This window comes from Doryrhamphus excisus, linkage group LG13 (assembly GCF_037039965.1).
Source record: "Doryrhamphus excisus strain RoL-2023G ecotype Guam linkage group LG13, RoL_Dexc_Guam_v1.1, whole genome shotgun sequence".
Taxonomy (NCBI): domain Eukaryota; kingdom Metazoa; phylum Chordata; class Actinopteri; order Syngnathiformes; family Syngnathidae; genus Doryrhamphus; species Doryrhamphus excisus.
This window is the reverse complement of record NC_136369.1, coordinates 16,767,901-16,912,079: the sequence shown is the minus strand read 5'-3', so window position 1 is coordinate 16,912,079 and position 144,179 is coordinate 16,767,901. Positions and strand designations below refer to the sequence as shown.

Here is a 144,179-nt window from a genome sequence, read left to right as displayed (position 1 = left end):
GATCATGTCGAGACTTAAACTATTTGAGCTTTGGGAATTAAATAGATACGCTAACAATGGTAACAGCTAGCATGCTACCAACCAGTGCGGATGAGTTGTCCTGAGCCACGCCACCTTCCATGTTGTAAATATCAATGCGATGCTTTGATGACGTTGATCAGTGGCGCCATTAGGCCTAAATAATTTAATATTATTTATAATTTAAAATAATTTAATATTATATTATTTATAATTTAAAATAATTTAATATTTTTTTTATTGATTAAAAAAATTTGGTATTTTTTGAAACAAAAAACCTGACAAATTTCATATAATTGGACAAAATCAGGCTAATAAGCAAGACAATAAGCAGGCTAATACTAGCCAACTACTACTACTACTAGTAGTAGCAGTAGTAATAATCAGAAGAAGAATAATGATGATAGTAACCTTCCATGTTGTAAATATTAATGCTATGCTTTGATGACGTTGACCAGTGGCGTCATTGGGCCTATTTTAGGGGGTCTTCGGCTCCCCAAAATAAATAATTTAATATTATTTATAATTTAAAATAATTTAAGATAATTTAATATTATATTATTTAATATTTTAAATAATTAAATATTTTTTATTGATTAAAAAAAGATATAAACTTTTTAAAACGAAAAAATCTCTGACAAATTTCATACAATTGGCCAAAATCAGGCGAATAAGCAAGCCAATAAGCAGGCTAATACTAGCCTACTACTACTAGTAGTAGCAGTAGTAATAATCAGAAGAAGAATAATGATGATAGTAACCTTCCATGTTGTAAATATCAATGCTATGCTTTGATGACGTTGATCAGTGGCATCATTAGGCCTATTTTAGGGGAGCTTCGGCCCCCTTAAAATAAAAAAATTAATATTATTTATCATTTAAAATAATTAAAACATTTAATATTATATTACGTAATATTTTAAATAATTTAATAATTAACTTTTTTTATTAATTTTTTTTTTTAATTTTTAACAAAAAAATCTCTGACAAATTTCATATAAATGGGCAAAATCAGGCGAATAAGCAAGCCAATAAGCAGGCTAATACTAGCCTACTACTAGAAGTAGTAGTAGTAATAATCAGAAGAATAATAATGATGATAGTAATAATAATAGGCTAATTAATAATATAATAATGATTACTATATCATTGATCAATGTACACTGGACAGAATGGTTGCAGAGCTTGAGCAGCAGTTTTGTAGTGTAGATTGTGTGTACTTGTGTAAATGTAATGGTGGCCTAAAACAATTGAGTATCTCTACTAAATCTGTCCAAAAGTGGGAAAGTTATATTCCGGTTCTTGTTCCTTATTTGTTTTTTGGATTTTTCAGAATGTCTACTACATTCATTCACATCCTGTACATCCCCCCCGTCCTCAGAACCTAGTGACGCCCTTGACGTTGACATTGGAGAATAACTTCTCAAACTGTCAGCTCTCACATCTGCATTGTGGACATCCCGTCCATCCTTTATGGTTTTTCCCAGTGACACTGAACTCTGAGATCGAACACAAAGTAGACATGGAATGTGATGGACCTCAATCAAAGGGAGAACTAAATCCACCGATCCTGCAGTCTGAAGCTATTGAGGTTCAAGCCTCCTGAACAGCATGGATCATGCATAGAAATGTGTATAGGTTGCATCTCCCCCAAGGGTAGTCCATCATTCCATTCCTTTGGAAGCCCGCTGACACCGGACCTATGCTAAAAGGTTTCCGCCACTGCTACACTAGGAAAGGAAAGCGGTGATTGGTTGGTGACACTTAACTGCATCTTGTTCCCGTTTCCATTACGCTCCTAATGCTTCCTCTCTCCATTAAGTGTATTTGATTTCCCGCTGAGGGGTTTCGGGGGGGGGGGTGGTGGTCGCTGGCAGAACTAAGGCCAGAAAGGGCAGCTCTTTGCAAGCATCACTCCCACTCATGTGCCTGGGAGCAGACAAAGAGTGGCAATGCTTATACAATTAGGGGGTGCCGACTTTGTCAGACCTCATTTTTGTGAGAGGCTTGAGCGCCGGCCCTCGGAGAGTAATATTAATTCACATGCCCGGCTCGGGCTGCGGAGATAGAGGGATTATACGTCCTCGCATAGAGAAATGACCGCGCTAAGAAGAGATCAGGAGCACCTTTCTCATCCTGATTGCATGCATGTCAGTCTCTTGGAATTCATCATGAAAGTTAATGTGTCCTTTTCAAATACTATGATGGCAGTTTTATTAAAAGGACATTCATTCATTTTCTAACACTTATCCTCATGAGGGTTGCGGGGGTGCTGGAGCCTATCCCAGCTGTCTTCGGGCGAGAGGCGTTGTACACCCTGGACTGGTGGCCAGCCAATCACAGGGCACATATAGACAAACAACCATTCACACTCACATTCATACCTATGGACAATTTGGAGTCGCTAATTAACCTAGCATGTTTTTGGAATGTGGGAGGAAACCGAAGTACCCGGAGAAAACCCACGCATGCACGGGGAGAACATGCAAACTCCACACAGAGATGGCCGAGGGTGGGGAAAGACAAAATAAGAAGCCAAAAAGTTACCGCTTCCACACAAAATAGGAGGAGAAATCATTAATTAATTCATTTTTTACCGCTTATCCTCACGAGGGCCGCGGGGGACGCTGGAGCCTATCCCGGCTGTACACCCTAGACTGGTGGCCAGCCAATCACAGGGCACATATAGACAAACAACCATTCACACTCACATTCATACCTATGGACAATTTGGAGTCGCCAATTAACCTAGCATGTTTTTTTAATGTGGGAGAAAACCCATGCATGCACGAGGGAGAACATGCAAACTCCACACAGAGATGGCCGAGGGTGGAATTGAACCCTGGTCTCCTAACCACTCGACCGCTGTGCATCTCCTTTTAAAAGGACAACTTAACCAATAAATAAAACGCCGCAGACCACCTTCTCTGCAAATACTAAGAACCTGAAAAGTCCAACAGTTAAAAAAAAACGTAGAATTCCTACTTTTGAGTACTCCACAATTACTTGTCTCCTGTTTACTTGATTGCAGAACTCACAGCTTGGAGACCAGGGTTCAATTCCACCCTCGGCCATCTCTGTGTGGAGTTTGCATGTTCTCCCCGTGCATGCGTGGGTTTTCTCCGGGTACTCCGGTTTCCTCCCACATTCCAAAAACATGCTAGGTTAATTAGCGACTCCAAATTGTCCATAGGTATGAATGTGAGTGTGAATGGTTGTTTGTCTATATGTGCCCTGTGATTGGCTGGCGACCAGTCCAGGGTGTACCCTGCCCCCCGCGACCATCGTGAGGATAAGCGGAATAAAATGAATGAATGTTTACTTGATGTGGGAATTGTCAGACGGTCCAATTATCTATATTTCACGTGTCAGTTCACATTAGCGGCCTTTTGCACAGCTTGACAACACACCGGCAAGAAAAGTGACACAAAAACAAGCGACGACAGGTGAAATGAAAGAAAGTTAATTGAGATAATATTAACGCCACAGGGGTTGGGGGAAATGGGGGGGGGGTAGACCATTAGACTACTTATTAGATTGAGGCAATATGACTATTTATTAACAGCATTTAAAGCAAGCTTCATTTTGACACAATAACAATATGCAGATCAGCGGTTCTCAATTAAAAGCCCCCTGCTATGCAAAAGTGACTTTTTAATGGTGGTGTACGGCTACAGAGCCTCTATGGGAGTCTGGGTCCTCCCCCACTTCTTCATGTTACATTGTTAATACCGGACTACTTAGTACTACACGTCTGCTGAGTAGGAGATGCAAATATTTGTTGTGAAAAATGCACACAAATAACCCCTAACTTCCTTGGCGGAGGTAATCAGACAGCAGGAAATGAGGCCAGTGGACTGTAGCGCCACATTTATCCTCTTGAGCGTCTTGAGCAAACACATTGAGGCCACAGCAGCAGCAGTTCGGAACAGGTGTACCGTGGTTTTACTGCCATGTTTGGACAAGAACAGTTGGGAAACGGGTGAGCTGAGGTGTCATGGAGGATCTGACACAGGAGAATCTAATAAATGAGGGAAACGACTAGTCAGGGGAGGGGGGGGGCTCCAAGTAGGCTGTTTGGGGCCAATATGGCAAAGTAATTTGATGTTACAGTGCTGATTTTTGGATTAGCATCTCAGAACAATATGTCAATGATTTTAATATTGGCTGGATTGTATATTTTGGCAGCTTTCTAGAAGCCCTATGGTCATAAAAAATATTTATGGCTATATTTATGGTAATGGCAATGGTTTTATTTCATTTGAACATGCATCAGATTACAATTGAATGCATCACATAATCAGTTCACAGTTCCACATGTCCAAAAGGAGTAGGAAGAAGCAAAGCTTATTAAATCCTACCCCTCCATCTGGTACTTTTACAATCAGTAACTGTTACATTTGTTCACTTCCTGCTTTCCTAATATAATTTATAAGTTTTTTTAATTTTTAATTTTTAATTTTTAATTTTTAATTTTTAATTTTTAATTTTTAATTTTTAATTTTTAATTTTTAATTTTTAATTTTTAATTTTTAATTTTTAATTTTTAATTTTCTTCTTTACAAGAAGATTGAAAAACCACCATCATGATCTTTTTTATATATAAAGTCAAAATATCAAGAAATTTTTTTTGGCCTTAACAAGGAAACGTCCAATTTTTATAATAAAGTCAAAATATCAAGAATTTTTTTTTGGCCTTAACAAGGAAAAGTCAAATTTTTAATTAATGTCTTTTTACATGGAAAAAAAGCAAAATAAATTAGAAATCTGCTCATATTTGATGGAGAATATATTAATGTCAACCTGTCAAATTTAATATTTTCATGTTTAACTTGGATTCTTTTTCAAATATTATTAGAAATGATTCTTGTGCATTTCCATTCTTTATAAACAATAGGACTTTTTCCATGTTTTGTGTATTCTCACTAAAATGCAGTATTGTTACCGACATTTTAATATCTACACAAACAACAAATAACCAAGCTAACATTCATCCTTGGCTGCGGTCATAACTGACTTCCCAACGCTCACATTTGTCGTCATGTCAGTGGATTAGATAAATCTTAATTAGGAGGTTCAAGAGAATCGTCCTCATTAAACTTTATAAAACATAAAAGAAGTCATTACTCGGATTTCAAAAAGAAGGAAAAGGCAACAATGTCCTCGATGTTTCTTGATGCTGTCAACCGCTTCATACTTTTTGATGGGCTTTCAAGGCAGATTAAAAATCTGATGCAGCGCACACACACACACACACACACACACACACAGCCTACAGTTTCAAAGAATCACATTTATGAGATTGCCAATAAAATCATACAACCTCAAAGGAATACAAATGGCTTTTCTGGGAATCGACATCCAACTGACAAATCCTTTTAAAATCTTGTTTAAACTTCTTTCTCGGAAATGTAGCAATGCATTAAAGTCAACTAGTTTCCAATATTAGGGACCATACGGGGGGCGGGGGGATCCTTGAACTAAATACTAAGTAAATGTTTTGGGGATAAAAATGAAAAAAACTGACCAAATTTGGAGATTTAAAGAAAAAGATGGTTAAATTTTGGTGTGTTGGAATAAAACGTATGGATCCGTGATTTTACTTTTAGTATGTTTTAGTATGAGTTTTTCTCTTTCCGAATGATTTTTCCGAAAACAATGGTATACATGGAAAGGAATATTCCAATCTCTTCTCTACATGCGCCGCTATAATCAACCAGAATAGTCAATGGGGCATGCCCAGTAAAACGTAAACACCAACATCACGTGATACCGACTTCGAGTTTTTCTTTCACTTGTTGGAATAACTCCGTATTCCCAGTTTTTCCTTCATCCAGTCTTGAAATTTAGTTTGAATCAAAAACAAACTTTCCTTAGCAGTCCAGTGCCGATTGCTCGCCTCCATTTTTAAAACTGAAGAACGTCTGGATCTGCGTGTTACGTCATATCTCAGCATTCGCTGAAAGAACGCACCCGGGATAAATTTAAACAGAAAAAGATCAAATTCAATATTACTAATATTTTATAATTAAACTCGGGACCTGTTTTATATAGATATATATTTTCTTTTTTAATAAAAGTGGACTTGTGAATGGCGTATAGAAGGGTTTAGATTCTGTTCCATAGATGGCGCTAATGCACACGAAAGCTGCTTGCCAACCGCCAATAAACAACAGAAGAAGAAAAACACGACTTTCCGATTTAGCGGGTACAAGATACCTCAATCGGATTGGGGAAAGGAATATTCCACCCCTGGGAATCCGATTATATATTCATTCGGATTGGGCACTTTTCTTTGGGAACATTTTGGCTCTGAATTTCCATTTCACGATTGACAAATTGATATCCGTGCTGCATAATATTAGGAAGATTTACGTTGCGGTGAAGGGTGTCGACTCATTCCTCTGTGGATCCAAATTGATAGTAAAAGTGCTTTCTGCTGACACTGACGTACCGATAGTTTGAATATGTACTCTGTGTGTGTGTGTGGGTGTGTGTGTGTGTGTGAGGCAGCTAGATTTGTGCGACACTGATGGATGCCATAAGTGAAATTACATTAAGACCAGAGTGATGATGTCAGGCCTTTCTACAATGTATGTTCACTCACTGGTAATGGTAGCGGATCAGCACTATGGAAACAGCGCTTGTTATTGTAAATCATTTATACTACGGTACTTTTTAGCCTGTTGTATATGTTTGTGTTGTTGCATAAGAAGCTGCAAACAGGATAATAAGAAATAATTCTCCAATCTGTGTACAAATCACATACGTTCACATTACTCACCCCCGCTTAAAGATGCAGGGAGAATATTTCGCCTAGGTTTAGCCCCCTGCCCCCGTGTGTCTCTTTGAGACGAAATGATGATGTCGGCCATTTTGACAGTGTTAGCACTTTCCACCAGCTGGCTGCTCCATCACCTTGCCCAAGGGTGAATAAAGCTTTAAAACGCTCTCTCTGGACAGTCAGCTAACATTAATGGCTTTGTTCTAGTTTGAATAATTATCTGAAACTATTGTGAAAGGTCAATTTTGGGTCTTTGTATATCAGTTGGTTGGTTTGCTAGTAAAATTATGGAAAATATGTACAGTCAAATTGGGGCAATGACCCACCATATACAACAGATGGAGATAATAATGAGCATTGCTGCTCATGGAGGACAATGGAATAGTATCACCAAGCTGGTTGGTTGGCCTCTGAGTTAGCTTTTGTTGAATTTTTGATGATGTTCTAGCACAGGGATATCCAAAGTGTGGCGCAGGGGGACATTTGCAGCCATGGTTAATTTTTTAGTGGGCCACATTATGTTCTAAAAAAACAACAATTTTCTAAGAATGAAGTCAAAATATTACAAGACAAAAAAAAAGTCAATTTTACTAGAATAACAATACTATGAGGAAAAATATTTTTTGGTAGCATAGAATTAAAATATTAAATTGTAACATTATTGGAAACGACAATGAAATAAATCGTAATTTTTAGAAAATTAGTTGCGGAAAAAGTTCTAAAGAATAAAGATAAACCATTATGGAAATAAAGTCATACTTAGAAGAAAAAAAATTTCAGGAAGAGAGGTGAAATAGTTAAAAATTAAAAAAATATATATGTTTTTTCGAATAAAGTCATAATACAAGAAGATTGAAAAACTACCACCATCATAATCTTTTTTTATTTTTTTTATAAAGTCAAAATATCAAGAAATTTTTTTTTGGCCTTAACAAGGAAAAGTCCAATTTTTATAAGAATAATTTAATTTGAGCAAAAATAAAATTTCATTTAGCAGCATAGGCTTAAATTATCAAAGAAAATATGTTATTTTTTTTAGTTGGAACATTATGAGAAACTACAATGAAAGTTACATTGCAGAAAAAATTCTAATCTTACGTGAATTAAGTTTAAAATATCAAAATTTTGCCTTTATTTTAGTACAGTATTGCACCATACAAGCAGGAAGAGAGGTGAAATAGTTAAAAATTTAAAAAAAAATATATATTTTTTCGAATAAAGTCATAATACAAGAAGATTGAAAAACCACCACCATCATAATCTCTTTTTTTTATTTTATAAAGTCAAAATATCAAGAATTTTTTTTTTTGGCCTTAACAAGGAAAAGTCCAATTTTTTAAATAACGTCAAAATAGCAAGAACATTTTTTTGGCCTTAACAAGGAAAAGTCCAATTTTTTTAATAAAGTCAAAATATCAGAAATTTTTTTTTTGGGCCTTAACAAGGAAAAGTCCAATTTTTATAAGAATAATTTGAGCAAAAATAACATTTCATTTTAGCAGCATAGGCTTAAATTATCAAAGAAAATATGTTGTTTTATTAGTTGTAACATTATGAGAAACTACAATGAAAGTTACATTGCAGAAAAAAGTCATAATACAAGAAGATTGAAAAACCACCACCATCATAATCTTTTTTTTTTTTTTTAAGTCAAAATATCAAGAATTTTTTTTTTGGCCTTAACAAGGAAAAGTCCAATTTTTATAAGAATAATTTAATTTGACCAAAAATAACATTTCATTTTAGCAGCATAGGCTAAAATTATTAAAGAAAATATGTTATTTTTTTGTTGGAACATTATGAGAAACTACAATGAAAGTTACATTGCAGAAAAAATTCTAATGTTACGCAAATGAAGTTTAAAATTAAAATTTTTTAAAAATTTAGCCTTTTTTTTCTTACAGTATTGCACCTTACAAGCGAGTCCATTTTCACTTACACTTCGGACAACACACTTCCAGTACGCTATTGTGGTAGTCATTAAAATTTGTAAAGAAATACTACAATATTACCTTTCTTAACACAGTTACCATAAATTTACTGTTAATTTCCCATCCCTTTACGCCCCCTACCTGTCTAATTGTTTGCCCATTTACAGCCTCTGCTCATCCCACAGTGGGGCCAACTTCCCACATTGTGATCTCGGCCTAAAATAACGACGCACTTGCTGCAACTTAACGGCATCCTGCAAAGCTGCAATGGCAGTTAGTGTGCATTTTATTGTGGCAAATGTTTCCTGTTGGTGTCATACAGAGGAATTGTTGTTGGGGGGGCGGGGGTGTTTAGGAATGGGCCTCAAAAGGCTTATGTCTCCTCCACTTACCCCTCATTTTCTGTGTAGGTAATTACACCTGAGATTGTAGAAGGTGGGGCCCAGCCAGACTCGATTTCTCTGTGAGGCCTTCATGTCACTAAAATAAAGTAGTTTTCTTTGCTCTTTTCCTATTTCCTCCCCCCCCCCCTGCTGTCATGCTCTGTATCTATTAGGTGTGACATTCCATTCCCGGTTTTAATCACCTCTCTCAGTTTTGTCCTTCTGGAGCCAAATAACTTCATAGAAGATGTTCGTAAAAATCCAAACGTGACCTGATAAGACGTGAAGGCAGGCGCAGGAACACAATATCTGGTCATGGGGTTCATGTGGCGACCGCCATCTGTACATAGCGACACCTCTGTATAGTAATGTATATTGTCTTTTTACACCCAGGAGCCATTGGTTTGATGTGGCGGGGCACTGACTCACTTGCCCCTTATGTTAAATTGCGACTTTGAGATGAGCTCGCAATTCATCTTTTATTTACGTTGCGTTTCATTGTTACTCCACAACACGCCGTGTTGTCTGCGTTAATACGCCGGCGTTTGTCGAGTCGCAGATGAAAAGTCTCCAACAGAGACGATTTTGGTTGCTGTTGACAGGCCGTCAAAAGCGAGTCTCAATCTCGCAGCCCGCGGCAAACGACGATGCCGGCGTTGCACGCCGCCACCATGTGTCAGGCGAGATGACTCTTCTTATCAGGAGAACGTCTTTGGCTGTCCTTGGAGGGAGGAGAAAGGGAGGGGTGGATGGGCTTTTCGGAAGCACTTGATTTGTATTCCGGTCTCATCAGTGACGGGTGGGAAAGGTAGTCTGTCGGGGGGGGGGCACATGAGCGAGGCTCAACGGGGGGGCTCAGGCAGGACGGTGGCGGCAGGGGGGTTCGGGAAGCAAAAAGACTCCCATCAATCGTCACCGCCTGGAAGGTTGTGACAAATGTTAAAATAAATAAATAAAATTGGCTTTTTGCAGGGCATCTGCACCCTGCCTGGTCCTCTCTAGATAGATAGGTCTGTAGATAGATAGATAGGTCTGTAGATAGATAGGTAGGTCTGTAGATAGATAGATAGATAGGTCTGGAGATAGATAGATAGATAGGTCTGTAGATAGATAGATAGGTCTGTAGATAGGTAGGTCAAAGTAATGTCAGCGGTGCTTGAAGAATGGCTCCAACGTGATGAGGTCCAACACAACACAGGTATCACAAATTAGATAACAATACCCTGTCAAAATAGCTACGTATTCCCGTAACAATACTAGTATGTCTAGTTTTTCGTCGCCAGATCTTCAAAGAAAACAACGTCACGTAAATAAAAGTATTGTACAAAAGTACTCAAATGAAAGGCATGTATCAGAAACCTGAAAAAATATATACAAAAAGCAAACATTTGAAGATACAGTGGCGCCTTGGTTAGCATCACTAATTTCTTTTAGAAGTTCTGCCTTTAACCAAAACGGATGCTAACCAAATATTTCCCATTTAGAAATAATGTAAATCAAGTTAATCTGTTCTAAAAAGTCAAAAATGTTAACATATAACACATTTTTATAGTTTTATTCATTCATTCATTTTCTACCGCTTATTCTCACGAGGGTTGCGGGGGAGGGGCTGGAGCCTATCCCAGCTGTTTTCGGGCGAGAGGCGGGGTACACCCTGGACTGGTCGCCAGCCAATCACAAGGCACATATAGACAAACAACCATTCCCGATTTGGAATTGAAATCGGGTCTCCTAGCTGTGAGGCCTGCGTGCTAACCACTTGTTCGCAGGGTTCAATTCCACCCTCGGCCATCTCTGTGTGGAAGTTGCATGTTCTCCCCGTGCATTTGTGGGTTTTCTCCGGTTTCCTCCGACATTCCAAAAACATGCTAGGTTAATTAGCGACTCCAAATTGTCCATAGGTATGAATGTGAGTGTGAATGGTTGTTTGTCTATATGTGCCCTGTGATTGGCTAGCCACCAGTCCAGGGTGTACCCCGCCTCTCGCCCAAAGACAGCTGGGATAGGCTCCAGCACCCCCGCGACCCTTGTGAGGATAAGCGGTAGAAAATGAATGAATGAATAATGTCAGAATGAACAAATCCATCAACTGAGTATTTTTATTTTAGTTTTATTTAGGTTCATTAAAAAGCTTATCTGTGTGGAGTTTGCATGTTCTCCCCCATGCATGCGTGGGTTTTCTCCGGGTACTCCAGTTTCCTCCCACATTCCAAAAACAATTTGTTCAATTTCTAGTTTTAATACAGTGTTTGTATTAATTCTGGTATAAACATTTCACTACTCTTAAAAATCTGTTCTTGCATTATTATAAAAAAAACTAATCCAAAAAAGTCCTCACAATTTCCACTTCTCTTTCTGATTGGTTCGTCCATAAATCCCCTGTTGACTCCTGCGTGTCACTCAGCTTGGCGGATGATCTCAAGCAGAATGACTCACAAATCAATACCCTAATAGACACGCACTTTGCCCCAATCAGGTTAATCAAAAGGCTTCCTTGACCTGCTGCACTTAGCTGGAAAAACACGCATCTGTCCGTGAGCGATGAATAAGACGTAAAAACCCCTAAAAATGAGATGTGGGCGGGGGTGAATAATCCCAGCTCTTTGCTATTGATCCGCGTGCGAGAGCTAAGTGGCTCAAAAAGCCTCCCTGGCATCATTTTATCATGAGACGACTTAATGGTTCTTTACACCAACATCCTGTTAGAAATGGACGCTACATACAGGAGACATTGTGTTACGATTAGCTGAGACGTAATTAACGACAAAGCTAGTACTTTTAATTGCTTGCAATGTACACCCTGGACTGGTCGCCAGCCAATCACAGGGCACATATAGACAAACAACCATTCACACTCACATTCATACCTATGGACAATTTGGAGTCGCCAATTAACCTAGCATGTTTTTGGAATGTGGGAGGAAACCGGAGTACCCGGAAAAAACCCACGCATGCACGGGGAGAACATGCAAACTCCACACAGATAAGCTTTTTAATGAACCTAAATAAAACTAAAATGAAATAAAACTACTCAGTTGATGGAATTGTTCGTTCTGACATTATTCATTCATTTTCTACCGCTTATCCTCACAAGGGTTGCGGGGGTACTGGAGCCTATCCCAGCTGTCTTTGGGCGAGAGGTGGGGTACACCCTGGACTGGTCGCCAGCCAATCACAGGGCACACATAGACAAACAACCATTCACACTCACATTCATACCTATGGACAATTTGGAGTCAATTTGCTGGTAGCTTAAAAGACATACTTAAGTGAGTATGAATATGCTCATATTCCAGCTTGCGTCCAACTTAAGTCTTGTTTTTGTCATTTCTGATTTCAGAATATGAACTCGAACTCATCAGTCAAGTTTTTCCCACATCGGAAGGCTACTCGTCAAGCATGCATGCTAATCAAGTCCGTAGATCAGAAACCAAAGCAGCCTGTCTGCAGAAGTTCCTGACCTTTGTGGTTCTTTGTCAGAGATTTGGATCCGACCCCGGGGGAGAAAAGGTGAGCGTGGACTGACAGAAGAGTCCAATTAGCATGAATAGATGCAAAAGACATTCACACACTTCAACCTGCAGGCGGACAGTAGACCCACACGAGTGACAGGCGGCGTCTTGATCCATTTGTTTTAATGAAGGCTTTATTGGAGATGAGCGTGCTTATATTAACTGTTGAGGCAGAGGTGGCTCGATGCAAGTCGCAATTTATCCTTTTTATATGATTCGGTTTAATTAAGGATATTGGGAGTGGTGGTGTTGGTGGGGGGGGTTATCACCAGTTGTTAATTACCCCCACTCAGATGGGACATGTCATGAATCTGTCAGAGGGGATGACAAATTGCAGCAAGAGGAGGCTGTTTTGTGTCATGGAAACAATTGATTCAATTGTTAATAAAAAGGAACAATTTGTTTCTGGGGGCGGCACTGCGGTCTAGTGGTTAGCGCGCAGACCTCACAGCTAGGAGACCAGGGTTCAATTCCACCCTCAGCCATCTGTGTGTGGAGTTTGCATGCGTGGGTTTTCTCCGGGTACTCCGGTTTCCTCCAACATTCCAAAAACATGCTAGGTTAATTGGCGACTCCAAATTGTCCATAGGTATGAATGTGAGTGTGAATGGTTGTTTGTCTATATGTGCCCTGTGATTGGCTGGCCACCAGTCCAGGGTCCAGGGAAGACAGCTGGGATAGGCTCCAGCACCACCCTTGTGAGATAAGCAGTCCAAAATGAATGAATAATTGGATCATCGATTAATTGTTAAACAGCTCTGGTCTCGAGTAGTTAGCGCACAGGCCTCACAACTAAGAGACCCGAGTTCAATTCCACCAAACATGCTAGGTTAATTGGCGACTCCAAATTGTCCATAGGTATGAATGTGAGTGTGAATGGTTGTTTGTCTATATGTGCCCTGTGATTGGCTGGCGACCAGTCTAGCGTGTGCCCCGCCTCTCGTCCGAAGACAGCTGGGATAGGCTCCAGCACCCCTGCGATGCTCGTGAGGATAAAGAATAACTGACTGAATGAACAATGTTAAAAAAAAGGTAAAGATCCAGAGTCAAGTACTTCTTACTTCTTATCCCCATGATTGGTTTTAAGACGGCATATAACCAGGCCTTGAATTACAGCTGCTACGAGACAATAGTACAAGTACCAAAAAATAACACGAAGGAGTTAGACTGCTGCCTGGAGCCATCCCAGCTTCCAAAGCACATAAAAATACATCTAATAAACCATGCGTGGTTATGGCCGAGGTGGTCGTTTTCCCACAGAAAAAACAATTCCAGAGCCTTTCTACAGGAATTTTTATGTGCATTCTTTGATTTAATCAGCGGAGAGGTAGTCACTGACTTGGTATAGACTAGATGCTGTATGAAAATATAACGTTATTAAAAGGTTATATTTATTATAACTCCCCCAAGAGAGGCACACAGTCCAATAAGACAAACCTACAATAGCAGATTAAGAAATTAGTATTGTATTGTTCATATTCAAACTGAATTATCATGAGTAGAGGTTGCTCAGGGATTTAGGGGCTCAATGCAGATGTTCTCAGTTCCCGAAGGACAAAGTAGTCCCGCTATTGACATTTGCAGTTTAATGCGAAATGTCTTACGATTGGATGGACGCCATGAAAGCCTGGTGCCAACATTCCCTTTCCCGTTAATCTTAACTGACAGTATATTTCATGGTGAAATGTACTTTACTAGGCATGTTTCCTTGATTACTTTACATTTACAGTGGGATGAGTGGTTAGCGAGCAGACCTCACAGCTAGGAGACCAGGGTTCAATTCCACCCTCGGTTATCTCTGTGTGGCGTTTGCATGCGTGGGTTTTCTCCGGGTTTCCATCCCACATCCCAAAAACATGCTAGGTTAATTAGCGACTCCAAATTGTCCATAGGTATGAATGTGAGTGTGAATGGTTGTTTGTCTATATGTGCCCTGTGATTGGCTGGCGACCAGTCCAGGGTGTACCCCGCCTCTTGCCCGAAGTCAGCTGGGATAGGCTCCAGCACCCCCCGCAACCCTCGTGAGGAAAAGCGGTAGAAAATTAATAAATGAATGAATGATTGATGAAGATGCTGCACGGCGGTTGAGTGGTTAGCGTGCAGGCCTCACAACTGGGAGACCCGAGTTCAATTCCACTACTCCGATTTCCTCCCACATTCCAAAAACATGCTAGGTTAATTGGCGACTCCAAATTGTCCATAGGTATGAATGTGAGTGTGAATGGTTGTTTGTCTTTATGTGCCCTGTGATTGGCTGGCGACTAGTCCAGGGTGTACCCCACCTATTGATTGCATATGATTGTGTATTGTATAAGCACTTTGCTACTGAATCACAGTTATGTACTGAATATAAAATACATGTTAAAGCACCTTGTGTAGTACTACCATTGTGCCCTTAATGCAGTCATAATTGCATAACCTAGTACTTTGGTACAGGGTGCAGTATTAAAAAAAAAAACCTAAACTGTATTATGGAAAGCAGGAAGTGAACAAATGTAACAGTTACTGATTGTAAAAGTACCAGATGGAGGAGTAGCATTTACAAACAACCATTCACACTCACATTCATACCTATGGACAATTTGGAGTCGCTAATTAACCTAGCATGTTTTTGGAATGTGGGAGGAAACCAGAGTACTCGGAGAAAACCCACGCATGCACGGGGAGAACATGCAAACTCCACACAGAGATAGCCGAGGGTGGAATTGAACCCTGGTCTCCGAGATCGTACACAATTTGGCCAAAATGTTTGAAATGAAAGGTTTCAGAATCCACTGTATCTGGGAGAAAACCTCATGCAAACATTATTTGCTGCATTTTTATTCCCGCCAGCTGCTCCACAACGTGTCAGCATATTTGGATTACAGGTTTTGATGCCGCCTGCTCGCCTCCCTAATCATATGCAAATAAGACCTTTTTAATCTCACACCAGGAATGATTTACTGTAAAACTACCCTCCTTGTCCGTCATCTGTATTTGCCTATGCTGCATACTATTACATCACTGTGAAATTTCCCAAGTGGGAAATTAATTTTTTCTTGCTTCTAAGACCTTCATTTAAAACAGGGGTCTCAAACTCAATTTACTTGGGGGCCACCGGAGCTCGGGTCTGGGTGAGACTGGGCCGCATCAGGTTTTCAAAAAAAAAACCCCAAAAAAACGCATTTATTAAAAACAAATTTTTTTAAAAACTTCGCTTTGGTTCCAATTTTCTACAATAAAAGCTCTGATAAAACATTCCACTGTTCTCAAATATCTTACTTTTTATTTTTCTACACAAAATAAGATGAAAAAGAAATAAATCAAGAATAAAGAAAATCAATCAATCAATCAGTAATAAATAAATATAATAATAATAATAAAACGGCAAATAATAAAAAATTAAGAAACCACATATAGTTGGTGGGTAGACAAACAATTTTTTTCAGATTAAAATGAACAAAGCATTATTAGAGCCCTGTAGACATGACAAAACACGACTATAGTCACATTTATACTCTTTTTTTATTTACAACATATTGCGCAACTGCAGGGTCTTGAGACACATGCTAACTCGCAAACTAGAGAGCTAGCGACCTAAACGGTAGCCTTCAAAGGTTATTTCCTTTAAACTTAAATAGCCCAAAACTTACCACTTCCACACGGATAGGGAGGATAACTATTAACAGTTATTTAACCTTTAACATGAACATTAATCAAACGTAATAATTTTTTCCGGGTACATGATACCATACAGCATCCATATCAAACTTGCACGGGCCGCACTAACATTAAACTTTCATATCAAGGCGGGGGCCTCAAACTTGTGTCCTGCGGGCCACATTTGGCCCGCGGGCCGCATGTTTGAGACCCCTGATTTAACATGTGCTCAAAGCAGAGCACCCCGACAGTACAGTAAAGAAGTGTAGCTAGCATTGCCTAACCGTTGTATACAGTTCATGCAGCAGGATATGGACTCGAGCCGGTGTGTTTAATGAGGCTGTGGTTATGGCTCCCAAGCGGACAGCCATCAGCCATCAAGCCTCCTGGACACGCTCCTGTCTCCCACGTTAGCCGGCACACATCCATCATCTTCAGGATGTAATCATCTCTCAGACGAAGAAGGCGCTCCGGTGCCGGAGTCTCTTGGATCTCACTCATTCACAACCCCCCCCCCCCGCGAGGACATGAGTCACCGTTTCGGCAAACAAAAGTCTCACAAATGTTTCTTTTGTTTCCCCACTCTCGTGTCTTTCAGAACATAAAACAAAGATGGCGAGCCCACTGTCTGGTGATAATTTCCCAGGAGTCAAAGCCATTCGGCGGCACTCGGCTGTGTCTAATTTGTCTGGGTAGGTGTAGGAGAAGTGCTCAAGAATGCTGGATGCGTGTGTTTAGTCGCACGTGAAATCTCACTCACCACCCCCCCCCCCCCCCCCTCAATCGCTATTTCATGCATTGTTTTTCTGCATAAACGGTTCATATCTCCCAGCTCATATGCATTCCCAAAGTATGCTAACGTGAACGGATAATGCAACCGATACATGTTTTCCGACACGTGTAACTGCAATGATTATATTAGTGTTGCAGGGATTTGACTGCCTTAAAGTTACACTAACAAGTATCAATCAATATGTAATTACAAGTTGGACAAGTTATTGACGGGCTAAAGATTCAGATTCAGACATTAAGTGATGCACAAATCAATATCCAATTAATATGTAAGCCTTATTTGGGCGATGTCATTTTATCTTGTAATATCTTTGACAATATTAGGTCATTTTAAGGTGGAGGTTTTTACGGTATAATCCTCAAACACACACGCACACACACACACATCAATCCATGTATCAGCTAGCCAATGACCCGCACTCGTCAATGCACTTCGTCTCACGTTGCTTCCAGGCTGCCACTTACATCGATGGGAGCTTGGGGAAGACAGCATATTGAATTCTAACCGAGCTACACACCGTAACAAAATCAATTTGGTTGAGTTTTATTTGTACAGCAGAAACTCACAATATCAGTTATCTCATAGTACAGTTCTTCTGGAGATGGTTTAAGACCTTCAACCTTTTTATGAAGAGCCAACCAATCACCATGAGGAGACTTGGTATGTTGTGAACTCATTCATTCGTTAATTTTCTACCACTTTTCCTCATGAGGGTCGCGGGGGTTGCTGGAGCCTATCCCAGCTGTCTTTGGGCGAGAGGCTGGACTGGTAGCCAGCCAATCACAGCTGGGAGACCCGAGTTCAATTCCACTACTCCATTTTCCTCCCACATTCCAAAAACATGCTAGGTTAATTGGTGACTCCAAATTGTCCATAGGTATGAATGTGAGTGTGAATGGTTGTTTGTCTATATGTGCCCTGTGATTGGCTGGCGACCAGTCCAGGGTGTACCACGCCTCTCGCCCGAAGACAGCTGGGATAGGCTCCAGCACCCCCCGCGACCCTCGTGAGGACAAGTGGTAGAAAATGAATGAATGAATGTTAACTGGACAACACGCTAACCAGGGCAGATGCTAACCAAGACAAAAACAAAATGATCACACTTAAAGCTCCCACATTTGTAGCTGACTGATTAAGATGGATTGACTTTTACCATGTGTAGCGAAGCCTCGTGAGGATAAGCAGTAGAAAATGAATGAATGAATGAAAAATGACTTGGATAACATGAGAAAGTGAAGATGAAATCCATAGCTCTCTTTAACCACATAGCATTTGGTTAACAACACAGCATCAACAGAACCAATGTTGTAATAGTGGTAAGGAGCTGCTTAGTTAGCATTAATACCAATAATTTCATTGTATACAATTGTCATACAATTGTATGACAAATGAAATGCAAATGCAATGCACAACAACATTTTAAAGTGCATGCAGAGGTAGATAAAGCTTCTGGATGCCCGCTTATGATACTAATGCTAATGCATTTGCTGCATAATGTGGTTAATGTGTGGATAAATGCTGGATCTTCTGCTGTGGCAGTTTAGCTAATTATTTCGTCTTCGTTGTGTGTACTCTAATCTGAATGGAGGCTTCCATCGCACTAAAAGGATCTTCCAGGACAATCTAAGGCAGCCCTTTTTTTAAGCTTTGTCAAAGAGAGAAGGTTTGAAGTCTGCTTTTAAAAATAGTGTCAGCGTCTTCTAGGTGGTTCTATAAGGGAGAAGCTTTGCCTCTTGGTATTGAAAGAAGACGTGACGTGAGGGAATGCACTAAATAGGGGCTGCCATCAGAGAGAAATGATGTTATTTCAGACAAAATTGAGGGCACGGAGCGGCTGTGACGTGCTATTCAAACCTGACTGATCCGCTTATCAGTTACGACACACACATATAGGCAGTCAGTCATCGATGATGCATTAGCATGACAATAGCGTTTCTCATTTTTACTGTCTTCCCAAATGGCAGCATGGAGCATTTCAGCCGGAAACACCCTGGGAGACGAGGCGGTCTTTAACCGCTCTGTATATAAACGCCATCATTAGGTCTAGTTCTCCTGATAGTTTGTGTTTACACATGACAATAGGATCCCATTCACGGTGCTACAATAAGTGGTGACAATTCTGAAAAGTAGTAGGAGGGTTTGAAGAGGGACTTTTATGGGTGTCCAGCCATTCACTGGAGGTAGTATTTACCAGGAATCTTCATCATTCATTCCGCTTATCCTCATGAGTGTCACAGGGGTGCTGGAGCCTATCCCAGCTGTCTTCGGGCCAGAGGCGGGGTACACCCTGGACTGGTCGCCAGCCAATCACAGGGCACATATAGACAAACAACCATTCACACTCACACACACTTCACACCTAGCATGTTTTTGGAATGTGGGAGGAAACCGGAATGGTGGAATTGAACACGGGTCTCCGAACTGTGAGGCCTGCGCGTTAACCACTCAAACACCATGCAGCCTCTTCATCACTCATTGATTCATTTTCTACTGCTTTTCCTCACGAGGGTAGCGGAGGTGCTGGAGCCTATCCCAGCTGTCTTAAGGCGAGAGGCGGGGTACACCCTGGACTGGTCGCCAGCCAATCACAGGGCACATAACTAACCTAACATAATTAACCTAGCATGTTTTTGGAATGTGGTGGAATTGAACAAGGGGAATCCTAGCTGTGAGGCCTGCATGCTAACCACTCAACCACTGTACAGCATCTTCATCAGTCATTCATTTATTCATTTTGTACCACTTTTCTTCACGATGGTTTCGGGGGTGCTGGAGCCTATCCCAGCTGTCTTAAGGCGAGAGGCGGGGTACACCCTGGACTGGTCGCCGGCCAATCACAGGGCACATATAGACAAACAACCATTCACACTCACATTCATACCTATGGACAATTTGGAGTGGCCAATTAACCTAGCATGTTTTTGGAATGTGGGAGGAAACCAGAGTAGTGGAATTGAACTCGGGTCTCCGAGCTGTGAGGCCTGCACGCTAACCACTCATCCACCGTGCAGCCTCTTCATCAATCATTAGGAACAAATTAGACCACCTTTGGCATCCATCTTAAAGGATCCACCGTATTTCTTGACCTAATGATGAAAACTGACCGACAGCAATGTTGCGTTCAGGTCCATCACATCGTCACTCAATGGTGACCCACCTGTAATACTAAAGTCAATGCCATTTACACATATAGCTGCAAGACTCATCTTGCAGAGTGCAGCTTCAATTGACACAGAAACCCAATTCCAGTTAAAAGGCAGTAAATCTGGCTTTTGTAGGGGGGCTTGGCAGAAGGAATTCTATCAACGTGGGGGATGTACTTTGGCTGAAAAGGAGCATGACGCCAAGGAAAGCCAATACATATTAGATTTTTATGTTGGTAAATCAATGAAGCAGAAGAGTCCTGCTTCTTTCTTCCTTCCTTGCCTGCCTGGCATCTCATTTGCTTTTATATTTGCGACCAAAAAAGTAAGTGTAGTCCACCTGTCTTGTCTAGCACGCCACACCGTGTCACAGGAAGACATTATTGGGTCACAAAAGCGCCCAGAGCCAAAAAAGTGAACGAGAGGAAATGTCACACTTCCTCGGCCAGCATCAGACACCTGAGATTAGATCTATTCCTGCACTGAGCCAACAGGCTGACACGCTGTAACAGCCATTTAGGACCCTGCCACCATGTATCCACGCACACGTGGCGTTATTTTATTATTATTCACATTTGATTTCTGTCTCTTTATGGGCAACACAAAGAGAAAGCACATTGATTAAATTGGTGCACTGAATACGTGTGCGCTCCCAGATGTACGCAGACCACACACACAATCAGATTAGCAATCTGTCCACGTCCTCCTTCACATCAAAGGTGTCCATTTATATTTCATAGCGAGCCTTGAGGTGACAGCCACATGTGTGATGGATAAAAGAGAGCTCAGTGTTTTGCTTGTCAGGAAAAAAGCAAACAAAGTTGTGCAGGCTGACAGCAGAAATTGTCCCCTATCTGCAATATTTTATCGTGGCTCGGCCGCCTCTCTTTATTATATGAGTGATGCACTTGTACACACGTCAAAGGAATACTGAGGAGTGACCCTCAGAGCAAAAAGGGAATGTTTAAAAGATCCATTAATGTATTAATTATTGCAATCTCAGTTCAAGGGATGGAGGGGGCAGGCAGGTTAACGAGGGGGTCTTGAGAATCGGAAATGTTTTCAGAAAGAATGTGATTTTAAATTATGAAAATACAGTCATCCCTCATTTATCACGGTTAAGCGCTTCCAGATGTGACTGTGATAAGTGAATTTCCACAAAGTAGGATTCAATATTAACTGAATATTTTTATAGTTAGAGCATTTAAACGATGAAAATCGGAAATGTGTTCAGAAAGAATGTGGTTTAAAATACTGAAATACAGTCATCCCTCATTTATCACGGTTAAGCGCTTCCAGATCTGACTGTGATAAGTGAATTTCCACGAAGTAGGATTCAATATCAATGGAATATTTTTATAGTTAGAGCATTTAAACGGTGAAAATCGGAAATGTGTTCAGAAAGAATGTGGTTTAAATTACTGAAATACAGTCATCCCTCATTTATCACGGTTAACCGCTTCCAGATCTGACTGTGATAAGTGAATTCCCATGAAGTAGGATTCAATATTGACTGAATATTTTTATAGTTGGAGCATTTAAACGGTGAAAATCGGAAATGTGTTCAGAAAGAATGTGGTTTAAAATACGGAAATACAGTCATCCCTCATTTATCACAGTTAAGCGCTTCCAGATCTGACTGTGATAAGTGAATTTCCACGAAGTAGGATTCAATATTGACTGAATATTTTTATAGTTGGAGCATTTAAACGGTGAAAATCGGAAATGTGTTCAGAAAGAATGTGGTTTAAAATACGGAAATACAGTCATCCCTCATTTATCACAGTTAAGCGCTTCCAGATCTGACTGTGATAAGTGAATTTCCACGAAGTAGGATTCAATATTAGCTGAATATTTTTATAGTTAGAGCATTTAAACGGTGAAAATCGGAAATGTGTTCAGAAAGAATGTGGTTTAAAATACTGAAATACAGTCATCCCTCATTTATCACGGTTAAGCGCTTCCAGATCTGACTGTGATAAGTGAATTTCCACGAAGTATGATTCAATATCAACTGAATATTTTTATAGTTAGAGCATTTAAACGGTGAAAATCGGAAATGTGTTCAGAAAGAATGTGGTTTAAAATACGGAAATACAGTCATCCCTCATTTATCACGGTTAAGCGCTTCCAGATCTGACTGTGATAAGTGAATTTACACAAAGTAGGATTCAATATTAACTGAATATTTTTATAGTTAGAGCATTTAAACGGTGAAAATCGGAAATGTGTTCAGAAAGAATGTGGTTTAAAATACGGAAATACAGTCATCCCTCATTTATCACGGTTACGCGGTTCCAGATCTGACTGTGATAAGTGAATTTTCATGAAGTAGGATTCAATATTAACTGAATATTTTCATAGTTAGAGCATTTAACCGTACACTATTATGCTCATTAATCGGCCCTTGAGTTGTGGACTCCTATAGAGCAGCTACACGCAATAACCAGCACAGAAAGTTTCCGAGATCTTCCAGAATCTGCACCTATTCCAGCTGTCTTTCTTTGTTTTGTGCTTCCCGAGGAAACAATTTGTTTTAATTTATTCCACCCACGGCCCGCCTCCAGGCACGGCCACTGCGCTGTGGTTGGTGTTGTGCCAACTTTATAGGAGTTTATTTTTTTAAATGTCCGCTTTTAACATACAGCCATATGTGTTGGATCCCAAATCCGATCTGGAAGTCCAGACTGGACAGTCTGAAGTTTCTCAAAAAAAGAGGTTACTTCAAGTTTTCTACCGTATCTGTAGGAAGCCCGCCAATCTGTTACATCACAAATCTGCAGTTTTAGAACGCCCTCCAAAACCGAGTGTTCAGAGCCATCCCAAACTTCTTTCAGGGCTCACTTCCAAATGTACAAACCTCATTAGCATTAAACTTTGGCATGGCTTAACACGACAATGCAATTTATAGGTCAGAAAAGTGGAAAAAGTGTCCCCTTTAACATTATTAGAGCCCCGTAGAAGGAACTAATGAAGGAACACTTTAGTTTGAGACTCTTTGCAAGCTGTGGTTGATGTGAAGTAAAGCTTCTGTGAAAGCTTTGTGCCACCCCTGGGAACTGTACCAGAAACATGGAACGTAAGCACACCAATCAGCGAGTCATAGAGTTGTTTGTGTCACATTCCTAATGTTGGAATCACACAGTCGGCACAAATAACTCAAAGTTGAGATGAGACCCTCAGTCATCTTCTTCGGAATACTGTGGATTGTACCATTTGACCCAAATTTCGAGAAAAATATCTGTAAAATTCGCACAATCATATAGAATATCCCACGGGACGATTGTATAGCGACTTCAAAAATAGTGATAATTTTAACAGCTGCACGGTCGAGTGGTTAGCATGCAGACCTCACAGCTAGGAGACCCGAGTTCAATTCCACCCTCGGCCATCTCTGTGTGGAGTTCGCATGTTCTCCCCGTGCATGCGTGGGTTTTCTCCCACATTCCAAAAACATGCTAGGTTAATTAGCGACTCCAAATTGTCCATAGGTATGAATGTGAGTGTGAATGGTTGTTTGTCTATATGTGCCCTGTGATTGGCTGGCCACCAGCCCAGGGTGTAACCCGCCTCTCGCCCGAAGACAGCTAGGATAGGCTAAAATTTTACTTTATTTTAGTTTGATTGTACAGTGGTTGAATTCTCTTTTGCTTGTGTATGATTAAAAAGGGCTGCAAGGCGGACAGGTGGTTAGCGTGGAGGCCTCACAGCTAGGAGACCAGAGTTCAATTCCACCCTCTGCCATTTCTGTGGGAAGTTTGCATGTTCTCCCCGTGCATGCGTGGGTTTTCTCCGGGTACTCCGGTTTCCTCCCACATTCCAAAAACATGCTAGGTTAATTAGCGACTCCAAATTGTCCATAGGTATGAATGTGAGTGTGAATGGTTGTTTGTCTATATGTGCCCTGTGATTGGCTGGCGATCAGTCCAGGGTGTACCCCGCCTCTCGCCCGAAGACAGCTGGGATAGGCTGCAGCCCCCCCCCCCCGCAACCCTCGTGAGGATAAGCGGTAGAAAATGAATGAATGATAATTTTACCCTATGTACGATGTACAATAAATAATTCAAAAAATCCAATTAGCTTTATTAGCTTTACTGTCTTATTTACAGTAAATCGGGTATGTACGATCATTTTACATTTGACTTCAAAATTGCCTGAAGGGTTGATGATATTTGATTTCCATTATTTCCAGGAGGAGATTTGAATGTAATGGAAACACTTGACCAAAAAAATAAACTATTTCCTCTTTGCTTACTCAGTGCTCACTCACTCAATATGCCCGGTCCTGCTATCAAATCATTTCCAGCACACGCTGACAAAAAACCCCCAGGAAGACGACTTAAGGAAAGGAAATAAAGCCGTCACATATCTCACAGACAGCAAGTCTATTTGATCTTATTTATATACATTTTTTTTTGGGAGCCGCTGAGCCACTGATGAAGGCATTAAACCGTCCCCTATATAGCCAACCTAAGCTGACAGGCTGTCTGTGGATTTTGGGCTGCGTTCTATAAATATATACACACACCCACACCATAGGAGTCTACATGTTTTGTAATGAGTTATTTTTGCACCTTAAGCCAAAAAATGGAGTCGGCTTAGTAACTGGATCTAATAAACTGCAAAAGATGAGAGTTGACTAAATAAATGCTCATATTCCTAAGAAGAGTTCATAGGACTAAATAATACTTGCCCTTTACGCCAATGAACAATATTTTGTATACACAGTAGATAGATACAGAATACACACAGATTCCGATATAAGAGCGCGAGTTGTATCCTATAAGACACATGGAATTATGGGATTTGCATTTTGATGGCTGACAGCTCAGGCAGCCACGAGAGTCGAGGGGAACGCAATAAAAGATCCGTGATTGGACTCAAGCTCCTGAACCGCCCCCAAACAGATCCTCTCTAAATACTTACAGCGAGAGATGCTGCCATTATGCTGCACCAATATACTGTATTCTACTTGACTTATGTCTGCTATACAGCGGCTATACAGCCAATAGGCCACTCAATTTACTTGGGGGCCACTGGAGCTCGGGTCTGGGTGAGACTGGGCTGCATCAGGGTTTCCAAAAAAAAAAAACACATTTATTAAAAACAAAAAAATTACAAAAAACTTTGCTTTGGTTCCAATTTTCTACAATAAAAGCTCTGATAAAACAATCCACTATTCTCAAATATCTTACTTTTTATTTTTCTACACAAAATAAGATGAAAAATAAATAAACAAATCAAGAATAAAGAAAATCAATCAATCAGTAATATATATAATAATAATAATAAAATGGCAAATAATAAAAACTTAAGAAACCACATATAGTTGGTGGGTAGACAAATTATTTTTTTCAGATTAAAATGAACAAAGCATTATTAGAGCCCTGTAGACATGACAAAACACGACTATAGTCACATTTATACTCTTTTTATTTACAACATATTGCGCAACTGCAGGGTCTTGAGACACATGCTAACTCGCAAACTAGAGAGCTAGCGACCTAAACGGTAGCCTTCAAGTTATTTCCTTTAAACTTAAATAGCCAAAAACTTACCACTTCCACACGGATAGGGAGGATAACTATTAACAGTTATTTAACCTTTAACATGAACATTAATCAAACGTAATATTTTTTTTCTGGGTACATGATACCATACAGCATCCATATCAAACTTGCGCGGGCCGCACTAACATTAAACTTTCATATCAAGGCGGGGGCCTCAAACTAGTGTCCTGCGGGCCACATTTGGCCCGCGGGCCGCGTGTTTGAGACCCCTGCAATAGGCTAATTTAGCGTGATGTTGCTGTTTGAATGCTCACATATTGGTGATATTTGCGGAGTTCCAGTGTATAAAGTTAATAAAGTGCACATTTGCACATGTGCTGTGACTCTGGTTCAAGTGTGTACACTGGGGATGGGCCTTTATTAAAAAAAAAAAGTATTGCTTTGTAAAATCCAACTCCTGTTAATAATAATGCAGACTGTTTTTTTTCTTTTGCTTGTTTTTTTGTCGTCTGAGCTATTGATTGTTGGGAAAGCAATTCATATTTGGCCCTCAAAGGCAGTGAGAGAAATGTTTGTTTGTTCCTGATATTGCTGCAATATGTGCAAGCTTTATGATCATATCAGTCTTATTGGGGTTATTTAATGATATTAGCTGTAAACTAGTCTTTGCCTCTCCCCCTTTGCCCTTCATTTACAATTACAATTCTAACAGTCTGCTATGACCATCTGGACCTATGAGAACTACTCTTGAACAAGGTTACCACACCCTTGAGGGGAAATGCAAATAAGTCTCTACCACAGTCACTACATGGTCTACATCAGGGGTCTCAAACACGCGGGCCACGGGCCAAATGTGGCCCGCAGGACACTAGTTTGAGGCCCCCGCCTTGAAAGTTTAATGTTAGTGCGGCCCGCGCAAGTTTGATATGGATGCTGTATGGTATCATGTACCCAGAAAAAATTATTCAGTTTGTTTCATGTTCATGTTAAAGGTTAAATAACTGTTAATAGTTATCCTCTCTATCGGTGTGGAAGTGGTAAGTTTTCGGCTATTTAAGTTTAAAGGAAATAACTTGAAGGCTACCGTTTAGGTCGCTAGCTCTCTAGTTTGCGAGTTAGCATGTGTCTCAAGACCCTGCAGTTGCGCAATATGTTGTACATAAAAAGAGTATAAATGTGACTATAGTCGTGTTTTGTCATGTCTACAGGGCTCTAATAATGCTTTGTTCATTTTAATCTGAAAAAAATAATTTGTCTACCCACCAACTATATGTGGTTTCTTAAGTTTTTATTATTTGCCGTTTTATTATTATTATATTTATTACTGATTGATTTTCTTTATTCCTGATTTGTTTATTTATTTTTCATCTTATTTTGTGTAGAAAAATAAAAAGTAAGATATTTGAGAACAGTGGAATGTTTTATCAGAGCTTTTCTTGTAGAAAATTGGAACCAAAGTGAAGTTTTTTTTTAATTTTTTTGTTCTTATTTGAAAACCTGATGCGGCCCAGTCTCACCCAGACCCGAGCTCCAGTGGCCCCCAAGTAAATTGAGTTTGAGACCCCTGGTCTACATGGAGTTTAATAACAGGGTGCACAACTTGGCTGCAACCAGCAGAGGCGCTGTTGGGTCTCTACCAATGTCAATGGTAGGGTTACACGTCAATCATGATTGGCTGTTATACAGGTACTCCACTTTTAGTCCAGTTATATAGTGAACAAATATTCCAATATTTTTATGCATTATAGTTGGGTGTTTTGGGGGCAAAATGATTTAAATGACCGCAATGCTGTAGAAGTTAGTCAGTTATTTTGCACTATTTACTTCATTTTATATTGTTACTTTGTTTTGTTGTGTATTAATACACATATATTGTTAGATTGTTCCCATATAACTATATATATATTTATATATGCATATATGCGATGTTGTTGATGACGTCACTGAAAATTGGACGAGCTCGGTGCTCGAGTGCCTTTGAGTGTCACGTGTCCAGCAGGTGGCAGTGGACGGTCTCAGGTATGGAGGAAGAAGAGGAGGAGGCTGATGAAGAAAGTAGGGGGCGTGTACTTAACAGTCTCTCCCATGTTGCGTAGCGTGGAAATGTGACGTGCGTGGAGCAGCAGAGAGAGAATGTATGCATGTTGTGTTTGTTGTGTGTAAGTGTGTGTGTGTGTGTGTGTGTGACAGCGACTTCCACACCGGAAAAGTGCCTCCGGCTTACCCCACTTTGGGCTCTTCGTTTCCAGCCAGGACCGGCTGACGACCCGGGGACTTCACCACCACCACGACCAGGTTCGGACTCCTGGAAGTAAAACAAAAGTCCCGTCATTCGGGTTGTAAGCGATGCACTGGCAGCATGGCCAAGTGGTTCAAGGAGCACCTCGGATTCAAAACTACCAAAGCACCTCCTCCGGCGCCCCCGAAACCGGACTACCGATCCTGCCTCACCGGTGTGCCCGGTACGCCTGGCTTCCAAGCGGCCATCTCCGGAGCTACTTTCCCCGCTCAGCCGGACATTCTAGCCGCCTACAAACTACAGAAGGAGCTGGACTTCGAGGACCCGTACACTCCCGGAGGAACTATAGCATTCGGCTCCGGCAGCGTGACCGCCGTGGGGGCGCCGGATATCAAGTTCGTGTCGCCAAAGCACCGGCTTATCAAGGTGGAAACGGTGGAAAAGAACAGCCCGGCTCCCGGCGGAGGTGTCACGGTCACTCAGGCTGTCGCCGTGGGGAGCGTGAAATCCCCCACGTCGCCCCCTACGGAGCAAGACAACAAGGAGAAGGTGGGTGAACTTTAAACCACACACATTCAATCCAACTTTATTCGTAAAGCATTTTCTAACAAAAACAAAGTGCTGTACATAGAATAAATAAATAAACTAAATAAACAATGAAATGTGAATATATATATATAATATATGTTATATGTTTTATATATATATATATAAACGCGAATTAAAATAATTAATAAATAAATTCAAATACGCATTGTTAGATTTAGTCGTGTTGCGTTTACGGTGCCTTTCGTTTTGTCGGAAGTTAGGTAAGTTCGGTTTTTGTCTAACACAGCAACACTGGTGACAAGAATGTCTACTTCCAACCGGCAGAACTTGTCTGTCGCACACACAAACACACACAGACGCACACACACACACACACACTGCTCCTCAGTGTCAGTCCACTTGCGACATTACTTCCCACTTAATGACTAACCTGCATGGAAGGGAATGCTGTGTGGACACCGGGAATGTACCAGCGTCTACAAATGTATACAGTATTGTACCTGAATATAAGACGACTTCCTCTTTTTCTTGCGAACTGTTTTCTTTTTTACATTTTTATTTGAATTTTTTTTGAAGGGGGTCAAATCAAGTCTACTTTATTTAGCATATATAATGCTAATTCACAACCCAATGTAACAACACATGGAACAACCACACTCCTCACGCATTAAACAGCATCCCACATGAGCAAGCACATGGTGACATGGGCAAGGAAAAGATCGCTCCAGGTCACTGATGTATGTGTGTGTTTGTGTGTGTGACGGGTAGAAAAGCTATCTTAGGGTGAAGTGGTTTGGTGACACCTGTTGGTATGTATGTATACCAGTGTTTTGCAACCTTTATTGAACCGTGGCACATATTTTACATTATTAAATGAATTTAACTGTTGTGCCTGTTACTGTAGGTCGCTGGATAGATGAAAAAGTACATTATTCATTAATTCATTCATTTTCTACCGCTTATCCTCACAAGGGTCGTGGGGGGTGCTGGAGCCTATCCCAGCTGTCTTTGGACGAGAGGCGGGGTACACCCTGGACTGGTCGCCAGCCAATCACAGCGCACATATAGACAAACAACCATTCACACTCACATTCATACCTATGGACAATTTGCAATTAACCTAGCTGGCCGAGGGTGGAATTGAACTCGGGTCTCCTAGCTGTGAGGCCTGCACGCTAACCATCTGCCGTGCAGCCCTTTTCAATCATACACAAGCAAAAGAGAATTCAACCACTGTACAATAAAACTAAAATAAAGTAAAATTTTAGCCTATGCCAGCTGTCTTCGGGCGAGAGGCGGGGTACACCCTGGACTGGTGGCCAGCCAATCACAGGGCACATATAGACAAACAACCATTCACACTCACATTCATACCTATGGACAATTTGGAGTCGGCAATTAACCTAGCATGTTTTTGGAATGTGGGAGGAAACCGGAGTACCCGGAAAAAAACCCACGCATGCACGGGGAGAACATGCAAACTCCACACAGAGGGTGGGATTGAACTCTGGTCTCCTAGCTGTGAGGTCTACGCGCTAACCACTCGACCGCCGTGCAGCTTCTCATAACAAAATATGTGAGATTGTATGAACATTTTCACAATAATCATAGAACGGGTAACATCAGCTAAGCGACAGATTATTATTGTGCCAGTTGGACAGTTGGAGTTGGATACGGTTCTAATTTTAGCAGCACGACACTTGCTTCTGTGCTTTGTAACGCCACACTACAGGGAGCTGCTGTTGTCAGCACAAAGTGAACATGGAGACAGACAGGCTGGTAGAATGCAGAATGCATACATGCATGCATGCACGGGGGCTGCTTCTAGAAACACTTTATCATGTCCTGGCTTCTCAGGAATTCCCACACATGAGAAACCCAAGAGGTCCAATGCCAGCAAGGTTAAGGACGCGATTGTGCGGTGATGAGTGTTATCTTCTGGCTGCTTGGGAAGTTTTCTGCACATTGCTTTTCCAAAACGTTAAGAAATGCTTGCACATGAGGCAATTTTTGAGTCGTATTTTCCCAGAAAAAGTGTTTAAAAACCGAATTCTACAACAGACTGCTTCTGTTTGCATGCACAGTAGCTTCTTAGCACTGCTTTACAGCATCTGTGCAAGTATAAAACCCCATTTTTGCCGCCCCTACCTTGCTTTGGTGCAACTGTTATTGCCATAGAAAGTATATTCCCATATGTGAAGAGAGCAGCAACCATGACATACTCATAAAAAAAAAAAACAACATACCAAGCACTGCAGATGTTGGCTTCTGCAAGCAATCATGTATTTCAAGCAAACAGAAATGATGATTTTGGTCCAAACCATTGCAGCTGTACAAGCCGATTTAAACAGATAGTACGCTCTGTCATCATACACTCACATGGCTTAATTGTGTATGCGTGTACGTGCAGCACAGTATACACACGATGTTAAATCAGTGCTGACAGCCGGCGCTCTTAAGACGTGTGCAGAGAGACGGGGTTTAAAGGTGTTCTTGTCAGGTGCTGAGGGGTTTGACACAAGTGCTGCATAGATAGCAAAGTGAGGTTCCTCTTTGGAGCGTTGAGAGCGGGGCTCGATCAATAGATCATTAGGAATTCTGTTGATCGCGTGGAATTGATTGTTGATTGTCTTGAAGCAATATAGGCAGAATGCAACCACTGTCATCCCTCGCCACAGTCTTGAAATTCGCAGCTTCACCAAAATACAGTATATTAATTGAATAAACCATGCTGTTTCGTGGTTGAATATGGCCTGTTAGCATGCATATTTAAGCTAATTGTATGTATGTTTTGCCTAAATGAAGTATTTTCATGCATAAAAATAGTGAAATGAACGAAATACAATTATAAAGAAAGAAGAAGACACATTCAAATTTTGCTGCACGGTTCAAAGTTAGGAAGAATGTTGGCCGTTTGACCAATCAGAGTGGAATAGGCGTGCTCAGAGGCGGGCCGTGGGTGGAATAAATAAATTTATACAGACCATTTTGGCAGGAAGCACAAATGAAAGGAAACACAGCTGGAATAGGTGCAGATTCTGGAAGATCTAAAAAGTTTTCTCTGTGGGTTATTGTGTGTAGCTGCTCTATAGGAGACCACAACTCAATACAAATTGTTGTAGGTGCCGCAGACCTCACAGCTAGGAGACCCGAGTTCAATCCCACCCTCGGCCATGTGTGGAGTTTGCATGTTCTCCCCGTGCATGCGTGGGTTTTCCCCGGGTACTCCGGTTTCCTCCCACATTCCAAAAACATGCTAGGTTAATTCTCCATAGGTATGAATGTGAGTGTGAATGGTTGTTTGTCTATATGTGCCCTGTGATTGGCTGGCGACCAGTCCAGGGTGTACCCCGCCTCTCGCCCGAAGTCAGCTAGGACAGGCTAAAATTTTACTTTATTTTAGTTTTATTGTACAGTGGTTGAATTCTCTTTTGTTCGTGTATGATTGAAAAGGGCTGCACGGCGGGCGGGTGGTTAGCACGCAGGCCTCACAGCTAGGAGACCAGAGTTCAATTCCACTCTCGTCCATCTCTGTGTGGAGTTTGCATGTTCTCCCCGTGTATGCGTGGGTTTTCTCCGGGTACTCCGGTTTCCTCCCACATTCCAAAAACATGCTAGGTTAATTAGCAACTCCAAATTGTCCATAGGTATGAATGTGAGTGTGAATGGTTGTTTGTCTATATGTGCCCTGTGATTGGCTGGCCACCAGTCCAGGGTGTACCCCGCCTCTCGCCCGAAGTCAGCTAGGATAGGCAAAAATTTTACTTTATTTTAGTTTTATTGTACAGTGGTTGAATTCTCTTTTGAAAAGGGCTGCACAGCAGACGGGTGGTTAGCGCGCAGGGCTCACAGCTAGGAGACCCGATTTCAATTCCGCACTCTGCCATTTCTGTGTGGAGTTAGCATGTTCTCCCCGTGCATGTGTGGGTTTTCTCCGGGTACTCCGGTTTCCTCCCACATTCCAAAAACATGCTAGGTTAATTGGCGACTCCAAATTGTCCATAGGTATAAGCGGTAAATGCATTATTCTACACTGGTCCGTAGGTGTCAGTAGCACCAGACTTGATCGCCTGAACAACAGGCTTTTATTGCAGGTTGTATTTGTACCTATGAAACCCGTAAAACTTTAAAAACCTCAAAAATTTTTGACTGTCACACATGCGTCAAAATAAGTTCATAGTGAAACACACAAAAAAAAACAACAAAGCACTCTAACACGGGATCCTGCGTATGGTGACACGGGTTGGGACATAGGTTGGGAAAAGATCCCACTTGCAAGTTCTTCTCTGTTTAGCTGCATCGATGTTTTAATTACTGGACTGATGAACGCTAATTATATCAGCGCTTACCTCATTATTGGAATGCCAATAGAAGAATCAAGTGTTATTTACTACTTGGTTCTGTTTTTACTTCAGCTTGCCTTTTTATTCGGGAAGGCGGGCGGAGTCGGGGATAAACAATGTGGGAGTGGCTATAACGTGGCAAAACAAAATGATACGTTCTTCAAGAAAATTTAAATGCCAGTTTTCCAGGTAGTCAAATCCTGCAAAACTTCAGTTCAGCGAGCATCATAGAAATAGCTGTTTAGATTTTTCTTTAGCTTTGTTGTACAACGAGTTCTGTGAAGGACTCTCATTCAAAGCTGTACGACTCAATTTTACTGTTAAAAGTGTTTCATTCATTTGTTTAGAATCACAATCAGAATCAGAATCGGATTGATTTTGATTCCGAGTGTTTCATTCATTTGTTTAGAATCACAATCAGATTCTGATTGATTCTGATTCTGAGTGTTTCATTCATTTGTTTAGAATCAGAATCAGAATGCGATTCTGATTGATTTTGATTCTGGGTGTTTCATTCATTTGTTTAGAATCAGAATCAGAATCCGATTCTAATTGATCAGAATCAGTTAGAATCGGATTCTGATTCTGAGTGTTTCATTCATTTGTTTTGAATCAGAATCAGAATCCGATTCTGATTGATTCTGATTCTGAGTGTTTCATTCATTTGTTTTGAATGAGAATCAGAATGCGATTCTGATTGATTTTGATTCTGGGTGTTTCATTCATTTGTTTAGAATCAGAATCAGAATCCGATTCTAATTGATCAGAATCAGTTAGAATCGGATTCTGATTCTGAGTGTTTCATTCATTTGTTTAGAATCAGAATCAGAATCCGATTCTGATCGATTCTGATACTGAGTGTTTCATTCATTTGTTTTGAATCAGAATCAGAATCGGATTCTGATTGATTCTGATTCTGAGTGTTTCATTCATTTGTTTAGAATCAGAATCGGAATCTGATTCGAAACAAATGCCAGTTTGTTTAGAATGAAGTTTTGCAGGATTTGACTACCTGGAAAACTGGCATTTGTTTAGAATCAGATTCAGATTCAGATTCTGATTCTAAACAAATGAATGAAACACTTTTTACAGTAAGAATGGAGTGTTCCTCCATTGTTCCAATGTTCCTCATATTTAAATATCAACATTTTTTTAAAATGTGTGTGGCACTTACAGTGGGGCAAAAAAGTATTTAGTCAGCCACCAATTGTGCAAGTTCTCCCACTTAAAAAGATGAGAGAGGCCTGTAATTTTCATCATAGGTACGCTTCAACTATGAGAGACAAAATGAGAAAAAAAAATCCAGATAATCACATTGTTTGATTTTTAAAGAATTTATTTGCAAATCATGGTGGAAAATAAGTATTTGGTCACCTACAAACAAGCAAGATTTGTGGCTCTCACAGACCTGTAAGTTCTTCTTTAAGAAGCTCCTCTGTCCTCCACTCGTTACCTGTATTGATGGCACCTGTTTGAACTGGTTATCAGTATAAAAGACACCTGTCCACAACCTCAGACAGTCACACTCCAAACTCCACTATGGCCAAGACCAAAGAGCTGTCAAAGGACATCAGAAACAAAATTGTAGACCTGCACCAGGCTGGGAAGACTGAATCTGCAATAGTTAAGCAGCTTGGTGTGAAGAAATCAACTGTGGGAGCAATTGTGAGAAAATGGAAGACCTACAAGACCACCGATAATCTCCCTCGATCTGGGGCTCCACGCAAGATCTCACCCCGTGGGGTCAAAATGATAACAAGAACGGTGAGCAAAAATCCCAGAACCACACGGGGGGACCTAGTGAAAGACCTGCAGAGAGCTGGGACCATATTAACGAAGGCTACCATAAGTAACACACTCCGCCGCCAGGGACTCAAATCCTGCAGTGCCAGACGTGTCCCCCTGCTGAAGCCAGTACATGTCCAAGCCCGTCTGAAGTTTGCTAGAGAGCATTTGGATGATCCAGAAGAGGATTGGGAGAATGTAATATGGTCAGATGAAACCAAAATAGAACTTTTTGGTATCAACTCAACTCAACGTGTTTGGAGGAGAAAGAATGCTGAGTTGCATCCAAACAACACCACACCTACTGTGAAGCATGGGGGTGGAAACATCATGCTCTGGGGCTGTTTTTCTGCAAAGGGACCAGGACAACTGATCCGTGTAAATGGGAGAATGAATGGGGCCATGTATCGTGAGATTCTGAATGAAAACCTTCTTCCATCAGCAAGGGCACTGAAGATGAAACGTGGCTGGGTCTTTCAGCATGACAACGATCCCAAACACACCGCCCGGGCAACGAAGGAGTGGCTTCATAAGAAGCATTTCAAGGTCCTGGAGTGGCCTAGCCAGTCTCCAGATCTCAACCCCATAGAAAATCTTTGGAGGGAGTTGAAAATCCGTGTTGCCCAGCGACAGCCCCTAAACATCACTGCTCTAGAGGCGATCTGCATGGAGGAATGGGCCAAAATACCTACAACAGTGTGTGAAAATCTTGTGAAGAGTTACAGAAAACGTTTGATCTCTGTCATTGCCAACAAAGGGTATATCACAAAGTATTGAGATGAACTTTTGTTTTTGACCAAATACTTATTTTCCACCATGATTTGCAAATAAATTCTTTAAAAATCAAACAATATGATTATCTGGATTTTTTTTTCTCATTTTGTCTCTCATAGTTGAAGCGTACCTATGATGAAAATTACAGGCCTCTCTCATCTTTTTAAGTGGGAGAACTTGCACAATTGGTGGCTGACTAAATACTTTTTTGCCCCACTGTAAGTGTGATAAAACCTGATTTAAAAAAACGTGCTTGTACAGGTAATGAAGGTTTCATGATGGCAACAGTTTGACCCTGACCCGAGTTTGATTCCCCAAAAAGTTTGTGCACTTAATTGCATAATTTGTGTCAGCTTTACTTAATTTTTTTTTTTACTTTCTTTGTGAAAGTTCTTTGACTATAGTGTTGTGTTTTTTTCAGGGTACTGTTTTTTTTTCTTTCTTAATGATGCAGAGTACTTCATGCTAGACGAAGTTGAGAGAGGTGATCAATTCTCCTCATCCCTCTGCCTTCAAACTCATTAAGGGCCTCATCTCCTAGCTCATTGCTCTGCTCGCTGCTCACCTCAACTTTTAGTCAAGGGTGCTGGAAGGTGATGACGAGCTGCGCGTATTTGCCCACATATAAACAAAAAGCAGTGGACTGGAGCGTGCGGCATTCTGTGGCGCTGCTGCTGTCTATAAGCTAGCTAGTCTATCTATAGAAGCGTCAAGTTGTTGTTGTACAGAGGCGTCTGGCATTCATACAAGAGCGAAAGCTCAAAACGCAGCCCCCCCCCCTGCATTGTTTTATCTATTTTCACTTCTTGTCGGTGTACCAGTACTTTTTCCTCCATCCGAGTTTGTTTTCCTGCACGATTGCTGTGCTCGGATTAATTTCCCCACAGCACGTATATGTTCACCTGGCCTCTCACCCGGACAGTGCAGACATCAGTGGTGGTTTCATAAACGCATCCCATCGGCCTCTCTCGCCCTCATCTCGCACACCGTGATAGGAGAAAATGTCAGGCGCCGACGTCAATATCGCCCGAGAGTGGTTTTCTTCAGAAAATGGATGAAAACATCAGAGCCCATCATGTCTCTTTTTTGGACACTTGACGAGGGATGATTGTTTTGCTGGATGTGCTGCACCTCTTAGACGTGTTTTGTATTATTTGGCTTTTAAAGTACACATTTGTCATGAAGTTATTTAACAATGCTTGACCAACCATGCTTTTTCATTAATCATACTTAGGAAGGACATTTGTGCCGCCGCTTTTAATTAGAAGATTGTGCCTCCCATTTAGAATTAGCAGAAAGACAAATAATCCTAATTTGGATCATAAATAGGGCCTTGGATAAACTTAAAAATACGATTCAATTATTTCCATTTCATTTCCATGGGAAAAAAAATCAGTTTTGCATCAAAAACACAAAATAAGTAGAAGACTGATATTGATTAGTTTTTATTTTTATTTTTATTTTTATTTTTATTTTTATTTTTATTTTTATTTTTATTTTTATTTTTATTTTTATTTGATTGTCTTGGAAAGAAAGATTCATGATTCATTATTTTCTATTATTCTATTATTATTTTCAAAAACACAAAATTGATAGAAGACCGATATTGATGAGCTTATTTTTATTTTTATTTTTATTTTTATTTTTATTTTTATTTTTATTTTTATTTTTATTTTTATTTTTATTTTTATTTTTATTTTTATTTTTATTTTTATTTTTTGATTGTCTTGGAAAGAAAGATTCATGATTCATTATTTTCTACTATTCTATTATTATTTTCTAAAACACAAAATTGATAGAAGACCAATATTGATTAGCTTATTTTTATTTTTATTTTTATTTTTATTTTTATTTTTATTTTTATTTTTATTTTTATTTTTATTTTTATTTTTATTTTTATTTTTATTTTTATTTTTATTTTTATTTTTATTTTTATTTGATTGTCTAGGAAAGAAAGATTCATGATTCATTATTTTCTATTGTTAACGAGATGGGAGAATTTTCAGTGGATGTTCTGAACTCCTGTTTCCATGCCACTGTTGTAGTGAGCAGAACAATGCTTCAGACAGCAATTGAGTTTGGAGTGAATCAACATTGCCCCTGCTGGTTGGAGTCAGTAGTGTTTTCCATTTTGCCTCAATTACTTAAAAACACAATTAATTATTAATAACAATCGATTCTGCACAACTGGGAGAACTATATATTTTTCAGGATAATTTTTCCTTCAGTTTTTTTTTGTGACCTTCAAGGCATATTTTATCCCCAAAAATATTGCATCAATTAAAAATCTGATTTCCCGGTGAACAGCACAGATGCTGTCATTTCTTTGAGTCCACACTGTTGATACAAGGCGCGATTGTTAGTTTCATTCCCACACAGTGTGTCAGTGAATGCCACAGACTTCCCCAGCTATTTGAAGCATGCGAAGAATTTTCCCACATGTCACCTTCAAGACAACAAGTGACTCATGAACTCAGAAAATATCCAGTGACTCTTCTCATGTTAAATATTCAAAGATTTTAGAACATCTGTCCTCTGGTTTGCTTTTGCTCTGCTTTTTCCGGACCTTGAGGCAAGCAGTGCCAGAAAGGATCTCTGATGAGGTAAACAAGAATCCTGCAAACCGTCAATCCGGCATTTATTGGAGTGTGACTTTTCATACAGAAACTGTGCGTGCTTGCATACAGCTACATCCAGCAAGTCCATAAGTCTGCTGGTTCCATGTTGTAACATGGGATTTTTACATAGATAGACACTATAAACAAGGTGTAGGCTCTTCAGCCTCCTTGTTGTGGCTCCTTTCAGTCATGGAAAAATAAAAAAAAAAGGTTATTTATTAATGTAATTATTATTTTCTAATATCTATACAATGTTTTATTCCTGGTCTTATCCACTTTTCTGACCTATAAATATAGTAAGAATGTTGTTTTCTCGTGTTAAACAATACCAAAAATGTCCGATAATGAGGTTTGTGCATTTGGAAGTGAACCCTGAAATAAGTTTGGCATGGCTCAAAACACTTGGTTTCAAAAGGCGTGGTAAAACTGTTCCCTTGTGATGTCACAGAGGGGCGGATTTCCTTATATGGTTCATAGTTAGGAAGAACTTTGGCTGTGTGACCAATCACAGCGGAATAGGCTTGGGTGGAATAAATTAAAACAGACCGTTTTGGCAGGAAGCACAAATGAAAGGAAACACAGCTGGAGTAGGTGCAGATTCTGGAAGATCTAAAAAGTTGTCTCTGTGGGTTATTGTGTGTAGCTGCTCTATAGGACACCACAACTCAATACAAACTGTCGTAGGTGCCCTTTAACAACACATTTTGAAGCATTTTAATTACTCAATTGGAATATGTATGAACCTCACAGCTAGGAGACCCGAGTTCAATTCCACCCTTGGCCATCTCTGTGTGGAATTTGCATGTTCTCTCCGGGATGTTTTCTCCGGGTACTCTGGTTTCATTCCAAAACATTCCAAAAACATGCTAGGTTAATTGGTGACGCCAAATTGTCCATAGGTATGAATGTGAGTGTGAATGGTTGTTTGACTACATGTGCCCTGTGATTGGCTGGCGACCAGTCCAGGGTGTACCCCGCCTCTCGCTCGAAGACAGCTGGGATAGGCTCCAGCACCCCCGCGACCCTCGTGAGGATAAGCGGTCGAAATTGAATGAATAAATGAATGGTTTGGTTGAGCTGGTTTCATAATTATACCTCTTCAGTGTTAAGTTGGTGTGTGATGAGTTTAGTGTTCTTTGTAAGAACACTAACACATTCCAAAAACATGCTAGGTTAATTGGCGACTCCAAATTGTCCATAGGTATGAATGTGAGTGTGAATGGTTGTTTGTCTATTATGTGTCCTGTGATTGGCTGGTAACCAGGTGTACCCCGCCTCTCGCCCGAAGACAACTGGGATAGGCTCCAGCACCCTTATGACCCTTGTGAGGATGGCATTAAACATATGAGAATATTAGTACTGTATTTTATGTATTATATATTGTATTTATTTTCATAAATTTAAGATCCATACTTTTTCATTGGATAGTGACCAATATTATTAAAGCTCAATGGTATGTTTACGCCCCGTCGTCTCTTCTTGTCGTCGTGAGGTCATCCTTTTGAGAAAACGCTGGAAAAGCCCGGATATAATTTCACGAATCCGCAAAGCTTGTTACATAAACATAGCGATGCTGTAATCCAGCATTATTGAATATAATAACTAGTCATGGTTTTTTTGGTTTTATAAACAGCAGCCCCACATGCGCCTGAAAGTCATTGCGCCTCGCAAAATGACGGCCTTTTTTCGCCACAATCCATCTTTCCTATTGTGCTGCGTCCAATTTGGCGTCCTCCAGCGCCGTCACGTAACTCCACCAGGTCACAATTAGGCTGCAGACGACGGCCGCTGGAGGACTCCTCGACACATGTCATCTATTTTGTTTAATGACAGTGCGGAGAGGAGGGAGTCCTGGGCGGTGAGGAAAATTGTCGCATGCGCTCCTGATTAAAAGGAAACCAACTGAGCTTGAAGCCTTGCCTAAAAATCTGAGGACGAAAGCGAGGAATCGGCGTGGTTTTTTTTTTCCCCGAAGTATGCAAACATATGCTTTACCCGTAATGGTACTTCCACATCATAGTCTTTTTCATTCCATGAGCGAGTTGTCGTCTTTTTTGTGTGTGTGTGTGTGTGTGTGTCGCACTGCAGGAGGTAACCGAGACCTGCCCCGTTATCTCAAAGTTCTACTTAACGGGATGGAATATTTTTTTCCGCCATTTCATACACTCTTTAAATCAGGGGTCTCAAACTCAATTTACCTGTGGGGCCACTTTTTCAGTGCTTTGGTTCCGATTTTCTACAATAAAAGAATTCCACTGTTCTCAAATATCTTAATTTTTATTTTTCTGCACAAAAAATATGAAAAATAAATAAACAAATCAAGAATAAAGAAAATCAATCAGTAATAAATTAATATAATAATAATAATAATAAAACAGCAAATAATAAAAACTTAAAAAACCACATATAGTTGGTGGGTAGACAAATTATTTTTTTCAGATTAAAATGAACAAAGCATTATTAGAGCCCTGTAGACATGACAAAACACGACTATAGTCACATTTATACTTTTTTTTATTGACAACATATTGCGCAACTGCAGGGTCTTGAGACACATGCTAACTCGCAAACTAGAGAGCTAGCGACCTAAACGGTAGCCTTCAAGTTATTTCCATTAAACTTAAATAGCCAAAAACTTACCACTTCCACACGGATAGGGAGGATAACTATTAACAGTTATTTAACCTTTAATATGAACATTAATCAAACATAATAATTTTTTCTGGGTACATGATACCATACAGCATCCATATTAAATTTGTGCGGGCCGCACTGACATTAAACTTTCATATCAAGGCGGGGGCCTCAAAGTAGTGTCCTGCGGGCCAAATTTGGCCCGCGGGCCCTGCTTTAAATCTAGTAAATAATTGAAAGGAATTCCGTGTCTTTCTGTGCAGTAGAGAAAGTCAGCCACCTTCTGCAGTTGTTTGCGGTGTAGCGCCGTCGCTCCAAGATTTAGGAAGTGCTCCCTTCCTGACAGGAAGTGTTTACAGCTTGGTGACATTTTTTTTTTTTTTCTGTCAAGTCTCTGCCTGCCTGTCACGCTTAAAATATAACCAAGGGTTAATGTTCACAGCTGTTTGGGCTCCAGGCTCCCGGATGTATATACGGGAATAGCGACAAAAAACGATGGAGCTTTGCACGCGCCACTGACGACGCAGCTTTGTGGTAACAGATTGGTGATTGTGCTACAAACCCTCCAAGCGACATAGCGGTGGTGCGGGTATATGAGACTCCACCCCGTCTGAGGCGCCGTCCATTGACGTGTGTGCATCCTGACCGCACAGACGCCATCTGAGGCCAGGTTGTGAGCTTTAATCAACGAGTCCTCACATCTGAATCTATAGCAGTGGTTACCTTCTTGTGACGTGTGCGACCTTATTGTTCTGTGAATTCATATCCCCAAAGCAAAGCTTATGTCCCAGAGCATTTCCACGTTTTGTTTCATAAAAGCCTTCATTTTCCGATCTGTGTTCCTTTCTTTCCAAAATACACCAGAATCCAACATGTGTCATAGGAACTGATGTAAATATACTAATTGTTCTTGCTAGATCACGGTTCGAACATTGCTTCCCTCTATCGATTTCTTAATACATGATCGATGTTTCATGGTTGACCACCACCATCATGATAAACGAGAGATTACTGTATATAAATATTGTATACAAGGCCGAATTCATCCTAACAGAACTCTGACCAATGTTGATTCTGTTCCACTTAAGTCATATCGATGGCATTTTTCTGTTGACGAACCAGGAAGATGACATTTGTGGACTCAAAACCAGTGTTGGGTACTTTAAAAAAGTAATGGTAATGGTTTTATTTCATTTGAACACGCATCAGATTACAATTGAATGCATCACATAATCAGTTCACAGTTCCACATGTCCGAAAGGAGTAGGAAGAAGCAAAGCTTATTAAATCCTACCCCTCCATCTGGTACTTTTACAATCAGTAACTGTTACATTTGTTCACTTCCTGCTTTCCTAATAGAATTTTTTAAATTTAATTTAATTTAATTTAATTTAATTTAATTTAATTTAATTTAATTTAATTTAATTTAATTTAATTTAATTTAATTTAATTTAATTTAATTTAAATTTAATTTAATTTAATTTAATTTAATTTAATTTAATTTAATTTAATTTAATTTAATTTAATTTAATTTAATTTAATTTAATTTAATTTAATTTTTTGTTACATACTAAAGTACAAGGTGATATGCGCATCTAATGACATAATGGGTACCATAGTAAGTGTCAATATAGTGATATATATAGCACATCATGACTGGTTCAAGACTCTTCATCCTTGTATTTAGCAAACATCAACTGCTTGTATTGTTTCTTGAATTGGCTCATCGTTGTGCATTGTTTGAGTTCCTTACTCAATCCATTCCATAGTTTGATTCCACGTCAATCTTTTCTACGTTTTTCTACTTTTAACTTTAAACTCTTCCTTTGCTGTGTTTGACTTTGAAGGTTCTCTTGTAAGCCGTAATTGTGCCCTCGCCAAAACTCCTCAGCATGTGTCAGCATCCTTACATATTCACCCCTTTCCCCTTCTCATCTTATTATAATCATGCAATGTCAACTAAGAAAAAAAAAAAAACAGTAATTACAGCCCAGGCAGGATTAACATATTTTATAACTTTTTAACATTCCAGTGCTGCACCAGCTCTATTGTTCCTTCTCCTTATTATGTTGTACTACAGACATACTGCCAATAAACCTATTACAGAGGGTTATAGAGGGTGGGGCTTGGTGGGGGGGGGGTGGCAAAGGAAGGAAATTGGGTGTCGTCAAGCATGTCGTCAAGTACTTCATCTTGAATATTTGTGGTATTTTTGAAGGGAACTTTTTTTTATATGGTGCAATACAGGGTCTCCTTTCACTTTTTGTTTGGTGTAAATCTTATATGATGTATTGTTTTTAAATTTGACCTGAAAGTCAAACCTAGCGATTTTGGATAGATGATGGCAGATGTTGCTGAGTTTTGGTAATATTAAAAACAATGCTAACATTAAAGCAACATACCTTCCAGGCACGGTAAGGAGATGTGGCTTACTTCTTACTTTAATACTTTAATAGAGTATAAATATTTAGAATTTGCCGCGTCAGCAGGGTTCAGTGACGACGGTAATGACGTCACAGTTTTCAGAAATTAACACTGCATTTGGAAGTCAACCCTGAAATAAGTTTGGCATGGCTCAAAACGCTCGGTTTCAAAAAGGCGTGATAAAACTGTTCCCTTGTGATGTCACAGAGGGGGAGACTTCCTTATATGGTTCATAGTTAGGAAGAACTTTGGCTGTGTGACCAATCACAGCGGAATAGGCGTGGGTGGAATGAATTAAAACAGACCGTTTTGGCAGGAAGCACAAATGAAAGGAAACACAGCTGGAATAGGTGCAGATTCTGGAAGATCTAAAAAGTTTTCTCTGTGGGTTATTGTGTGTAGCTGCTCTATAGGACACCACAACTCAATACAAACTGTCGTAGGTGCCCTATAACAACAAATGTTGAAGCATTTTAATGACTCAATTGGAATATGTATGAACCTCACAGCTAAGAGACCCGAGTTCAATTCCACCCTCGGTCATCTCTGTGTGGAGTTTGCATGTTCTCTCCGGGATGTTTTCCGGTTTCATTCCAAAACATTCCAAAAACATGCTAGGTTAATTGGCGACTCCAAATTGTCCATAGGTATGAATGTGAGTGTGAATGGTTGTTTGTCTATATGTGCCCTGTGATTGGCTGGCAACCAGGTGTACCCCGCCTCTCGCCTGAAGACAGCTGGGATAGGCTCCAGCACCCTTATGATCCTCGTGAGGATGGCATTAAACATATGAGAATATTTGTATTGTATATTGTATTTATTTTCATAAATTTAAGTTTAAATTTGGAGATCCATGCTTTTCATTGGATGGTGACCAATATTAAAGCTCGATGGTATGTTTACGCCCCGTCGTCGTCAGCAGGGTTCAGTGACGACGGTAATGACGTCACACTTTTCAGAAATTAACACTGCAATTACAAGATTTTGCCATGCTATTTGATGACAATATTCACCCAGAAGAGCCCATGTACAGTATCTCTGAACGCATATCTGACATATGATTTACGACTGCTTATGCAAAGGAGTGGGGAATGACCCAACCGGACCCACAATGTCTTAGAAACCATACAATTATAAACGCTGCTTTGCCACTTGCCACTGAAGTCTGGTCAATGACATCATCATTCTGGAAGTTTACACGCAAGCCACCATCAAAAACAACAACAAAAAAAAGAAGATCTAAAGCACCAACATTTTAATGCTTTGCTAATCTTGAAGTGGGAGTGGGGTTGGTAATAAATTTGCAGTTAAAGCTTTGCGGCACAGATGTCTCTGCAGAGGGAGGCAACTAATGGCCGTGAATGTGCGATGTTGAATCAACATTGAATCCTGTAAAGCAAAAGAGAAACATTCCTCAGGCTGGATTGGATTTAAAGTGGAAGAAATTTTTACCAATAAACCATCAATTCACATTTGCTTTTAGCGTTTTTTTTTTTTTCTATTTGTTTTGGTTGACAGACACACAATTGCTGCACTTAGACAATTTCTCAATTAGATTAAAAGCGAATGAATTCACCTCAAAAAAAAAAAAAAACAGAACAGGTTGCCATTCGCTTCAAAAGGGAAGTGCTCGTCTACGTCGCATGCATCACTTGATTGAGAAAAATGTCTTCATAGCAAATACAGTAATTTGATTTGGAAGGAACATCATTTTCCTCCGAGATCCCCCAGACTGAATATTTAAAGAGGAAGCAGTTGTGATGTTTTTGGTAATAAAATCCATAAAGTTTTATTAAAGTCAGCTTTGCGTCAGCGGTGAACGCAGTCCTGAGCGCCATCTGTTCAATCTGTCTGGGAAATATTTCATGCATATCAGTTCTTTGTCGAGGCTGCTTTGATTAATTGTAACCAGATTCAGACCGGCCACTTATAAATACTCTATTACTGATATTACTGATATGAACTGCAAGTATGCCAGTACAAAAGCACACAAATTGACTTAGTACTACATTATACGGGCCAAGTGGTTAGCATGCTGGCCGCACAGCCAGGCGATCCGGGTTCGGAAGTCCATTGGGTATGTCTGTGTGGAGAATGTTAGGTTAATTAGCCTTACGATTGGCTGGCAAACAGTCCAGAATGTATCCCGCCTCTTGCTCAAAGTCAGCTGGGATAGGCTCCAGCATACCACCTCGACCCAAGATAGGACAAACGGCATAGAAGATGAACGGATGAACAATATAGCTAATTAATCAATCAGTGGCTATGCTTGACCCTGTAAGGTATTTCATGATTTTAAAAAAAATTTTAATCAAAACTTTTGGATGGGCTGCACGGCGGTCGAGTGGTTAGCACGCAGATCTCACAGCTAGGAGACTAGGATTCAATTCCACCCTGTGTGGGTTTTCTCCGGGTACTCCGGTTTCCTCCCACATTCCAAAAACATGCTAGGTTAATTAGCGACTCCAAATTGTCCATAGGTATGAATGTGAGTGTGAATGGTTGTTTGTCTATATGTGCCCTGTGATTGGCTGGCCACCAGTCCAGGGTGTACCCCGCCTCTCGCCAGCTGGGATAGGCTCCAGCACCCCCTGCGACCCTAGAAAAAGCGGTAGAAAATGAATAAATGAGTGAAAACTTTTGGACAATTCTTTGTGGAGAAAGTTTGGAAAGGCCCTTTTCTGTTCCAGCATGCTTGGCCTCACAAGTGTTCCTTCGGATGAATGGACAAAAATCCCCACAGACGCAATCCAAAATTTTGTCTTCCCAAAAGAGTTGAAGCTCTTACAGCCGATCCTTTACTTGTTTTGGCTGTGTGTTCCAATATTGTCTAGGGTAGTTGGTTTAAAATAGTATCACCAGATCGATCGTAATGCCAAAGAGGAATTTATAATACAACAACATCTAGGGTTAGCTAACATTAGCATATATTTTTATCGTTATCATTTGTTGCTGTGCATCCTTGAGTGTTACAGTGATGGATCTGCTTGACCAATGAGCAACCAGCAGTGGTTTACAATAATTGGACTTTGAACTGACCAAGTAGAAGACATAGTAGTATCTGGTTTTGCCATCAAAAATGGATTGATAGGAAGTCCAGCCTTGGACATTACACCAAACGATCAATGATTTATGGGTAATTAGTTGATAAGGCACATCTGTGCCACTTGATGGCGGGCATTCAACTATTCATTCATTCATTTTCTACCGTTTATCTTCACGAAGGGGTGCTGGAGCCTATCCCAGCTGTCTTTGGTCGAGGGGCGGGGTACACCCTGGACTGGTCACCAGCCAATCACGGGGCACATATAGACAAACAACCATTCACACTCACATTCATACCTATGGACAATTTGGAGTCGCTAATTAACCTAGCATGTTTTTGGAATGTGGGAGGAAACCGGAGTACCCGGAGAATACCCACACATGCACGGGGAGAACATGCAAACTCCACACAGAGATGGCCGAGGGTGGGATTGAACTCGGGTCTCCTAGCTGTGAGGCCTGCACGCTAACCACTCGTCCGCCGTGCAGCCCTTTTCAATCATACACGAGCAAAAGAAAATCTCTGTACAATAAAACTAAAATAAAGTAAAAGTTTAGCCTATCCCAGCTGTCTACGGGGGAGAGGCGGGGCTGGTCGCCAGCCAATCACAGGGCACATATAGACAAACAACCATTCACAGTCACATTCATACCTATGGACAATTTGGAGTCGCTAATTAACCTAGCATGTTTTTGGAATGTGGGAGGAAACCGGAGTACCCGGAGAACATGCAAACCCCACACAGAAATGGCCGAGGGTGGAATTGAATCCTAGTCTCCTAGCTGTGAGGTCTGCGCGCTCACCACTCGACCGCCGTGCAGCTGTCCAAAAATTTTGATAAAACAAAAAAAATTTGGACAATTTGGAGTCGCTAATTAACCTAGCATGTTTTTGGAATGTGGGAGGAAACCGGAGTACCCGGAGAAAACCCATGCATGCACGGGGAGAACATGCAAAACTCCACCTTGAGATAGCCGAGGGTGGGATTGAACTTGGGTCTCCTAGCTGTGAGGTCTAACCACTCGACCGCCGTGCAGCCTGCATTTCAACTAATCATTCTGAAATGCTAGTCAGTCCCCTAAAGGTGCGTATCAAATTTCATGGTCATTCAGCTCAACACCCTAAAGTTATTTTGGGTGTAGGATACATTGAGTTGTTTGAGAAATTTCAAGTTGAATTTTGAGGTGAAAACGTGAAATTAAAAGTACGACAAAAATAATAGCACAGGTAACACAGTAGTGGTGCATGTTTTGCAAAATGTGTACATACGCATATGATGTATAATATGTTGTGTCTTAAGTGGCAGTTTCCTTATATCTGTCTGCGTCTCTGCATCCTGAAAAACAAAGCAGCAGCAGCGCCAAGAATAAAAAAAAACAAAAAAAAACTCCATAATGCAATTGAGCTGCTAAGCACTGTGTTGTATCGGGCAATCATTGGCTGAAATCCCTTGTGGCATGAAACATAAATCACGGTCATTCCACCCTCCCTTCCACTCGATAGCCTGATGACTTTTCTGGCAGTCCCAGCGGGGCTTCAACCTTGTCAAGCTCCACTCAATCCTTCCTGCCCCCGCTATGGCATAAATATCATTCTCCTGTCAGCAGAACTGAGTCCAATCTTTTGGAATTTGTCCATTTAACATGCGGTAAATCTAGATTATAATGCCCCAGAAATGTGTCTTAATTAGTCCCGCCCCATCTCAGCTATGATCTCAAATGACAACTAATGCAGTTCTTCAGATTTTTATCCCTTAACAGACACATGCTTTCGCTCTCTCCATTAAGTTTTCAAAAGGATAATTCCCATCCATGTTTTCTCCCCGGTAATGGAAAAACGAGGCCCAATCGAATAGTAATTGGAGAAGCTATCTGGTCGTCAAATATGGAGCCAGTGTGGCAGGTGCCAGTTGTCGCCTCGTTGCCTCGCTAATGTCCTCCCACTGTTCCCACTGATGCAAAGTGGACTTCTTTGGCTGAGAGCTGAAGTGTTGCCCTAAGAAGTGTTCTGGCAAGTATAACAGAGGAACATTTTGGGATCTGGGTTAGGAACTAAAGTAATATCAACACAAGTGAAGCACCAATGGGATCGCGGATTAAGCCAAAGTAGTGGTTCTGTGCAACAAGAAGTCAATTTCAACTCTGTTTCGGTTATTGCACAAATTTGAACACAAAACTATGCAATGTTTGTGTCCCCACCGAAAATTAGGACCTGAAGTGCTGAAGAGCCAATACAGAGTACCCTCAGGATTTCATTCATTTTCTATCGCTTTTTCCTTACAAGGATCGTGGGCTGTGCTGGAGCCTATCCCAGCTGTCTTCGGGCGAGAGGCGGGGTACACCCTGGACTGGTCGCCATCCAATCACAGTGCACATATAGACAATATATTTATAATAAGACAATAATATATTTGATGTTTTGTTATTATGCTCATTTTTAGTGTCCAAGCCGGAGCAGGAGGGGATAGAAAAGAAGGAAAAAAAAAACAGGGTGGGGCAAGACAAAAAGAGAGAAGATTCATTTTCTACCGCTTTTCCTCACGAGGGTCGCGGGGGGTGTTGGAGCCTATCCCAGCTGTCTTCAAGCGAGAGGCGGGGTACACCCTGGACTGGTGGCCATCCAATCACAGGGCACATATAGACAAACAACCATTCACACTCACATTCATACCTATGGACAATTTGGAGTCGCTAATTAACCTAGCATGTTTTTGGAATGTGGGAGGAAACCGGAGTACCCGGAGAAAACCCACGCATGCACGGGGAGAAAATGCAAACTCCACACAGACATAACCGAGGGTGGAATTGAACCCTGGTCTCCTAGTGAGGTCTATCCACTCGACGACTGTGCCATCCCCTCAGGATTTCAAACAGAATCAAGCACGGAAGCTGTTCAACTTAATAGTAAACAAAATAACTTTTGAACAACAAACTGAATTTTGGTCCAAAAGTTGAACCTGCGGGCTGCACGGCGGTCTAGGAGACCAGGGTTCAATTCCACCCTCGGCCATCTCTTTGTGAAATTTGCATGTGTGGGTTTTCCGGGTACTCCGATTTCCTCCCACATTCCAAAAACATGCTAGGTTAATTAGCGACTCCAAATTGTCCATAGGTATGAATGTGAGTGTGAATGGTTGTTTGTCTATATGTGCCCTGTGATTGGCTGGCCACCAGTCCAGGGTGTACCCCGCCTCTCGCTTGAAGACAGCTGGGATAGGCTCCAACACCCCCCACGACCCTCATGAGGAAAAGCGGTAGAAAATGAATCTTCTCTTTTTTTGTCTTGCCCCACCCTGTTTTTTTTCCCTTCTTTTCTATCCCCTCCTGCTCCGGCTTGGACACTAAAAATGAGCATAATAACAAAACATCAAATATATTATTGTCTTATTATAAATATATTGTCTATATGTGCACTGTGATTGGATGGCAACCAGTCCAGGGTGTACCCCGCCTCTCGCCCGAAGACAGCTGGGATAGGCTCCAGCACACCCCACGATCCTTGTAAGGAAAAAGCACGACCTTTGTGAGGATAAGTGGTCGAAAATGAATGAGTGAAGTTGAATCCGCAACCACAACTTCCATTTTTCATGGAGAAAATGTATTCAAAATCTGAACAAATCGAAGGCGGAACATCCTTCTGGAGTGGATTGTGTTCCCGAGGATGAACTGTGTATTGAAACATTACAGGTTTTTCTATGGAGTGGGGGGGGGGGTTTTACCCTCAACGGTGGCTTGGCTACGGTCCTGACACACCCTGGCATACCACGAGGCAGATGGTATGTCCCCGAGCGTTGCCGACACTCTGCTCACACCCTCATGCTTCTCCTGCTGTCTGCTGGTCATTAGTGCAGGGAGACAGGACGGACGTTTCGGAGCAGTTTGCAAATATGAAGCCTCACATCGACATGCAATGGCGGTTATGAATAACGCAGCCGGGGGCAGGTTGATGTTGAGAAAAGCGATGTTAAAATTCATTTAGAAGTGTTCAAATTAGCCAACAAGACTTCCTGACTCCCTTTTAAGAAAATCTGCATTACCTTTCACACTGAATTTTTTAGTTTCCTTTTTATATAACCTAAATGGGTAGAAGCAGATTTGTACTGCCCTTAATCCATGTTTTTTTTTTATTAAAAATATATATTTTTTAGTTTTCTAAAATAAAATCAAAAAAATATGTAAACCTGAGAAAATAATTCAATAAATCGGAACCTCCAGAGTGAAACTCATTCTGTTCTGTGAGACTGGTTGACACCTCTTATTATTATTACTATTATTATATAACATTTACAAATAATATTAAAATAAAATATACATTTGCCGATGTAATCCTGTTTGTTTCTGTTGTTCTGTTATTGTTGTTACAATTGTTGTTGTTGATGTTCTCTTTTTTTTTTTCTTGCCCCACCCCGTTTTCTGTTTCCTTCTTTTCTATCCCCTCCTGCTCCGGTCCGGACACTCAAAATTTTCATAACAACAAAACATCAAATAAAGCTAAATGATATTTAATATAACAGGGAATGTGTAGCTTACACTTTTCCCATTCAGAACAGGGCATTTACATCAATAATAAAATAAACAAAATATACAAATAAAACACTTTCCTATGTGAAAATAAGATCAATTTCCTTTATTGTGGTTATCATAATCACGTTTTCGCCCCAAGAACATCAAAACACTTATGGAGTTATTGATACAAATACATTATTAACAATTAAAATAGTGTTTTGTAATGCAATATTTTGGTTTTAAAGAATAGTAAAGTGTGTACAGACACGCAGCAGCCTTCACATTAGGTTTTGGACCAGCAGCATCAGTCCGATATCCGCTAAGTGGAATGCACTTGAAGCTGATATTGAATCAAATTGCTCTGGACCTTTCAAATTACTGCCTCAGTTGCCGCGGCTGATTTCAGATTCCTGATTTGCTCTCTAAATATCAGCAGGCCTGTTAGACTGTGTCAAAGTCAAACCCAATTCTGATCGCTCGGGAATGCATTTAGCGGTACTCCCCCCTTTTCAAATATTGCAGCTTTTGAGATTATAGCATCAAATATGCAATATGATTTAGGGGAAGGCTGTGGTTTTCATCATCTTGCTTCGTTTGTCCAACGCAATGTCAACAGGAAAGACGGAGGATGATGTCATGCTTTTGAAGCTGCTCCACCCATAACTCATTAAATGATGCTGTTATTTCCTGAAGCATGCGCAAACATCCTGCGGCTGGTGGAGATCCATAAGTCAGAACGTTAGAAGTGTTTCGATACCATTCTTTTAGTTGAGCGGTAACCAAATCACTTCCTGATAAAAACATTCATTCATTCATTTTCTACCACTTTTCCTCACGAGGGTCTTCGGGCGAGAGGCGGGGTACACCCTGGACTGGTGGTGGCCAGCCAATCACAGGGCACATATAGACAAACAACCATTCACACTCACATTCATACCTATGGACAATTTGGAGTCGCCAATTAACCTAGCATGTTTTCGGAATGTGGGAGGAAACCGGAGAAAACCCATACATGCAAACTCCACACAGAGATGGTGGAATTGAGGGTGGAATTGAACCCTGGTCTCCTAGCTGTGAGGTCTGCGCGCTAACCACTAGACCGCCGTGACGCCCAATTTAAAAACAGTTGCAGTTAAAACCTCTAACTATGCAGGCAATGTCCTAATCAATATTTTAACTTTTTCAAGTGTAAAAATAAGATAACCACTGTTAATATTACAACATAAAAAATTTACTAACATAGCTTACTAGCAACGGCACAAAGGAGAAAATGGTGTACAGCCAATCAGGACGACTCAATGGGCGGGTTCTCCGTCAGTTGTAGGTCTATATTTGATATTCTAATGTCTGTTCTGGTTGCCTTTTAATATGCTTGGTAAGAATGTAAACACAGACGGACATGTCTTCAACATGAGTATGCAACACAATCTACTGGTAGCAGTAGTAAATACAATAACAGGACAGATCGATCGGTCTAATACACCACAAGGGTGTAGAACACAATGTATGTTGAAATGCTCTCCACTCTACCATCGTATTGAGGGTCGATGAGTAGCTGTTATGCGATGATCAGGTCAAAGGTAGCAGTAACTGGGAATGAAGAAGCAGGAATCGAACCATCTTGCTAAATTTGCTAACGTTTTGATTGCTGTTTGAACAAGTTTCTACACAAGTTGCATGATATAACATATATTCAAAGTATGAAAATATGAGGCAACGTAATGTTATGCCAACAAGGAGACGGATTGCAGCACTTTGGGTGTTTGTGGGCGACGGCCTCCAACCTTGAACCGCTCCATTGAAGTACGCCGACCACATTTGTATGGGAATTGATGTGATTCATTATGTTTTCATAGTGAGGCGTACTTATTCTTGGGTCCGGGCTGTGTTTGCAGTGACTCTATGAGAGCTGGGGTTTGGCTCATGTTGCCATTACTGATGGTTGGAGCTGACGTGGGATCAGTTAGCGGATGATAATCAAACTGTGGTTGGCAGTACTATATGTTCTGCAATATTTGCTTGGGCTTCATTGCTTATAATGCATAGCTAATTTATGTGGTGTTTTTTTTTTTTTTTTTACCTCGATTTGTCAGAGAAACTTATGTATTTTTTTTTTGTGGCTCAAAAACAAACCAGGCCCGTGTTTGTACTGGAGTTGAAACTCACAGAAGCATAACATTTGAGGAACCCATAATTATGCTGCGGCAGAACAAGGCCTAGTTATTTTTCCCAAAACAGATGGAAAAGGGGAACATGGATGATAGAAGGATTTAACACACAGTAGCAGCTGCTATGAAATTCATCAGCAGTCCTTCATTCACTATTTATGCCTTGTCTACACGTATGGCAGAGTGGAATTAATCAGCTTACACACGATTCCGAGTGAACTTTTGCTTCACAAACACGATAAACACGTTTTTTTTCAGCAAGTGGTACAGCTCAGTTAAATTCACAGTGGTATAATTTCAATCAGGTAAGAACAGGGGTCTCAAACTCAATTTACTTGGGGGCCACTGGAGCTCGGGTCTAGGTGAGACTGGGCCGCATCAGTTTTCCAAAAAAAACGCATTTATTAAAAACAAAAATTTTTTAAAAAACTAAGAAAAGCTCTGATAAAACATTCCACTGTTCTCAAATATCTTACTTTTTTGTTTTCTACACAAAATAAGATGAAAAATAAATAAATCAATCAAGAATAAAGAAAATAAATCAATCAATCAGTAATAAATAAATAAATAAATATAATAATAAAACGGCAAAATAATAAAAACTCAAGAAACCACATATAGTTGGTGGATAGACAAATTATTTTTTCAGATTAAAATGAACAAAGCATTATTAGAGCCCTGTAGACATGACAAAACACGACTATAGTCACATTTATACTCTTTATTTACAACATATTGCGCAACTGCAGGGTCTTGAGACACATGCTAACTCGCAAACTAGAGAGCTCGCGTAGCCTTCAAGTTATTTCCTTTTAAACTTAAATAGCCAAAAACTTACCACTTCCACACGGATAGGGAGGATAACTATTAACAGTTATTTAACCTTTAACATGAACATTAATCAAACGTAATCATTTTTACATGATACCATACAGCACCCATATCATTAAACTTTCATATCAAGGCGGGGGCCTCAAACTAGTGTCCTGCGGGCCACATTTGGCCCGCGGGCCGCATGTTTGAGACCCGTGGTTAAGAACCTAATTCATTGATAAGAACCCTGTCGTTTGGACCGGCGGTGATATAGGATTGAATTAATTGTGTATTAGTTTCTCAAATATTTATTTATTACTTATTGTAACACATAGCAGTAGATCTGATACTGGTGTGCCATTCAGCTCTAAAATGTTGGTACTTTCCCAGCTGGTGTGAAATCCCAATGTTATATCAGTACATTATGTTTGCTTCCTTGAGGCAGGATAAGGGTGTGTGTGTGTGTGTGTGTTTCTGCCAATGGCAAAGACTATGCCTGATTATTGTCTTAGCATACAAGGACCTTCTTTCACCTCCACGAGATGAGTGATGTGTTTGTTTGTATTTAGGCTAAATTATTTCCTGGTGCCAGTGATGACTCATCAAGCGTGGTGCCAGGCGTGCACAGTTACATGCAACCCTCAGGTTGATGTATAAGCATTTGGCTGATTGGAGCAATATATTAATGCCTTTCTCCTGTTTTACAAGCGTTGACATGATTTAAGCTGTTAAGACTTTGACGACGGTTAAGGTCAGGAGTTGGAGTCACGTCCTAATGAGTGGGCATCAGTGGCGATGTCATAAGGCAGGGTTTTTTTCAGTGGTTGATGCGATTGATTGGTGCTGTAAATGGTGTCAGACAGCTGTGTAGCCTGCAGCGTGCATTTCAGCCCTGCAGCTTTTTCTGTCACATTTAGTTTTCACTCTAAAATAAGCCCGAGCATTGACACATTGTGGAACGCCATGCAGAACTGACACTGAAAGGAACTCCAGTCTTGTGTTTATAATGTTCATTCATTCATTCATTTTTTTCTGCTTTTTCCTCACGAGGGTCGCGGGGGTGCTGGAGCCTATCCCAGCTGTCTTCAGACACGAGGGACCCTGAACTGGTGGCCAGCCAATCACAGGGCACATATAGACAAACAACCATTCACACTCACATTCATACCTATGGACAATTTAGAGTCGCTAATTAACCTAGCATGTTTTTGGAATGTGGGAGGAAACCGGAGTACCCGGAGGAAACCCACGAAGAGAACATGCAAACTCCACACAGAGATGGCCAAGGGTGGAATTGAACCCTGGTCTCCTAGCTGTGAGGTTGTTTATAATGTACAATAAATAATTTGCAGCTAATCGATGCATGGTGTAGCTTGGAGGCAACTACTTGATTATTCATTCATTCATTCATTTAGGCTGGAGCCTATCCCAGCTGTCTTCGGGCAAGAAGCAGGGTACACCCAGGACTGGTCGCCAGCCAATCACAGGGCACATATAGACAAACAACCATTCACACTCACATTCATTCTTACAAAGAACACTAAACTCATCACACACCAACTTAACACCGAAGAGGTATAATTATGAAACCAGCTCAACCAAATCATCAATTAATTCATTCATTTTCTACCGCTTATCCTCACGAGGGTCGCGGAGGTGCTGGAGCCTATCCCAGCTGTCTTCGGGCAAGAGGCGGAGTACACCCTGGACTGGTGGCCAGCCAATCACAGGGCACATATAGACAAACAACCATTCACACTCACATTTATACCTATGGACAATTTGGAGTCGCTAATTAACCTAGCATGTTTTTGGAATGTGGGAGGAAACCGGAGTACCCGGAGAAAACCCACGCATGCCCGAGGAGAACATGCAAACTCCACACAGAGATGGCCGAGGGTGGACTTGAACCCTGGTCTCCTAGCTGTGAGGTTGTTTATAATGTAAAATAAATAATTTGCAGCTAATCGATGCATGGTGTAGCTTGGGGGCAACTACTTGATTAACGTAACGTAAATGGAGGACATTCATTGACCTCTGACTGGTTGAAATAGTCCCAAGTGTCAACAGCAGGGGTGTAACGGTTTGTTCACAGCTGTTTGATTGATTAGTCAACACACCATGCACAATCACATTTTCAGAGCTAATGGTTAGACATGATATGCATATTGACCTCCATTCTTGTCAATGTGGGCTTTGGTACATTCGCTTTGCAGTTTGTGAATATAATTTGTATGGGTTTTGGTAAAGTCTTGATATTTGAGATTGGTTAATGTTTTCTATGAAATGTTAATTTGCTCCAAATTTGTTGTCTGAACTATTGACGTTTTTTTCACAGTTTGTTAAAGTGTGCCACCGTACGTATTCAACAGAGAAGATTTTCTAACAGCAGACTCCTCTGCTCACACCTCTATTAGATCTAATATCCAAGAGGACAGATGGCTCCAGTGGAACTTGAGTTCCTTTTAAAAGGATAAGCCTCCTATTTACATTAAAATGCTCCATCCTGGTGGAAAAAGCAAATATTTCAAGGATGCAAATACACCCCTGAAGGCACTATAGACGTACACTCTGTTCCCTGAAGGTTGTATTCCTGGGTCTCAGGATGTCCACCTAATTGCCGCCTACTTGTACAAAATGCACCGCATAAAAGAGCAAGGCTGCAATTCAAGGCACATAGAATATTGTGTTCTATGGCTATATAAACGAAGAAAAAAAGTATTTTTTAAGCGAGGATAAGCGGTAGAAAATGAATGAATGAATGAATGAAAGTTATGCTTGAAATGTATCTTTTCATTTTTAGTTGGGAACTGATATTTTCCTGAAACCTACCAATGTTCTATGGCTATATGAACAAAGAAAAAAAGTATTTTTCCATTCTTTAGTAATGAGCAGTAGAACATTTATGTTTCAGGAAAATATCAGTTCCCAACTAAAAATGAAAAGATACATTTCAAGCATAACTTTCATTCATTCATTCATTCATTCATTTTCTACCGCTTATCCTCACAAGGGTCGCGGGGGCTGCTAGAGCCTATCCCATTTTTAGTTGGGAACTGATATTTTCCTGAAACCTACCAATGTTCTATGGCTATATGAACAAAGAAAAAAAGTATTTTTCCATTCTTTAGTAATCAGCAGTAGAACATTGGTAAGTTTCAGGAAAATATCAGTTCCTAACTAAAAGTGAAAAGATACATTTCAAGCATAACTTTCATTCATTAATTCATTCATGTTAAAGTGTGCCACCGTACGTATTCAACAGAGAAGATTTTCTAACAGCAGACTCCTCCGCTCACACCTCTATTAGATCTAATGTCCAAGAGGACAGATGGCTCCAGTGGAACTTGAGTTCCTTTTAAAAGGATAAGCCTCCTATTTACATTAAAATGCTCCATCCTGGTGGAAAAAGCAAATATTTCAAGGATGCAAATACACCCCTGAAGGCACTATAGACGTACACTCTGTTCCCTGAAGTTTTTGGGTTGTATTCCTGGGTCTCAGGATGTCCACCTAATTGCCGCCTACTTGTACAAAATGCACCGCATAAAAGAGCAAGGCTGCAATTAGTCCTGGCTGGCCGCCCGTTGGGTATAAATCTGCCAAATTGTTTGTCCTAAGAAAGTCCAGCCACTTTTGAAAAGTAGGCTTGTCACTGTCTTATAATTAGGCCAGGCCAGCAGATGCAGAGAGCGTGCTGGAAACCCAAAACTGAGAAACCGTGGTTGCCCGATGTATGTATGACTTCATCTTTTGCCTTGGTCTGCCTCTGCAGATATCACTCGGCGCTGTCCGGGGGACACCTTATCTGTCATTGTGACTCTCCCGGCACCTTCTGGCATTGTCGTGTTTAACAGAGCAGAAAAATGAATTTCCCTTCCCTGTGAATTCACTTTTTTTTTTTTTTTTTTTCCTTGTCACGCGTTCCCTGCAGCTCATTATCTTGGAAGACTACGCCGACCCTTTTGACGCTGAGCAGGCCGGCGGAATGCAGACCACCACGGAGAAAGTAACGACGGAGAACGATGGCTACATGGAACCGTATGAGGCCCAGAAGATGATGGCAGGTAGATGGATGATGTATTTTTGTCCCTTTTTTGTTGGTGCAAAATGTCCAAATATCCATCACACTACATTCAAACAGGTTAGGCCAGACTATTATGGGTACACATTTTCATTGGGATTTTCATGGTGTACAGAGTTGCTAGATCAACATCATACATCGATCTGCATTGACCTCTAAATGTTGTTACGGTTTTGTATTCTCGTGTTAAAAGATGCCAAAGATTCAGATTATGAGGTTTTCACATTTGGAAGTGAGTTTGGGATGGCTTTGAATGCTTTGTTTCTGAGAATTTTTTTTTGACTTGACTGTGATGTCACAGTGAGCCAGACTTCCTTATGTGGGCATGCCCGGGTACAAGCTGGACAAGCAATTGTTACAGTGGAGTGGGAGTGGCTGGAGGCGAACCGTGGACGGAATAAATAAAAACAGACCATTTCGGAAATAGGTGCAGATTCTAAAACAGGGGTCTCAAACTCAATTTACTTGGGGGGCCACTGGAGCTAGGGTCTGGGCGAGGCTGGGCCGCATCAAGTTTTCCAAAAAAAAAACCAACAAAAAATGCATTTATTAAAAACAGAAAAATGAATAAACTTTGCTTTTGTTATGATTTTCTACAAGAAAAGCTTTGATAAAACATTGTTCTCAAATATCTTAATTTTTATTTTTCTACACAAAAATAAGATGAAAAATAAATAAACAAATCAAGAATAAAAAAAGTCAATCAGTAATAAATAAATATAATAATAATAATTAAACGGCAAGTAATAAAAACTTAAGAAACCACATATAGTTGGTGGGTAGACAAATTATTTTTTTCAGATTTAAAATGAACAAAGCATTATTAGAGCCCTGTAGACATGACAAAACACGACTATAGTCACATTTATACTCTTTTTATTTACAACATATTGCGCAACTGCAGGGTCTTGAGACACATGCTAACTCGCAAACTAGAGAGCTCGCGACCTAAACGGTAGCCTTCAAGTTATTTCCTTTAAACTTAAATAGCCAAAAATGTACCACTTCCACACGGATAGGGAGGATAACTATTAACAGTTATTTAACCTTTAACATGAACATTAATCAAACGTAATAATTTTTTTCTGGGTACATGATACCATACAGCATCAATATCAAACTTGCACGGGCCGCACTAACATTAAACTTTCATATCAAGGCGGGGGCCTCAAACTAGTGTCCTGCGGGCCACATTTGGCCCGCGGGCCGCGTGTTTGAGACCCGTGTTCTAGAAGATATAGAAAGTTTTCTTCATCAAGCAACTTGTTTTTTTTTATGACAAACTGTGACTCGATGGTACATATGGTGTAGTTTTTCCTGCAGTAAGTCTTTTCTTCCCCACACGCTCCCAAGCTGGGAATCCCTCTGATGGCCCAGTGCTGCTTTAACATGACAGGTGCAGCAGAGTGGAAACAAAATGTGTGTCATCAAGGATTTGGAAACATTTTCAAAGGCACTGACTTGCCAGGAATGATATTATATCCACCTCAAAACGATTTGCAGCCAAAAAAAAAACTTGAGCGAGAAGGTCAATAAGAGTGACTTCTTGAAAAGGCTTTTTTTTTTTTTTTTTTTCTGAAGTATGCATCCACAGGCTGGGATTTCCTGGAAGACATTTTCTTGTCTCCTGAGACCACAGTAGCTGTGTACTAACAGCTAACTGCACCACATTTTCCACAATGCTTTGTCACAGTGCACATTCATCCTGCGGCGAGCGGTGACAAAGGGCAGCAAATATGCACTCGTTTGGACGATATTATGAAAATGATGCTAAAACATGGTAGCTGTTTTCCAGGAAAAGTGTCACTGTTGCGCAGTTCGGCTTCCTCTACATAATCCCCCACCTCAAAAAAAAAAAAAAAACACAGATATACAGCTTGCCTCATGCCCACAAAAGCCGGACATTAGTGTCCCTGTGGCTGCTTTGCAATTTTCCTCTCAGAAGGCCTCCAGAGAATCTCTTGTTTTCATCTGTCTTACTAGTTTGACCCTGGCCCAGTCGCTGCCTCCGCCAAAAAAAACTAAGATTTATCGCCCTACTCCGAGCTGCTGTAAAGAAGATATGTCAGAGAGCAACAGAGTTTGTGTGGCATCACACATTTTTTTTTTTTGCTATATCCACACACATGTAGTATGTATTTCATGTTTACTCTAGTTCAGGGGTCTCAAACTCAATTTACCTGGGGGCCACTGGAGCTAGGGTCTGGGCAAGGCTGGGCCGCATCAGGTTTTCAAAAAAAAACCCCAAAAAAAACGTATTTATTAAAAACAGAAAAATATACGATACAGTTAAAAAAATGCACCAACATTGGTAGTTTCATCCGCGAGGTTAACGTCAACGTACCCACGGATTTATAGTTGTCAAAAACGTTTTCCTTAAAAAGATGAATACGAACCTACTCCGGTTTCCTCCCACATTCCAAAAACATGCTGGGTTAATTGGCGACTCCAAATTGTCCATAGGTATGAATGTGAGTGTGAATGGTTGTTTGTCTATATGTGCCCTGTGATTGGCTGGCAACAAGTCCAGAGTGTACCGCGCCTCTCGCCTGAAGACAGCTGGGATAGGCTCCAGCACCCCCTGTGACCCTTGTGAGGATGATAAGCGGTAGAAAATGATTTTTTTTTTTTTTTTTCAAAATTTTTTTTGAATTTTTAGTTGGGAACTAATATTTTCCTGAAATCTACCAACGTTCTACTGCTGACTGCTAAAGAATGGAAAAATACTTTTTTTCTTTGTTTATATATATATATATATATATATATATATATATATATATATATATATATATATAGGTTTTCTCCGGGTACTCCGGTTTCCTCCCGCATTCCAAAAACATGCTAGGTTAATTGGCGACTCCAAATTGTCCATAGGAATGAATGTGAGTGTGAATGGTTGTTTGTCTATATGTGCCCTGTGATTGGCTGGCAACAAGTCCAGAGTGTACCGCGCCTCTCGCCTGAAGACAGCTGGGATAGGCTCCAGCACCCCCTGTGACCCTTGCGAGGATGATAAGCGGTAGAAAATGAATTTTTTTTTTTCCAAATTTTTTTGGAATTTTTAGTTGGGAACTAATATTTTCCTGAAACCTACCAACGTTCTACTGCTGATTGCTAAAGAATGGAAAAATACTTTTTTTCTTTGTTTATATATTGTTTTTATATATATATATTTATATATATATATATATATATATATATATATATATTTATATATATATATATATATATATATATAGGTTTTCTCTGGATACTCCGGTTTCCTCCCGCATTCCAAAAACATGCTAGGTTAATTGGCGACTCCAAATTGTCCATAGGAATGAATGTGAGTGTGAATGGTTGTTTGTCTATATGTGCCCTGTGATTGGCTGGCAACAAGTCCAGGGTCCAAGTGGGATAGGCTCCAGCACCACCCACTCGACTTGTTAATTTATTGAAGAGCGTGTGATTGACTTGTCTTTAAAAGAAATCAAAAGGTTTTGTCGGCATATTTACATGAAATTATTATGACTCCTTCATTACACAACTCTAAATACACAAACATAGTCTCCAAACAGGGCGGTGAGGCATTCAAGGCCGGCGGCGAGAGATGCGCCACTGGCACTCCTGCTGCCGTGTTGGCATGCACCTTGACTGTTGCACATTCCACAATGTTGCCTCTCTCGGGAGTTATCTTTCGGCGAAGCCTGAGTGGGGCTGATTTATGGGCCCCGCTGGAGGGGCATGTCATGACTTCCTTAACCCTCGAAAAGCCAGCCTTGCCTCCTCCTGAGCTGCTGTTCCGCAATTTACTGCAGCACCTGAAGTAAACACGAAGGCATCCACACCCTCACAGTCTGTCTGTACATTTGCTGCTGTGTACAAATGGTTGTTCGCGCGGTGCCTCTCATGTCAGACGTTGCGTCTCACTGTCAGCTGATGCTTTGGTTCAGTGTGAAATAAAGTTGTGTGTCTTTATATGTTTAATTGTATTTATGAGGGGAAACCAATGGATACGACGTAGCATTCGTAGCAAGACTAGACTTTCTTTATTGTCATTGCACAATAACACAGCAGTGAAATTGCCAACCATATAATAATAAATAATAAATAATAATATGGAAAATAAATAGATAATATCAAATATGAACAATGTACAGCGTAAACAGTAATTTGTACAAATAATTTAAATAATGTAGAATAAATAACAATCATTTAAAGTTTTGGCCGGCACGGCGGTCTAGTGGTTAGCACGCAGACCTCACAGCTAGTAGACCAGGGTTCAATTCCACCCTTGGCCATCTCTGTGTGGAGTTTGCATGTTCTCCCCGTGCATGCGTGGGTTTTCTCCGGGTATTCCGGTTTCCTCCCACATTCCAAAAAACATGCTAGGTTAATTGGTGACTCCAAATTGTCCATAGGTATGAATGTGAGTGTGAATGGTTGTTTGTCTATATGTGCCCTGTGATTGGCTGGCGACCAGTCCAGGGTGTACCCTGCCTCTCGCCCGAAGACAGCGAGGATAGGCTAAAGTTTTACTTTATTTTAGTTTTATTGTACAGTGGTTGAATTCTCTTTTGCTGCACGGCGGACGGTTGGTTAGCGCGCAGGCCTCCCAGCTAGGAGACCCAAGTTCAATTCTGTGTAGAGCTTACATGTTCTCCCTGTGAATGCGTGGGTTTTCTCCGGGTAGTCCGGTTTCCTCCCACATTCCAATTGGCGACTCCAAATTGTCCATAGGTATGAATGTGAGTGTGAATGGTTGTTTGTCTATATGTGCCCTGTGATTGGCTGGCCACCAGTCCAGGGTGTACCCCGCCTCTCGCCCGAAGACAGCTGGGATAGGCTCCAGCACCCCCCGTGACCCTCGTGAGGAAAAAGCGGTAGAAAATGAATGAATGAATTTAAAGTTTGGCGTGTGGGCAGTTAGAGGCTTATTTGGCACTGAGCAGTCTGATGGCCAGGGGGAAGTAATGGTTTTCTAACTTGTTTTGATTAACAGTTGATTATGGGTTAGGCCCGAGACAGACCAAATAAATATGAACCTAAAAACAGTACTCCAAACAGTACAAACCGTTAGTAGTTTGGTCTGCAATATTTCAGAAAAGAGGCTAAAACACAAACGTTATGAGTCTGCTTTCATGGATGACTTTGGAAATTATAAAACATTTGTATTTGGAAGTCTGAAATCAAATGATATTTATAGTTTTAGTATTTACAGATATCAGCCGATATAGATACCGTCCATCTGTACACACTTGAGTACTCCAAATTATATATTGAGTATTGTCCCATCAAAGATGAAAAATAAGTGACGGATGCACTCACTGTATACAAACGTAGCAGTTACATTGTGGTCGTCTACTACATTTATACTTTTTCACATGTACTAAGCCCATGGCACATTCCCCGCATAACCTCAGTCATTATTTCAGTCTTTTTCGGCATGCAAGTACACACTGTTGCCTTTACGGTGACACACAAACACACCTTCAGCTGTCAGCAGGGTTCATTCCTGGAATAGCTCAGCAGCTAAATAACCACAGGTGGAGCTGCCGGAAGACACGCCATTTTTGGCTTGTCGGTTGCCTCCCACAGAGGTTATGTTTCGTTGCCGTTTGAATTACACAAAAGCGTCTTTGAACAATTAGGTCCTTTATTTGTAAGTGATTTAATACAGGAATAAAATTAAACATGGAAGCAGGAAGTGGTGCGTATTGTGTTTATATACCTTGTTGCCTTATTTTGCTTCTATGTACTCTGTTCCGTCAGACATTGTTGAAGCTGTCGAGACTTGTTACACTGACAAGTACAAGGGGCGGAGCTAGTATGTGCGGGGCAGTGAGTGTGCGTCAAGGCATTTCTCAATGAACACACACACACACTCACGCCCTTCATACCCGGTTAGTCAGTCAGGCAAGCACAGCCAAAAAAATGTGTGAGTTTTCCCACAGTGGAGCAGAGGCCTGTTGTGCAAACAGCTTGCATAAATGAATGAATGAATGAATGAGCTCTCCCCCAGTTGTAGTTTGTCAATGCATGTATGAGGTTTTTGCAAGGGAGGGTGTCAGAAGAAAGTAGCACCTGCAGCGTGAAATATTTCAGCCGGCGGTCACTTTACTACCTGCTATGTCAATATTGGCTCTTTCTTGACTGTAAGGCCGGACCATTCAGTTAGGCCTGTTAATGGTATCAGAGTGGACTGCGTGTTCAGTTCAAACCTTGGGAGTAACGTTACAGCAAAGCGCTTCTTTCATATAGACGATCTTTGACGATGATGTTTATTTTATACAGAATAGCTTTGGCTTTTGATATTTGGGGTAGCATTTGTGCAACAAACCACGATAAACAGCGGAATGCTCCTGTCCATTAGAGATTGGGGTTTTTGTACGAGGTCCTTACAGACAGCAGAGATCTTGTGACATACCTGTATAGAGGATTTTGGTTAGTGTTGTTACAGTAGAAAGCAGCAGAGTGCTCCTGACGTATAGGAGATATTTAACTCATTCAATCCCATCCATGTTTCAAAAAACAACTCCGTCAGTACCGTCCATTTTACATGCTTTTGTCTGATTTTTCAAGGCACATAGAATATTGTGTTCTATGGCTATATAAACAAAGAAATTTTTTTTTTCCGTTCTTTAGTAATCAGAACATTGGTAGGTTTCAGGAAAATATCAGTTCCCAACTAAAAATGAAAAGATACATTTCAAGTGTAACTTTCATTCATTTATTCATTCATTTTGTACCGCTTATCCTCCCAGCTGTCCCGGTCAGTTCCGTCCATTTTACATGCTTTTGTCTGATCTTTCAAGGCACATAGAATATTGTGTTCTATGGCTATATAAACAAAGAAAAAAAGTATTTTTCCATTATTTAGTAATAGCAGTAGAACATTGGTAGGTTTCAGGAAAATATCAGTTCCCAACTAAAAATGAAAAGATAAATTTCAAGCATAACTTTCATTCATGCATTAATTCATTTTCTACCGCTTATCCTCGCAAGGGTTTTCGGGGGGTGCTAGAGCCTATCCCAGCTGCCTCCGTCAGTACCGTCTGATTTTTCAAGGCACATAGAATATTGTGTTCTATGGCTATATAAACAAAGAAAAAACAGTATTTTTCCATTTTTTAGTTATCAGCAGTAGAATGTTGGTAGGTTTCAGGAAAATATCAGTTCCCAACTAAAAATTAAAAGATACATTTCAAGCATAACTTTCATTCATTCATTCATTTTCTACTGCTTATCCTCACAAGGGTTGCGGTGGGTGCTAGAGCCTATCCCAGCTGTCTCCGTCAGTACCGTCCATTTTACATGCTTTTGTCTGATTTTTCAAGGCACATAGAATATTGTGTTCTATGGCTATATGAACAAAGAAATAAAGTATTTTTCCATTCTTTAGTAATCAGCAGTAGAACATTGGTAGGTTTCAGGAAAATATCAGTTCCCAACTAAAAATTAAAAATACATTTCAAGCATAACTTTCATTCATTCATTTTCTACCGCTTATCATCCTCACAAGGGTCACGGGGGTGCTGGAGCCTATCCCAGCTGTCTTCAGGCGAGAGGCGGGATACACCCTGGACTGGTCGTCAGCCAATCACAGGGCACATATAGACAAACAACCATTCACACTCACATTCATACCTATGGACAATTTGGAGTCGCCAATTAACCTAGCATGTTTTTGGAATGTGGGAGGAAACCGGAGTACCCGGAGAAAACCCACGCATCCACACAGAGATGGCCTAGGGTGGGATTGAACTCGGGTCTCCTAGCTGTGAGGTCTGCACGCTAACCACTTGTCCGCCGTGCAGCTTGCATAACTTTCACTTTGAAACAATTATTTTGCTTTTTGCGATGAAAGAAAAAAAAGTATTTTTCTGTTCTTTAGTAATCAGAACATTGGTAGGTTTCAGGAAAATATCAGTTCCCAACTAAAAATGAAAAGGTACATTTCAAGCATAACATTCATTCATTCATTCATTTTCTACCGCTTATCCTCACAAGGGTCATGGGGGTGCTGGTGCCTATCCCAGCTGTCTTTATTATATCAACATTACTACTACTTCCTGTAGATCGTTACATCCAGAGGTATGCTCCGGACTTATAGAACATCTTTGATTAGCATATTTGCAGTTAATGCTTACAAACAACATGTAATTTAGAGACTTGCTGACTAGCGTTTTTTTTAGAGCGCTCCTGTCATATAAAGGATCTTTCTCAAGACATTTACATCAGATTCCTAAATACAAAAGTGCACTCCTGGATGTGTTAAAGTAGGTTTTGCCATACTTTATTTATGACCATTTTTGAAGTCATTTTCGGAAGATAAGGGAGTCATCATCCAGGATAAAACACTTTCAAGTTTTCCGCCCCTGGTTGACTCATTGTGAAGGTTCTAGTGTGTCATCTGCTGGGAAACGTCCTCTGGTGCTGGAACACTCCAGATGATGTGGAGCATCATGTGGAGTCATTGTTAGTAATGGACTTATAGTTCTTTCAATTACTCACAAGTGTTCCACTAAGCCTCCAATAGCAGGAATATCAGCAGCTCAGGAATGTGAAGTTTTTCCGAAACTACACCAGGTGGTTTGAAGCGCCACATCCAGCTGACAGAAACCAACCACAAACATCCTCGCCGATGGTGAACAGAAATTGGCAGCAGAGGCAGACAGCAGGAAGCCATTTGTATTACGGCAGCTGCGGAAACAGCAGAGATTTTGGAGCAAATAATGAATACACGATGTGCTGACGGCTTTCCAACTCCTTGTACGAGTGAAAGCTCACCTGAGGCGATGGAGGGTACACAGGTGGCGGCGTATTTTTTATTTTTTTGTGGCCTCTAACTCCCCTCGTTTGTGATGTCTCCGAGGTGTAACTTGAGCAATATCCAGAGGCATGTACTAACAGTAGCACTTTCGGGAGTTGTTTCAGCATCGCTGGGTTTTGTTTTGGGTTTTTGTGGTTGTCTATAATAGTAATTATAATGTATTACTAAATAGCCATCTGAGCATCATATTCATAGATGATCCAAAGCTCATTAAATTGTTATAAACTGCCTTAGCTAGTAAGTAAGTAAATAATTAACATTGTCCTTCTGTTTTTGATGTCGCACAGTTTGTTCTTCTAGTCTCAGTATATATTTTGTTTTATTAGTGTTGTATTGTAAGTTTTTGGAATGAGGATTTGTGGGTATTTTTCAACCTGATACTAATTATTATTCTTAAAGCATGCATAAATAACTAGCATTTTTGCAGTAGGTTTTTAAAAACAGCAGACCTTTCACATCGAGAGGGTGGTGAGGGGTGCTGGAGCATTCGGGTGAGAGGCGGGGTACACCCTGGACTGGTCACCACCCAATCACAGGACACATATAGACAAACAACCATTCACACTCACATTCATACCTATGGACAATTTGGAGTCGCCAATTAACCTAGCATGTTTTTGCATTTTTGCGGTAGATTCTTAAAACAGTAGAGCGCGCCTGTCGTCATAAACAAGGATCTTTGGCTACCTTTTTTTAAATCATCTTTTTTCTTTAAAAAAAACAACAACAAAAAACGGTTTCTTAAAAGTCCTTCTGACTTACAGTATATCGTTTTTTTTTGTTTTTTTTGTTTTTTTTTTTACAGTATATCGTTGACGAGTGTGAGCAGAATGCTACTGTCTATATAGAGGATCTTTGTCTTGGGTTTTTGCAGTAGATTCTTAAAACAGTAGAGTGCACTTGTCGTCATAAACAAGGATCTTTGGCTACCTTTTTTTCAGGTTTTTAAAAAAAAAAAATAACAAAAAGACATTTTTGTTTTTAAAAGTCCTTCTGACTTACAGTATATCGTTGACGAGTGTGAGCAGAATGCTCCTGTCTATATAGAGGATCTTTCACTTGCCATTTTGCGGTAGATTCTTAAAACAGTAGAGCGCGCCTGTCGTCATAAACAAGGATCTTTGACAACCTTTTTTTTCATTTTTTTTCTTTAAAAAGACAACAACAAAAAAATGGTTTCTTTAAAGTCCTTTAGACTTACAGTATATCGTCGACAAGTGTGAGCAGAATGCTTCTGTCAATATAGAGGATCTTTTTGTTGTTGTTTTTTTCTTTAAAAAAAAAACATCTTTTTTTTTTTCCTTTTTTTTTTTTTTTTTACCGTATATCGTTGACGAATGTGAGCAGAATGCTCCTGTCTATATAGAGGATCTTTGACTTGTGTTTTTGCAGTAGATTCTTAAAACAGTAGAGTGCACTTGTCATAAACAAGGATCTTTGGCTACCTTTTTTACCATTTTTTTTTCTTAAAAAAACAACAAAAAAAAGTTTTTTTTTTAAGTCCTTCTGACTTACAGTATATCGTTGACGAGTATGAGCAGAATGCTACTGTCTATATAGAGGATCTTTGACTTGCGTTTTTGCAGTAGATTCTTGAAACAGTCCAGTGCACTTGTCGTCATAAACAAGGATCTTTGGCTACCTTTTTTTTAGTTTTTTTCTTTAAAAAAACAAAAAAATGGTTTCTTGAAAGTCCTTTTGACTTACAGTATATCGTCGACAAGTGTGAGCAGAATGCTTCTGTCAATATAGAGGATCTTTTTGTTGTTGTTGTTGTTTTTTTCTTTAAAAAAAAAACATCTTTTTTTCCTTTTTTTTTTTTTTACAGTATATCGTTGACGAATGTGAGCAGAATGCTCCTGTCTATATAGAGGATCTTTGACTTGTATCACAAGTGACTTAAAACAGTAGAGTGCACTTGTCATAAACAAGGATCTTTGGCTACCTTTTTTTCCATTTTTTTTTCTTAAAAAAACAACAAAAAAACGTTTTTTTTTTAAGTCCTTCTGACTTACAGTATATCGTTGACGAGTATGAGCAGAATGCTACTGTCTATATAGAGGATCTTTGACTTGCGTTTTTGCAGTAGATTCTTGAAACAGTCCAGTGCACTTGTCGTCATAAACAAGGATCTTTGGCTACCTTTTTTTTAGTTTTTTTCTTTAAAAAAACAAAAAAAAATGGTTTCTTTAAAGTCCTTTTGACTTAGAGTATATCGTCGACAAGTGTGAGCAGAATGCTTCTGTCAATATAGAGGATCTTTTTGTTGTTGTTTTTTTCTTTAAAAAAAAACATCTTTTTTTTCCTTTTTTTTTTTTTTTACAGTATATCGTTGACGAATGTGAGCAGAATGCTCCTGTCTATATAGAGGATCTTTGACTTGTGTTTTTGCAGTAGATTCTTAAAACAGTAGAGTGCACTTGTCATAAACAAGGATCTTTGGCTACCTTTTTTTCCATTTTTTTTTCTTAAAAAAACAACAAAAAAACGTTTTTTTTTTAAGTCCTTCTGACTTAAAGTATATCGTTGACGAGTATGAGCAGAATGCTACTGTCTATATAGAGGATCTTTGACTTGCGTTTTTGCAGTAGATTCTTGAAACAGTCGAGTGCACTTGTCGTCATAAACAAGGATCTTTGGCTACCTTTTTTTTTAGTTTTTTTCTTTAAAAAAAACAACAAAAAAAATGGTTTCTTTAAAGTCCTTTTGACTTACAGTATATCGTCGACAAGTGTGAACAGAATGCTCCTGCCAATATAGAGGATCTTTTTTTTGTTGTTGTTTTTTTCTTTGTTTTTTTTTAACAGTATATCGTTGATGAGTGTGAGCAGAATGCTACTGTCTATATAGAGGATCTTTGACTTGCGTTTTTGCAGTAGATTCTTAAAAAAGTAGAGTGCACTTGTCGTCATAAACAAGGATCTTTGGCTACCTTTTTCATTTTTTTTCTTAAAAAAAACAACAAAAAAACGTTTTTTAAAAAAAAAAAGTCCTTCTGATTTACAGTATATCGTTTTTTTTTGTTTTTTTTTGTTTTTTTTACAGTATATCGTTGACAAGTGTGAGCAGAATGCTACTGTCTATATAGAGGATCTTTGACTTGCGTTTTTGCAGTAGATTCTTAAAACAGTAGAGCGCGTCTGTTGTCATAAACAAGGATCTTTGACTACCTTTTCTTTCATTTTTTTTTCTTTAAAAAAAACAACAAAAAATGGTTTCTTTAAAGTCCTTCTGACGTACAGTACATCATGACGAGTGTGAGCATAATGCTCCTGTCAATATAAAGGATCTTTTTGTTGTTGTTGTTGTTGTTTTCTTTAAAAAAAACAACAAAAAAACGTTTTTTTTTTTAAAGTCCTTCTGACTTAAAGTATATAGTCGACGAGTGTGAGCAGAATGCTCCTGTCAATATAGAGGATCTTTGACGAGTATCACAACACTGCCAACAGATCCAAAGCCCTCTCTTAACTGTAGTGTAAGCAGAGTTCCACACATTGGCTTCCAATGCCATTAGTGGCAGCCATCTGTGTCTTACACTGATAATAAGTGTGTCCTCTCTCTTTTTCTCTTTTTTTTTTTTCTGCTGGTAACAATAACCTCCGTCAAGTACCAGCCTGTAAGCAAGACACAAGCTCCGACTTGTGGGCACTTGAGGGTAAATGGATACTTGACATATCCAATGACCTGCAGGAATGCATGTATGTTTGAGCACAACAGCTGTGTAAACGTCCTATCTGCGTGGCGAGGGTATGTCGTAGCTAAATGAATCCTCGCGAATCCAGACGTGGAATAATGGTATCATTAATCTTGCCTTGTAAAATGAATGACTCTAACCACCGTGACCTGTGCCAAAGTGGCTACCCAATCTCACCCCCCCTCCCCCCTTTTGTGGGCTGTAAGGCATGGAGAGTGGTCATTCTATCCATCCTTGGCTTGGCACAGGCTAACACGGGAGGAGGAACGTGCTGGCCAGATTGCAAGTTTCTTCCTCGTCTTGCTGCTAGAACAGTGCTGTTGTGTTTATTTGTGTTTGTGTGTTTGTGTTCAGCGATTGGGTTGTATAGTAGTCGACTTGATTAAGTGATTCATCGTCGCAGCTCTATCCATACAGCTTCAAGTTCACTGACAGGTTTGTACATTATTAGAACCCTCAAGACATAAAATAGCACCCCTATAGTCACCTTTACACTCATATTACCCAATATAGTAGCTTTAATCAGACAAAATTAGACATTTAAGACATAAATAAAACTTGTACTTGTGTGAGTGTTGCATTAAATGTGTTATGGGCATGTGGACAGGAAGTTGTAAAGAAGTTTGTACATTATTAGAACCCTCAAGACATAAAATAACACCCCTATACACTCAACACTCCACATTTGATCACGGATTGTAACAAGGTTTACTGACAGGTTTGTACATTATTAGAACCTTCAACACATAAAATAACACCCCTATAGTCACCTTTACACTCATATTACCCAATAAAGTAGCTATAACCAGACAAAATTAGACATTTAAGACATAAATAAAACTTGTACTTGTGTGAGTGTTGCATTAAATGTGTTATGGGCATGTGGACAGGAAGTTGTAAAGAAGTTTGTACATTATTAGAACCCTCAAGACATAAAATAACACCCCTATAGTCACCTTTACACTCATATTACCCAATATAGTAGCTTTAATCAGACAAAATTAGACATTTAAGACATAAATAAAACTTGTACTTGTGTGAGTGTTGCAATAAATGTGTTATGTATGTGTGGACAGGAAGTTGTAAAAAAAGTTTGTACATTATTAGAACCCTCAAGACATAAAATAACACCCCTACAGTCACCTTTACACTCATATTACCTAATATAGTAGCTATAATCAGACAAAATAAGACATAAATAAAACTTGTACCTGTGTGAGTAGGAACAGGACAGGAAGTTGTAAAGAAGTTTGTATATTATTAGAACCCTCAAGACAGAAAATAGCACCCCTATAGTCACCTTTACACTCATATTACCCAATATAGTAGCTATAATCAGACAAAATAAGACATAAATAAAACTTGTACTTGTGTGAGTGTTGAAATAAATGTGTTGAGGACGTGTGGACAGGAAGTTGTAAAGAGGTTTGTATATTATTAGAACCCTCAAGACATAAAATAGCACCCCTATAGTCACGTTTACACTCATATTACCCAATATAGTAGCTATAATCAGACAAAATAAGACATTTAAGACATAAATAAAACTTGTGCTTGTGTGAGTGTTGCAATAAATGTGTTATGGGCGTGTGGACAGGAAGTTGTAAAAAAAGTTTGTACATTATTAGAACCCTCAAGACATAAAATAACACCCCTACAGTCACCTTTACACTCATATTACCTAATATAGTAGCTATAATCAGACAAAATAAGACATAAATAAAACTTGTACCTGTGTGAGTAGGAACAGGACAGGAAGTTGTAAGGAAGTTTGTATATTATTAGAACCCTCAAGACATAAAATAGCACCCCTATAGTAACCTTTGCACCCATATTACCTAATATAATAGCTATAATCAGACAAAATAAGACATAAATAAAACTTGTACCTGTGTGAGTAGGAACAGGACAGGAAGTTGTAAAGAAGTTTGTATATTATTAGAACCCTCCAGACATAAAATAGCACCCCTATAGTAACCTTTGCACCCATATTACCTAATATAATAGCTATAATCAGACAAAATAAGACATAAATAAAACTTGTACTTGTGTGAGTGTTGCAATAAATGTGTTATGTATGTGTGGACAGGAAGTTGTAAAAAAAGTTTGTACATTATTAGAACCCTCAAGACATAAAATAACACCCCTACAGTCACCTTTACACTCATATTACCTAATATAGTAGCTATAGTCAAACAAAATAAGACATAAATAAAACTTGTACCTGTGTGAGTAGGAACAGGACAGGAAGTTGTAAGGAAGTTTGTATATTATTAGAACCCTCAAGACATAAAATAGCACCCCTATAGTCACCTTTACACTCATATTACCCAATATAGTAGCTATAATCAGACAAAATAAGACATAAATAAAACTTGTACTTGTGTGAGTGTTGCAATAATTGTGTTGAGGACGTGTGGACAGGAAGTTGTAAAGAGGTTTGTATATTATTAGAACCCTCAAGACATAAAATAGCACCCCTATAGTCACGTTTACACTCATATTACCCAATATAGTAGCTATAATCAGACAAAATAAGACATTTAAGACATAAATAAAACTTGTACTTGTGTGTTGCAATAAATGTGTTATGTATGTGTGGACAGGAAGTTGTAAAAAAAGTTTGTACATTATTAGAACCCTCAAGACATAAAATAACACCCCTACAGTCACCTTTACACTCATATTACCTAATATAGTAGCTATAATCAGACAAAATAAGACATAAATAAAACTTGTACCTGTGTGAGTAGGAACAGGACAGGAAGTTGTAAAGAAGTTTGTATATTATTAGAACCCTCAAGACAGAAAATAGCACCCCTATAGTCACCTTTACACTCATATTACCCAATATAGTAGCTTTAATCAGACAAAATAAGACATTTAAGACATAAATAAAACTTGTACTTGTGTGAGTGTTGCAATAAATGTGTTATGTATGTGTGGACAGGAAGTTGTAAAAAAAGTTTGTACATTATTAGAACCCTCAAGACATAAAATAACACCCCTACAGTCACCTTTACACTCATATTACCTAATATAGTAGCTATAATCAGACAAAATAAGACATAAATAAAACTTGTACCTGTGTGAGTAGGAACAGGACAGGAAGTTATAAAGAAGTTTGTATATTATTAGAACCCTCAAGACAGAAAGTAGCACCCCTATAGTCACCTTTACACTCATATTACCCAATATAGTAGCTATAATCAGACAAAATAAGACATAAATAAAACTTGTACTTGTGTGAGTGTTGCAATAATTGTGTTGAGGACGTGTGGACAGGAAGTTGTAAAGAGGTTTGTATATTATTAGAACCCTCAAGACATAAAATAGCACCCCTATAGTCACGTTTACACTCATATTACCCAATATAGTAGCTATAATCAGACAAAATAAGACATTTAAGACATAAATAAAACTTGTACTTGTGTGTTGCAATAAATGTGTTATGTATGTGTGGACAGGAAGTTGTAAAAAAAGTTTGTACATTATTAGAACCCTCAAGACATAAAATAACACCCCTACAGTCACCTTTACACTCATATTACCTAATATAGTAGCTATAATCAGACAAAATAAGACATAAATAAAACTTGTACCTGTGTGAGTAGGAACAGGACAGGAAGTTGTAAAGAAGTTTGTATATTATTAGAACCCTCAAGACAGAAAATAGCACCCCTATAGTCACCTTTACACTCATATTACCCAATATAGTAGCTATAATCAGACAAAATAAGACATAAATAAAACTTGTACTTGTGTGAGTGTTGCAATAATTGTGTTGAGGACGTGTGGACAGGAAGTTGTAAACAGGTTTGTATATTATTAGAACCCTCAAGACATAAAATAGCACCCCTATAGTCACCTTTACACTCATATTACCCAATATAGTAGCTATAATCAGACAAAATAAGACATTTAAGACATAAATAAAACTTGTGCTTGTGTGAGTGTTGCAATAAATGTGTTATGGGCGTGTGGACAGGAAGTTGTAAAAAAAGTTTGTACATTATTAGAACCCTCAAGACATAAAATAACACCCCTACAGTCACCTTTACACTCATATTACCTAATATAGTAGCTATAGTCAAACAAAATAAGACATAAATAAAACTTGTACCTGTGTGAGTAGGAACAGGACAGGAAGTTGTAAGGAAGTTTGTATATTATTAGAACCCTCAAGACAGAAAATAGCACCCCTATAGTCACCTTTACACTCATATTACCCAATATAGTAGCTATAATCAGACAAAATAAGACATAAATAAAACTTGTACTTGTGTGAGTGTTGCAATAATTGTGTTGAGGACATGTGGACAGGAAGTTGTAAACAGGTTTGTATATTATTAGAACCCTCAAGACATAAAATAGCACCCCTATAGTCACCTTTACACTCATATTACCCAATATAGTAGCTATAATCAGACAAAATAAAACATTTAAGACATAAATAAAACTTGTGCTTGTGTGAGTGTTGCAATAAATGTGTTATGGGCGTGTGGACAGGAAGTTGTAAAAAAAGTTTGTACATTATTAGAACCCTCAAGACATAAAATAACACCCCTACAGTCATCTTTACACTCATATTACCTAATATAGTAGCTATAATCAGACAAAATAAGACATAAATAAAACTTGTACCTGTGTGAGTAGGAACAGGACAGGAAGTTGTAAAGAAGTTTGTATATTATTAGAACCCTCAAGACATAAAATAGCACCCCTATAGTAACCTTTGCACCCATATTACCTAATATAATAGCTATAATCAGACAAAATAAGACATAAATAAAACTTGTACTTGTGTGTGTTGCAATAAATGTGTTATGGACGTGTGGACAGGAAGTCGCATTGAGGGTTCGGAGTTGAGTTTTTGCTAGGCTACGGCTGCAACAGTAGCTCATGTTGTTGTTGTTTTGATGATTATTACTATGGTTATGTTATTATTATTGTGCAATAATATTGTATTGATATAATCACATATAATTGATGTGATTTTGTGAAGCGCGTGGGTGAGTAGTGTGCTTTTGAAGCGGTACTGCAGCATTGAGTAATGTAACCAAAACAAGAAAACCTGTTGACATGGAGGTTAATGAAGCCATTTTTTTCCCCGTCATTCTATTGCTTGCTGTTCTGTCTATTCTCTTCATTCTACAGTCAGCCTCTCCAGCATTTTGCTAACATTTCCTCTACTCTTATCATTTCTTCCACTTGTATTCACCCAATCCTCACTTGCCATTTTTCCTCTCAGGGTCACATTAGATATACTTTCCTTTCTTTCTCCTGTGTACGTCTGCATGTTTGCCTCGCCGCTCGCTTTCCATCATTCCACCCCGGAGGCAGCAGTCTGGGATTGCTGTTTTCACTGCGATAGACTATGCACTAAGCTGTTTATAGGAGCTTTGTTGTCTTATATAAGGTAACCCCTGCTTTTTCCTCTCTCTTGTTGCCCTCTCTGGGAGCCAATTTATTTGTGACATTTACCCAAGGAGGACCTTCGCTGGCAAAAGGCACACGCCATAATCTCTCCTCCTAGTGCAATCCAGCCATTATTATTGCCTGATTTAAACATTTACCCTTTTCCTTTTTCTGTGCCTGTATACATGTCTAAACCGGTTCTCGGTAATTGATTGTTGTATTAGCCGAATGTAAATTGGACTCCAAGTCGAATGAACTTAAGGCAACAAATTAATTAGAACAGTAAACCGACGTCGTAAAAGACGCGAGATTACAACCTTATCAGAGCAAGTCGAGTGCGTCTTCTCGACGCTCAAGAACCAATTAGACAGGCGCATGATTGCGTTATACATTCCTCCGTATAACTACATCCAAGCAATGTTGTGTTCATTCAAAGTGGCACAATTCCCAATTCGGTGTTGTAAGTGGGTTTGGAATAGAGGATAAGGGAATCTTAAAGAACTAAATTATAGAATGAGAACCAGATTATTTATTCCTGACAACAATACCTAATACAGATGTCCGGGCTTATCTGCAGTTCCTGTATTCCTACAAGTAAGCGGGTCTTATTACAGCGCAGGTGCAAAAACGCACCCTTCCTTTCCCTGCCCGGCCTTTTATACCAGGAGTGGGCAAACTTTTTGACTCGCGGGCCGCATTGATATGACAAAATTTACGGGGGGGGGGGGGGGGGGCAGACTATATATTTTACACGTAACAGTCCACCTGGTATTATTGTATCTGTAAAATTGTCATGCAATCTGCTATTATTATTTATTATTTTATATTTAGATTTAAATATTTAAAAAATAATAAAATATTATAATAATTACAATAAAATTAAAATAATTATTATTATATAATTATTATGTAAAATATGCAAATATAACAATATTATATATAATTAATATAATAATTAGCATTAATATAACAATTATAATAATCATAATAGTTCTAATAATAATTATAATAATCTAATAATCTAATACTACTACTAATAATAATAATAATTATTATTATGTGCTTGTGTCCCTTTTTTCAGGAGCACTTTGTAAACAATAGACCATGTCAAAAACGAAATTGATAAAACCATCAAAAGGTTGGCTCAGGCCATGATGCCAGGTTGTATGTTGAGTTTAAATGAAGTACTTTGGAAAGATTGGGCGGGCCGTATTCAAACACTTGGCGGGCCGGATGTGGCCCCCGGGCCGTAGTTTGCCCACCCCTGTTTTATACACTTGAGGCTGGAGTCCTGGACCAATCAGCTTTCGCCACTGACGTTGCTTGAACCGCTTTCGGTTGTGGCATCAAGACATCTTTCCTTTGCAGGGGCATCAAGGCGTCATTTTCTTTGTTGCAACGCAAGCTGTCATATCCGTACTCGATGTTTCCACCTTAACTGTCAGATGTCACGTTAGTCCTCTTTTTTGTGTCAGTGCGTATATAAGTATCTGTTGTATTTGTGAGACTATGTGTTTGGTTTTATCCTTAGCTAGCAAAATTGAGCAAATACCTTCCGTGTCCATCGCCGTCGAGCAAATTTCACAAGACTTTGGCAAATCCTGTGAAACTTAAATCATATTCAGATAGTGTAATCAATGTAATATTTTGGAATGTGATAGCTTGAATTATTTGCATGCATATTCTTATGCATATTCTACATGTTTAGCAGTGAATATAAGCCTCTTGATAGCAGCTCTGTGTGACCTTTTCCCTTCATTACTTATTCCATCAAGAGGATAATTACTCATTGCAGAAAAAAAGTATGGACATCTTTAATTTTGTCCCCCCCCCCACACCCTCCCAGCTTGTTCTCATGGCTGTTTTCCTCCCTCTCCGCCTCCAGCTTTACTGTCTTTGCTTCTGTCACATCTTATCAGTCATCAATCACGGAATGGGATTGCTGGTGCGTTGAGGTGAGGCACTGGCCCTACTGTGACAGGAGGGGGGGGGGGGGGCGTCTGGCTGGCGGGTGGTTTCTGGTTGTAATAGGATGACGCAGTCTGTTAATTCGATATGCCGTGTTGTGGCTGAGAGACCCTCATTAGGTAAGGCCGGCAGCTCACAGGGAACCGAGTCTCTTCATTACCAGCGCGATACCACCGGCAGGGACAAAATGGGATGGGGACGAGGAGGGATAGGTGGCAGCATGCGGGGCGGGTGTGGGGGAGAAAAAGATGAAAGTGAACAGCTCAGACGGTGGAGTAAAGTGAACGGAGTATTGCATCATCAATAAAGCAACTTTGGGTTATATTTGCTGTATTATGAAAAATAATTTTTTGATGTTTTGTCACAGTTAAGTCTTTATCCCAATTTAGTCGAATTTGTATTATAATAATCCTCTAAATGTCACTAACTGCCTTGTTAAACACTCACAAAAACATCATAGCAAGAGGTTCAGAGCTAAATCTTGTCACAAATTAAATACACCCTGCAGCTTATACGTATGTGGGAAAATTGTATAATAATTTGAGTCGCATATAAAATAAATCCTGTACCTGAACATACCCACTCTCTGCGCTAACATAGCCAGGCTGGGGAATGCCACTCCGTTTATAAACATTGATCAATGTATGAATTGTGTATGTCGGAGGCATATACTACATAATAGGTCATCATTTATAATGATATTTATACATAATGATGTTTTAAATGGTTCCACACATGACTTGACTTTGACCGCAGCCCGTTTAGGCAGCAACGTCATCGTCATCAAATGCACTTTATTGATGCTTTTTACCTAATATGAACAGTGGTCAAAATAAGCTGCTAAAATAAAATATCCTAAACCAAAATATTAGGTGAACGGAGGGGCGTGGGTTTATAAACAAGGCAGCATAACCTGAAGTTCAGCGCTAAACAACTTCACAAATTAAATGCAAACTAATTAGGAACTGCAGCTGATACATGCTACAAAGTGAATTAATATGAGTAACATGTAAAAAGAAGTCTTGTTGCTGAAAACAAACAATTTTCTCTTTGCTGGGGAACCTCACTCCATTAGTTGTAATGAAACAGCAGATGCTTACGTCACGTAAAGGCCCAAGTTGATAGCAATGGCTGACATATTTCATAAGGTGATAATCCATCTACCTCACAGGTGTGGCATATCAAGACAGTGATTATACAGCATGATTCTTGCCTTAGGCTGGCTCCAATAAAAGGATCGCTTAAGCTAAAGAAAGGGATATCATTAAATGTTGCACTTTATACAATTGGGTCATTTCTCTAATCCGTAAATTGTATTTATATTCAATGTTTTCTTGAAAAAGTTGGAAAGTATCGTTAAGACTATTGGTGATTCTTTTTTTTTCCCCTCCCACTGCATCCCCACTCGGGAGATTGACAGGACAAGATGGAAATTGTTGACGCAGGAATGTTATCACCAGTGAGAATTCATTTCCATTCCAGCATTGCATTTTCTCACCAGATGTGTTGCACCAGCTGTGTGGTCTCGCTCCCTGTGGCACAGAGAAAGATGGGATGTGGAAATGGATAGAGTGAATTATTAATGTTGAAAAATAAGAAGGAAAAAGGTCGTCCAATGCAATAAGGTGCATATGATTTGGCTGTCAGAAAGATTGGCGGTCCGGGTAGGGGAACCTCCTGCATCTCATAGCCCCCATATCCCCCTCCTCCTCCTCCTTCCATGGATAATTGACTTGTGCTCTGTATTGACTTTGTGGTGATTAAGGAGGCCTCGGCTAGACAGGAGCCCGGAGTCTGGCTCCTCTGAGTGGGTCAATGGAGCTTACCAGCAAGCCCATTTTCAGTGACCTTTGATTTAGCGCAGAACCAGCTCAGTGATCTGGAGTTTATAATGGAACAGATGAAGCTGCCGAAAATTACTTCTGGTTACATATTCGTTACCCTCTATGAAATCGGATACCCTGCTTAAAAAAAAAAAAAAAAACAAACAAAAAACTATTCAAGCCAGGTCGGATGTTTGCATCACCGCTCCTGTCATTGAGAAAACACATCTGCTGCCAGCATTAATAATTTGTGGTTTTGTCCTTGTTTAACCGGCACGTCATGTTCCTCTCATTCATTCGTTCATTCATTCATTCATTCAACACAAGTTAACATGACACAGTCATCACTTCACAGCCACTGACGAAGCAAGCAAGTTTACACACAAACAATAAATGCGCTTACACAACCTCTAATAATTCCGAGAGTTTCTTCTTCTTTATGATCTTGGCAACACTTCCTGTGAAACACTCAAAGCGGTAAGCTGCTGTGCTAAAAATAGACTGAGATTATGTTACTAGGTGATGGCGAAGGTCGGCTTTTTAGTTACTCATAAGAATGATCATGGAATTATTCATTATGTTTCACACGCAAGCACAGTCATATAGTTCAATACGTTGTCCCAAAAGCATGAATGTTGTCACAATCTTTGTAAATGAACCTGCAGTTCAGCGCTAAACCTCTTCAGAAATTAAGTGCAAACTAATTAAGAACTGCAGCTGATACTTGCTACAAAGTCAATTAATATGAGTAACATGGAAAAGAAGTCCTGTCGCTGAAAACAAACAATTTTCTCTTTGCTGGGGAACCTCACTCCATTAGGTGTAATAAAACAGCTGAAACCGACGTAGAATAAGACTTGAAGATAAAGGTTTAAATGACAGAAAATCAAGTATGTCTGAATGTTCTGAACTCCTGTTTCAATGCTGCTGTTGTCCTAATGCAGGGGTGAGCAAATATTTTGACTAGTGGGCCGCATTGAGTTAACAAAAACGCACACACTATTTTATGCTTATAATTGTCCTTTAATTATTTGTAATTTAATATATATTTAATATAATATAATATAATCATATAATAATAAAGTAATATAATTTAATATAATAATATTATAATATATATTATAATTTAATATATTATATATTATAATATAATGTATTATATATAATAATAATACATATTTATATTTATATATTATTTATTTGTAATTTAATATATGTATAATTTTATTTTATAATTGTACATAATTTTATCTGTATATACTATATATAATACTACTAATAATATATATTTATATTTACATATTATTTATTTGTAATTTTATATATATAATTTTATTTTATTTTATAGTTTTATATAATTTTATCTGTAAAAAGTATTATACTATCAGTTGTATGTTCTTATGTTCCTTTTTGAGGAGCACTTAATTTTACAGTTTTGTTATTTTTTTTACTAAATAAGATATCCGACTTAGAAAGCAACTCGCGGGCCGGATTCAAACGCTCAGTGGGCCACATGTGGCCCCCGGGCCGTAGTTTGCCCACCCCTGTCCTAACGCTAACACCATGGATGGAGCTCAAATTCTTGTTCATGTTTTCGCGAGACACAACCAAGAGCATGACACATGACACAATGAATCAATTGTACATGTGGAGCGTTTTAGTGGAATAGCGTGTGGAGCAAGTGCACGTACCGCACATGCTTTTCATTAGCCAGACGTGTCCATCAGCTTTGTGCTTGTGCTAATGACTAGTGGCAACATAAGGACATCTGTTTCATGTTTGTTTGGGTTTTTTTTTTTTTTGGTCACTGCTTTGTCATTCTCTGCAAGCCTTAATATCATTATCAGGCCTCAGAGCTCATTAGGGATAAGCACTTGTGGCAGAGAAAGAGTGTATTTGTGTTGTTCTCACCAGACAACAGGTCAATTACAGAGGCTAGTGATTTGTGATAAAGAGTGGAGACTCAGAAAAGTCAACTCGATACTGTGAGTGAGTCTTTTAAGTAACATTTAGCAGAATAAAATCAACAATAAAATGTAGCAAATTTTGGCAGTCAACAGGGACTGTCAATAGTCACGTATACATGGACCCAAATATTCCAATTCCATTTGGGTTATTTGCTCAAACGGAAAAGGCCGGGAAAAGGCCCCGGGGCAGACCTAGGACACGCTGGAGGGACTATGTCTCACAGCTGGCCTGGGAACGCCTTGGTGTCCTCCCGGTGGAGCTGGAGGAGGTGGCCGGGGACCGGGAAGTCTGGGCTTCCCTTCTAAGACTGCTGCCCCCGCGACCCGGACCCGGATAAGCAGAGGAAAATGGATGGATGGATGGATGGAAATAATCTAACCTTTGTATACACCTCATTCCGAAAGAAAAGTGCCAATCCGAATGAATATATAATCGGATTCCCAGGGGTGGAATATTTCTTTCCCCAATCCGATTGAGGTATCTTGTATCCGTTCAATCGGAAAGTTGTCAGACTGCGTTCTTCTTTGTGTCTTCTGTCTTTGGGCGAGAGGCAGGGTACACCCTGGTCTGGTCGCCAGCCAATCACAGGGCACATATAGACAAACAACCATTCACACTCACATTCATACCTATGGACAATTTGGAGTCGCCAATTAACCTAGCATGTTTGTGGAATATGGGAGGAAACCGGAGTACCCGGATAAATCCCACGCATGCACAGGGACAACATACAAACTCCACACAGAGATAGCCGAGCGTGGGATTGAACTCAGGTCTACTAACGGTAAGGTCTGCACGCTAACCACTCAACCGCCTTGCAGCCCGTAAAATTAATTACCCGCAAAAAATGCGACTTATACTCCAGTTTATTGGCGGTTGGCAAGCAGCTTTGGTGTGCATTAGCGCCATCTGTGGAACAGAATCTAAACCCTTCTATACGCCATTCACAAGTCCAGTTTTATTAAAAAAGAAAATATATATCTATATAAAACATGTGCCGAACTTAATTATAAAATATTAGCAAGATTGAACTTTTCCTGTTTCCGGATGCGTTCTTTCAGCGAATGCTGAGATATGACGTAACACGCAGCTCGAGACGTTTTTCAGTTTTAAAAATGGAGGCAAGCAATCGGCACTGGACTGCTGCGGAAAGTTTGTTTTTGATTCAAACTAAATTTCAAGACTGGACGAACGAAAAACTGGGAATACGGAGTTATTCCAACAAGTGAAAAAAAAAACTCGAGGAAGTCGGTATCACGTGATGTTGGTGTTTACGTTTTACTGGGCATGCCCCATTGACTATTCTGGTTCATTATAGCGGCGCATGTAGACACGCGATTGGAATATTCCTTTCCATGTATACCACTGCTTTCGGAAAGGTCATTCGGAAAAAGGAAAACGTGTAAACGTGGCTACTCTAATGTTTGAATCTACCTTTCTTTGTTGTGATGAGGACGGATGGGGTTTCGGGGTCTGCCACTCAAAACGTAGCCGAAGTGAATTATTAACCGCTAACCCCTTATCCTCTTGTGTGCCCGCACCTGTCTTTGCTCCCACTAATGTTACCGCTGCAAACCAACCGAGTCCGCAGATGTCCTGCCACATTGCTTCACCGCGGCTCCCCCACCAACGTCAGCAAACCCACATGTCAATGTCAGCAGGCTGACTGGCGGGGCATCCAGGCGGGGGGGGATGTTATCAAGCCCTTCACAGTCTCCCCAGGGCCACCAAGGCCACCCGCGGCGGAGCCGTGCCAGGTCAGGCTGGGCCATGCCTTATGTTGACTGGTGTCCTGAGGAGAAAGAGACTGATAGAGGAGTAGAGGCTCGGCTAGGATGAGAGCATATGGTCTCTGCAGTGGGTCGGAACCTGTTGGTTACCTTTTGAAAAAAACCTCTTGTAAGAAGCAGGACAATAGGGAGGCTTTTTGTATCCTTGTGGAACAGCTGGGCCATTGAGTGAAGCCACAGAGGATGCCCTCTACGTGTTCTTCCCGGCCGGTTAATCAACACTGCTATTGTGTCTGCTTGCTACCTTTTCCAGATTGGAATCAGTCTTCTTGTGTATTGGAGTAAAAAAAAACCTTTAATTTATGTACCGGAAAGTATTTTGTTGAACGGGCAATGAATGTGACATCTTTTAGAAATAATGAAACAATCTTGGGTTGTTGAAGACAATGCAGTGCTTCTTGCATGGGTAGTATATCATATTTTCCGGACTATAAGTCGCACTTTTTTTCATAGGTTGGCTGTTCCAGCGACTTATACTCCAGAGCGACTTATAAATGGAAAAAACTGTCGCACTTTTTTTCATAGGTTGGCTGTTCCTGCGACTTATACTCCAGAGCGACTTATAAATGGAAAAAACTGCCAGCCAATCACAGGGCACATATAGACAAACAACCATTCACACTCACATTCATACCTATGGACAATTTGGAGTCGCCAATTAAACTAGCATGTTTTTGGAATGTGGGAGGAAACCGGAGTACCCGGAGAAAACCCACGCATGCACGGGGAGAACATGCAAACTCCACACAGAGATGGCCGAGGGTGGAATTGAACTCAGGTCTCCTAGCTGTGAGGTCTGCGCGCTAACCACCTGACCGCCGTGCAGCCCTTTTCAATCATACACGAGCAAAAGAGAATTCAACCACTGTACAATAAAACAAAAATAAAGTAAAATTTTAGCCTATCCCATCTGTCTTTGGGCAAGAGGCGGGGTACACCCTGGACTGGTCGCTAGCCAATCACAGGGCACATATAGACAAACAACCATTCACACTCATATTCATACCTATGGACAATTTGGAGTCGCTAATTAACCTAGCATGTTTTTGGAATGTGGGAGGAAACCGGAGTACCCGGAGAAAACCCACGCATGCACGGGGAGAACATGCAAACTCCACACAGAGATAGCCGAGCGTGGGATTGAACTCGTGTCTACTAGCTGTGAGGTCTGCACGCTAACCACCTTGCAGCCCGTAAAATTAATTACCCGCAAAAAATGCGACGTGTTCTTGTGCGACTTATACTCCGGAGCAACTTATTGTCCAGAAAATATGCTAATTGTGAATCTGTATCCCATTTGACATGGCCTGTAAAAGATGGAATATTTGCGCCTTTTTTTCAGTGTCACCAACCTGGTAATTTAACACATTCCGTATTCCGTGTTAGAACAGGACTGGAACTTGTGCGTAAAGGAATTCCGCAATGCCTGGCGCAGACATTTTTTTTTTAGACAAAATAAACCACTGTTTTCATAATATATTATTTTTTTTTTTTACAGCTTTCAGACATGCATTGCAAAGCGCTACTGGGGTGGGGCTCATTTCTCATTCATGCCTGCTCGGTGGATGCTTCACCTTTTGTTGATGTCTTGTATTTAATTACCGAATAATTGCATGATGCTTAAACTTAAACACCCATACTTGCTAAATTGTCATGAGGTCTGTTACGAAACTGAATCGGTGCAACAAGCGTCAATGCCCAGTGATTAAGGATGCAGACAAGTCTCAACATCTACATGGGTTGATCTGACAAATCCTTAAGTAAAGTTGATCAAATGTAGAATTACTACAGCTTCTACTTGAACATCAACAAGTAGCAAGCAGCTATTTAACTCAGATGAAAAAAAAAACAGGTCGCTCGCTGACTGTGTGAACACCACGGTAAATTGGATTGCAAGGTGTACCTAAAACATTTCACACTGCCACGTACATAGTACTGTATTATCATTAATAGTAGCCATATTATTAATTCCGGATACACTATAACAACTATTGTGTTGTGGTATTTGCGAGTTTTGGATGATATGTAGCACATTTTGTTAAGAGACTGCATTAAGGATGCAGACAAGTCTGAACATCTACATGGGTTGATCTGACAAATCCTTAAGTAAAGTTAATCAAATGTAGAATTACTACAGCTTCTACTTGAACATCAACAAGTAGCAAGCAGCTGTTTAACTCAGATGGTAAAAAAAATCACGTCACTTGTTGACTCTGTGAACACCACGGTAAATTGGATTGCAAGGTGTACCTAAAACATTTCCAATATGCCTTGCACACTGCCAAGTACATAGTACTGTATTATCATTAATAGTAGCCATATTATTAATTCCGGATACACTATAACAACTATTGTGTTGTGGTATTTGCGAGTTTTGGATGATATGTCCTTGTTTGTGTCATTGAATTCCCCAAGAGTATAACCGTAGCACATTTTGTTAAGAGACTGCATTGACCACAACAAAACACTCCAGCAGTAAAATCTCCTTAGTTAGACTCGCACCAGGCGCATCATATCCGAACCAGAGAAAAGCGTTGGCGTGTGTTTGTTGTCCCGTAGTGGTCTTACTCTGTCAGAACAAAACAATTGCTAAACCCAAAGTCATCTGTAAAGGGCAAACAAGTATGGATTAAACTTGCCAAAAGTCTTTGACTGGCTAAGATGAAAGTCATGAATATTCCAAAAATGGCTGTATTGACATGTGGCCTCTGGCATGCTCTGGGGTAGTTTGAAGTAGAAAGCTGGTTAAGATGAGAATCGGTGAGCTCCCAGGCTGTATCATTTGGGATTCTGCCGCAAACGCTATTTTAGGTAGGAAACAAGTTTTTGTTCCAAGTGAAGGAATGTCATGCTGCACCAAGTCATAAGCTTTTGTTAACAGTTGAGTCATGCTGCGGTCTTGCAGAGCATTCAGCTTTGTGTCATGACTTTAATGCAGATAAAAATATATGTGGAGTTGCTATAGGAGAGGCAGAATTTCCAAATTGTACGACTCGTGGATCATAAAACTCCTCAGATGGATTTATTGGATATTGGAAATGTCAGTTACATAAATTATGCTGGTATCGGAACAGGGCTCAGCCTCATCCCTAACTCCTACCTCATGCATGACATGCATTCACTTTCTACCTTTATCCTCCACTTATAGTCGGGGTACACCCTGGACTGGTTGCCAGCCAATCACAGGGCACATATAGACAAACAACCATTCACACTCACATTCATACCTATGGACAATTTGGAGTCGCTAATTAACCTAGCATGTTTTTTGGAATGTGGGAGGAAACCGGAGTACCCGGAGAAAACCCACGCATGCACGGGGAGAACAAGCAAACTCCACAAAGAGATGTTCGGGAGTGGAGTTGAACTTGGGTCTCCTAGCTGTGAGGCCTGCGTGCTAACCACTCGTCCACTGTGCAGCACTGATGGCAAAATTAATATCAACTAATCATTTTCACCAGGAAGCACCTCGGCATCCCCTTGGAGCATATGTGGATAAATCCATACATGAACATTTCAAAGTGCTTTTATTTAACCTTGAAACTTAGAGTTTGGGTTTCTTGGCACTCCATGCACGCACATCCCAAAGGCAAAGCACGGAGAACCTCATTACTTTAAAGATGCAATGAATTTTACAGGCAGCTTGTTTCTTAACTAGAGGTCCATCGAGATTGGTGGGAATATTACGTTTATGCATGCAGGTAGCACTAATGTTGACTCCTGCAGGCAAACAGTATGCGAACGCCGTCTTACCAAGTCGTAAAATGTTTACATCGCTTTAACGATTGATACAGGAAATGCACCACACAGACATGTTTTACGACTCATATGTAGTTTTTTTTTTTAATAGATGATTTACGGCAACATTTACACAAATAAATCTACTTGTCGCTTGCCAGATGATATCCGATAACACTGATCAGCATATTGCAGTAATACAGGTTTCAGCTTGAGTAATTGGACCCTTTGGGGGTTTATCGGAGCAGAAAAAAATCCCAGACTAGCATGACCTAGTATTTCCATACTGGAACCAGCGGCTGTACATTCTTCGGATGCAGACAGAAGCCTTGCGGGGGGGAGGAGGCTGCAGAGCCAGCGCAGCAGTTTTAGTTTTTGGCAACCTTGTGGCGCACCCCATGTGATCCTTTTCTCATTACACTGTTGCTGTTTCTCCCCTTGGGTGTTATGTTATTGTCCCTCAATTTATCAACGTTTCTTTGCACTTCCAGGCAGACCCCATTCCCACTTCCCACTGCCTCCATTAGCTTCACTAGCTGGAGGAAGTTGAGGAATATTACCACTGTAGAATTTCTTCCAGGTTGCATTATTCAGTATTTCTGGAAACAGGGGTTCAAATAATTCAGGAAGAAATCCTGCATTTATTATTATTTGTAAACAAAATGGCTAATTGATAAAGGAAATGTAGTCAAATGTCCTATATCAGGGGTCTCAAACTCAATTTACTTGGGAGCCACTGGAGCTCGGGTCTGGGTGAGACTGGGCCGCATCAGGTTTTCCAAAAAAAAAAAAACGCATTTATTAAAAACAAAAAATTTAAAAAAAAAACTAATAAAAGCTCTGATAAAACATTCCACTGTTCTCAAATATCTTACTTTTTATTTTTCTATACAAAATAAGATGAAAAATAAATAAACAAATCAAGAATAAAGAAAATCAATCAATCAGTAATAAATAAATATAATAATAATAATAAAACGGCAAATAATAAAAACTTAAGAAACCACATATAGTTGGTGGGTAGACAAATTATTTTTTTCAGATTAAAATTACCAAAGCATTATTAGAGCCCTGTAGACATGACAAAACACGACTACATGCTAACACATGCTAACTCGCAAACTAGAGCACTAGCGACCTAAACGGTAGCCTTCAAGTTATTTCCTTTAAAATTAAATAGCCAAAAACTTACCACTTCCACACGGATAGGGAGGATAACTATTAACAGTTATTTAACCTTTAACATGAACATTAATCAAACGTAATAATTTTTTCTGGGTACATGATACCATACAGCATCCATATCAAAGTTGCGCGGGCCGCACAAACATTAAACTTTCATATCAAGGCGGGGGCCTCAAACTAGTGTCCTGCCACATTTGGCCCGCGGGGCCACATGTTTGAGACCCCTGTCCTATATTATTAAGTGAAAAGTGAAATGAAAGGCTGAATTAAATACTTTAGCCTGAATGTGTTTCCGTGCGGACAGGTTGTAAGACAAGAGGTCAAAACGATGGTTTGTATGTCGAACTGGGATAGGAATTGCAAGGTTTATGCCTTTTTGCAGCTCTTTGCAAACTGTAGTATTGTTTTGACAACAGTACCATATGTTTTCAGCTTCCAAAACTGATGACCAGCCAAAATGACTGTTTTTATCTATTTCCTGCGTCGTGTAAACGTCCCCTGAATGTTTACCTCTCTGTCTGGCACCATTACCAAGCCTGTATGATTCAAGTCATGCATCTACCTACACAAAATAAGTGTGTGAATGCAGACGGAAGAACCCCGCTTCCCACCCGCACTCTCCACATCCTGACAAAGGAAATCTACTCACTGGGTCGGCCCGTGCCCAGCACTTGTGAGGATAACCCAGCATGCTTAGCTCTCATTCCTCACCTCCATCTCTCTCCTTTTTCTCCCTCTTCCGCTCGCCGTTTGAGGGAGGATTGCATAAGAGGTGCATTTCTCCCCGGCAAGCCAAGGAGTTTAATTGAAAGTCGGATTGGAAGCAGGGAAGTGAAAGCTAGCATTCCTTTTCCAGTCGTCTGCTCTGTGAAAAGCCTGGAAGTGTACCAAGGGGAAGGGAGGATGCTTTCTATAGGGGACATAAATGGGTCACGCCTTCAAAGACTTTCAAAAGTTTATGATTTGTATTTCTTAGATGAAGCTATCTGTTCAACATGTGTTTTGTTGCAGTGAACAGGAAGTTAGGATGGCAATAAATCATCCTGAGTAAGACGCTGTAACAGAGGCGGGATGATGCCTGTGTGTAAAGGTATTCCGCACTCACTTCTCCAACAGTAGCCACGTTTACATGAGGAGTTTTTCTCTTACCGAATGGAATCTTTCCGAATGACCTTTCCGAAAACAATGGTATACATGGAAAGGAATATTCCAATCGCGTGTCTACATGCGCCGCTATAATCAACCAGAATAGTCAATGGGGCATGCCCAGTAAAACGTAAACATCAACATCACGTGATACCGACTTCCTCGAGTTTTGTCTTTCACTTGTTGGAATAACTCCATATTCCCAGTTTTTTGTTCGTCCAGTCTCATCCAGCGGGGGTGCTGGAGCCTATCCTAGCTGTCTTCGGGCGAGAGGACAGGTCGCCAGCCAATCACAGGGCACATATAGACAAACAACCATTCACACTCACATTCATACCTATGGACAATTTGGAGTCGCCAATTAACCTAGCATGTTTTTGGAATGTGGGAGGAAAAACCGGAGTACCCGGAGAAAATCCAGCCATGCACGGGGAGAACATGCAAACTCCATACAGAGATGCCCGAGGGTGGAATCGAACTTGGGTCTCCTAGCTGTGAAGCCTGCGTGCTACCCACCCATACACCGTGCAGCCCTTTTCAATCATACACGAGCAAAAGAGAATTCAACACTGTACAATAAAACAAAAATAAAGTAAAATTTTAGGCTATCCCAGCTGTCTTCGGGGGAGAGGCGGGGTACACCCCGGACTGGTCGCCAGCCAATCACAGGGCACATATAGACAAACAACCATTCACACTCACATTCATACCTATGGACAATTTGGAGTCGCTAATTAACCTAGCATGTTTTTGGAATGTGGGAGGAAACCGGAGTACCCGGAGAAAACCCACACATGCACGGGGAGAACATGCAAACTCCATACAGAGATGCCCGAGGGTGGAATTGAACTCGGGTCTCCTAGCTGTGAGGCCTGCGCGCTATTATCGTGATACGTATGGTATCGCCGGATTCTTGCCAATACACACCCCTAGTCATTATTGACCCCTGTCGCTCTGATCCCTGGCAAACAGGTCATGTTTACTGATGGGATCATTTGTCCGCTACAGAGACAGCCGGCCGGCCAGCTCGGTCTACACTAGGTGACACTATGTAAACGCAGAGATTGTCTTTTTGGGCTGATTATTCATTCAACAGAAAATGAAGGCCAGGGAAGGTTAAAAAGAGGTGCAGAGTCAACCAGCTGCTCTGCCTATTAATTGTCTTATGGTCGTTGATGAATAATTAAAAAACGGTCTATGGAGTGATGATTCCGATGCAAAAGGAGCGAGGCCAAGAATAATGTTTCTAGCTTCAACTGGTGATACTTTGACAGATATGGAAAAAAAAAAAGTTCAGTGGGAAACTTTGACCTCCGTGAAACCGTTAAACCTGCTTTTAAAACGACAAGTAAACATACTAATGCGCCTTATCATTTAATGGCCTCACTGCAAGCGTGCTGAGTGCAATTAGCGTTGCTCTTATTCTCTTATGAGACTCTTCGAACACACCGAATTGTGCTTAATAAGCACTTTTCAGTTGGTGCGCTCACTGGGACATGGATATGAAAATCATATAAATAAACAATAAGCTCTGAAAGTGTTTTCAATAAAGCCAAAGATTAGTGTGTGTATTATCAGCGGAAGCATTCCCAATTGATACGATCCACTTCCTATTCATTATGGATTAATGTTTTGATGCTATTGAGGAAAAACGGAGTGCACTGCTTGGCTGCCACCACCAGAGGCACTCTTCGTTCTGTCTTAAACTATATAAACATAATACAATAATGGTAATGATTTGTATTAATAATTTATGATGATTATTATTATTACTAGGGATGTCCGGTATTGGCTTTTTTGTCAAAAAAACGATACCAATATCAGTCGATACCGATATGTATAACATGACATACTCTCCTGTTGTGGAATGAACACATATGTGTTGTAAACAGTATTTTTTCAATATGGATTTTAATGATCAGGAAAAAATCTGATACCGATATCAACCGATATCACATTTTTATGCTGATATCTAGCCAATAATTATCAGTACCGATAATTTCGGACATCCCTAATTCCATTATCATTATTGTTATCGATACATACTGTATGTGCAATGCTCTTTTTACGATTGTTACCATTGAATTTTTAACTGTTATTAAAAAAATATATTGATATGGGAAAATGTTAGCACAAAAACAATGGCAAAATTGTATTTGTAAATTGTAAAATGAATTTAAAAAAAACACAATCCTAGCATACTTAATTATTGAACTATTATTACAACTACTACACACCCTAAAACAACATTTAAAAATACATGTCTTAAAACAGTTGGCTGCACGGTGGACGAGTGGTTAGCGCGCAGACCTCACAGCCAGTTCAATTCCACCCTCTGCCATCTCTGTGTGGAGTTTGCATGTTCTCCCCGTGCGTGCGTGGGTTTTCTCCGGGTACTCCGGTTTCCTCCCACATTCCGAAAACATGCTAGGTTAATTAGCGACTCCAAATTGTCCATAGGTATGAATGTGAGTGTGAATGGTTGTTTGTCTATATGTGCCCTGTGATTGGCTGGCCACCAGTCCAGGGTGTACCCCGCCTCTCGCCCGAAGACAACTAAAATTTTACTTTATTTTAGTTTTATTGTACAGTGGTTGAATTCTCTTTTGCTTGTGTATGATTGGAAAAGGCTGCATGGCGGACGGGTGGTTAGCGCGCAGACCTCACAGCTAGGAGACCCTAGTTCAATTCCACCCATGGCAATTTCTGTGTGAAGTTTGCATGTTCTTATCGTGCATGCGTGGGTTTTCTCCGGGTATTCCGGTTTCCTCCCACATTCCAAAAACATGCTAGGTTAATTAGCGACTCCAAATTGTCCATAGGTATGAATGTGAGTGTGAATGGTTGTTTGTCTATATGTGCCCTGTGATTGGCTGGCCACCAGTCCAGGGTGTACCCTACCCTATGCCCATTTTCACTAAAGCCACACTGAATTAACCCGACGCATCGACGCATGGTGTCTGATCTCAGCTTGCATCTAACTGCGATTCTTTTTAGAATGAAGGGAATTAGTGTCATTACGGCGAGAGCAGGTGCGCTTGAGGTGACAGTCTGTCCCCGTTTTCGGCGACGTGACGCCGAGCTGTGTTTAAGTGACAGGAAAACGAGAGTCGTGATGACTGCTGGCTCTTAAAACGGGATATACTGGGAATAAAGCCCATCTGTGTGCTGCCATTAAGTGTTGAAAATCCTAATGTTCATTTAATTAAGCCTTTTTTTTTTCCCACAACAAGAAGATGCCACAGGTGCACAGAAGAAGCTCTCTTATAAGAACAACACATTTTGGGAGGGGTGGATCTCTCTCTGGACGAAAATAATAATGTGCATGGAATTTATTGGTGATTTTATAGGTTTGTTATTGTATATCTTAATTACCAGGCACAATTTCTTCACTTGTCGCTCATTCTGACTGTTCAGAAATACAGCAGTGAGCAGCACAGCTTCATTCGCGTGCTATCAAGCTTCCATCAGTGTGTAAAAAAATGACAGTAAACCTGAGACCAGCTGCCCGTTGTTCATTACCGCAATTAAGACAAACACACACACACACACTGACAGTTTCCAATCTAGTATTTGTTCCTAATGAGGACATTGACTTGGCTTTTGAAAGCGCTCAATTAGTTGTAACTAGAAGGGGGGGTGGGGGGGGGTATGTATGAAACTTGGTGGACGGGTCATTACGACATCTCAGTAGGATTGTGGCTCCGGCATGACAATGAGGCGATTTTAGAATGAAGCATTAGCGTTGGCGTCGTCGGCACACTCATTTACGAGATGAAGTTGAATTCGTCTTTAGCGTGTGTCCATCTGTGCAGTGTGACGTGGGAATAAAAATGAGCTCATTTGTTGGGTCCGTTACAGCAGGCATTGGACCGGTTCAATGCATGAAAATGCATTATAATTAGGGGTGTGTATTGGCAAGAATCTGGCGATACCATACGTATCACGATACTAGGCTCACGATACGATATATCACGATACTGTTAACGAGGCGATTTTTTTTTTCTTGTAGTTATAGATTATTTCTTGGGAAAACTGAATTACACCAGCAATATACACTTACTAAACATATTTTTATTCCATTAGAACAGTATGTTATGCTGTAACACAAACTTTCCTCTGTAAAAACTTAGTGTAGCATTTGGATGAATAAATATCCAGCTTTAAATTTACAAAAAAAAAAAAAAACATAAAAAAAGCTGTGAAAAAATGTTAACTGTTAACAAGGCGATATTTTTTTTTTCCGTTTTTTCTTGTATTTAAAGATAATTTCATGGAAAAATGGAATTACACCAGCAATATACACTTACTAAACATATTTTTATGTATGTTATGCTGTATCACAAACTTTCCTCTGTAAAAACTTAAAGTGTAGCATTTGGATAAAAAAACATCCAGCTTTAAATTTACAAAAAAAAAAAAAATAAATAAAAAATAAATTAAATTATGTCTCAAGATCCTGCTCAAATATTCACATTCTATTAGCTGTGAAAAAATTCAGAGTATACAGTCCCTGACTTATCCACCATCAGAAGAGTATTTTTGTGCAACAAAGTAACTAACATCAGTAAAAAGTCATTTTAGAATGCTTGAAATAACCATTATTTAACAAAATAGTGATATCAATTTGAAAAATAAAATACCTGCAATATCACAGTATTACTTTTGTAGTATACAGACCTCATGTAAACGTGGATATCGACTCCACTGATCCACCTTTCATCCCTGCTGCGCTTTATCTCTGTTTGTTGACAATGGAAGTTGGACGTGATTGTCGTCCCAATCAGACAGAAGTCATTCCTGTCCCGCTGCCAGCCATCATCATCTCCAAGTACTCCTCACCCAAGTACTTCCACAGATGGCTCCGTGAAGCGCACTCAACGCCACCGCCACCTTTGTTCTTCCTGTTTATTCAGCACCGCTCATCCGTACCTAATGAAATAGCTTCATTACAGCAATTTACTCCTCCACCGCTTCTTCTAGCGGGATTCTATAGCAGGGAAGTGTGCAGAGATGCTGAAGCTGCAGTGCGGTTAAGTGCTGAGATGACACCGCAGCTTTCTTAATGGGTTTGGCCTATTCAGGTGGATTGTCTTTATGTTGTTGATGAGCCGCGCCCATCTTGCTTGGGCACCCACACACTTTGATTCATTCATTCATTTTCTACCGCTTATCCTCACGAGGGTCGCGGGGGTGCTGGAGCCTATCCCAGCTGTCTTCGTTCGAGAGGCGGGGTACACCCTGTACTTGTTGCCAGCCAATCACAGGGCACATATAGACAAACAACCATTCACACTCACATTCATACCTATGGACAATTTGGAGTCGCTAATTAACCTAGCATGTTTTTTGGAATGTGGGAGGAAACCGGAGTACCCGGAGAAAACCCACGCATGCACGGGGAGAACATGCAAACTCCACACAGAGATGGCCGAGGGTGGGATCGAACTCTGGTCTCTTAGCTGTGAGGCCTGTGCGCTAACCACTCGTCCACCGTGCAGCCCTTTTCAATCATACATGAGCAAAAGAAAATTCAACCACTGTACAATAAAACTAAAATAAAGTAAAATTTTAGCCTCTCCCAGCTGTCTTTGGGGGAGAGGCGGGATACACCCTGTACTTGTTGCCAGCCAATCACAGGGCACATATAGACAAACAACCATTCACACTCACATTCATACCTATGGACAATTTGGAGTCGCCAATTAACCTAGCATGTTTTTGGAATGTGGGAGGAAACCGGAGTACCCGGAGAAAACGCACGCATGCACGGGGAGAACATGCAAACTCCACACAGAGATGGCCGAGGGTGGGATCGAACTCTGGTCTCTTAGCTGTGAGGCCTGTGCGCTAACCACTCGCCCACCGTGCAGCCCCTTTCAATCATACATGAGCAAAAGAAAATTCAACCACTGTACAATAAAACTAAAATAAAGTAAAATTTTAGCCTCTCCCAGCTGTCTTTGGGGGAGAGGCGGGATACACCCTGTACTTGTTGCCAGCCAATCACAGGGCACATATAGACAAACAACCATTCACACTCACATTCATACCTATGGACAATTTGGAGTCGCTAATTAACCTAGCATGTTTTTGGAATGTGGGAGGAAACCGGAGTACCCGGAGAAAACCCACGCATGCACGGGGAGAACATGCAAACTCCACATAGATGGCCGAGGGTGGAATTGAACTCGGGTCTCCGAGCTGTGAGGTTTGCGTGCTAACCACTCGACCATCGTGCAGCCACAAACTTTGATATTATTAATATTATTGTGCATCGTCTCAGTTTTTCGTACAGCACGGTTCTTAATAAACTTGTCCGTTTGCCCTGTGTCCTTGCTCAAAATTGAGTACCCCTAAAAAAATAACCTGCCATGGGGCCAAACAAAGGTGCAGGACAGCGAGACACAATCTTGGTCATTCAGAATTATTTTGCATTGTTTGCTGCATGTAAAACTATAATTATTATTATACTGTTAATATTATAGGGTGTGTGGAATTGATTAATTAGATTTTTTAATATTTTGTATGGGGAAAATTGCCTTGTTTTTCAGTGTCTTTCGAAAACCGAAGTATTACTGTGTAGTGTAGACATGCTGTATTATGATAATATTATATTGTGTACTGTATATTGCTCCATGGTTTGTGATGATGTAATATGACCACTTCAATTGCCTTTTAATGTAGGAATGATGAAAAAGCACAAACTACAGACATATTGTATTGATTCATCCTTTGGGCAAAGTTGGGCTTTTCCTTCCCTCCCATATGCTTTGCATTCGTATTCCAACCTGGAGGCTTTTCTGGACAGGCTTTTTAACAATGTGGCAGATGGTGGATTACCCAAACAAGGGGATAAATAACCTGCTTCCCGTCCGTGTGCTTGGCCACTGCCGAGAGCGGCCCGGCCGTGAGTCAACTGGCTCGCTGACCGCCGCCCACACATCGCCTCCTATGTCGCCTTTCCCGTAGTTCATCCGAACCTTTCACGATTAAAAGGGCCTCACTTTTTAAGTCATAACTTAATTTCATGATTATTTTTATCTCCTTAATTCTTCCAACCAGAAACCAATACAGATGAATAGGCCCGAAAAATAATTACATACAGTCCTTCCTCATTTTTTGCAGTTATTTGGTTCCAGCCTCGACCACGAGAAGTAATGGTAATGGTTTTATTTCATTTGAACATGCATCAGACTACAATTGAATGCATCCCATAATCAGTTCACAGTTCCACATGTCCAAAAGGAGTAGGAAGAAGCAAAGCTTATTAAATCCTACCCCTCCATCTGGTACTTTTACAATCAGTAACCGTTACATTTGTTCACTTCCTGCTTTCCGTAATACAGTTTAAGCTTTTTTTTTTTAAATTTTGTAATTTTTTGTCCCGTACCAAAGTACAGATTACTTACTATTGACTCATTGGGTCACAAAGACACAAAGAGGTGATGATGCAACTCCACAATAGAAAAGAGCATGTTTGGTGCAGTTTTAAGATGAAAAAAAGTGCAAAGTGCACTCGATAAAAATCTCAGCCTGCATCTCTTCCATTTCAAAAAATGAAAGGGCATCTTGCGGCGTTTTAACGCAGGGAAATTTTTACGCATGCACATGTGCGCAAATGTAAAAATTGTTCATGAAGTTATATTCGTAAAAAAAAATATTATTTTCATGTAAAACAACCATTTTTTGTGTTTAAATTGTGGCATGGTTGTTGCTTGAAATGCTTTTCACAAAAAAACAAAATGTTGAGAACTGTTATTTTCGGCTGAGTGGTTAGCGCACAGACCTCACAGCTAGGAGACCAGGGTTCAATTCCACCCTCGGTCATTTCTGTGTGGAGTTTGCATGTTCTCCCCGTGCATGCGTGGGTTTTCTCCGGGTACTCCGGTTTCCTCCCACATTCCAAAAACATGCTAGGTTAATTAGCGACTCCAAATTGTCCATAGGTATGAATGTGAGTGTGAATGGTTGTTTGTCTATATGTGCCCTGTGATTGGCTGGCCACCAGTCCAGGGTGTACCCCACCTCTCGCCCGAAGACAGCTAGTATAGGCTCCAGCAACCCCCGCGACCTTTGTGAGGAAAAAGCGGTTGAAAATGAATGAACTACTATTTTCCTGAAACTTACTATGTTCGACTTCTCAGATTTTGCCATGTTTGATGCCAAAATTCCATTACACACATTCCCAAAGTTTTGTTGGTAAACTACACAAAACGAAGTGGGTTGTATTTCTGCGAGAGACACACACAATGTAATTGTATTTTGTCCAAACAGATCTTGGAAGCCATTTGTCGGCTTTCTGAAAATGATCAGGACAACTAATGTACCACTGTCAAAGTTTAGACCGTCATTGTGATTAATGGCACTTTAAGTGAGCGATCCTTTTTGTCTTAATCGTGATCAATTGCCTCTTTCTCGATGAGGTATCAGACTCGGAGACGAAGGAGGCTAAAGATTCTCTGAATAAATGGCTAATGAATGTAAAAAAAAAAAAAAAATGAGGCAGCGTCCTGCTAGCTGACAGCTATTTGACTCTAACAAACCTTCGCTATGATGGAATAATCCCTCCCACATTCACGGCGACCACATTATCTTTTCATCCATTCATGTTTTTATTCATGGGCCTCTCCAGCCATCGATATTTCTCAACCGCGTCCACCGCTCCAGTCGAGAGTCGCCGGGGCTGCCAGCCTGAAAGGTCAGCCTCTATTTAGCCAGCATTGAGTGTCTTTTGGAAGAGGAAAAAAAGTGAGAACATCGCCAGCATGGTGATAAGACGCTGAGAGCAACTGGCTCACGGAAAAGCAGCGAGATGAATCACGTTGCCGGCATCTGGAGTCATCGCAGTGTTGTGAAGGAAAGACTGACAATTCCTGGAGAATCTGAGCCAGAAGAACTTGGGCCCCTCCTGTTCCTGACAGGATCCCGGTGGCTTCCTATGTCTAAGCAGGAAGTGCATGAAGTCAGACTCTTTTTCCCATCTCCACACCCACCCACTTGGAGCCTTGAAGTCCCCTCTCTCCGTCAACTACTCGGCATAATCAAAAGAGTCTGCTGAAAAAAAAGAGTTAAAATGACACTTGTCAAAAGGTCAACAGCAACAAGTGAGATGACAACTTTGCCTTACCGCCTAACAGCAGTGAGGAATCGAACGTGAGGACAGCACATGAGTGGCATTTAGGAGGGAAGGCAGCAGGTGCAGCAATGTCACGCTGCTCAAATTGGGCTTGGAAAAATTGGCAGCTCACCTTTTTCCGGAAAGGCTCATTCCAGCTCCTTTTTAAAATGATGAATCCATGAGCTAACACAACAATTCTGTCTTTTAAAAGAAAATAAACACAAAATGACACAGGAGTATACGTTTTGGAAAACGACAACACCCAGAAAATCATTACTACAAGTATAAACACTGTATACTATACCGAAAACTGACTGTTTTGCAAATAAAGCTGGAATAGGTGCAGATTCTGGAAGATCTAGAAAGTTTTCTGTGCTGATTATCGTGTTTAGCATCATAATTTTTTTGTTTTTACAAAGATATCAGCGCGCAGACCTCACAGCTAGGATACCAGGGTTCAATCCCACCCTCGGCCATCTCTGTGTGGAGTTTGCATGTTCTCCCCGTGCATGCGTGGGTTTTCTCCGGGTACTCCGGTTTTCCTCCCACATTCCAAAAACATGCTAGGTTAATTAGCGACTCCAAATTGTCCATAGGTATGAATGTGAGTGTGAATGGTTGTTTGTCTATATGTGCCCTGTGATTGGCTGGCTAGCAACCAATCCAGGGTGTACCCCGCCTCTCACCCGAAGACAGCTGGGATAGGCTCCAGCACTTGTCGTGAGGAAAAGCGGTAGAAAATGAATGAATGAATGAATGATATCATCCATGAAATGGTTGGCTCATTTAGCTAGTAAGATATTCATTCATTCATTCATTTTCTACCGCTTATCCTCACGACGGTCACAGGGGTGCTGGAGCCTATCCCAGCTGTCTTCGGGCGAGAGGCGGGGTACATACTTTGCATTGTTTTCAGCACCATGTCGTGTTTCTTTAAACAGCGACATGAACAGAGTGAGTTCTTTTGCCAGTTATACAGTATTTTGTCTCGGTGGGTGGAGGCGGGGCCGATAGCATACACATAGAGTGCAGAAGAATTTAGAAGGCAATATATTTTTAGTATTTTTTTATTGTACTTTATTCATTCATTCATTCATTTTGTACCGCTTATCCTCATGAAGGTCACGGAGGGTGCTGGAGCCTATCCCAGCTGTCTTTCGCGGGAGAGGACGGGGTACACCCTGGACTGGTGGCCAGCCAATCACATGGCACATATAGACAAACAACCATTCACACTCACATTCATACCTATGGACAATTTAGAGTAGCTAATTAACCTAGCATGTTTTTGGAATGTGGGAGGAAACCCGGGGAGAATATGCAAACTCCACAAAGAGATGGAATTGAACTCGGGTCTCCGAGCTGCGAGGCCTGCTTGCTAACCACTTGTCCACCGTGCAGCCCCGTTCCATGATGTAATTAACCCTATTTTGGTGGGATTTTGAAATATTTTTTCCCCACCAAAACGAATGTTGCTTTCAAGGCAACATTGCGGAAGATGTGCATTTTTGGATGGCGTGACTTAAAGTCTGAAAAACGGTACATGTCATTACGGTATTCCAAGGGACTGCCTTAAGCTTTGATACAAAGTAGAATGGGGGTTAGTCTGTCTAAGGAATGAGACCGCCGTGCAGCGGTGCAGTAAGATATACGAATACGTAATAATGATTTAATTGTTACATGTGTTATTATAATTTTGCATGTGTAGAATATGTGTTTAATAGTTCAGAGTTGAACGTATGGGCGCTACCATTTCATTGCTAGTCCCTGACTAACTACAAGTATGCAACATTGTGATGCCGTGACACTTTTTTTTTTTCATCCCAACCATCCATAATGAATGGTTTTACTCCACATGGTGGAGTTTTTAGCATGCGCCAGTCCCTTTGTACATTTACGTGTTGGAGTAATTACAGTTGAAGACGGGCGGCGTTCCTTTCCAACGCCGTGACGTAAAGCGGGGAGAAGGTTTGCTTGGGTAAACATTCCTGTTGGAAAAATCCAGCTGCACGGAAATGTGGTGTTAGCTGACATACAGGGGGCGCTGTTTGTTAATGAAAAAAAAATAACGAACCACGTTGAATAATAATAATAATAGTAACTGTGTCATCCCGTTTTTTTTAGCAATGTGATTTTTCCACAGTGGCATCAGATTCAGGAATTGAAGCGTCATCCATTTTTATTGGCATCGGTCTTTGATGTTCACGTCATTGTGCTTCTATTTGGAATTGCATGACACGCCGCCATTCAACTCCCAAGGCAGCTTCCTGTGTCGGAGTGTTTATCCTGCCTTTCCTGAAACACCAGTGCCAGCCGGGATCCCTCCTGTGGGCCTTATAGTTTTCTAGCAGGAGGACTTTTAAAATTTAGTAGTGTGCTGACTGATGTTTGGCAGAGGCAGTGCCGCCGCCGCCGTTGCCGCTGCTGCTGTTGAGTTTGATGGAGAGGCCCACGTGGAGCACTGCAGCCTGCAGAGCGACATCGTAAAAACCTCAGACCAGGACACACTGAAGCCTGGTCTGGTTTTTACTCTATTAAATTTGATCTTATGTAAGTGTTGTGCAGTTTTACTAGGGTTATTATATTGTATAATGTAAAATAGTGCAACTAATTGAATTTATGGTCGCCAGCCAATCACAGGGCACAAATAGACAAACAACCATTCACACTCACATTCATACCTATGGACAATTTGGAGTCGCTAATTAACCTAGCATGTTTTTGGAATGTGGGAGGAAACCGGGGAGAACATGCAAACTCCACACAGAGATGGCCGAGAGTGGAATTGAACTCGGGTCCCCTAGCTGTGAGGCCTGCCTGCTAACCACTTATCCGCCGTGCAGCCCCCTTCCATGATGTTCATTCATTCATTCATTCATTTTCTACCGCTTTTCCTCACGAGGGTCGCGGGGAAGCTGGAGACTATCCCAGCTGTCTTCGGGCGAGAGGCGGGGTACACCCTGGACTGGTCGCCAGCCAATCACAGGGCACATATAGACAAACAACCATTCACACTCACATTCATACCTATGGACAATTTGGAGTCGCTAATTAACCTAGCATGTTTTTGGAATGTGGGAGGACACCGGGGAGAACATGCAAACTCCACACAGAGATGGCCGAGGGTGGAATTGAACTCGGGTCCCCTAGCTGTGAGGCCTGCCTGCTAACCACTTAAACACTATGCAGCCCCCTTCCATGATGTTCATTCATTCATTTTCTACCGCTTTTCCTCACGAGGGTCGCGGGGAAGCTGGAGACTATCCCAGCTGTCTTCGGGCAAGAGGCGGGGTACACCCTGGACTGGTCGCCAGTCAATCACAGGGCACATATAGACAAACAACCATTCACACTCACATTCATACCTATACCCATAGGCATTTATACCCATTCATTACCATTTAAAGAAAATCCAAGTTGGCTTAGAAGGCATGAAAAATGGATGTTTTCTTTATTTTTGTCAAGCTGCCCCCACACTTTAAAGGCAGCATTGTGCTATAAAACCAGCCATAACAATCTGGCTTCTCAAAACCTTTTACTTTATTGCATTATCTTAGCCGTGAAATATGAAATACCCAAGCTCTCACAATAATAACTGTGATTTGTCACACGGCATCGCAATCCTAAATTCTGGATCCCCGCGTTTCAATCAATATTTGACAACACCCGCTTGTGATGATGAATACATTTTTGTGTGCACAGGGTGTGCGTGTGTGGAAATGTGATTGTCTTTGCTCAACTGTTAATCAAAGAGCCTTTCAAATTTACAGGAGGCACTTACACGTCAATACGACTGCCCCCCCCACACCACCCACCCTTTTTCTGTCCTCCAACTTGACAAAAAAGCCATGGAAGGAAAAAGCGAATGTTGTTTCAATTACAAAGATAAGTAAGACAATTTATGGCTTCAGCCAACGGTGGCTGACTCTCCTAGTAAACTGTTTAACAGGACACTTACACTGATTTACGACAAAGACAAAGGAAAGACAGTCTTAGCGGTAATGCGTCTGCATCATGAGGGACTAAACAACCGTGCGCCATCGGTATTGGCCGCCATATTTCACGTTTAAAAAACCTTATTTTGCAAAAACATCCACACCAAAACATAAGGAAGGCCTTGACTGTGGCACCTCTATTACTGTAAATCAGTGTAAGACTACTTTATGTACTGCAGGGGAAAACTGGCTTTATAGGGGTTGACGATGGAGGTGGCCAAAGGATTAATAGCCCATTTCACACAGCATGTAAAAAGCCAGCATTTTCCCACCTTTTTTTTTGCATATCACAAGACAGGATGAAGCTGACGTAATGCCACACTTCGAAGTGTGTGTCGAGTAATCGAGTGGGTACTTCCACGAAGTGTGTACCGAGGTTTGATTCATTGGAGGGATTAGGGTCCGGAATTGATGACGTCCGAAGCCTCGTAGCCCGGCTGTACCATGTGACGGATTCGGGAAAAGGTTCAGAATTTTCCGCGATGTTTGCCCGTCACTCAGCGATATAAACCCCTCAGGCTTAAACATTAACATGTGGGGTTATGTTAGTTTTTAGACGTATTGAACTCTTTTAGATGTATTGAAAATGAACCACAGCTTCACAGTGATGACAGCACTCATGCAGCCCCCTCACCGTGATGCTTCAAACAATAACAGCTGTGTGTTGAGTCATTTTCAGTGGAAACTACACTTGTGTTGTCGTTTCACAAGATATAAAATAGGGCTGCACAGTAATCCCTCGTTTATCACGGTTAAGTTGTTCCAAATCCCACTGTGATAAGTGAATTTCTGTAAAGTAGGGTTTCTAGAAATTCATTCATTTTCTACCGCTTATCCTCACGAGGGTCGCGGAGGGTGCTGGAGCCTATCCCAGCTGTCTTTGGGCAAGAGGCGGGGTACACCCTGGACTGGTCTCGCCAGCCAATCACAGGGCACATATAGACAAACAACCATTCACACTCACATTCATACCTATGGACAATTTGGAGTCGCCAATTAACCTAGCATGTTTTTGGAATGTGGGAGGAAACCGGAGTAGTGGAATTGAACTCGGGTCTCCTAACTGTGAGGCCTGTACACTAACCACTCATCCACCGTGCAGCCTCTTTATCAATCATTCATTCATTCATTTTCTACTGCTTTTCCTCACGAGGGTCGCGGGGGTGCTGGAGCCTATGTCAGCTGTCTTTGGGCGAGAGGCTGGGTACACACTGGACTGGTGGCCAGCCAATCACAGGGCACATATAGACAAACAACCATTCACACTCACATTCATACCTATGGACAATTTGGAGTGGCTAATTAACCTAGCATGTTTTTTGGAATGTGGGAGGAAACCGGAGTACCCGGAGAAAACCCACGCATGCACGGGGAGAACATGCAAACTCCACACAGAGATAACCAAGGGTGGAATTGAACCCTGGTCTCCTAGCTGTGAGGTCTGTGCGCTAACCACTTGACCGCCGTGCCGCCCAGATTAATCATTTGGTTATACAATTTTTTGTAGTACATAATAAAAGAGCCAAAACAGATGAGTGTGAAAACGTGAGGGTGCATAAAACTAGTATTTTGCAGAAAATCATTTTTTTAGAGAACGGAGCAGGGGTTCTTAGGGGTTCTTTGAAGGGAGGCTTACTGTGCCAGACTTTGAAAAACCTGGAGTGCCTTCTATGCATGTGAATATGGAGCTGACTCTGTCTTCTGGTTCCAAATGAAGGCTTTTTTTGGGGGGGGGGGTTAGAATGGATTCTGGTGTCAGATTTTTACTACCTGCCCTTAGGCAACTCAGAGCAGAACTTCACCTCTGGCATATATCAAACATAGAAGAACACCTTTTAGAAACAAGCATCGTAAAAAAAGACAGCTAAGTGGATGGATGGCGATGGTGGCACTTGAGTCTTTGTTTAATTCCTCAAGCCTCAAGGGTAAATTTAATTACACCCCTCTGTTTTCACACTTGAATAGACACATGCATACATATAAGAGGGGGGTAAACATGTAGGGGAATCTGTGCCTTACCCAAGGGCACATCAGTGTTTTCACAAGCATTTTCCAGATATTGGTACTTACTGGGTATTACTCTGTTTTGGTATATTTGACACAATACACAATTACAGGTGTAAGTACCAGCAGGTACTCACTCCCATGACTCAAATTCTCTGCCCAATTCTGGGGCAAAAATACACGACTTTTAGCTGTTTGGTGATGGTCGGAGAGGTCGAAGGTGCAAATTGGCAGCCATGTTTCCATCAGACTACTACAGGTCGTTGTGTGTACAGGTCTTATAAAATGCATTTCTGCCACATTAGTCACGTTTATATAAGGAGTTTTTCTCGTTCCGAATGACTTTTCCGAAAACAATGGTATACATGGAAAGGAATATTCCAATCTCTTGTCTACATGCGCCGCTATAATGAAAAAGAATAGTCAATGGGGCATGCCCAGTAAAACGTAAACATCAACATCACGTGATACCGACTTCTTTGAGTTTTTCTTTCACTTGTTGGAATAACTCCGTATTGCGATTTTTTACGTTCGTGCAGTCTTGAAATTAAGTTCGGATCAGAAAAAAAACTCCAGTGCCGATTGCTCGCCTCCGTTTTTAAAAACCGAAGAACGTCTCGAGCTGCGTGTTACGTCAAATTCAATCTTGCTAATATTTTATAATTAAACTCGGTACATGTTTTTTATAGATATATATTTTTCTTTTTTTAATAAAACTGGACTTATGAATGGCGTATAGAAGGGTTTAGATTCTGTTCCACAGATGGCGCTAATGCACACGAAAGCTGCTTACCAACCGCCAATAAACAACAGAAGAAGAAAAACACCACGAAAGAAGAACGCAACCGTTTGAGCGGGTACAAAATACCTCAATCGGATTCCGGATAAAGGAATATCCGATTATATGTTCATTGGGATTGGCACTTTTCTTTCGGAACGATTAAATTATTTCAGTTTGAGCAAATAAACCGAATGCAATTGGAATATTTGGGTCCATGTAAACGTGGCTATTGTTGCTGTTTTGTTGTCAGTGATTACTATATGCTCACAATACACTATTGGTACAAAAATAACAACATCTTAAGGTAGGTTTGCGTGCTTCTACCTAATTAAAAAATTGATAATATTTTTGAAAAAAACACTTAGTTGTTGGTAACAGCATTAAATAATTTTCCATGTATTTGTTGATGTAACTATAATGTCTTGGTAGCAACATGGCCGTCTAGACTGATTTCCAACTGTCCTCCTCGTTGAGGTGAATGTTGTGTTTGAGGACAAGCAAAGCTGGGACAAACAATCCATAATCTGTTAAAGGTCGTGTTGTGTTTTGTTTTCCCTAAAGCTTTATGTCGGGTGCATGAGATCAACCGCAGGTAAACACTGCCTTGGGTTTACTATGCTAATGGCCGCCTTCTTGCTGTATTTACCCTCTCCTCATATAGTCCTTCCATGCCAAGGTCAAAGCATCTTACATGAGGGGATGCAGGGAGGTCAGTGCGGTGTAATGAATTACATCACCTACCAAAGGCGGGCCATATTCTTCCCCAATCAATATAATGTTTCTTTATAGCAGCAGTAGGCCATTTTGTCTTTGACATAATGAATATTGATGTCCCTCTATTAAATTAATTAAACATATTTTAGAATTTGCTGCTCCAGTTGTACTTTATATTGCTCATAATTAGGCTTTGAAGTTCCAAAGTAGTGTGTTTTTTTTTGGGTCTGGGAAGCATCGCCGCGGTTGTAGTAAAAGTGGGTTCATGCACAGTTCACAATGGAGATTGTTGTAACACTTGCTAACCCGGTTTGTGTGTGAAACATGTCAGTGTTTTTTTTTGCAAGCTAATGAGTGACAGCCCATAGAGAGTACAACCGATGTTTTTCCTCCGCTGACTGAGTAATCGTGTTATTTTGGTGTCGGAATTGTGTTTTGCTGCAGGGGAACGTTTATCAGATTATCGCTCAATCGAGAAGTATCTTGGTAAAAGAACGTGATTGGTTGTGTTCTATAATATACATTATATTGGACTGTGATATTTTGACTTTGCTAAGACGTATTGAAAATGAACCACAGCTTCACAGTGATGGCAGCACTCATGCAGCCCCACATAGTGATGCTTCAGACAATAACAGCTATGTGTTGAGTCATTTTTAGTGGAAACTACACTTGTGTTGTTGTTTGACAAGATATAAAATAGGGCTGCACAGTAATCCCTCGTTTATCACTGTTAAGTGGTCCCAGATCTGACTGTGATAAGTGAATTTCTGTAAAGTAGGGTTTCTAGAAATTGAATATTTATCCATTCATTCATTTTCTACCGCTTATCCTGGGGGTGCTAGAGCCTATCCCAGCTGTCTTTGGGCGAGAGGCGGGGTACACCCTGGACTGGTGGCCAGCCAATCACAGGGCACATAAAGACAAACAACCATTCACACTCACATTCATACCTATGGACAATTTGGAGTCGCTAATTAACCTAGCATGTTTTTGGAATGTGGGAGGAAACCGGAATACCCGGAGAAAACCCACGCATGTACGGGAGAACATGCAAACTCCACACAGAGATAGCCGACGGTGGAATTGAACCCGGGTCTCTTAGCTGTGAGGTCTACGCGCTAACCACTTGACCACCGTGCAGCCCAGAAATTGAATATTTTCATCGAAAATATGTTTATAATCTTCTAAATTTGGTTTGAACATAATTAGAGCCCTCTAGACATGAAGTAACAACCCTATAGTCACCTTTGCACATGTACTACCCTATTGAGCAGACATGTGTGTCGCTATTATGTGTACCCAAGGGGAGTACAGTGAGTGCTAAACGGGGCGTTCAGAGTTTCGGATTCTGGTGTTTTGGTTATTTTAAGTCGAACTATACAACTTCAGAGGTGTCACTTTTCAGGGATTTGTTTGTTGGCCTTGAATGTTTCAAACAGATGCTCTAAGGAAGACATTGTGTTTCCTGTTCAATGAATGAACGTCTGGCATCCGTACAACGAGCAAATGAAGCGGACTGGCTGTCAAAGTGGAGATGAAAATACCATCTTTAGGGAATCTGTTTGCAATTTAATCGCAATCTCGCGCTGTAATGCTGAATATGCCTCACTTATGCAAATTCCTGTCTACTTTGTGAGGCTGCCGTTGCCGCCACGCTGACGGCGGAATCGATCCCGGTGCAATTACAGCTCGTTAGGAGCGAGGTGAAAGCTCATTAATGGAAGATGGATGTGGAGATTGGTTTGGAATGGTGCCCGTATGCCTTTAGATGATGGAACAAAAACCCCCACAGGTGATGAGAAATGTGCTAGCTAAAGGACACATCAGCAGTAGATCAGCGTTCTGACACCGGTAATAGCGTTATGGCGGTATAACACGAGTTGGGCTCCTTTCTTGGACTTGCAACATGCAGCATGGCTGCTCGGATTCCACAAGCAGAGCTATTTTCTGCACACTGCAGTTCCGAGCCATGCTCTATTGTTCCTCAGCCTATAAGACGAGCTTTGGATTAGAGACGGAGCGAGTGCACCCGGAGTTCAGATGGCTGCTGGAGGAAGAACGTGAACGTGAGTGAATGAGACTAAAAGGAAAGGAAAGACAAGCCAGCCGTGTCAGTGAATGCCACATTTCAGGATACATAACCTTCCTGTGTGGTCAGGAGGGAGGAGTGTGATGACACACGGACATGATGAATCGTCACTTCTTGGCCTCAGCCGAATTGGGGTCAACAGCCCATTAATGGTGATGGTGGCCACCAGCAACAGACGAGCCTCACCTTGGCCCTGGAGCCTTCACTTTAACTGCTCTCGTACACCGACGCTGTGGAACATGCAAAGCGGAACGCCGACCGTTCAGTCATGCCGGTTGACTTCCGATTTGTGGTCGTGTAATTCCATCATGCGTGGGTTTTCTCCGGGTACTCCGGTTTCCTCCCACATTCCAAAAACATGCTAGGTTAATTGGTGACTCCAAATTGTCCGTAGGTATGAATGTGAGTGTGAATGGTTGTTTGTCTATATGTGCCCTGTGATTGGCTGACCACCAGTCCAGGGTGTACCCCGCCTCTCGCCCGAAGACAGCTGGGATAGGCTAAAATTTTACTTTATTTTTGTTTTATTGAACAGTGGTTGAATTCTCTTTTGCTCGTGTATGATTGAATAGGGCTGCACGGCGGACGGGTGGTTAGCGTGCAGGCCTCACAGCTAGGAGACCCAAGTTCGATTCCACCCTCGGGCATCTCTGTGTGGAGTTTGCATGTTCTCCCCATGCATGTGTGGGTTTTCTCCGGGTACTCCGGTTTCCTCCCACATTCCAAAAACATGCTAGGTTAATTAGCGACTCCAAATTGTCCATAGGTATGAATGTGAGTGTGAATGGTTGTTTGTCTATATGTGCCCTGTGATTGGCTGGCGACCAGTCTAGGGTGTACCCCGCCTCTCGCCTGAGGACAGCTAGGATAGGCTCCAGCACCCCCCCCCCCCGCGACCCTCGTGAGGATAAGCGGTAGAAAATGAATGAATGTACCAATATGAGTTTACAATGGGAAAAAATGACAAATAATTTTTTTTTTCCCCATAATGCATTGCATCTGCCTGAGGGAGCTGCAATGACATCAGCCTCCCTCTGGGCTCTCGTGCTCCTCAGGCAGCATTGTAGCCCCTCGGCAGCCCTGTGATTGGCTGGCGAGCAGTCCAGGGTGTACACCACCTCTCACCCGGAGACAGCTGGGATAGGCTCCAGCACCCCCCGCCACCCTCATGAGGATAAGCGGTAGAAAATGAATGAATGTACCAATATGAGTTTACGATGGGAAGAAATGACAAATATTTTTTTTTCCCCCATAATGCATTGCATCTGCCTGAGGGAGCTGCAATGACATCAGCCTCCCTCTGGGCTCTCGTGCTCCTCAGGCAGCATTGTAGCCCCTGGGCAGCCCTGTGATTGGCTGGCGAGCAGTCCAGGATGTACCCCGCCTCTTGCCCTGAAGACAGCTGGGATAGGCTCCAGCACCCCCGCCTGCCACTGTCGTGAGGATAAGCGGTAGAGAATGAATGAATGAATGAATAATTCCATCATCTTTAGAAAATCGTGTAATTGAATTCATCTGTTCCAGGGTCAAACTGTCTCCGTCAACATTGTCAATTTTTTTCAGTCAATGTAGCTGATATGCATGACGTCACACTTTTACATTTCTGTTATTCGTGATCAAAATGCTGAAAGCAATGTCAGCAATTCCGTGTCCAACATTGTCCGTGTCTCGGATTCGCTTTGTCTTACAGGCATCTTCTTATTTGCATGAGCTTCTTCTGGAGTTCAACATATTGTGTGCCTTGCAAATGGAAGAATTAATGAAGCCCGCTGTTGTTTGGCAGCATGTGGGACAACAGCAGGACCACATAGTAGCATGACTGATTCCTGCATGCGGGAAGTTGTGGTAACGGTGCATACCCGCTTTGCGTGTACTGTTGTGCACTAGTAGTAAATAAGTCATATGGGAGCGTGGTCAATTTAGTTTATACGTAAACAGAACTCAAACGGTCCTCGAACTAGTCTTCATGCATGATGAAAATAAATAAAGTATGCGACGATGCAAGTGTAAACACCGCTTTTAAGTGTTTACATTGAAATTTTCTAAGCATATGTTACGTTCAAATAGAATCCTAATTCCACACATCGACTGTATTATTTATAAGATATTATATAACCGAGCCCTAAAAGTCTGGTTCCTTTATGTCCACGGAGGCTTCATTCTATGTGGAGCATCCTTCACCTCATTACCTATGACTTCACTGTCACACTCGCTTTCCTTTTGTTTATTGTTGTGCATTGGAGAACTTGCATCACTTTCTTTTGTGTCTTTATCTATTGTCTCCCATCCCCAAGGCCTCCATTTCTTCTTCTTCTTCATCTTCTTTGTCACTTTGTCTCGCTCACTTTATCATCAGCGGTGACCTCCCTCTTGTTTTTATGCCTTTTGTGCTCGTTGTCTCAGTGGACTTATAGTCAGGGAATTAATCTATGTATGTGTCAGTGTGGCGTTGATAGGATGGAATTCTTTAGGATGTCTTTGTGTCCTGTGGCCATCTTGGGGATAGAGGGAATTGACACACAAGGCATACCCACACCCACTCAGGCATGTGATGAGCAGTTTTTTTTTTTTTAGTTCATTCATTCATTTTCTACCGCTTATCCTCACAAGTGTCGCGGGGGTTGCTGGAGCCTATCCCAGCAGTCTTCGGGCGAGAGGCGGGGTACACCCTGGACTGGTGGCCAGCCAATCACAGGGCACAGACGCACAGGTCTGTGGTTAGCGCACAGACCTCACAGCTAGGAGACCAGGGTTCAATTCCACCCTCGGCCATCTCTGTGTGGAGTTTGCATGTTGTCCCCGTGCATGCATGGGTTTTTTCCGGTACTTTTCCCACATTCCAAAAACATGCTAGGTTAATTGGCGACTCCAAATTGTCCATAGGTATGAATGTGAGTGTGAATGGTTGTTTGTCTATATGTGCCCTGTGATTGGCTGGCCACCAGTCCAGGGTGTACCCCGCCTCTCCCGCAAAGACAGCTGGGATAGGCTAAAATTTTACTTTATTTTAGTTTTATTGTACAGTGGTTGAATTCTCTTTTGCTCGTGTGTGATTGAAAAGGGCTGCACGGCGGACGGGTGATTACCGCACAGGCTTCACAGCTCGGAAACCCGAGCTCAATTCCACACTCTGCTATCGCTGTGTGGAATTTGCATGTTCTCCCCGTGCATGCGTGGGTTTTCTCCGGGTACTCCGGTTTCCTCCCACATTCCAAAAACATGCTAGGTTAATTGGCGACTCCAAATTGTCCATAGGTATGAATGTGAGTGTGAATGGTTGTTTGTCTATATGTGCCCTGTGATTGGCTGGCGACCGGTCCAGGGTGTATTAATACAACTGAATTGTAGTGGCAGTATGGAGGCTTGACAAGCACAGTGTGAGGAAAGCAACATGGAGAACAAACACCATACTTCCTTGTTCTGTCTGTGGGTGGTTAACAGAGTCACAGCAGCAAACAGACACCAAAAAAAAAAACGTTAGTGCGACATATTGTTTCTAAATATAAAGTGCCAATTTAACCTTGTGTCTTTTTATGCCGTCATAAAGCTACGAGACATGGCAGCAAGATCCACTAAATCCAATGGAGGGCTTGTTTCCTTTAGTATTCTGTATGCGAAGCCTCTTCATGGCGCCGGAAAGACAGTCAACAGCGAGGCCGCCACGGGTCAAGGAGCAAACACCTTTCCTTGTCGGCCAGATGCCTGACTGACACATTACATGTGGGCGCACCCCCGTCCACCCCTGTCCACCCCCGTCCACTATAATATAACTCCTATGACCCTGTCCCCACTGCACTGATATGCACAATTGCAGCAAAAGGAAACTTGCTGCTTGTTTCCTGCCCTGCAGCTACTTCTAACTCCACACTTCACATCTTAATTATATCATTTTTATAGCATTCAGTGGGCGTTTTAGCAGCAGTACTGAGGGCATGGATATTAATGTGTGGCGGGGGGGACTGATGCGCCTGGCTGCAATTGAATGTGTTATCAGTTAATTTAGCCAGCTTGGCAGGATATTATCACTATCATTTGTGTATTTTCATGCACACGTCGCCAGTGGCTTTATATTTATTTAATTTAATTAATGACATTGCGGTGCTGTAGTAAAGACAACATAAATCCATGTAAGTTGAGACCAACGCCAACTTTAAATTACTGGAATGAAAAATACCTTAACTTTGCAGTCATAGTCAAATCAAGCTGTTGCTTGACATGATATCGCTTCTGACCCACACGTATCTTAATGAGACAGCTTTTTTTTTAACAGGCTTCGCCACACATCTTAAAAAGTTCTGACAACTATCTGTCAGTCAGCTACCGAAGTGGGAGTTGCAGATTTGATTGTTTTGTTGTGGAAATATGGGCTAATAACTATAAAAGCAATCACTCACTAAATGTACTGCAAAAAAGGCCAGTAAGGATAATTCATAATGCCGCCTACAGAGAACACACTAACTCCTTATTTCTAAAATCACAAACACTTCAACTTGCTGAGATAGTTCATCATCAAACAGCTAAAATAATTCATGAGGCTAAAAATAACCAATTACCTAAAAATGTCATCCAATACTTCTCTACAAGAGAGGAGAAATATGATCTCTCTGGAAAGCAGGAAGTGAGCAAATGTAACAGTTACTGATTGTAAAAGTACCAGATGGAGGGGTAGGATTTAATAAGCTTTGCTTCTTCCTACTCCTTTTGGACATGTGGAACTGTGAACTTATTATGGGATGCATTCAATTGTAACCTGATGCATGTTGAAATGAAATAAAACCATTACTATTACATTTGTTCCTTGCATGGTGTTGCTGTGCTGTTTTAAAATGTGATGGTATTGTTAGCATTGTAGCTAACCTTCATGTTACGTTGTTGTATGTGATATATGGCATCTTATATGTTGGATAACATTTTTGGCAATATCAAACATTGTCACTCAGGCTTCATTTGACTGGCTGTGGCGTTACGGTCACATATTCGTGACTGCCTGTTATCACTGGAGTAACCCCCCCCCCCACGGATACACACACACACACATCCTTTCAGTGGCATTTAACAGATGGTTGTGACCAGTACTGCTGCACGGCTGCTGAAGCTTTAATGAAGCACCCTTTGTGGAGGTTTTTACGTTTTTTTTTTCGTTTTTTTTTTACAAGACTTGCAGCACTCCAGAACTTTCCAACTGACTAATCAGAATTTAACCACATGTGCCGCTTTCTTGAACCGTTTTAAAGGTAGAGGTTAATGCACAGCAAGGCGGCAACAGCACGGAAACAAGTATAGTGCGGGATCTGAACAGGAACCGTGGCATCCGGGTGGGTTTGTAGGAAGAGGGTGTGGCGTCTGAACTCTGACCTTAAACAGAGGCTTTGGGTCAAACGGGAGGATGTAGTGCCGGGGCTGTGTTGCAACTTGCAAGCCATTCGATGTCACGTCACTGTAATTTTCTTAGACAGATGTGTCCCCACCCAATGTAGCTAACAATGCAGCTAACATGCCTCAACAGGAGCTAATAGGAAGAAAGATGCATGAAGGGAAAGGAATTGGGTTGGCATTCATAATTCATTAATTAGTTTATATTGTTTGGTTATTTTGCACAAAGTTCTGGATGGATGTTATCTGGTTCTAATAACGGTGTAGATATATTCCTGTCCATCCTCCATGAACCCATTTTTCACAATATGAGGTACTCAAATCTCTCAAAATGATTAGTTTCATAGTTCAGCTTGTGTATTTTAATGTAAGGCTTCAGTTTTGAGCTACCATTAGTTTAATTATTGCAGTTAAAGCATCATTACGGTTTAAAAATGACCAATTATTCAATCATTTAATGCAGGGGTCTCAAACTCAATTTACCTGGGGGCCACTGGCGCTAGGGTCTGGGTCTCCCCCCCCCCCCCCCCCCAAAAAACGCATTTATTAAAAACAGAAAAATATACAAACTTTTTCAGTGCTTTGGTTCCAATTTTCCACAATAAAAGCTCTGATAAAACATTCCACTGTTCTCAAATATCTTAATTTTTATTTTTCTGCACAAAATAAGATGAAAAATAAATAAACAAATCAAGAATAAAGAAAATCAATCAGTAATAAATAAATATAATAATAATAATAAAACGGCAAATAATAAAAACTTAAGAAACCACATATAGTTGGCGGGTAGACAAATTATTTTTTTTTCAGATTAAAATGAACAAAGCATTATTAGAGCCCTGTAGACATGACAAAACACGACTATAGTCACATTTATACTCTTTTTATTTACAACATATTGCGCAACTGCAGGGTCTTGAGACACATGCTAACTCGCAAACTAGAGAGCTAACGACCTAAACGGTAGCCTTCAAGTTATTTCCTTTAAACTTAAATAGCCAAAAACTTACCACTTCCACACGGATAGGGAGGATAACTATTAACAGTTATTTAACCTTTAACATGAACATTAATCAAACGTAATAATTTTTTCTTGGTACATGATACCTGCACTAACATTAAACTTTCATATCAAGGCGGGGGCCTCAAACTAGTGTCCTGCGGGCCACATTTGGCACGCGGGCCGCGTGTTTGAGACCCCTGATTTAACGTGTACTTCAAGTAACAGAACCATCCAATTGTCTTTGTACCTCGGAGGCACTTTCAATCCATTTTCAAAGTGTGCGTCCAATTAAAAGCTTCCTCCGTTGGTATCATCTCTTTTGCGTCTGTTCCACTCTTCCACAGCTATTTGCTTCTCAGCAGGGGAGCTTGGACCTCGACATTGCCGGGGCTCTCGTAATACCACGCATATTAACAGCTAGATCAAAGAGTGTGAGTTTGCCTAATACGGGATTACGTGGAGACATGCAACTCGGCAGCTTCACCTCACTCCACCTCTACTCCACTGCACTCCCAACGCCACCGCAGCGCCTGCCGCTAGCTAGCTCCATTAGGCTCCTCAAACGTGGTGCTCATTTTTTCTACAAGCGCTCCCATGGGCTAAGAGGCAATTATGCAGCAGTGTGGCATAATATTTCATTTTCTTCACATCCGTGTTGGCCGCTAACGGCTTCATGAAGAATAGGATAGGCTGCTAACAACTTGGACTGAGCAGAGAGAGGCGGAGAGGGCAAGTTCTCAAGGGCACGGTGGTTCATTAGGAGTATCGCATCACGGAGGATGAAAGGGTAGGAGTGCATACAAGTTTGGGTCAGGTGGCATTGAGGTGATATGCAACATGGATATTAACATATAGGAGAACATAATATTCAGGGAATTGTTGTAGGAGACATGTAGTGATTCATGCGTTGGTCCTAGCGCCACTGCACTGTAGCGTTTTTGCATCCTTGTTATAACTGTCGTCTTTATGCTATTTCCTTCTCCTTTATGTAACGAACATAGGATTCATTTATTCCGTGTTCGATCGTAGGTCCTGTTACCACTAAACAGAAGAACATAATATTCAGGGAATTGTTGTAGGAGACAAGTTCCGTGTGTATAGGCTCCATCCCTTGCAGTTAGCTCACTTATTATGAAGGGTGTAGAAATCGGATACATGTTTACACTGTTGGTAGTTGTTAGCTAGCTGCAGGGATGCAACTATTCTGCAGTAACAAATCTAAGTAGGACACTGTGTTCCCACCTAGCGCCACTGCGCTGTAGCGTTTTTGCATCCTTGTTATAACTTACTGCTGCTGTCGTCTTTATGCTATTTTCCTCCTCCTTTATGTAACAAACATACGATTCATTTATTCCGTAATGGCACCTTAGAGCTAGAACTTAGAACTCATTCAGCCTGTCCAGAAGCCCAACTTTTTGTGCAATGGTTAGCATCTTCCTGTTTTAAGGCTATAAAACCCCTCACCAGGCATTAATATTTTCTCTTGTTAAAAACCATTTTAATGATCAATCTACTGTACGAGGTTGGAAATGATTAATAGTGATTCATGGGTTTGTCCTAGCGCCACTGCGCTGTAGCGTTTTTGCATCCTTGTTATAACTTACTGCTGCTGTCGTCTTTTTCCTCCTCCTGATTTGTTTATTCTGTAATGTCACCTTATAACTACGTAACTTCTACCCCTCACCTTAATAGCGATTCATGTGTTCGTCCTAGCGCCACTGCACTGTAGCGTTTTTGCATCCTTGTTATACATAACTTACTGCTGCTGTCGTCTTTATGCTATTTTCCTCCTCCTTTATGTAATGAACATAGGAATCATTTATTCCGTGTTCGTTCGTGGGCCCTGTTACCATAAACAGAAGAACATAATATTCAGGAAATTGTTGTCGGAGACAAGTTCAGTGTGTATAGGCTCCATCCCTTGCAGTTAGCTCACATAGTATGAAGGGTGTAGAAATCGGATACATGGACAGTCATAAAGTCATATCAACGTTCTTTGAAAAAAGGCACAGGAGGATAAATACCCCCTTTTCTGGTATGGCTAACCAAGGGAGTGTAAATCTTTCTCCTCCATATCTATTCCAGACGTCTCACAGGAAACCTATCGACATCCCCCTTGCTAAGAGAAGGAAGTCTTGGCATCCCCACTTAGACTAACGTATCCTCAGCTTTAAATCACTACAAGGGTTGGAAAGGATTTCACGTGCAACACATGTTCTTTTTATAACCCAACCAGATGTTTCTTAGGGCTTCTGCTTCTGTTTTGTTGCCAGATGTGCCCCAATAGAACTAAACCAAACAATCTGAGCAATAACATTACCGGGAGCTCTGTTCTTCTGTCTTTTCAGAAATCCGATCCAACAGCCGAGGCCCCAAAGACAGCGCCTCAAAGCAGCTGCCCCTCTATGACACTCCGTACGAGCCGGCTGAGAACGGCGGAGACTCCGACCCCGAACGCTCACGATGCCCCCGAGAGAGCCGACTGCCCCAGGATGATGAGCGACCCCCTGAAGAGTACGACCAGCCCTGGGAGTGGAAAAAGGAGAGGATTTCCAAAGCCTTTGCAGGTACAAGTAGGACGCAATTAGGAAGCCATTTATAGAAGGTTGTTGTCAAAGTGCCGCAAAGACCAAGATGATCTACGTGACACTGAGAAATCATAAAACAGGATAGCTTTCTCAACTTTCACAAATGAATCTTTCCAAAATACTTTCCAAAATAACTTTAGGCCCTGTTACCACTAAACAGTACGGTTAGTTCACTCCTTTACATCACTGTTTACACTGTTGGTAGTTGTTAGCTAGCTGCTAAAACCCTTTTAATGATCAATCTACTGTGCAAGGTTGGAAATGATTAATAGTGATTCATGTGTTCGTCCTAGCACCACTGGACTGTAGTGTTTTTGCGTCCTTGTTATAACTTACTGCTGCTGTCGTCCTTATGCTATTTTCCTCTTCCTTTACTACAACTTCTACCCCTCATTCAGCCTGTCCAGAAGCCCAACTTTTTGTGCAGTGGTTAGCATCTTCCTCTGCAAACATACAGAGTTCACATTGCTAGCTCTTTGCTAGCTAACAGGAGACACGGCACGGAGGAGATTGATGGACAATGTTCTACAGTCCCTTCGGCAATTAGGACGGAGAACACAATGTGCGGGTTCTCTCGTGGGCCCTGTTACCACTAAACAGTACAGTTGGTTCACTCCTTTACGTCACTGTTTACACTGTTGGTAGTTGTTAGCTAGCTGCAGGGATGCAACTATTCTGCAGTAGGACACTACTCTCTTGTTAAAAACCCTTTTAATGATCAATCTACTGTACGAGGGTGGAAATGATTAATAGTGATTCATGGGTTCGTCCTAGCACCACTGTGCTGTAGCGTTTTTGTATCCTTGTTATAACTTACTGCTACTGTTGTCCTTATGCTATTTTCCTCCTCCTTTATGTAACGAACTTAGGATGAACATATTCCGTAATGGCGCTTTAGAGCTGCGTAACTTCTACCCCTCATTCAGCCCAACTTTTTGTGCAATGGTTAGCATCTTTCTCTGCAAACATAAAGATTTCAGAGTCACGTTGCTAGCTCTTTGCTAGCTAACAGGAGACACAGCACATAGGAGATCGATGGACAATGTTCTGCAGTCCCTTCGGCAATTAGGACGGAGAACACAATTTCAGATTTCACCCATAATAGGTGGAATCTGAAAAATAGTCAGCTTGGTTTTGTTTTTGCAGTTATTATATGTTTTAAGGCTATAAAACCCCTCACCAGGGATTAATATTTTCTCTCTTGATTAAAAACCGTCAAAAGTTCTAACCTCTGTTTGAATTTTAATGATCAATCTACTGTACAAGTTTGGAAATGATTAATATTGATTCATGCGTTCGTCTTTGCGCCACTGCGCTGTAGCGTTTTTGCATCCTTGTTATACATAACTTACTGCTGCTGTTGTCCTTATGCTATTTTCTTCCTCCTTTATGTAACGAACATAGGATCGATTTAGCTTTAGAGCTGCGTAACTTCTACCCCTAATTCAGCCCAACTTTTTGTGAAGTCACAAAATCAATCAATCACAGCATCCTGAAGTCAGATATTTACACATGCATGCTAGCGTATAGGATACCTGTTGGAGTGACGCCAATACACTGAAAGTACCTTTGACGGTGGGAAAATCATTCCATCTCGTGATGGTTGCACACATACGGGGAAAAAAAAGAGACCAAACTACCATATAAACTCCTGTTTATATGGTAGTTTGGTGTTATGTTGCATAATAATACTGTCAGCATGATTTGTACCCATAGCTGAAATCATCGTTGAGCCTGAACAGCGCCCCTGCTGTCTGTTGACATGTAGTACACGCTATTAACCAAAAGCCACAATTGTTCTATTCTATCACTGAGTAGACTGCATCATTGCAAGCTCAGCACGACTGTACCATTTAGTGGAAACGGGCCCACAGAGAGTGGATTTTATGAGAAAAATCTTCCAATATGAGCCTTTTAACCTTCTTTCGTTCCCTCTTCTGCTTCACTAACACTTTATTCTTCCACTTTTAACCACTTTGAATCCCGTTCTGCACCCGCCACCTTGTTTATTCACAGGCGTCTATTCTACTCTGCTGCTTTCCTGCAAAAGTGTGTGTTGTTATGTAGGATGGCTAAGGCAGCCATAACATCACACAGGGCTGTTCTAGAAACGTTATTTCAAATTTGTTGTGATATTTAATCACCTCATCTATATATATATATATATTTGTTTCTTTTTGTTTTATCCTTGAACAGCTCTGCTTTGTTATGACTGCATTAGCTACGAGGGTTCTGTAAGTGGCACTGGATCACTTCCCCAAAGAAGAAAGGACTGCAACTCTAAATCCCTCACAGGTACCAAATATGCGACCAGGCTTCTTGGGAGTATTCATTCCTCTTTTGCTGGCTTGTATTTTTTTTTTTTTTATGCTTTTACCAGAAATGATGTGCTGAATTTAGGCTTTTAAGGTACGTATACGTGGCATCAGGTTGTGCTCTTTTATCTCGCCGTGAATGCAATGCACTAATAGGATGAGAAAAAGGTCGCCTTCTTGAAGTGAAAATTAGCTGGCCATGAATGACTGGAATGACATTATCAGGACGCTGCAGAGGCGCCGTGGTGCAACAAGCGTGGAAATATTACACAATCATGTCGTATTCTATTGATTTTTACACATCTGACTTCAAAATCAGAGCACATTTCATTGCCAGTTAATAATAATGGAGCTTTGTTAATTTGGGTATTAGAATACTATTTTACTATTAGAATACTATTCAGTAATACTATACTTTTGAGAATGGGCGGCACGGTGGTCGAGTGGTTAGCGCGTATACCTCACAGCTAGGAGACCAGGGTTCAATTCCACCCTACCACTTATCCTCACGAGGGTCGCAGCGGTGCTGGAGCCTATCCCAGCTGTCATTGGGCGAGAGGCGGGTGGGGTACACACCCTGGACTGGTCGCCAGCCAATCACAGGGCACATATAGACAAACAACCATTCACACTCACATTCATACCTATGGACAATTTGGAGTCGCTAATTAACCTAGCATGTTTTTGGAATGTGGGAGGAAACGGGAGAAAAACTCACACATGCACGGGGAGAACATGCCGAGGGTGGAATTGAACCCTGGTCTCCTAGCTGTGAGGTCTGTGCGCTAACCACTCGACCACTGTGCAGCCTGTAAAATAAATTACCCACAAAAAATGTGACTTATGTATGTTTTTTTTGACCTAATTATGCATTTTTAGCCTTGTACGACTTATACTCCGGAGTGACTTATAGTCCAGAAAATACGGTAATTCTAATTCCATTATTCCTTATGGAAATAGTTTTAAAAGAATACAAAGAATAAGTCACCTTCAAAGTTCCATTGTATGAAGTCAGGTAACAAATATCCAATCCTAGCAGCAGGATGGCACATGTGAGGGAAGTTGTTTTTTTGTTTTTACTTTCATCATGACGACTTTTCATCCTCACCGCCGCCATGTTTGGCTAGGACTTACTGTGTGCCAGTTTGTGTTTTATCCGTAAGCAACGACATGTTTGCAATCTGCATGAATATCATTTGGGGGATGATATGGGGGGGGGGTAACAGAGAGGCTCTGGGGTGAGTTGGTGTTTGAAGCATGCTTGGATATAATGGCACTCATCCTAGCTCCTCTCTCAAAGATGGATGAGAGATGGAAATATGCTTTTGAATTGGTTGGAAATATTCTACAATGTAACTGGTGCAGAAATTATACGAAGTATTGTGTACATACAGTATCATATTTACTGCAGATAAGGGTTTGTTGGAGTCACTCACTTACTCCCAAAGACGTATTTATACATCTCAAAGGACAGCTTTTGCAAAATGGCTGAGATTGAATGAGTTCATTATTATTATTATTATTATAATGGTTTCATTCCCATTAGATGTCACTTAAGGAAGAAAGCTTCTGCTCAAAAGCACTTTGATTCATCCGTGTTGTGCTCGCCGTGTACGGACGACACTAACAAATAGGAGTTGTCATCTCAGGTGTTGAACATCCTTAGATCCATACATTAAAGGAGACTTTCTCTATGCATTTCAAGGCCTGGCGCAACTGCCGTAATTCCTCTGCAATAGCAAAGATCTCATCTCCGGTGTCAAGGGGTACATCGTGATTCACTATCTACAGGGCAGATACTTCTTTGTAGCTCACTATTCAGGCTGTAGCTTTAAAAATAAAATTAAGTAAAATAATTAATACCTGATCACTGTTTTGTGGTTGACTATGGCCTATTATTAGTCAAAAAATATTGAAAGACAAGTCCAACATGATAGAGTGAAAAAAAATAAGTTCACCTCCGAATCCGTGTGGAAGTGGTAATTTTTTGGCTTCTTACTTACTCTTTTCTTGTTACAATGATGAGACATGACATGACGTTACATTACCTTCACAATGCATATCCAACATGATAGAGTGGAAAAAAAAGTTCACCTCCCAATCCGTGTGGAAGTGGTAGATATTTTTTTTGTAGCTCACTATTGTAGCTCACTATTCAGGCTGTAGCTTTAAAAAAATTAAAATAAAGTAAAACAATTAATAACTGATCACTGTTTTGTGGTTGACTATGGCCTATAATTAGTCAAAAAATATTGAAAGACAAGTCGTATGTGGTTGTGGTCACGACGCATCGGTAATGTTACAATGATGAGACATGGCATGACATGACGTTACATTACCTTCACAATGCATGTCCAGCATGATAGAGTGAAAAAAAGTTCACCTCCCAATCCGTGTGGAAGTGGTAAACACTTCTTTGTAGCTCACTATTCCCGCTGTAGCTTTAAAAAAAATAAAATAAAGTAAAATAATTAATACCTGATCAATGTTTTGTGGTTGACTATGGCCTATTATTAGTCAAAAAATATTGAAAGATAATGCATATCCAACATGATAGAGTGAAAAAAATAAGTTCACCTCCCAATCCGTGTGGAAGTGGTAATTTTTTTGGCTTCTTACTTTGTCCTCTTTTCCCACTTTGTTTGAAACACTTAACAGTTAAGAATAAGTAAATTTAAAAGGCTAATGGGTTAGCTCGCTAGCTTGCGTTACTGGTGGCGGCGGTCTTTTATGTCCCTGCAGTGATACCCGAGTCTGCACAATATGGTGTAAACAAATAATAATAGGAGTTTGAAGGTGACTATAGGGGTGTTATTTCATGTCTACAGAGCTCTAAAAATATATTTAGAAAGTCATAAACCGGTTTTCTATGCTCTAACAACAAAACTTCAAGGACATAATAAACACCTAATAGTCACGAACCGTGGATATACAATAGCTGACTTTTTGGAATGTTAAATCAATTGTTTGATTTGAGTTTGAATCTGCTGTAGCGGAAGAATGAATATGTTAAAATATATTTTGAAGCACAAAAGCCTGTTTCAGTATTCAAACAGTTAGTTTAAAGTATAAAAGCTCTTTGTGTGAGGCAGACTCTCCTTGCTTTTATTCCTAGCAGCGAAGTAAAGGACGCTCAGTGACTAATGTACTCACCGCCAATTGAATTTTCATGGCCCGTTCCTGCAAACATGAAAACCTTCACAATTTATACAGCGACATTAAATGGGGGAAATGAAAATGTCCCCAAATTAAATATGATGAGACTGTGTGGAAAAAAAAAAAATCTATCATAAAAATGGGCGTAAGGAAATACAGTCTTGAGATAATCCCTGCCTGCTCCCGCCCACCTGCGTTCAATGCGACAATGCAGTGTGCGCAAAAAGACGATTTGTCCTCATTAATGATCAGCCAAGGAGAGCGGAATAATGCTCTTTTTTTTTGTTTTTTTTTTTTAAACTCGTCCCTATCACTGCCTGCACGTTATTATTCACACGTGGACTATCTCCTGACAGCCATGCAATGGAATGTAAATTCCCCCGGCCTTGTTAGAGGTGTTGGGAGTCTGTGTACTTGCGCTTTTGGTTAATCACTCATCCTTGGCGTGACCCCCCGCCACCGGCCTTGAGGACAGTCACACACTGTGGGCCACCACTGACTGACTGACTGACTGACTGAGGCGGTTGATGGATGAGGCGGGAGGTGAAGAGTGACGATGATGCATTATATGCGGAACAAATGAGGAAGCCTGAATGGGAGTGAGAGGAAGTGTGCTGGCATTCCCGATACGTGAGAGTCAGAAACTCATACCGAATAATGTGTTCATTCATTACATTAAGATGTGACTTGATATTACCGTATTTTCTGGACTATAAGTCGCAAAAGGCCAAAAATTCATAATTAAGTAGAAAAAAAACATACATAAGTCACATTTTTTGTGGGTAATTTATTTTACAGGCTGCACGGTGGTTGAGTGTTTAGCGCGCAGACCTCACAGCTAGGAAACCCGGGTTCGATTCCAACCTCGGCTATCTTTGTGTGGAGTTTGCATGTTCTCCTCGTGCATGCGTGGGTTTTTTCCGGTTTCCTCCCACATTCCAAAAACATGCTAGGTTAATTAGCGACTCCAAATTGTCCATAGGTATGAATGTGAGTGTGAATGGTTGTTTGTCTATATGTGCCCTGTGATTGGCTGGCCACCAGTCCAGGGTGTACCAGGGATAGGCTCCAGCACCCCTCGTGACCCTTGAGAGGATAAGCGGTAGAAAATGAATGAATGAATAAATATTACATTTCTAGAAACCCTACTTTACAGAAATTCACTTATCACAGTCAGATCTGGGATCACTTAACCGTGATAAATGAGGGATTACTTTAGAAAATGAATGAATTAATGAATAATTTATTTTACAAACTTAACCAAAACAGCCATTACGTCCTCTTGGAAGGCAAGTTCTAACAATGAAATACCGTATTTTCTGGACTGTAAAACATGCTAGGTTAATTAGCGACTCCAAATTGTCCATAGGTATGAATGTGAGTGTGAATGGTTGTTTGTCTATATGTGCCCTGTGATTGGCTGGAAACCAGTCCAGTGTGTACCCCGCCCGCCTACCGTATTTTCATAATATATAAGTTGCACAATGCCAAAAATGCATAATTAGGTAAAAAAAAAAACATTGCGGGTAATTTATTTTACAAATTACTTGACCAAAACAGACATTACGTCATCTTGGAAGGCAAGTTCTACCAATAAAAGAATAGAGAACAGGCTGAATAGGTGTAAGATACACAATGGTTATTCAGCTACACAAAAAATAAACATAAACTGTTTTTTTTCATTTATAAGTCGCTCTGGAGTATAAGTCACAGGAACAGCCAACCTATTAAAAAAAGTGTGACTTATAGTCCGGAAAATACGGTAGTTTGAGGGAATCTCGTAACTGCAACACAACACTTTGTGCGTTTTATGACAGTACTTCACTTCGAATTGCATGACGGCCCGATGCAAATGCCTTCGTTGGCCCACAGGCCGCAGGTTCGCCACCCGCTTCATATTTGAATAGCAGCACACACACACACTAAGATATGCCGCCACTGGAAATGTGAGTCCCAGCACAGCAGGAGCCTCCAGAGCCTTTGTCACTTAATCGCCTTGCCCTCCGTGCCCGCCTTGTTAAGTCCTTTCACATTGCTCCAGGCCAGCGGGGGGCACCATGCATTTAACATGGCAGATAAGAGGAGCACTGTTGCTGGCTCCCTCAGGTGTGGCTTTGCCTTTATGGATTTTTAATGAATCTTCACAGGGGCTTAACGAGCCAGAAAGTCTTAATGTCCCACAATAAATAATTGATTCGGTTACAGTCCAGCGCTGGCAGGATTCTGTCCCGGTTTTGGTCCTGCTGGGCGACGGCGTGCTGATAACCTTCCCGACAGACGGCCCTCTTTCTTTCAAACGTGTCCCGCCGCCGGCCTTATCTTCACTGGCACACATTGGCCACACACGATGGCGCCGTAAACCTTTTCCCTTCACAAGCTTCCTGCTCCGTCGCCTGTCGCTAACTCATCTTCACCTCCCTCCCGTACTTTCATCACATTTCCATTCGGGTCCTTTGGCATACAAATGCCACTCATTGAGAAGCAGATCTTTGCTTTGAAATGGAGCCTGACTGTATAATGCCATGGATGCGGCTTGAAGAGGCTCCTTCCTAAGCGGTACCGCTACCGGGGGAGCAGAAACGGCTGGGTCTGATACCGTCTTCTGGGCTTTGGACCGCATCGTTTTTGCGGTATAAACATGGCAGTTTTGAATATGCATGCAATTAGCCGAGCAAATTAAGCAGAACCAAATTAAATGGCGGCGGTGCAAACAAGCAGAGCCGGTGACGGTGAGTTCAGCTGTTTTTGCAGTGATAAAATGCCGTGTGAGCTAATGAAAAGCCTCACGGAAACAAAAACCTGGTTTTAAAAATAGAACAAAGTCTTGTGGGAGAACAAAGGACAGTATTTCATCGGTATTGTGAGTAGTATATACGTATTAATATTAATGTATACGTTGTATTTAATTGATAATTGATATTATGAACCATTGGAGGATGCCAGATGGGATGTGTCGTAGTTGTCTACAACTGCTCTAAATGCGACTATTAATGCTTCTGTTCAGTTAATCGCAGAATAGTGGATGTAGTGTGGAAAAAAAACACACACACAGTGGTGGAAAAAAAAACACAAGATGACAGTTTCACAAGCTTATCTACCTCTGCATGCGCTTTAAAATGTTGTTTGGGTGTGGAACTCAGTTATATTTCACTTACCATACTGTTTTTTTATAGCGCTGTAAATGCAGGCTGAGCAGTTTGCTCATTTCCGGTATTACAACATTGGTTCTGTTGCGGCAGTGTTGTACAGTATCGTACTTCTTAATATCATCTTGTCAAAGAGAGCTACATTTTACTTTTCAGTTTCTCATTTGCTCCAAATCATTATTAACTCATTCGCTACCAATACGTTTTTTACATTTGCGCAAGAGGCACAAAGAGGTGATGATGCAATTCCACAATAGAAGAGATCATGTTTAATGCAAGGCTGTATGGTGGTCGAGTGGTTAGCGTGCAGCAGACATAAGTTCAATCCCACCCTCGGCCATCTCTGTGTGGAAAATGGGTTTACTCCGATTTCCTCCCACATTCCAAAAACATGCTGGGTTAATTGGTTATTTGGTTAATTGGTGTACCCCGCCACCCGCCCGAAGACAGCTGGGATAGGCTCCAGCACCACCGCGACCCTCGTGAGGATAAGTGGTAGAAAATGAATGAATGAATGAATGAATGGATATTACATTTCTAGAAACCCTACTTTACAGAAATTCACTTATCACAGTGGGATCTGGGATCACTTAACTGTGATAAACGAGGGATTACTGTGCAGCCCTATTTTATATCTTGTCAAACGACACCCCACCTCCTGGGATAGGCTCCAGCACCACCGCGACCCTCGTAAGGATAACCGGTACAAAATGAATGAATGAATGTTTGATGCAGTTGTAAGCCGAAAAACCGCATCAACGGGGAATTTGAATGCATGTGCACATATATGTTGTTATATTTGTAAAAAAAAAATGGTTATTGTCATGTAAAACAACCATTTTGTCTAGACATTCTGACTAAATATATATGGGTACATTTGTGTCAAAGTGAAAGTTATGCATCTTTTCACAAAAAGCCTTTTTCCACTGTTTTTGAACTAAAACTTACCGACGTTCTACTGCTGATTACTAAAGAACGGAAAAAGGTAGAAACAAACTTTTTTTTCTTGGTGGAAGATGAGATTCTAATCATTCTTTTGGTATACACCATGTTTATGTAGCCCTAGGACACGATATTCTGTGTGCCTTGAAAATCTGCATCTTTTCACAAAAAGCCTTTTCCCACTGTTTTTGAACTGAAACTTACCGACGTTCTACTGCTGATTACTAAAGAACGAAAAAAGGTAGAAACAAACTTTTTTTCATGATGGAAGATGAGATTCCAATCATTCTTTTGGTATACACCATGTTTATGTAGTCCTAGGACACGATATTCTGTGTGCCTTGAAAATCTGCATCTTTTCACAAAAAGCCTTTTTCCACTGTTTTTGAACTGAAACTTACCGACGTTCTACTGCTGATTACTAAAGAACGGAAAAAGGTAGAAACAAACTTTTTTTCCTGATGGAAGATGAGATTCCAATCATTCTTTTGGTATACACCATGTTTATGTAGCCGTAGGACACGATATTCTGTGTGCCTTGAAAATCTGCATCTTTTCACAAAAAGCCTTTTTCCACTGTTTTTGAACTGAAACTTACCTGCGTTCTACTGCTGATTACTAAAGAACGGAAAAAGGTAGAAACAAACTTTTTTTTCCTGATGGAAGATGAGATTCTAATCATTCTTCTGGTATACACCATGTTTGTAGCCCGAGGACACGGTATTCTGTGTGTCTTGAAAATCTGCATCTTTTCACAAAAAGCCTTTTTCCACTGTTTTTGAACTGAAACTTACCGACGTTCTACTGCTGATTACTAAAGAACGGAAAAAGGTAGAAACAAACTTTTTTTTTCCTAATGGAAGATGAGATTCTAATCATTCTTTTGGTATACACCATGTTTATGTAGCCCTAGGACACAATATTCTGTGTGCCGTGAAAATCACTCAAAATCATCAAAAATGACCAATACAAAAAGGCACAATCTCTACAATTATCGCCCTAAAGTAAAAGCAAAATGTTTTTTTTTTACTTTCAAACAGAGGTCTTAAGATGTTCTGTATTTCAATCAACCTGAAACCAAACCTTGGAACGCGTTTAACTTCACCTTTCAGTCCTCTTAGCTTTTTTCTTTCCCACAGCTGCTGTTGGCTCTCCAGTCTCTTCAGTCTTCTTCTTCTTCTCTAATCAATCATCACTATCTCTTTTCCCTTCTTTGTTGTTGTTTTGTTTTTTTGTTTTTTTTTGGTGCATCTTCCTTCTCTTCTCGTCACCTCTCGTCTACTCGACACTCGCAGTAGAGATTAAAGTGATCAAGGACCTTCCGTGGCCCCCTCCGGTGGGGCAGCTCAACACCAGCCCTCCCCCAGTGGTGGTGGAGGAGGAGCTGGAGTCGCCCTCCCAGACGGCTGAGCCCTCGCCCGGACAGCCAGCCAGTGAGCAGCACCACCAGGGTGGGTGTTGGTGTTCCACTTGTCTAGTGTCATCCATCCATCCATCATCTTACCATACGTCCATCCATCCATCATCTTACCATACTTCCATCCACCCATCCATTGAGATCAGTTTGATACCCACTTTATAGCATTTTCAGCCGCCATCATCAAGGTTGTTAATATGTGGTATAATTCGGTGGAGGTGTTGCAATTTTATATCTTAACCTCGATTTGTTATGATTAGATATTTTCTGTTTTTTGTTAATTTTCTTTAGGGCATAAGCACTACATAATTGCATAACTGGAAAACCCTCATGAAGGCCGTTGATAAAAGGTATGAGTCGATGTGGTTTATTGAAATAAAAATGTCAAAGTTGGCTGCACGGCGAGTGGTTAGCGCGCAGACCTCACAGCTAGGAGACCAGGGTTCAATTCCACTCTCGGCCATCCCTGTGTGGAGTTTGCATGTTCTCCCCCCGTGCATGCGTGGGTTTTATCCGGGTACTCCGGTTTCCTCCCACATTCCAAAAACATGCTAGGTTAATTAGGTATAGGTATGAATGTGAGTGTGAATGGTTGTTTGTCTATATGTGCTCTGTGATTGGCTGGTGACCAGTCCAGGGTGTACCCGGCCTCTTGCTTGAAGAAAGCTGGAATAGGCTCCAGCACCCCCCGCGACCCTCGTGAGGATAAACGTTAGAAAATGAATGAATGAATGAATAATGTCAGAACGAACAAATCTATCAACTGAGTAGTTTTAATTCATTTTAGTTTTATTTAGGTTCATTAAAAAGCTTATCTGTGTGGAGTTTGCATGTTCTCCCCGTGCATGCGTGGGTTTTCTCCGGGTACTCCGTTTTTTTCCCACATTCCAAAAACATGCTAGGTTAATTGGTCGACTCCAAATTGTCCATAGGTATGAATGTGAGTGTGAATGGTTGTTTGTCTATATGTGCCCTGTGATTGGCTGGCCACCAGTCCAGGGTGTGGTAGGCTCCAGTAGGGTGCTTTTTGAGTGAACTTTGACCTTAGACTCTTATATGTAGTGAGTGCCAGGTGTTTTAAGCGGGTTTTAGATTTGAATAAGAATAGCATTCATCACAGATAAACAAAAAGAATGACGCTGCGTTCTTTCGGGAAGACACGACTCCAAGGGTTGAAGTCAAAGATCACCGTTATGATTCCCAGGGGAAAAAAAAACAAAAAAACAACCAAAACACTGAGCTAGTCATGGATCGAAAGAGTTTACAACTTCCCATTGCTGCATCAGGTATTATTAGCTTTGTAAACACTGCACTTTTCCATCTGGATTACATGTGGCAGAAAATCACTCAGTCCTGTGCTAGTTTTAGCGCTAAAGGCTCATTAGTTTTAATTGTGCTCAACTGCCTCCTGCCATTGGCTCTGACCCCCCCGTTTCCTCTTGTCAACACACCCAAGACGCTACCAGATGGCTCCCCAAATGCTGGCTGGGCTTGGCGGGGTTTGAGGTTCTGGACTTGAAGGTCTTTACTTCAGTTTGTATTATATTTACTATTTCATATTTTAACACGGAATTCAGCTTCTGGATTGGTTTATTTTGGACGACTTGCGTTCTTAATCACCCAGGGAAATGTAGAACGTGTGGTAGAACTAATGCAAGGAATGGGATTTCCTCCTTGGGTGTAAAAGAACACCTCCGCACGCTGTGGGCGAGGACAGGGCAAGAACTTGATTTATGTTAGCCAGTCCATGGGAAAGGTTCTGGTTTCCACCATATGCGATCTGACCGCCTTTAAGACTGGAGTCCGACTTGTAAAGCGATCCTCACTCCGATCCAGCACGGGTCAAAGGGCATGTAGGGGGACGACGGGGGGCTGGATCTCGTAGGGGGTTGGTCGGGTACCCTATCCATGACTACATGAATACAGTTCCAATGAACTCTGGTCACCATCAAGACACAAAAAGCCAAATAAAAAGCTTAGAAAACCATCTTTTGATGCCTGCTGAATTGAAGTCTAGTAAGATTCGATGCCATCCCAATGCGAAGACGGTCGGAACCAAGAGGCCGCCATCTGTCACCATCCAACCGACACTTCCATCCGATGCACAGATTCCATCAGTCGTAACAAAAGCTGCCACAACACAATCTATGTTTGGGAGACGTCTCGTATCCGTGTGTGTGTGTGTGTTTTTTTTCCCGTCAGAAAAACTCCCCTCTTAAGCCGCCTGTCTGAGCTTTTGTTCTCCGCTCGGCCAATCATCTCGTCAATCTGCTGTCAAGCCAGACACAGCACAGCAGAATAAGCTGATGTTCAACCCCTAAAACAGGAAATTCCACACACACATCTGAATTGGAAGAATTCCCAATCCGGGAATTCTCAGCTTTGACATAGGAGGCTTTGGAGGGACAACATCTGCTTTTTCTTGTTGAGGATGCTAGGATGCTAGGAAAGAAGAATGCTTAACGTGAAGATATGATCTTATCTTTATATGATAAGATTTATATATAAGCATCTGAGGAGCCAAAACAGACATCATTTCAACTTTACTGACCACATGATAAAGCGGGGGGGGCTGCACGGTGGTCGAGTGGTTAACACGCAGACTTCACAGCTAACAGACCAGGGTTCAATCCCACCCTCGGCCATCTCTGTGTGGAGTTTGCATGTTCTCCCTGTGGGTTTTCTCCGGGTACTCCGGTTTCCTCCCACATTCCAAAAACATGCTAGGTTAATTAGCGACTCCAAATTGTCCATAGGTATGAATGTGAGTGTGAATGGTTGTTTGTCTATATGTGCCCTGTGATTGGCTGGCGACCAGTCCAGGGTGTACCCCGCCCGCCTCTCGCTCGAAGACAGCTGGGATAGGCTCAGCACCCCTCGCGACCCTTGTGAGGGAAAATAATACAAGTAATACAAATGTAAAGGTGATTATAGGGGTGTTAGTTCATGTCTAGAGGGCTCTAATAATGTTAAATGCCATATTTAGAAGATCAGAAACATGTTTTCTATGCTCCAACTATGAAAAGATGGAGGGATTACTGTATAGTTGTATTATGTACATTATATATGACATGTTGGTTGCAAAGCAAAATTAGTAAATAATAATAATTATAATAATTATAATAGGTTAATTGGCGACTCCAAATTGTCCATAGGTATGAATGTGAGTGTGAATGGTTGTTTGTCTATATGTGCCCTGTGATTGGCTGGCCACCAGTCCAGGGTGTACTCGGCCTCTCGCATGAAGACAGCTGGGATAGGCTCCAGCACCCCCCGCCACCCACGTGAGGATAAGCGGTAGAAAATGAATGAATGTTAAAGCGGTTCCAGGTCCATTTCAAATCCAAACTACAACCAGGAACTGTCGTGTGCTCAGGGCAAAGTCAAAGTCCCCCTAAAATGTTCTTAAGCCCACCTAAAATGTGATATATTTTATTTATTGATATATATTTTTTTATCATGATAAACTTATTCATTCATTCATTTTCTACCGCTTTTCCTCACGAGATATATAATATATATATTATATTATTATTATAAATTTATTTATTTATTGTTTTTCTATTTTTTATAGAAAATGTATATATATTTCCCCTAAAATGTTCTTAAGCCCCCCTAAAATGTGATATTTTATTTATTTATATATATATATCTTTTATCATTATAAACTTATTAATATAAATTATATATATATTTATATATATTATATATTATTATACATTTATTTATTTATTGTTTTTCCATTTTTCATGGAAAATTTATATATATTTCCCCTAAAATGTTCTTAAGTCCCCCTAAAATGTGATATATTTTATTTATTTATATATATTTTTTTATAATGATGAACTTATTATTATAAATATTATATATAATATATATATATTATATTATTATAAATTTATTTATTTATTGTTTTTCCATTTTTTATAGAAAATGTATATATATATTTCCCTTAAAATGTTCTCAAGCCCCCCTAAAATGTGATATATTTTATTTAATAATATATATATTTTTTATCATTATAAACTTTTTATTATAAATTATATTATATATAATATATATATTATTATAATATTATAAATGTATTTATTTATTGTTTTTTCCATTTTTTATAGATTTTTTTTACAAAAAAAATCTCTGACAAATTTCATATAATAGGGCAAAAGCAGGCTAATAAGAAAGCCAATAAGCAGGCTAATACTAGCCTACTACTACTACTAGTAGTAGTAATAATCAGAAGAATTATAATGATGATAGTAATAATAATGGTTATTTAAAAATTGATCAGATTTTGACAGTTTTGCAGTGTAGATTGTGTGTACTTGTGTAAAGTTAATGGTGGCCTAAAACAATTGAGTATCTCTACTAAATCTGTCCAAAAGTGGGAAAGTTATATCCCGGTTCTTGTTCGTTATTTGTTTTGTTTTTTTGATATTTTGATTTTTTTTTTATGTCTACTACATTCATTTATATCCTGTGCATCTCCAGAGGGCTAAGCCCCCTCTGTCCTCAGAACCTAGTGACGCCCCTGGACACCCATGGACTGTTTTGTCCTAACATGTGACCCTTCTTGGTCTTGAGTCCTTCTCATAAATCACTTGCATGAGTTTATTTATGTTTAGGCAGATGCATCATTGAGCTCAAGGCCAACGAGTTCATTCATAGAGTGGAGGTAAAGGGGAGCCCCTGCTGGCCAAAGCTGGAACAGCACCTCAATACATTTGGGATCTAGTCCTCTTTATGCATGGAAAACAAAGCAGTCGAATAAACCAACAGGCCGGACGTGGACATGTTGTGCCTGCCATGTTCGCCCACGCTAATGGGACCCTCGTCAAGCTTTACCGTTGATGACGGAGCGTTTACTGTCAGCTCTGTGCAGTCGTTCTCTTCATCAAGAGCCCTGATGTTGATATGTCAGAAGCCCACCAGTGTTGCTTGAGAAGCCACGGGTACCGTGACATCCATTATAGTGACGGATGACGGCGGGAAAATGGACGCAAACACTGGGGGGAAAAAAAAAAAACGTACAATTTTTGCTCACCAGCCCAGAATGTGAACCCGATGGTAATGAAACGATGCGTCGTATGCATGGCGGCTGCATGGCGGTGAAGCTGCTCAGTGACCTCCAGCAGGTGGCCATCAGCACAATAACCTTGCGCCATTTTGAACTTTTTTTGGTTGTTTTTGTGATGTTTGCTGTGTGTGTTTGTGGAATTTACACTTAGTACGATTGTGTTAATTTAATCCGTTTTTAGAAATAATAGGGATTTAATTCATCTGGCATACAAGTGTAAAAAGACATTAAACCACTGTTGGTATCAGACAGGGGTCAGCAACCCGCGGCTCCAAAGCCGAATGTGGTTTTTCTGCCTCTTTGTTGTGGCTCCCTTTGCAATAATTGAATATTTTTTAACACCTGAATAGAAAAAATGAATGTAATGAGTTTTAAAAAATCCAACTTTGTGTGAGACCATGAATGCATCCTGAATTCTGACTGAGAGAATGAGCAGAAACGTGAAGGAAAATAAGTAATACTTTCCCAAAGCTATTTGACATTTCTAAAAAATAAATTAGAGATCATTTTTTAAAAAAAAAACAACTACATGGGAACTTTTTTGCACCAGAGTAAACAAATCAGTTTACAGTAATTTACACATATGTACATTTTTAAGTTTATCTCCAAGCAAGAATACTCCAATTTGTTTTTCTTACTACTACTTTGATACCTCCAAATTCCCTCCAATGTTGTTTTGCTGCTCCAGGCTATTTTTCTTAACAGGGTAAGCAGGTAAAATGGCTCTTTTCATAGTAAAGGTTGCCGACCCCTGGTATAAGACCACAAAAAATGCCATATTTTTAAAGGCAAAGGTGAATTGTGTCGCCAATGAGCCTCATTTTTTAAAACATCAAGTGTAAAATAAAAAAAAAAAGTTAACCTCTATCCTAAAATTCTAAAAATTTTAATGACTGACAGCCAATATGGTGGCACTTTGAATGCTTGTTGGATTACTTCACTGAACTTTGTGGTGGTTTTGCATATTGTTGGAGATAAATAGACAATAGAGGTCTGACGGACCACTCGGTTATATAAAAATAAAATAAAATAAAATAAAATAAAATAAAATAAAATAAAATAAAATAAAATAAAATAAAATTTAATTTAATTTAATTTACTATAATTTAATTTAGTTTAATTTAATTTATTTAATTTAAAATAAAATAAAATAAAATAAAATAAAATAAAATAAAATAAAATAAAATAAAATAAAATAAAATAAAATAAAATAAAATAAAATAAAATAAAATAAAATAAATTTCACCTTCCCCTTACGTGTTTGTTAATCTCCAATTACGAGGAGAAATAAGACTCACACCCCAATCGAAAATTTACAGAATATATCGAAAATAAGTCAGACAGAATAAAATCACAGCTTTTTCATAGCTCTGTGGCAATGTCTCTTCTACTGGTTGTGAGGTTGCAAAGGTGTGAAACCGAAAAAAAAAAAAAGTTTCTCTAATGATAAAAACACAAAGGCAACAAAGGAGGGAGCAGCAGGCGCTGGCTGAGCTTGTCCTCAGCTGGCAAAAGGCACCATGAAAACATAGTGGTGTCAAACAGACAGGCAGAGGACCAGGATGCATGGAATTATGTCCGAAAAGTAGAATAAGTCCTAGCAAGGGCATCTTCCATCTTCCATGCATGGAAGAAATAAGCAACTCCAAGCTACAAGTAACCAGACAGCCAATCAGCAGCAGGAGAACCCAGCTGTATTGTTTGTGTCCGATATAACTCAACACAAATTATGTTATGGTAACCATCAGTTATTATGTTTTATGGGACATTGTTTGAGGGTAGAAATGTGCCCAAACTGCATAATTAAGTATATGTTTAGGACCTAAATGCAGCACAAAAGGCATTCAAGTCATTGGAATTCTTCTGTCTTGCAGTCCAGTTCGACGGTGTGGAAAAGTCCCGAATGTCGCCCACCAAGGACGGGAAAAGTCGCCCGCTGCAGCGGCACTCCAGCGGCTGCTTGGTGAACACTAAAATGACGTCGGCGGACCAGTCCAGCTCCTCATCCACCGGGGAACGTATCGATCCCAGCATGCCTTTGGAGAGCCAGTTGTGAGTGTGAACCTCCTTTGAGGGCAATCGAACAATGTTCAAGGATGTAAAGTTCATAGAAACGGCAATGCGGTTCATTTCCACTGCACAGTACCACGGTGGCTCAGTAGTGAGGAGCAGCATTGCATATTGCCGTCATAACAAGACACACTAACAACAACAATGGGTGTTATCCAAAAGGAGACTGAGGGCAGCAAGAAAAGGGACAGCTGCTGCAAAGTGGAGACTTATACTGTAGAACTAAAGCATGTGTCATTTCTATGTTAATAATACCTGCTAGTGTCAATAGCAATGCGGTGGAAAAGATGGCGTTTTTTTTTTTTTTAATTCACGTTCCTATTGCTTCCCGACAGCTGGTACCATGGTGCCATCAGCCGGACGGATGCGGAATGCCTGTTAAGGCTGTGCAAGGAGGCCAGCTACCTGGTTAGGAACAGCGAAACGGGCAAGAACGACTACTCACTCTCACTCAAGTAAGTAACTTGCAAAGTTCCGAAACGTGAAAATGAAATTGTGCTTTTTCTTTGGCTTTTAGTGCATGTGTAGAATGTGTTGAGTAACTCCGGCAGTGAATGAATGCCACTAAGTGACAATATCACTCTGTCACAGAGTGGCACATTCCTCTTCTCTCTCCAGTAGTTTTTCTTTATTTTAGTTTTATTTAGTGTTATTCTACATTGCTTGTACAATTTACAACTCAAATCAGGCTCCATATTTGTAATTCCTGTATAGTAGGCGTAATGACTGTCGGCGTTATGAGTATGAGAATTAATTAGATTAAAAGTTTGGGCTTCCTTTATCCCCCTGCTTTCATTTCAATCCTGAATCACAATAATAATAATAATAATAATAATAGTACTACTACTACTACTGATAGTAATAATGATAGTAATAATAATAGTAATAATGATAATAATGATAATAATAATGATAATAATAATGATAATAATGATAATAATACTAATTTATTATTATTATATAATTATTATAATATAACTTATGATACTACTACTAATAATAATAATAATAATTTATAGTAATAATACTAATAATAATTTATTGTTGTTAATAGAAGTTATATTATATAATAATTATTATAATGTATTATTATTATTTAATATAACTTATAATAATAAATTATTATTAATTGATAAAATTATTATTATTATTATTATTATTATCATTATTATTATTATTATTATTATTATTATTATTATTATTATTATTATTATTATTATTATTATTATTATTATTATTATTATTGTTATTGTTATTATTATAGGACAAAAGGTGGGCCGTGGACATTTTTTTAGATTTTCAAGTGGGCCCTGAGTTGTAATTAATTAATTAATTAATTAAGTAAATAATTAAAGTAAAAACTTTTGTGAGGTTTTCTCCTCTGCAGCGTGTACACAGAATACTAGCTGTTGATGAATTCTGACCGGGTTGCACGGGTACTTTAGTGCCATTTTGTATTTTTTCAGATACAGCGTCTTCAAAAATGTCAACATTTCAAGGCGAGACATAATTCACGCATTTGTTTTAACGATATTTTATGAGGATTTTTGACATTTTATGACCTTAAATTCAAATAATTGGATTGACTCCACGGATGCCCCGTGCATGTAATGGTCTACCTGAGCTGCAGTAGTTCGCTGACTCGGCTGTTCCTGGATGGTAACAATCACCACCTCGTGACCTCTATACCTATACATAGCGTCCACCAGCCCTTTATCCTTCACCTCAGCACCGTAACCCCTCTGACGCCTCGCCTCGTAATTTGCTGATGTCTTCCCAGTTCAGCCACCTTCATCAGCGACCCCTCTGACCCTTGCAGAAGGTTTGCGAAGGGGCAGTTTGTCTTGACATTTTGCCCAAGAAGAAGTCACATCTCGTTGTGGCGGGAGCGCTCCGACCGCTTGCGGTGTACGGTAATAGCTAGTCACGGTCGTTAACGCTCTATTTATGATAGCCCTACATTTTTCACATTTTGCTTTGAGAACATTACAGAGCAAAAAAAAAGACAAAGAAAAAGCAAAACACAAGCCTGAAGAGTTAATGATTTCATGCTCAATTCATGAAGCAAACTCCAGTTATTAAAACTTAATTTCCCAAAGATACAAATCAGTTGAAAATAGGGAGCTGCTGAAAAAAGGCCGATGTAATTTCCCAGGAGGACCAAGAGCGAAGAACTCTCCGTAACAAGCAGAGATTCAATATTTAGTAGTAGAAAAGTAAAGATCAATAGCAGCAAACTTTGAAAAGAAGACCACAAGTACTACCCTGTTGCTGTTAAAAACAAATAAATGACATTTAAACGCAAACACACACTATAGGAGATATGTCATTTAAGTTGTATTTCCCGTACAGAGAGATGAGTTAGCCCTTTTTTTGCTGGCTGCAGCTGCCATTAATCCACATCACAAAAGTGTCCGGATGGACCTCAATTACGAGCTGCGCTATTAAAGCGGATATGGAGGGAGTGCGGAAAAAGTGATTTATTTATGGCTTTCAAGCTGCTTCTGCTGAAGATATTAGAGGTAAGACACAGGATAACTTCCGTGACCCCAATGAAGTATCATTTGGGGAAAGATGTATGTTCCAGAGAAACCGTTGGAATTAGTCATGTGACTTCAGCTCATATCATGTTGGCCGAGGAAACTTTTCCTATCTTTCCTAGTAAGAAAATTGAGGATATCATCCAGCCAATCCTAATGTAAAATTTAGCAAAAAACCCATCAAAGTGGAAGCATCCGTCACTTATTTAAAACTAACTCTCCTTAAAGGCAGCAGCTTTAGCATTACACAACCAGGGTCAAGTTTGGGGGTCCTAATGTACACTAAAAATGTGAAACTTGAGCAAAAAAACCCATCAAAGTGGAAGCATCCGTCACTTATTTAAAACTAACTTTCCTTAAAGGCAGCAGCTGTAGCATTACACAACCAGGGTCAAGTTTGGGGGTCCTAATGTACACTAAAAATGTGAAAATTGAGCAAAAAAAACCATCAAAGTGGAAGCATCCGTCACTTATTTAAAACTAACTTTCCTTAAAGGCAGCAGCTGTAGCATTACACAACCAGGGTCAAGTTTGGAGGTCCTAATGTACACTAAAAATGTGACAATTGAGCAAAAAATCCATCAAAGTGGAAGCATCCGTCACTTATTTAAAACTAACTTTCCTTAAAGGCAGAAGCTGTAGCATTACACAACCAGGGTCAAGTTTGGAGGTCCTAATGTACACTAAAAATGTGACAATTGAGCAAAAAATCCATCAAAGTGGAAGCATCCGTCACTTATTTAAAACTAACTTTCCTTAAAGGCAGAAGCTGTAGCATTACACAACCAGGGTCAAGTTTGGAGGTCCTAATGTATACTAAAAATGTGACAATTGAGCAAAAAATCCATCAAAGTGGAAGCATCCGTCACTTATTTAAAACTAACTTTCCTTAAAGGCAGCAGCTGTAGCATTCCACAACCAGGGTCAAGTTTGGGGGTCCTAATGTACACTAAAAATGTGACAATTGAGCAAAAAATCCATCAAAGTGGAAGCATCCGTCACTTATTTAAAACTAACTTTCCTTAAAGGCAGAAGCTGTAGCATTACACAACCAGGGTCAAGTTTGGGGGTCCTAATGTACACTAAAAATGTGAAAATTGAGCAAAAAAACCCATCAAGGTGGAAGCACCCGTCACTTATTTAAAACTAACTTTACTTAAAGGCAGCAGCTGTAGCATTACACAACCAAAGTCAAGTTTGGGGGTCCTAATGTACACTAAAAATGTGAAAATTGAGCAAAAAAACCCATCAAAGTGGAAGCACCCGTCACTTATTTAAAACTAACTTTATTTAAAGGCAGCAGCTGTAGCATTACACAACCAAAGTCAAGTTTGGGGGTCCTAATGTACACTAAAAATGTGAAAATTGAGCAAAAAAATTGCCATGCTGAGATTGAAAGGATTCCCAACGTGATGTTGGGTCCATGTCTGGTCTTTGCTGAAAGATGCATGAGGCCAAGCGGCGGCATGCATGTGTGCTGCATTATTGATAGAGACCCGACAAAGGCTTCCCAGAGAGTTGTCTGACCTGATGGGAAGCGTTTCCTGTCTGCGGTGACCTCACAAAATTCCACACTTGCCTCTCGTCGTTACCTTATCAGAAGAAAGCGTTTTTAGGTGTCATCACATAACTCTAGTAACTAATGTACCGAATACAGCGGCATTTTGCATAGCAGCTGACTTTTATTATGGTATGGAAATAGTCTGACGGGAACTTTTGTGCTGTACTGAATCATGTATGACTAATTCAATTGGCGCTCATGTGAAATGATGGATACCCGCGACATTTGACGCTCCGTAAAGCTTTAAAAGGTTATCACTTCCGCGAAGGATCATTATCTTTTTGAAAGACTGGCCTTTTTTTGCCTTTACCGACGTCTCCCGGATCCGTCATTTACGGGGGACGGTGCTGGCAACGTCGAAAGGCAAAGAGATAAGCCGCCATCGCCGTCTTGTCAAGGACGACTGGGTTCTAATCAAAGTCAGAAAATTCAACGCATACGACAGCACGGGTTCATTTTGATTCGACAAAAAAAAAAAATGCACACAAACACTTCCTGTGTCAGAAATTGGTTTTACTGCCTGCTGGATTGTTTGGGTATAAACAACCGGGAGACATTTGCCTGAAAAATCAGCAGGGAATTAAATAAAAAAAAAAAACCAACAACAACATTGTGTTTATCTTTCTAAGTGTGTTTCTGTGTAACCTAACATCCAACTCCGAGGGGTGGATGATTCATCAAAAGCACTTTGGAGGATCTATTTTTAACAGAAGAGCTCTCCACGGACGAATAGAACTGGAGATACTAAAATAAATGTCACCTACATACGAGAAACACTGTGGCTTGTCCATGTTCTAGATTTATTTTGTCCATAGGTATGAATGTGAGTGTGAATGGTTGTTTGTCTATATGTGCCCTGTGGTTGGCTGGCGACCAGTCCAGGGTGTACCCTGCCTCTCGCCCGAAGACAGCTGGGATAGGCTCCATCACCCCTGCAACCCTCGTGAGGATAAGCGGCAGAAAATGAATGAATGAATGAATATGTACTATGAACTATAGCATAACATAAACAACACAAACAATGCTTGTTTTACATCAAAATAACCATTCAACCACTGTACAATAAAACTAAAATAAAGTAAAATTTTAGCCTATCCCAGTTGTCTTGGGGCGAGAAGCGGGGTACACCCTGGACTGGTGGCCAGCCAATCACAGGGCACATATGGACAAACAACCATTCACACTCACATTCATACCTATGGACAATTTGGAGTCGCCAATTGGAATGTGGGAAGAAACCGGAATACCCGGAGAAAACCCACGCATTCACGGGGAGAACATGCAAACTCCACACAGAATTGAACTCGGGTATCCTAGCTGTGAGGCCTGCGCGTTAACCACTCGTCCACCATGCAGCCCATCAAAATAACCCTTTATTTGCAAATATAACACTGTGAAATATTTAAAATTTTTCCATTTTTTTCAAGTTTCCCTCCAATGCAGATTTTGGCTAAAGAATGAATTGTTTGACTTTGGAGATTCCACTGTAATTGTAATTGACAACTCAGCCATTCTTAATACAGGATTACTGCCAACCCGTAGATGGTGCATAATTCAGGTATCATTAGCGTTATCGGTTGCTGATTGAAAATGTATTTACTTTTTTTTTTTTTAATTTTCTATTTGAGTGCAAAAGATTACTGACAAACTGTAAAAAAGGTATCGATCCGAGTCGCTTCGAAACACACAGGGAGCCTTTTAATTTGCTTTGCTTTTACTGCTCTAGCTTAAAGTGATTTATCCCGGGGGTTCATTAGCTCCATCCGTATGCTCGCCACGTGACGCCCTGCACTTTAAGTAGACGTCTGGCTCAAGAGTTATCAACGCTAATCCAGCCCGGGGCTATTCGTCACGGCCCCTACGGAGGGACGGGGGGTGGGGGGGTGTCCGGTAAGTTCAAGGTGTGTTGACGGCATCCCGTGACAATTGGTATCTGTCTTTGCGTGTCTTCACAGGAGCAGCCAGGGCTTCATGCACATGAAGCTGTCCAGGACCAAGGAGAACAAATACGTCTTGGGCCAGAACAGCTGCCCGTTTGACAGCGTTCCCGATATAATCCATTTCTACTCCAGTCGCAAGCTGCCCATCAAGGGGGCCGAGCACATGTCCCTGCTGTACCCCGTCGCCATCAGGACACTATAGTGCCATTGGTCTTTTAACTCCATCCCCCCTCGCTCCCAAAGAACCCACTTTTTGGGCTCCCAAACTGCTGATTCCGACTCACCTCACTAGCCGACAGATGCCGACTTTTGCAGAATTATTTTATTTTATTTATAATAGGCACCTGCTTCATGGCTTCAGACTTTTTCGGCATTGAACCTCTACACTTGCGGAACCCAACATTTATGAGGACTTTTCATCATGAAGAGCTTTGGTTTTCCAGATGCTTTATAAGCTTGCAAAAGGGAGATGTTAGGGAAGCCTCTAGAGGATGTGTGGGGGAGTACTGTCGCGTCCTGACATGATCTCTACGCTGATATCTCTTTCTTGTCAGAGTCCATACTGACCGCCATCCGTCACCAAGGGAGGGCGTGTCATGCCAATGACAGCATAAGTGGCGAGATGGGCCGAAGCGAGTCACGATGGATGGATGAATGGATGGACCAACCCATCCGGCATCATACAATCGGCTAGGCTGGAAATAGACCAAACCACCACCCCACACTTTTAACCCCCGTCCCCACCCAAGACCGCCTTTAGCATCGGGAGAAATGAAACGCCTGCATTGTCTACCTCAGAAAATCAATGTCATTCTGTCTGCGGATCAATAGGTACAATGGGATGGCCCGCATCCATCTACTCTCCCCTCGACATTCCCAATTTCCTCAAAGTCACATCAGTCATTTTGGATTTCTTTAAAAAAAAAAAAAAAGACAATTTAAGGCTGCCTTTAGAGTGTTTTAGTCACAATGCTGTGTGATGTCAGTAGCCTTATAATGCATGGGTCAGTCAGATCAGCTGGTGTTCAATTCTCCTTTTAAACGATCGTTCCTTGACTGTAATTTATTGGGGGTTAATTAGTGGCGGCTCCCTTTTCCGCCCTCGTTGTGATTCCCTGGGACGATGCTTCTACTATGTGGTGCTCAACGTGTTTGTTTGTTTTTTTCCTTGTCTGCTTGTCAAGCCTTGGCATTTTGTTGCTGACCAATCACAACGCAGCCTGTTGGAACCTGACTCTTCATCACCACTATATGTGCCCAACATATTGTGACCACTGCAAGACTAAACAAAAAAAAATAGAGTGACAGACCCGCAATGAACCTCTTCAGAACACCAGTTCTTGCTTTTGCTCACCAAGCACACTTCATTCATAATGGGAAATATCACGTATACTCGGTTATGTAAGCTAATCGATCTGTTCCAGAGGTTAAACCTCGTGAAAACGGTATTGTCACGCAAAAAGCCAAGCATAAACATTCAAGGTTCATCATCGACAAGACCCGTAAGTCACTAACTAGAAAATAAACAAGGCAGAAAGTGGCCAGCTAACAATTAGACAAACAAATATAAAGAGCTTACAATTATGATTAATCGATTATTCAATTAATTGAGGACTATTTTGGTATTTGATTAATAATTTTTTGATTAAAAAATTTAAATATCCTCTGATTTCAGCCTCTTAAATGTGAATATATTTTAATTTTCCTTAGTCATTCACGAAGAAATGTCTATGATATTTGTGAGGCAAAACAAAATATACACACACATCAGCTTTGGCTTAAAAAAACTAACATTAGTGGGCATTTTTGCTAGCCGGCTAACACACCAGGAAGTAGCCCGCTAACAAATGAACAAACCAGGAAGTAGCTCATTCCCTAAATATGGTTTACTGACTTGTTAGCTTTGAATTCCTTTCGCAAGTGATTATCTTGTACCTAACGTATACTAGTCACAGGACAAACCAGGAAATAATCTGGTCACCAGGAAGTAGCTAACTGTTCATCTACGAAATATACTTGTTAACTCCTGTATTTTATTACCGTTTTCCCCCAATGGCATTGACGAATGCTAACAGGTATGCTAGGAAGTAGCCTGCTAACAAATGAACAAACCAGGAAGTAGCTGCTAATAGAAGCAAGAACTTTACACATTCACTTCCAAAGCAACAAACCAGGAAGTAGCTCAGTCGCTAAATATGGTTTACTAACTTGTTAGCTTTGAATTCCTTTCGCAAGTCATTATCTCGCACCTAACGTATAGTCACAGGACAAACCAGGAAATAATCTGGTCACCAGGAAGTAGCTAACTGTTCAACTACAAAACTACAAAACCAGGAAGTAGCTGCTAATAGAAGCCAGAACTTTACACATTCACTTCCAAAGCAACCAACCAGGAAGTAACCCACTAACAAATTAACAAACCAGGAAGTAGCTCAGTCGCTAAATATGGTTTACTGACTTGTTAGCTTTGAATTCCTTTCGCAAGTCATTATCTTGTACCTAACATATAGTCACAGGACACACCAGGAAATAATCTGGTCACCAGGAAGTAGCTAACTGTTCATCTACGAAATATACTTGTTAACTCCTGTATTTTATTACCGTTTTCCCCCAATGGCATTGACGAATGCTAACAGGTATGCTAGGAAGTAGCCTGCTAACCAGGAAGTAGCTGCTCATAGAAGCAAGAACTTTACACATTCACTTCCAAAGCAACCAACCAGGAAGTAGCCCGCTAACAAATTAACAAACCAGGAAGTAGCTCAGTGGCTAAATATGGTTTACTAACTTGCTAGCTTTTAATTCCCTTCGAAGGTGATTCTCTTGTGCGACATTAGCTTCACTTTAAAAGCAGAACTTCTAAAAATTTTTACATCTTAATGTAGAAACTGTAAAAATACATCGAATCGAGTCGCTTGGTGAGCAAATCCAAGATAAACAGTGAAGCTTCATTAGCTAGCGAGTGTTAGCTACTGTTAGCTGGATGGCACGATTGGTGTTCAATATGGTACCAAACAGTTAGCAGACACGTAGGACGTCACTGCAGCTGGACTATGAAGCAGTGGCTTAAACGGAAGTGGACCTATAGGAGAGAAGACAAAGATGTTTGA

The 144,179-nt window shown here is 40.6% G+C and overlaps 1 protein-coding gene across 4 annotated transcripts; it reads left to right on the top strand.

Moving 5' to 3' along the window:
• Nucleotides 1–27,751: 27,751 nt before the first annotated feature.
• shf (Src homology 2 domain containing F) lies at nt 27,752–143,386 on the top strand. Of its 4 annotated transcripts, XM_078795860.1 has the most exons (8): nt 27,752–28,501; nt 57,546–57,678; nt 116,669–116,887; nt 119,105–119,203; nt 127,763–127,918; nt 134,833–135,010; nt 135,364–135,483; nt 141,085–143,386. In XM_078795860.1, exons 1-8 carry the CDS (start codon nt 28,073–28,075, stop codon nt 141,269–141,271), a joined length of 1,521 nt encoding a protein of 506 aa, XP_078651986.1. In that variant the 5' UTR covers nt 27,752–28,072; the 3' UTR covers nt 141,272–143,386. The 4 variants fall into 4 exon arrangements, with proteins under 4 accessions (XP_078651986.1, XP_057944429.1, XP_057944430.1 ...); XM_058088446.2 differs by lacking the exon at nt 119,105–119,203 and having other exon boundaries at nt 27,756–28,501; XM_058088447.2 differs by lacking the exon at nt 127,763–127,918 and having other exon boundaries at nt 27,758–28,501.
• The last annotated feature ends 793 nt before the right edge of the window (nt 143,387–144,179 follow it).

Coding starts and splice junctions, on each gene's coding strand:
- shf (XM_078795860.1), top strand. CDS start 28,073: ATGGCCAAGTGGTTCAAGGAGCACCTCGGATTCAAAACTACCAAAGCA. Junction 28,502..57,545: donor AGCAAGACAACAAGGAGAAG/GTGGGTGAACTT, acceptor CGTTCCCTGCAG/CTCATTATCTTGGAAGACTA. Junction 57,679..116,668: donor GGCCCAGAAGATGATGGCAG/GTAGATGGATGA, acceptor CTGTCTTTTCAG/AAATCCGATCCAACAGCCGA.